The 144,179-nt window shown below is 45.1% G+C and overlaps 1 protein-coding gene across 7 annotated transcripts; it reads left to right on the forward strand.

The window, feature by feature from the left end:
* Nucleotides 1-2,873: 2,873 nt before the first annotated feature.
* On the forward strand, nt 2,874-121,093 carry GNG7 (G protein subunit gamma 7). Of its 7 annotated transcripts, XM_067559744.1 has the most exons (6): nt 2,923-3,072; nt 25,858-25,934; nt 78,828-78,918; nt 78,999-79,015; nt 111,054-111,171; nt 114,976-121,093. In XM_067559744.1, the coding sequence occupies exons 5-6, from the start codon at nt 111,091-111,093 to the stop codon at nt 115,099-115,101; spliced, it is 207 nt and encodes a 68-aa protein (XP_067415845.1). In that variant the 5' UTR covers nt 2,923-3,072; nt 25,858-25,934; nt 78,828-78,918; nt 78,999-79,015; nt 111,054-111,090; the 3' UTR covers nt 115,102-121,093. The 7 variants fall into 7 exon arrangements, 6 of the variants coding, with proteins under 6 accessions (XP_067415836.1, XP_067415845.1, XP_067415827.1 ...); XR_010921990.1 differs by lacking the exon at nt 78,828-78,918 and having other exon boundaries at nt 2,874-3,000; XM_067559726.1 differs by lacking the exon at nt 78,828-78,918.
* Nucleotides 121,094-144,179: the final 23,086 nt, after the last annotated feature.

The following is a 144,179-nucleotide window of genomic DNA, read 5'->3' on the forward strand; positions in this document are numbered from 1 at the left end:
GCCCAGTTGTCGGCTGTAACCACTGGACCACCCTCCCCTTCCAGAGCTGGGCACAGAAACCAGGAGACCCACCTCCCAGTGTCTCCTACTCCAACCACCAGACTGGTCTCATTGCTCGGGCTGGGATGTGTGTGTGTGTGTGTGGCTCCCACTGCCCAGGAAGTGCTCTCTAGGGGCTAGATAGCCCCTCAGGAGAACATAGCTTGATCGCCCCCTCTCTGTGAAGGGGTGCAGCGGTGGGGTTCATGTGCTTCCCAGCACTCAGCCACCCACAGTCCTAGGTCCAAATATGACCCATGAGTCAGGGAGACGAAGAAAGGACACCACCCACCGAGTGACTCTGGATCCGCAGTGCCTCAGTCACCCTCACCCGGTCATGAGGCTGGCAGCTGGCCAGGGGATAAGGGAATCTTATATAAAGCCTTGATTCATTCTCTCGCCTGGGAGCCCCAGGAAGCATGACTTCCTGCTCCTGAGCAGGCCCAAGAGGCAGGCAGCTGAATGCTTCTCCCAGCCTCCTGTCTGATTCACAGGGCCGGATCCTCCCCTCGCTCACCCTGAATGAGAGCTGCTTTACTGAAGCCAATGGGGTGACGCCCATGAACATGACCAAAGAGCCAGGTCCAGAGAGGAAAGCGATCGGAGGTCTAAATAAGAACCAAAGGATCGATTCTCAGTTCCTTGGGAGGGAGGCTTTAAGCTACATTGGTGCTTCCTGTATTTCAGGGCCGTGCATGGGCCTACCTGACCCTGCATCTTCCCCCCCAGCACTCCATCTGCTGTAGATAATATCCCACCTCACCTAGCTAGAGATCTAGACTAGGAAAGGGTGGAGGAGGAATAAAGGTTTTATTGGCACATGTGTGGGACGGTCCCTTTCCTCGCCAAGCACGACGGGGCTACGAGTGGGTGAAATGCTGGTAAATTTCACACCACACACATCGCTGCTATTTAAAAGCACAAAGAAGTGAAATATTGAAATCTGCCACCGAGGGTCTCTCAGAGTCTGGGGAAACAAAGCTGGTGAGATGAAGGGATTCACAGAAAGATACAGAAACTGCAAGACAGAGAGCCCGGACATCTTGTGGTTGGAGAGGAAATAAGGAGGTTACAAAGTAGCAGCCAGAAGGACAGGATGCAAAAGGGTTTGGTTTTCTGGTTTCCTGAGCCACTTTATAGCAGCATGTGTGCCTGTTATCTAGCTGCATGGAGCCATCAGCACAGACCAGGTGGCTTTAAAATGCCATCTTCCTGACCCCTCTTTTTGGAAGGCAGCATAGGCTAGTGGTTAGAGCAGGGGAACCGGACGTTAGGAAAGTCATTGTCTGCTGCTGACTTTGTGTGTGAGATTGGATGTGTCACCTCTTTTGGTTTCCCTGGTCTGTGGGAGTGGGGTTGTATTTATCTACCTTCATGGAGTGCATAGAGAACCTCAAATGAAAAGCACAGTGGTGCCAGTGCCAGTGGTTTTATTAATATGGTAATGCTTTATTTCTAGCTCCAGGAACTAGTGGGGGTTTCTGCGTGGGTTTCCCTGTGCTGGGATGTGTCATGGAGCAGGAGTTTGCCATCTACAGTGTTGGAGGGACCAAAAAAGAAACGGGTACATTTCAAAATCAGTTAATCAGGGAGGATGGAATTCACCCGTGCCCAGGGAGAGCACCACAGACTGCAAACCCTTCGTATCCAGTCAAGACACAGTCACACGTGTAACACAGGCTTTCTGAATTAGCTGTCTTCAGCGAAGGGACCCTAAAGGAACAATGGTGTAATCCTGTGTCAGTGTCTTTCAGTCTGAGCACACTAGAGAGAGTGATCTCGAGCTAATTTAAGCATCTGTACTTTTGTTGTGCTACATGTTTGTCTCCTGCATGAGCACCAGAAGGTGAAGATTGGTCCATGGACTAACGCACTTGCATTCCTTTCACACAGTCTTGTCACTGCAGGTGCAAGAGCCTCCTCCTTTGCATCTCCTGACATCTGGAATAGATTTTGTGTACCTCCACCTCTTTTACTCTCCATCTGACTTCCAATCTTAGATGGCCCGTGTTTCCTCTCTTTCTCAGGCTCTTGCTACCTTTTCTCCCCCTGCTGTCACTCATTAGCTCCGCCACTGTATTATTTCACTCTGTAAAGGATTTGGGAGCACGGATTGCATGAAAGATGGAAAGTAAAATCACGGTGAATGTAGATTTTGTTTTAATGTCAGGATTTTTTTTTTTAATGGCCAAATTGATTTTTTTTCTAATCCAATAAAGCCAGATTCTGATACCCTTGCTCATGGTTAAAGACACAGCATGGTTTGGGCCAAGTCTACACGAGAATATTTTGCTGGTATAGTGATGTCAATTTGTGGTGTGTGTGTGTGTGTGTGTGTGTAGATGCAGTTACACTGATTTTTGCAGTTTTGGGGTGCCCTGTTTGAGGGACCTTGGCCCTGCTTTGTGATGGTGCTGAGCCCCTCATCACTGTCTACCGGAAATAATAGATAAATACATAAATCAGTGCACTGGTTAACAATCACCGATGTGATGATACTGGTTAATAAGGCAATCAAGGTTAAGGAACACATGTTAATTGCATTAACAATTAAGAATGAATGACTAAACCAGTCTCACATAGTGATATATTTAAATAAATTTAAATAAAAGCCCAGCAAAAACACCAATGAAATTATCACATGCCCCCAGGACCACATTACTCATCAATATTAATGAACTTAATTTGAATTCCCCGCCCTCCTGTTAGCTCTTTGTGCTCTGATTGGCTATCTCCCTTGTCACTCCTTGGCCCGCCTCCCGGCCCCACCCCTCTTGCCTGCTCCCCGTTACTTGGAGGCCCCGCTAAGGAGGTTGCAGCCTAACCCTGCGGCTGTGCTTGGCCCGCCTTCCCGGTTGGGCTTCTGGGTGCTGATTGGCCGTCCCGGGCTGTCAGTCACGCCGCGGGGGCTCCCCCTGTCCCCGGCTGGGGCTCGGCAGCAGGTTGGGTTGCGCGGCGGAGGTTGGTGTCTGAGGCGGCCGCGGCGGCGGGCTCCCCTCCTCCGCCCCTTCGGTGCCCCGGCCCCCGCGGAGGGTGAGGAGGGGCCAGGCCCCGGGGCGGGCTCGAGCGCGAGGGGGTCGGGGCCCTCGTCCAGCCCGGGAAGGCAGCGACGGGAAACCCCGGCGCAGGCCGCGGCCTGGCGGAGCCCCCGCCCCAGGGACCCCCTCGGGGCCCGGCCGGGCGGGGGAGGGGCGGCGTGTGGGGGAGGGGCGCTGAGGGGTACCTCGGGGGTGGGCGTGGGGGTGGGCGAGCGGGGCAGCAGGGGGCACGTGAGGACACTGGGGAATAAGGGGGGCAGTGGGGTAATAAGGGGAGGGGCCTGTAGGGGGCTGTGGGGGCATGTGGGGGTACTGGGGTCATAAGGGGGGTACGTGGAGGGGGAGGAATAAGAGGGTAGGGGGGGGCGTGGGTGGGGAGTGGAGGGGCATGGGGGGCGTGTGGGTGGGGAGTGGAGGGGCAGGGGGGCATGCTGGAGTGCTGGGTGTTGGCTGGTGGATGGGTGAGTTTGGGGGATGAAGGGCATGTGGGGGTACGAGGGTAATGAGGCAGTGGGTATGTGGAGAGGGGGTAATTAATGACGGAGGGACGTGGGGAGTTGAATTGGCCCTTCTGTGGGTGACTGCGGGCGGGTAGTTGGGGATGTAACATGGCTCGTGGGGGTAGCTGGAGAGTGGGGTAATATGGGTTGTGTGCGGGACTGGTAACGTGCGCATACATGTACGCGGTTGTAGCGCGTGCCATACATGTCAGCATATTCTAGGGGCAGTTTGCGGGTTGGAAGGTAGCCGGTGTGGCGTATTGGGGGCTGTTAAATATGTGGGTGGGGTATATGGCTGGAGGGGAGTTGATGGCTGGTTAAAGGTGGTACTGATAGCTTTCCTCTTGTTTTGGGCAGTATTTTGGAGGGGTGTGTGATGTGTTGTCGGTCAGAGGCTAGTGTAGGGAGCAGTATTGTGACGTTCAAGGTTTTTTAATTTTTTCAGGTGGTGGGGGGATAAAGGGAGGTGATGTGGGAGTTGCTGGCAACAAGGGAGGGAAATTGTCTTTCTCCACCTCCTTGTTGAATTTCAGGCTGAGGTGGTGTAGGATGGGAAGCCAAATACTGGCAAGTGTTCTGTGGGAGCAGGGGGGTGAGGAAAGGAAGGGTCTGTGTTGAGGGGGTGTTATTGCTTATTCTGGAGGTGGTGGAGTTCCTCTCAAAGCTGTTTCGTTAGGCTGCATTGGAGGGGCTAAATGCTAGTGTTTAGGTTTGTACTAGGCCACTGTTAGCAGATGTGATCTTAAAATAGAAACAGAGGAAAATAACTAATTAGGTTATATTCTAGTGTTAGGTTTTGTATTTTTTTTTATTTGTGATTGTTTTGAGTTCAAATTTTCTCTCAGTACAGCTTTTAAAAAAATCAGGAGTGGAATTGCACTTGATGGATGGTTCTTGGTGAAACTGACAACCTAGATATTGGTTTATAGGTGTGGCTATTTGAAAACCATACTCTGACAAACACTACTGTGGTGACTTTACCAGTAGAGGAGCTAACTCCTGTGGCCTGTCTGGAAATCGGTAACTTGATATTTTTTCTGAGTCCAGGTCTATAAGAAAACTTGAGGCCCTTAACTGTTCTTGTGTTGGTTTTGTTTCATTATGAAGCATATTAGCTTTCAAAACATCCTTAGCCTTACAACAGTGTGGCAGTGAACTAAGACTCTTGATTCTGCAGACTTAAAGCAAGTTCTTAACTTTATGCACTGTGAGTAATCCCATTGGCTTCAAGCATGTGGGTAATTTTGTGTGGGATTGGGGCCAAAATCAGCAACAGCTTCATAAAGCAAACAGTCTGCTGTAGTTAGACTTCATTGTGTTTAATCTCTCTCTAGGTCACAGTTCCTCATCTATAAAATGGGGATAGGGCAGTGTTACTATCTCACAGGGATACTGAGGATAAATACAGTAAAGATTATGAAGTGCTCAGATACTACTGTAATGGGGGATATGGGAAAATAGTGTCAAAACTGATGAGAATTTGGGGCATTCTAGCTCCTGGCTCCCAAACCACTGGACACTGTTCTCCTCAGACTTGATCTATGTTCCTAATCTCCAGAAAAATCAGACACTCTGGCCTTCAGAAAATGTTAAATCCCATTTTTCCTCATGGCGGGTGGAAGTAGCCCACTACTTTGTAAAATAAAAATCACATAACTGAATTTGCTACTTTTAGTAATAGGGAGAATCATGGGTCCTCATACCTGAAGACATCCCATTAGCACAGTGGTTGGTCCATTGAGCCTTGGTGCTGGCAAATTGCCTCGGTTTAACTAGTTGTCATTAAACTAGTTTCTGCTTTGTGCATGGCTTGAAATAGTCACTTGTCCACTCACCAGTAACTAGCAGGTAGTTTTCCCTGATGTGTTTGGGAGGGGATGAGAAGAAGCAGAATTTAAGCTGTCATTTTAAAAAAACAAAAAAAAAAACAAAAAACCTTCTTGCCTTTTCAGTTGTGAAGATGATCTCCTAAATGTGAGCTTGTGTAGTGCTATCTTACTAAGTTTGCAGATCCCTGGTGCAGTGTAGAATTGACAACTGATCAGTTTCACTGCTGTATTCAGAACTCTGGAGGTAGCAGGCAAGCTGAAAACAAGCATGACAGTTTCACTGTTGCTGCTTGGAAAAAGGCAGGCTGTGGGGGAGGATGGCCCAAAAATGGTGGTTGCAAGAGGAGCAGAGAAACAGTCCACAACATATGAGGGATTCTGGGGTCAGGGCAACTGAGGGGGGGAGGAGAGAACTCCTCTCTAGGAGCCATAGGAGGACTTAATTTTATCAGACCCCTGCTATGAAGATAGTGACATGAAAAGTGAACCCCTTGTAGAGTTTCAAGCAGAGTGCTAGGATCCCTAGGATAAGAGGCTATAAACTGCGGCCTGCTCCAGTCCATGTTTGCCTGTCAATGCTAGGGGCCTGCACCAGTCTAACTACAGTGGTGGCTAGCTCTAAATGCTTGAAATCCTCTGTCTAGGCAAGATCTCAGTTTCCCCATCTCTAAAACAGGTAAAAGGGCTGAGGTTTGACTGACTACTGTTTGAACAAGTGCTTTGAAGTAGACAGTGTTAAATTATTTGCCTTGTCTAATGTGTTTAGCCACATACAATTTTTTAACTTGAGTGATACCTGGCCAGTTAGTTGTCAGAAAGTATGGAATTTGAGAATTGCTGGTATGAATTGTTTGTAACCCTGCTGATGGTGTTTACCACCTGTTAATTCTCTTCCTGTGTTGCCAAGGTGATGTTATCATCCTTCTTCATAGATCTCCTAATTTAATGCGCAAAATGTCAGAAGAAATTAAAGGGGGGAGGGAATGAAGTTTAAGAAAAATGTAAGTATTGTTCCTTTCCAGAGTGTTCTGTGGTCTCACCTGGTTAATAAGCTAAACTTGTTAGAAGACCACCAGCGAAGCTGAAGAGGGTATCATTTTTACCTATATGTCTTCAGGCTGGCATCCTCAGCTTGTTTAAAAAAAAATTGATTACCAAAACATTTGCGGCATAGATAAAGTTCAAAGGGTCAAATTCTGCCCTTGGGTTCATACATGAAACTTCTTTGACTTCAGTGGGAGTTGCATGTGCATTGCATGTTTGTATCTGATGGTAGAACTTGTCCCAAATTACTCTGGGCTAGCCTACAATGTTAAACCTAGTGCTGTAGGTTTTATTGTTATCACATGAGCACTCCACCATCCCCTTTGCTGTGTTCAGCTGAATGGGGTAGCTGTGGGGGAAGTGCTGTGGCACTGCAGCCGCTCTGCCTCTGTTTACCTACTGGAGTCTTCAGAACAGTTTGGTTATGGATGTGGCTCAGCCTTCCAGGGTACTGAAGTTCCCAAGTCAAAGACTAACAGACACAAAGACAATTTTCAGGCTAGCTGTGTTCAGCTTTCAGCCCCCTTCCTCTCAGGTGGTCCTCAGCTGCTTGGCTTAATGCCTAACATCCAGTTCCTGGTAACAATTCAAACTAAGGGACTGTGTCTGACCTACCTTGCAGGAAGGCCATGCCCCACCTAGGCTTCTTGCTCAATGAGGGCACTGACAGTCTGCTCCGTTTCCAGTCAGGGCCCAACTAAGCTGTACTCCCTCCTTTTAATGCCTTCTTCCAGGCCTAACACCCAGCATAGGTGTAAGGGGCTGGTAGGGGCTCCATTTAGCTCATTAACCCCTTACTTACAAACTCCACGTTGGTATACTCCATCATTGTAGCTTAACAAAATACATCCATCATCAATCTATTCTTGGATATGTTGCATTTTCTTTGAAAACACCAGTTATGCCATTTTCTTTCATGCATGAGTTTTCCAGGTTTCTAGTATGTAAATTTCATATCTGATGGGATAATTATCCTAGCAAATTGGTGTCTTTCTTTATTTTTGTCTTTAAATATTACTTGTATTTTGTAACTCTTCTTGACTATTTCTTTATCCGCCAAAGAGACTAGAATCAAAATTATTCTAAGTCAAGAAAAGAGACTACAAATGATCAGGAAAATCAAGAGAAAATCTGCTTAATTTTGAACAAGTTGAATATTCACTACACTGACATTTATTTTAGTAAATAGAAAACTTAAGGCCATGAGGCATTTCTCAACACAAATGTCTTGCTTGTGCAGAGTGGAAGTGGTTTAAGAGTGTGTGTTTGGGTAGTGTGTTTTTGTTTTTGAACAAGGGAAACCAGATATTTTTTTTCCAAATTGGGTTACATGCGTTCAGCTGATCTTAAATATGTGTGTGTGACTGAAATAGCTCCAATAACTCATTACTATCTCTGGCCTAAATTTGTTTTAAATACTTTCTATGAAAAACTTTTTTTAAACTACTGTTTAGAAAAAAAGAGGAAATTCAGGCAAACTGTTAGTGTTGAGACACAAACCAGGAAACTTAGTTAAGGCAGATGCTGTCTCATAATTTGTTGCCCTTCCCCCTCCCCCCACCCACTCTAACACACTTTAGTGTCTTAGCCTTATCCTGACATGTCCTATTGTATATTGGTTTGCAAAACCATAAGCTTTTCATATGTGTACTTGGAAATAATTATTTTGGTTAAAACATTTTAAAGTATAAAATCTGAAAACTCTTGGGTCACCCATGTACTGTTTTATTTTCTCATTCCTATAGTAGGAGGAAAAAGCTAGAAAATGGATTTATGTGAGTATGTACTCTTTGAAAATAACCCAACCTTTTTAGTGTGAATATGACAGTAACTGAACCGGAGGTCTTAGTGCAAGCAGGATTTCCTTCATTTTCTGTCCTGAAGCTATTGTTATGAATACAGGCCCTGTGATAGTTGAAAGATGTTGTTCATCATACTCAATACCTTGCCCAGTTCTGCTCTGGTCACTGTGAAGAGACATAACCGCCTTCTCCTTTCCATTGTTCCTCATTGAACAATCATCATATGAAATTGACATTCTGTAACATTCTTCATTAGCTTTTTAACTTACCCCATTCCCAAGGCTTAAGGTCTATTTTTAAACATATAGAAGAGTTGAGGTTGTTGGTGGGGGTGTGTGTGTTTTTGTTTTTGTTTCCAAAGCCCTCCAGGATTTTTGTCCATTTCTGCTTGCTCTGCTCTTACAGCTTAGTCCTTGGGTGTTTTCTGTTTCTTTCCCCTTTCCGCGTGTGTTTTAACCCTTTCCCAGCTAAGTCCTTATTTTCTGATACTTTTCCTCTAAAATCAGGCAAATGTTTCTTTGCAGATGTAATTCAGAAATTGCTTTTATAGAAAGTAGTTGTTTTTTCTTTCCAGTTTGGTGATAAATAGATACCATGATCCCTGCAATGTGCTGGTTTGAAGGGAAATTTCTGTTTTGGCTGGCAATAGAATAGTGTTTTTGTTCAGTAACTCAGGACGTTAGTGGATTACTGAAAATGAGAGTTGAATATTCCCAAACACAAACTGTTACCTTTAAGATTACTGTCATTCTCTACTTAAAAACAGTTCTGATGGCACATAAAGAATTTAAATGTAGAAGTATTTAAAAAAAAACAAAAAACCCAACCCTTCATTAAAGTTAATGAATACAATCACTTCTCTGCTAATTTTGTCAGTATTAAACTTATGAAATAACTTCTTGCTTTTGTGGTGTCAACCACCTGAGCATGCAATTAGCAGTATTGTTTGGATGTTTAAGGGCAAACGTCTCCTCCGTTAAATGGAAAAGTTTATTCCATGGAAGAGGCTGACCAGTGGAGATAGGATCAATCTTTCAAGAGGATACACTGTTCCTTTCTGACTGCTTCATTACAATAGGAAGTTCATAGTGTATCTAGAACAAAATGTTGGCAAATTGTTTTTTCTGTGACCTATACGTGTACTGAGTCCCTGTGGTGGCATTCTGCAGAATGCTTCGTGTTAGGATAATGCAGTCAGACAGCAGGGTGGATAAAAATCAATTATTTAAAAAAAAAAAATCAAAATTGAATTTTTTTAATTTAAATCGGATTTTTTGTTTTTTTTAAAAATCAATAAAATACTAAATTTCTTGTTTAAAAAATAACAGTTGCAATTAAATCTCATAAAAAAATATGCTAAATCTACACTGTCTCGTAAAAATGAATTAATGGCTCTAGTCTGTCCAACCTAACTACCAGCTCTTGTTTCTTGAAAGTTCTGGGCTTTCAGTTTCTGTTTCAGTTTCTGAATTAACAGCTCTAGTCTGTCCAACTTAACTACCAGCTCTTGTTTCTTGAAAGTTCTGGGCTTTCATTTTCTGTTTCTCAGCAGACTAAAGTCACATCTGCAAAGAAAGACAGGCTGGATAGGATTGTTGTTCTGTGCTTATGCGGTGGTGGAGCTGGGCCAAGCAAGCAGAGGAGTTAGTTAAGACACTGTCTTAAAGATAGAGAGACAAAGGACGGAGGCAGAGTAGGAAGGAACAGTGAAATGAACTGGAAAGAAAAAGGGAAGACATTCAGTACACACACAGCTTCCTATATTCCCCCACACTTTTGCCACAGAAAAACTGTCATGGCTTATGGGTGGAAAAGAGACCTTATCTGGGATTATTTTGAAGAAATTCCTTCCCTGGGTAAAAAAGGAAAACGTGTCAAGTACATATTTACTGATGCTGTCTTGAACAAAGTTACTCTCCTGAATTGATGGAAATCATTAGCCAGGTGCCTTGAAACAGAGTTCCTTCAATTGCTAAGCCAACTTTTCACAGCAGTAGCTTCCTCTGCAGGCACAGAGAATATTTTCATCATTTGGTATTATTCACTCAAAACTAAGAAATAGATTGGGAGTTGAAAAAGCAGGAAAACTCGTATTTCTGTTTGTCTATAAATAAAAATGACAGTGGGAGTGGGGAAGATGAGAGCTAGTTGGAGAAGTTTTAAGGGCATTATAAGTTTAGTGTTGTGATGGCTTGTCTGTTAGTTAATGAAATTTGAAAATTAAAAAAAAAAAAAAAGTTTGACAGCCATCAGCCGGCAACTCAAGACTGCTGCAATTGCAAATGTGAAACATTTATGTAACAATTAAGATTTAGTTTAATAAAATATAAGTGCTATTGTGTTTGTGTGTGATTTAGTTCTTACTATTCCTAATGTACTGCTGCTGCATCTGCAGCTTGACACAGGTAATGAGTATTATGTACCATTTCCTAAATTAATAAAAATCAAGTTATCTAAAAAATTACATAAAGTATACCCTCCTAGATGTTGTAAAATGCTGTATTGAGTTATAAATTAACATGTTTTAGTGATCAGATTTGCACCATTGTTTAAGAAATATGTGAAGAAGTATCAGTGGGAAACTTGATTTAAATAATGATTTTCTCTTGGTGATTTAAATCAATCCACCCTGTCACACAGATTTAATTGCCAGATAATCCAGATTAAATATTGTTGTAATTCCAATCATTGAATCATATGCGGAGTTATGCCATTAATCTTGACCCATAAACATCCTGTTATAAAATATTGGCTTTTAAATCTTGAAATAAAAGGCGTGTTTTCAGCAGGTAATATATTAAAAAAGAACCGTTGTATAGTACCCGTTAGAATTAGTAAATAAAAGTGGAACATGTCTTTTGGAACTGCAGATGTTTTCAGCTTGAAGAGAAGTAAAGCCATGTTGCTTGGAAATGGGGAAACAAGCGTTCTATAAATAGTCTTATCATTTTTTATTTTTTTTTAAATGAAGTGGTGGTGAAAAGCAAGTAGGGATCAGAAGAACATACTGAGCCAAGAGAATAATGTTCAGCAGTTTTGAGAGAGCTAGCCTAACAGGAATAGGACAATAGAGTCAAGTTTGGAAGGAAAGCTGTTTTAAAAAAAAAATAAATAAATAAATTAAAAAAAATAAAAGCCAAAAAAGAGAGCATAAAATGAGTCAGATATCTTGGAATCCCATTTAATCCATGTAGTATTGGGAATCTATACATTTGGTTTTGTTGAAGTTTCTTTGAATTGTTGCTTAAAAAAACAAGGACAAAAGTAGCCCTGGAAATAGCGATGACATGAACATAGAAATCATATAAACTATACAGATAGAAGCTCATCTAATATCCTGTTTAAGGCCAGGTTTACACTACAAAGTTTGGTAGTATAGCTATTGATCAGGGGTGTGAACAAACTGTACTCTCTAGTTGACAGGTATTTCCACAGATCCCCCAGCATAGATGCAGCCATGCAGACAGAGAGCTTCTGTTGGCATAACTGTGTATGGAACTGTGCTGTTACTATATCAGCAGAAAAACTCCTTGTGTCAGCACATGCTGCGTCTACACTATGGTCATTAACTATACTGGCAAAGCCTGTGTACTGTAGTCTAGGCCTAAATCTGTCCTGTGTAATGTGAAAGTTGTTGGAGGCTGAGTGGGAAGAATGGATGTTGAACCATGATGTATGATGAGGGTAAGGAAAAATTCTGTCACTTTTCCATGAACAGAGTGTGAAGACTCAGGGTCTGAATTAAGATTAATTTGGCATGGAACCCTAATTCTAAATTTCTGAATTTCAAATTGTTTTTAATTGCAGTAGTCTAATGTATTGGGTTGATATGATTAAAACTCTTAGGTTTTTGTTTTTGTTTTTTTTGGTCTAAGGTATGTGTGAAGTAACTCAAGTCTAAATTACTCACTTTCTTCAGGGTTCTTTAAAATCTTGATTCTATATCTTTACGGTAGAAAAGCTACTGACTCTGATTTCAGCTAGCTCAGAAATTTTCTTGATAGTTTCTGTCAAATTCGAACCTGGATTGATCTGGAACAAAAAAAAACAAACCAAAATGATGTGGCACAACTCATTGCTTCTGGCTTTTTACACACTCTTCCAGTTTTACAAATCTGTTGCACTGTTTGTAACACTTCGCATGTGTTTTCTACAACTTGCTGTTTTGCAAAGACAGGTGCCTCTCTGCATTGCTTAATTGCTAAATCCTGTTAGTCTGGAGAAATCACAATTCTTTCAGCAGAATGTTTGTATATAAAACACTTCTCTTCACCCCCATGCCATTAGTTTGGAGGGGACTAGAGTTTCTCATGTATTTCTAAGAACATGCTTTGTTGCATTCTTTGCGGGATACAGCCATTTAGTTTGGGAGTCAGGCAGCTGGCAGGCTCCAAGAATGCACTTTACAGCACTAATTGTGCTGAAACCATGGTTCTCCACTATTTATCATAACCAAAATCCATAACACAACTAGATTTTTAGCTAAGTGTTGGAGGGTGGGGCTTGGATCTAACTTTACATGAGAATAAACTAATGGTGCTATGCAGCAAGAGTATGTATTAGCAGATACTATGTTTAAAGAAGTGCATTGGTGCATTGTCTGAAATACAAAAGGCCCTGTAATTCCAATATTTCTTTAGGGAGGCAATTTTGTTGAGGGCTGTTGGTGAAATAATAACTAGGTTTGTTTATTCTGTTAATTCATGGCCAAGACCCATAGGGTGTGCAACAGGAACCCTATTTTGTAGATTGTTTAATTTTCATGTATATATTAGGTAAGGTAGAAATATTTGCTTTGAGTTTAAGGAACAAAAGGGAGCATTAAAGCTTCCCTTTAGTCAAAGGGAACAGAAAACATTAGTCCAGACAGAAGGACTGCATAAATACCCAAGGGTCTCCTTTCTTTCATGAACACAGTAGGTAGTTACTGATAGACTCCTGTCTATTGGAAGGAGACATTCTAGGATTGGTGAACACAGCCTTTTGTCTGTGCTGCAAACCCTTTCCACGCAGGGGAGGGGTTAGCCATAGCCACATGTACCATTGCTATAATGGAAAGCTGTTCCCTTGTAACATACAGGTAAGTACAAGTAGATGCTTAATTGTATGGTTTTAAGGTTTTTTGCGGGGTGGGGGTGGGGAGAGGACCTGGGTAATCCTTTTTTAAAGTTTGGTTGTTTTTTATAAATCATTCTTTTACCTTTAGGAGCTGGATGATAAATTTTGCTGATTGCTTCTCTTCCTCTTGTGATGAAACAGGTTTTAATTCTGTGCTTACTGTGTTTGTTTAGACAAAATTGGGATTCCAGTTCTTATGTTCAATGGTGTATCCCTTTTCCTAACACTCTAGAGGTAGAACAATCTTTTTTGTGTATTCCAATTTATTTTGCTTTTCCCCAAGAGCATACTAAAACTGGCAAGTTTGCATTTTCTTTGTACTAAATAATCAGAAATTACAGATGTAATTGAACTTTGAAAGAGGTTCCTTTAGGTACTAAGCAATTTATATGCTGAAGTATTTTTTCTTAACCTTGTCATTAGGTGATTTTGATTTATTTTGGCCCTTTTAAATGGTTGGGCTGCTCTGGCTGAATTTTCACCTTGCTAATCCAGATTCAAGACCATGTATTTTGACTTTTCAGCTGTTTTAAATCTAGAGGATGAGGCTGTATACTGAGAAAAAGGGATATTCTGGGGTTTCAGGAAACAGATTGAAGATCAAAACAAATTCTATATTCTCAATATTGTCTCTAAGTATAGAGATACCACACATTCAAATTTCCAAGGAAGACCATCTGACAAGATTAAAGTCAGTCTGTAGGACCTATTATGTCCATCACAAAGAATAGTGTCCCCTCAGATTGTGCTTCATGTATTGTGCTCATTTGTATGAAGACCTTCTCTTGGTGCTGCAGTGCCATTTATGTTTGGAAGACAGGTATAGAGTATGTCTATGGTAGACGTTGCAGGAAATTTTTTTTTAAATTTCCATTTCAACTACTCTACAGTCTGTCCAATTTTGTGTCTCATTCTACTGAGGCTGCATACATTCTGCCCAGCATACTTGCCAGGTGTTCTTAAGGGAAAGGTACCTCTCCTACAGGCATGTAAATCTGTAGATGTGAGATCCTGATTTTAGTAATGCTTTTGACACTGTGCCACATGGCATTCTCATAAGCAAACCAGGGAAATATTGTCTAGATGAAATTACTATAGGATAGGTGCATAACTGGTGAAAGACCATACTTAGAGCAGTTATCAAAAGTTTGCTGTCAAATTAAGGGGAAATAACTAGTGTGGTCCTGTTGGGTCCTGTTGTTGGTCCAGTCCCAGTTAATATTTTCATTAAGGACTTGGATAATAGAGTAGAGAGTTTGTTTATAAAATTTGCAGATGATACCAAGCTGGGAGGGGTTGCTTGCACTTGGAGGACAGGACTAGAATTCAAAATGACCTTGACAAATTAGAGAATTATTCTGAATTCAACAAGGTGAAATTCAAAAAAGACAAGTACAAAGTACTTCACTTAAAGCAGGAAAAATCAAATGCGCAACTACAAAATCAGGAATAACTGGATAGGCATAGTACTACTGAAAAGTATCTCAGGGTTATAGTGGATCACAAATTGAATGAGTCAGAAATGTGATGCAGTTGCAAAAAAAGGCTAGTATCATTCTGGGGTGTATTAAAAGTGTTTTGTGTAAGACATGAGTTAGTTGTCGTGCTCTATTCAGCACTGATGAGTCCTTAGCTGGAATACTGCGTCCAGTTCTTGGTGCCACGCTTTAGGAAAGATGTGGACAAATTGGAGAGAGTTCAGAGGAGAACAACAAAACTGATAAAAGGCTTAGTAAATCTGACCTGTGAAGAGAGGTGGCAAAAAACCAAAACAACTGGGCATGTTTAGTGTTGAGAAAAGAAGATTTAGGTGGGTAAGTCTTCAGATATGTTAAGGGCTGTTAGAGGATGGTGATCAATTTTGTTCTCCATGCCCACTGAAAGTAGGACAAGAAGTAATCGGGTTAATCTGATTTAGGGAGATTTTGGTTAGATATTAGGAAAATCTTTCTATCGATAAGAGTGGTTAAACTCTGGAATTGGCATGTGAGGGAGGTTGTAGAATCCCTGTCACTGGAGGTTTTTAAGAACAGGCTGGGCAAACATCGGTTGGGTGGTCTAGGTATATTTGGTCCTTTCTTAGTGCAAGTGGCTGGACTAGATGACCGCTTGAGGTCCCTTGCAGCCCTATATTCTTATGACCCTGTGCTTTCCTGTTGATATCTACACTACAGGGGTGCCATGCAGTTTTTTCAATAAATGTGTGGCATTTGCCTAAATACATATAATGGGAACTGTGTAAGAGCTACTGAAGGATTAGATTCTGTTCCTTAAACATGGGATTATTTACAAGGGTCCTAGAACCTGATTAATTTCTGTAAAAGACAGCAGCAAGGTTGAGTTACATGCAGGGTTTTGAGCATAGGATGCTGTGGTGTGTCTATCCTAGTGGTGTTGAAAAAGGACCGTATATTGGTTAATATAGAGAGAACAGGATCTGCTGAGTGACAGCGCTGCCTCTGTGCTTGCAACATTCCAATGCAGATGAAATGGTGGTTTGCCAAATGTTGTTCACCGGGCAGAGCTGCTCTGGAAAAGTAGCCTGTGGGTTTAGAGTAGTAATTATTTTCTAACAGCCCTATGGTTGCAAAATACAAAAGCAATTCAGAGTTTATGGAGGACAAGGAAAAGCTTGCTCCAGAATATTAGTATAAAAATGTGTGGATGTGAGCTGCAGCGGGTGACTACGTGACTAGAATATAATTTGGCTTGGCAGAGCTCATTAATCTCACAGTGGAGGCTACAGTCTTCCAGAAACTGCAACAATACGCTGAAGAAATGACCTTTCTGGCTAACAATGTGATGAAAGTTGGATCATGAGAAGCTGCAGGGTTCAGTCCCCAAACACTTGGGGCCACTAGGTGCCGCCTGTGTATGGAAGCAACAAAACACTTTGGAAAACTTCAGTCCGTGTTGTGGTGGCACAGGTAATTTGATAGAGTCCTTCATCTTCAAGAGCTCATTGCTACAGGGTTTACAAGTTTTTATTATGGACCCTAAACAAATCTATGGTTAGGAAGAGAAGAGAATCCTTATTTAATTGTGGTGCCTATACTGGCCAAGAATTAATATATATAAGGCAGCTATCTTCTCCATCTGACCAAAAAGATGTCTACTTTGGACGTGGTGTTAATTAGATATCTGACCTCCATTGCCTTATCACCACATGCTCTACCTTTATTTATAGGGATGGATCTAGGGTAAAATTTTAAAAAAGTTCCTAAGTCACTTGAGTGCTTTTGAAAATTCTACCCCTAGACTAACACACATTGTTCAGATTTCTGATGATCTTGTCGTTACAAGTTCTGGACTGAATCAGAAAATTGTTTGAGAACACTTGAGCTCCTCCCCCATCTCTGTTGAATCATATTTGTGCTTTCATAGTCCATTTGGTTAAATAGCTTACGTTTATTAATATTTTTGGGGATAGGTCAAGTAGGCTGATTAGACATGCCTTTTTGGAGTACCTGATAGCCAATAGTACTGTCTTACATTTCAGTATGTGAAATAAATGGACATCTTTTACATTCCTGGCAAGTAATAAAGTTTTGTTTGCCTTTTCCGCTTTTTGTTTTGGAACTGGCAATCATTTCAGTATTAAACACTGAAAGATTTATATTAACATAGGGTGGATACCTAGAAATTTTCTACTTTCTTTGAACTAGGAAAGGGTGGCTTGGTGTTGCCCTAGCTAAGTGCATCAATCTTCCACTGCTGGGGAAATGGGTTTGTGTTTCAGTGGCTTTGTCCTAGTGGACAGCTGAGTATTTTGCACAACTTTGGTATAACTGGCTATGTACACACTGACGGCAGCAGATCGATTTTTCCAGTTCGGTTGAGCATCAATGAAGACACGCTCAATCGATCTAGAAGTCAATCAGATAAAACCACCTCCCCAAAAAGCATAGCATTGACAGGAACGCATATCCCTTCGGTGCAGCACTGTGGAGACAGCATGCTAAAGGGAAGTTACGAAGTTGATGAGAATTATGCAAGCTGCTCTGTGTAGCTTGCGTAACTCCCATTGACTTGCCGCCGAATTTTGCCAGCATTGTAGACCTGCCCTGAGTCAGGTTCTGTTGGAGAGACCCAGGACTTGGAATGGCAACAGTTGTTATAGGTCAGAAGGGTGCTGCATTGTGGGAATAGCTTGCACAGTACCAGGGTCATGGTACCTGTATACTTCACTTTTCTAGAATCTCACTGATCTAGAAAAAGAGGTGTATCAACTAATAAGTGTCCTAAGAGACTAGTTGCTCTTAAGTTACTATAAGATGCCAAGTTACTCTGCTCTCTAGCCTCTTGTAAAAAGTCGCTGTGGTTTAGCTGTAGCTTGAGAGTAACCACTTCCTACTCTCTTCAGTAAATAACAGCTGGAGAGATGGTTTGGATAATACTGTATATATGCTGTTACTTTGCAGGTGAAATATGATCTCTTTGCAGCTAAAGCCATTCCTTGCAGTTAGGGTGATTAATATTTAAAGTGCTTATTACCAAATTTTCTAATGTTTTACAGCTGAAAATTGTGCTAGCATTAGAAAGATTACAATATCTACAGAATGAGCAGGAAGACACAATCTGAAGAAAGTTTGCTGGAGGACAGGAAATTTTGTTAAGCTTAACAAAAAAATCAACAGCTGCTCCTATAGGAAATTCAATGTTGAAGTAATCACTGGCACAGTAGCTTGAGATGAGGGTGTGGTTTCAACTGAGACAGTAAGGCTGTAATTGGCAAAAGTGTTAAAGTTCAGTGCCTTTCTAAATTTAACCATGTAGATTCTGGTTATAGCACTTTCTGAAGAACTTTTGGCTCAAAGTATCTATATGAAGTTTTAGTTATTTATATAGGCTAACTCCAGAAACAAAAGCTACAAACTGTATCAGAAGCCAGAGACTCTAGTGGAATTGTTGCTTTTCATGTGAACTTGCTCTTCTAGGTAGCTTTATGTATTTAAGTATTTTGTTGTTGCATCATGCATCATTTTTGAGCTATTCCCCTCTATGTAAATAAGGCCTCAGTTCTGCATGCTCAGACCTGTGGGATTGATGTCAGTGGGGTGGGTTAACTCTCAGGATCAGGGTCTAAGTTCTTAAATACAGAATACAATTCTATCAAGAAATCTGTAAAGTAGTAGTGTCTAATATATTTGAAGGGGGCTGAAGGGAGTGTTAAATAAGCAGCAAAATGCAATTAGAAAGTATTATTAAATGATCCAAATATACTTGATTTTTTTAAAAAAGATGAGCATAAAATCCACATTAGTCATCTTTTTATTGTGTTTTGCATTAATTTTAAATATTGACATCCTCCCCCTCCCCTCGTATAGTTTCTCTGCCTTCCTTACCCCTCCTTTTTCCTGAATTTTAGCTTGGTTTAAATTTTTACAAGTTTGAAAACATAGAGGCTTGTAATTATACTGCGGTTCTAATATAAATCTTTCACTGCATTAGGAAAATAAGGAAACTCTTAACCATTTTCCTACATAATTTAAAGGCTGGCTGATGTGGTGTTACATTTATTGTAGCCAGTCTGCCCATATCTTCAACATTTCCCTTCCTTTATTATGGATAATACTCAGGAGGCATTTACATGCAAATAATGTTTCACCAGGATTTTAATGAAAGCAGATATTTTCATGTTAACTCATGTAATGAGCTGGGCCTTTAAGAAAAACAGTATTGTGAGCGCTGGAGCCTGGCAACACTGCCACGGTGGCGGCAGGTCACTGTTTGTGACATCCTACTGTGTAGGCGCCTGTTGTGGAAATGACTGACAGAAGACAACCAAGGAGCAGGTGAACTTGTTACAAAACAAAACAATGTCTTAAATGTCCCTGATGCCTCCAGATCTTGTGATTTGTAACAGAAAAAATAAATACTATAAAGAATGATAGGAGAGAAATACAGAGCACGCAGTACTGGGAGATCTGTTTCTAAATACTCTTTTTAGGGTTTTTTTTGAGCTGTCAGTGTATTTTCTTAACAGGCAATTTTGCCAGAAAAAAACTTATTTATAAATAGAAGAAAATAGCCTGTGAATTTATGGCTCATCTCTTGTCCTTGCCACCAGTATCTGACAAATAAGCTCCATGCTCATAGAAAAGTTTCTTTGCAAAATTACATTTGCAAAGATCTGCTGCTAATCTGCTTTATAAATATTAGTTTACTTTGTCTGTAATCTGACACTGTAAACAGATCTAATTAAGGAAGGAAAAGCTTTCAAATGCTAGTGAAATCCCAGTCTTTTGCCAGTGGCAGCTGTTGTTGCTGTTTTTTATGGGGATTGTGAACTTAATTCCAGTTTTATTTGCCAGTATATGTGATTCCTGTCATGTTATCCTAGTGAGAACAGAGTTGAAAAAATAGCTTCCCCAAGGCCATCTTGTATCTTGGGACATTGCAGACTAAACTTCCTCTCTTCCAGAATCTAGATTGTTTTACTGTAGCACACCATTTTGGTTCTTGGCCTCAGGTAGAATGGTAATGAGGAACATGGGCCCTTTATGAAAGGGGAAAACCTGTAGCCAGCTGGCATCTAGTTATTGTCCTGCAGTGTACCCCAAACTACTGCAATGTGAATGGCAATTCTAGAAAAGGAGTGCAATGAACGTATTGCTCTCAATTGGTAGTTAGGGGCATTGGGAGCAATGATTTCAGAAATGATCCTTATACCTCTGGGCCATCCTCTGAAGAGTGTAACTGATCTCATTTGTCACTATTTTAAACAGAGTATTTATGTCTAATTTGGACAAAACCCACTTCTAACTCCTTTAGCCAAGGTCCAAGCATAATTTTTTTGGCCCAGTACAAACGTGTAACACGGGCCCCCTCCCCCACACATACTACAATCCCTCATCCCATACATACAATCTCATGACCCATGAAAATGTTTTTCCTCATGGTAATGGGGGTTGCAGCCTGGGCCGGACAGGCCCCAGTAAAGTGTACCCTTTCCTTCCCCATGTGGGGAGCCTGCCTTTAGCATACATAACACCGAAACTTACTGCAAAATTGCAGGTCAACTGGAGCTGCTAGCAAAGGCAAGTGAAAACCCTTGAGAATTACTAAACAAACAACTGAACGCCAGTTTGTGTAGGGAGTGGGGAAAATGCCAATTTTGTGGGTTTGGGGAGGGGGGTTAAGTATTTTGGGCAGACATTGCAGAAAGAGACATCGGTTTAGTTTTTAATAGGCTATTTTTTAATAGGAGATGGCTTTGGGAAGACAGAGTTCTTTAATTCCCTATGATGAAGTGTATGGGTTTCTTCTCAAGTCAGTCACTAAGGTTACAGGAAAGATCGTGTTTGTTAAATATTTAACTATTCCAGGGATTTCTGTTGTTAAATTGTGGTGTGGTAACTTGCATCACCACCAGATCATATTGCTAGAACTCTTGTCAACATACTGATTAGTTCCCTTCAGCCATCTTAGTTTTTAATACTTTTTGTGGCTCTGATAAAGAAATAGACTCCTAATGCTTCTGTTGTATTGCCCTGCAAGGGTCCTGATGTCACCTATGAATGGAGTAAAAGGGTGCTAAACCTGATCATAATAATCAGTGTAATAACTGTTTATGATAACTAAAACTTGATTGAATCATCAGGCAGCTGAGACTTCAGAAACGCAGAACTTGGATGGGTGGGCTGGCGACAATGATGATTACTTAATGTAAAGAGCTTTTGAGAGCCTTGGATGAAAAATACTATAGAAAGGCAGCGTATTACTATTTTATAATAGGCTTTTTGCTTATTCAGAAAGGGTTATGAGCAAGTTTATTCCTACAAGGCTTTTACACACAATACAGGTTTATTTTTATCCAAGTATTTTTATTAGATTGTGATCGCTTGCATTGCTAAAGTGGATATATGAGATGTGCATTTTGTCATATGGTAATATCCTCTAATCCATTATGAGTTATCCTTTAATATTACAGGGAGTGAAATAACTAGAATAACCTGGAATGCCTAAGTGAGCACTGTATAGTCATTATTGCCATTTCATTGCACAGTATTGTAAATCAGCCGGACAGGGATAGTGCTTTAGTGTGCCTTACTGCATTATATAGGCTTTTATCATTGCATTAAAGAAAATAGAGCAAGTTCTTTCTGGCCAAGGGGAGATGCTCAGAGGCATCTCCTGGCAAATAATACATTTACAGCTGAATGCAGGACCTTGGGCAGTGAGTTTCTTAATTTATTGTTTAATGGCCAGAATGAGGCCAGTTGTACCATGTTTCATTTTCTGGAAGTGAACCTGAGTTGGACTACCATCACATTGTTGCTTTTCTGTGCTTTATTAAAGAAGTCTTACACTTATGTTGGGTTAATGCTCCTTTAATTCATTTAGTGTCTGTTTTTAGTGAATGTTAAGTCCGTTTTTGCTCCTGTTTGGAGGTGGAGTCATAAAGGGAGTCAAATGGAAAAGCCAAAGGAGGATAATACATATGGTGTTCCTGATGCAGCTACTGCTCCTTTGCCTTTACGTGAAACTTTATGGGTTTGCCATATATTCTTGGTAGCATGGAGCAGCAGTTTACTGGGAGCAAAATAACATTGCTTAGCTCTGTTCCAATTCATGCTTTGTTGTCTTTGTAATCTCTAACAGCTATTGTCTCCCCTCTGATTACCTTTAGCAGTGTCCTTTTTGAAGATCCCACAGTAGGACGTTCAATATAAGTACCCCATTCTTTCTTCTCCCAAGATCCAGCTATTTGGGAGTCAGAAACCTGCTTAACTCAGGATTCCATGTGATCTTTGATGGATTTCACTTTTGATATTATCTCTAGACCATAATCCTGAGAGTTTAGGGTAGAGATGAAAGGCTGCAAAAACCCTATATTTAGATTTTAGCACAGTGGTTTGTAGACTTCTTTTCCTCCAAAGCTTCATCCAGAATTACTTTCTCTTGGACCTCAGATACTGTTTTACATGTGACCATGTTTACCTTAGTACCCTGAGGGTAGCAGTGTTCTTGTAATGTCCTCTCCATGTTAAACAATGGCAGTGATCTCTATCCAGATCAGTGACTGTTTCCAACTCTTGATATTGTTTCCAGAGAACCTACCTCCCCTGTAGTGAAAACATGAAAGATCCATAACAGGAATAAGTAAACTTCTCTAGCTTCCTGGTGATGATCACTGACTCCTCTGACTTTTTAAAACTTGAAATGTATCACTATTTTAGTAGGTCAAATTACCTCACTGGCCCTACATTGAGAGGTGGGTTTTTTTTGTTTTTTTTTTTTGTACTGTTAATGATTAAAGACTTAAACCAGGACTCTGTCTAGGAGGCAGGAACTGCAGTTACTTGTTATCACATGAGCTCACAGCATCTGTATTTTTTGAACTGTTGCCATGAAGATGGAGTGTATAACCATAAAGAATGGTATTGTTATACTGTGGTCTAGCAGGCCATTGCTAATGTGGGTTGTTTTTTTTTTTTTTTTTGAGCCAGGACAGCAGAGAGCAAAACTAGAAGATACTTGAGAGGCTCAGGAGAGAGTTTTTTTCAAATAAAATCATGGCTTGAGACTCCATTTTACTTTCCTTTGGTTGCAGTTAACATATTTTAACAAGTAGATATCCTCTTCTCCCTCCACCCCAAAGAACCCCACAACTGTGGGCGTGCTATTGCAAAGGGGGCTCAGAAGATAACCAGCCTTTATCCCCATTTTCTCTAGACCTGCTCAGAGTAGGCGTAGTCTAGATGACTACAGTGGTAAAAATGCAATTGCCCTGTTAACATGAGCAGTCTCACCTGTGTCACGACTGATGGAGCAGCATCAATGCCAGCGTAAAAGACTTGCTGCCACAGCCGTGGTGGAGCAGACAGCTACATTTTAATTCACTTGTTCACATGTGTAGTATAAAATTGCAATGATAGTGTGCCTCTGATCAACAGAGGTGTCGTGTGGTTGACAAACACTGAACTGCATGACCTGAGGGAGGAGGGTATTCTAGCACCTATTTTCAGATGGGATAAATTGTCACAGATGAGCAGCCCAACTGGGAATAGAGCCTTGTGAGTCAGAATTGCTGACCCTGGCTTATTACACAAGACCCCATTCCCTCCCCTTAATTTATCACACACAACTTCCTGGCTTTTTTATCCTACTACAGTAGTACTTTAATTCTTGACTCAGGCCCTGTTGTGCTTAGATGTTTCAGCCATGAGACCTTGGCAGTCATGCTGCAATGTTGAGACATGGATTAGGAGGACTGATCTGACAGTATTTACACTCTCCCTGATTTCTCTCACTTTTAGATACTTCATTTAAGGTGGTGGATAGTTTAAAGCCACACTGTGGACAGTGATAAGGCAAAAAATAGACTATTCGGTTAAATGCTTTCCTTCATTCAAGAATCCAATTCAGATGTTGTCTTCTCCCTTTGCCCCTTCAGTATCTCAAAAAATTAGCCTCTACTTAGGTTTCCAGCCCAGAAGGAATATTGTTGGCTAACCAATCCCTGGGAACATAGCATTGTCATGGAAGTACTGAGGTAACTTCCTGTTGTGTATTATATGCTTTGCATTCAGTAACACCTGAAGCTGTGGACACAGTGTAAATGCAAGGAGTGAAATTCTTGCACCATTGAAGGCAATGACAAAACTCATATTGACTACAAAAGGGCCAAGGTTTTGTCAAAGGCTTTTTGTTATAATAGGCAATTAATTAAAGACTGCAAAGATTACTGGGCAGGAAATGAGGTTTTTCTTTCCTGCAAAAGCAGATTTGGAACTAAATATTTGGAAAATATTAACTATCTGTGATTATATCATTAATAATTCTGGGGTCTCAACTTGGCTGGTTGTATTTTGAAAACATGACAGATGTTGTGTTGCCTCAGCCAGTCTGATTTGTGTATGACAAGTATCTAGACAGCTCAATTATAGCGTACACTAGATTTTTGTCATAATGAATCAAAGAACCATAGGGGTAGAAGGGACTGCAAAGGTCATCTATCTAGTCTAACCTCCTGCCAAGATGCAAGATTTGTTGTCTAAACCAGTGGTTCCGTCGCCCAGTGGGGGCTCTCAAAGTGGCCCGCTACTCCCCTCCTGCTGGCTGCCTAAGGACCCAGGCAGAGTGCATTGCCACGGGGCTAAAAGACTGGTGCAGGCTTCTTGCTGCAGCCAACAGGACGGGAGATCAGTGTAAAAGGAGGCAGCCTCCTCACTGAACTCCTTCCATCTGGCTTCAGTGTGTGGGCGGGGGGAGGGCTGCCGGTGGAGACTAGCGGCCCTTCAGGGTTGTAAAAATTATATATGTGGCCCTCGAGTCAAAAAGGTTGGGAACCACTTGTTTAAACCAAGCAAGACTGATGCCTATTCAACCACTTTTTGAAAACCTCCCGTGAAGGAGCTTCCATGACTTCCCTGGGCAGTTTTGTTCCATTGTCCGACTGTTCTTACAGTTAGGGGGTTTTCCCTGAGGTTTAATATAAATCTGTTATACTGTAGTTGAATCCATTGCGTCTTGTCCTGCCCTCTGTTGCCTGAGAACAACAAAAGAGACACTCATCTCAGCAACCTTTCCCCACCTGAAAACATAATTGTGAAAGGTTTTATTTGCAAGGTCTTTTCTATGATTTATTAGGGTTAGATCAGATATGCACTTGCATGTTTGCTGTGGTGAGGAAGCAAACAGGAATGTTATTGGTATGGCCTGTGGCTAAATCTTTCTAAATTCATTTTTATTTTTTTCTTAAGACAATGACTGTCTTCATGACAGGTTTTGCACCAATAGTTTTGGCTGATTTCTCTGGTTTTTTCCTCTGAAATTTGAAAGCATAATGCATATGTGACCCATTCCATAGTATCCATAACCTCTCTCGTCAGCTGGAGAGAAGTTTTCTATGGTACCTCAGTTGATGGCTGACTAAGCACTCAGAATATTTTTTTCATTCCTTACATGCCTAACAATAGACTTAAAAAAAAAAAAAAAAATAGAGTATTTAATGAATGGCAGTTGTTTTGGTGAGGAAGCCATCTGCAGGCACAACTAAGAATTACTTAGTCACAGAGCTCCAGCCAAGCATTGATGCCAATGATCAAAGTCTCAGTTAGCCAAGCAGCATGACTTAGTAAGCTAAAATGTTGTTTAACTGTAAAATGTTATAAAATTATAGTTATTTAACTGATTTTTATATATTTTTGCAACATCCAAACTTTTAAACTGATTTAATAGAGGGGAAAATATTGCCTATCCCACACAACCTCTGGTCCATCAGTGTCAAGAGGCTCTCTCTTATCCACTTGGCTAGTAGCTTGTCTATTTGTGGCCTTCATATAATAAATGCTAGCCCAGTAGGAAATACAGTACTTGGTTGGGCTCTGTCTTTATGCTTTGGCAATGCATAGGACATCCACTTTTCTGGGAGCAATAATGCCTATAAAGTATATTCAGTGCAAATGATGTTTCTTGTCAAATGCAGCAGCCATATCTTGATTATAAATTCTCTTCTGCTTTTTTTTTTTTTTTTTTAAAGGAAAAAGGTCTTCTGTCAAGCCAGAGAAAGCCGCTACCTTGGTGCTGAAAACAGTAGTTTTGACATCCTCTAAACAGGTACATTTTATGTTATAGTACACCACAAAACACACGTGAAATAACTGCTATGTCTCTAAATGACTTGTCAGTTTCTTTAATCAGTGCATCCCTGAGTTTCGAAAACAGAGTATCTGTTTTAATCATTCCTCCCAGTGGCTTGAGGAGGATGGTAACAATATGTTTAGAATCCAATCAGAAAGACCGCCAGGGCAGATGAGACTTGCCCCACGTTTGTCAAACGGTGATTGTATGTTCTGGATTTTGTTCTGACTCCTATAAAGAATATGGCTTTTGATGGAAAGATACTAAGGGATATCTGGCAGGGAGGAACTGGGTGGAGAATATGTCTGTGATCAGGTAATGCCAGTTCCCTAGCCAGTTCCAGTCCTGCTGCACTAATCCTGACACTGTGCCACTCTTTTTGCTGCAAACTTAAATTGTTGTGTATGCAGCTGATTGTTTCCGTGTCTTTATGTTGCAGAAAACAGTATCTGTCCCTAAAGGTAAATTTTCAACTCTATATACTGAGATTTATTGGAACAACTATCTCTTGTGCTAATAGCAGTTGAGATAGTTGTTCCAATAAATCTCAGTATATAGAGACACTAAATCTTCATGCATTGAGCTCGGGCTGTACCCTGAAGTGCTTAAACAGCCATTTACTGTCTCTGGATGATGCTTTTTGTAGGGCATGTCAAGCTGTAACTGCACATCAGGCACTTTTTCGTAAGAGAGAGAATTGTAAGAATCCTAACTTTGGGATTATAGCATGAATATGATTGAGTTTTCTATTTGGTCTGAACCTGGTCTTCTAGATAATGCCCAGCAGCTTGTATTTAATCAATTATCCTTGTGACACTAAACAGTCTAAATTTTTAGATCACACCTGCAGATTTAGAATTTGTCGTCACTAAAGCCTATAAGATTAGAGTGTAGAGACTTGTTCAAGGGCACAGTGCACAAACCAAACCCTTAATGTGAAACATTACAAAAAAGTCAAGTTCTGCCTCTTAGGTGTTTGCATAGTCCCCGTGACCATTGTATTTGAATGCCTCGCAACACTGTTGTAAAGCAGGGAAACATTGCTATCTGAGCTTTACAGATAGGGAGCTCAGGCATAAAAAGACTCAGTAACTCGTCCAAGGTCACACACAGGACTCAGTGGTAGAGCAGGAAATCAAAACAAGGTTTCCCAAATCCCCCCACTAGTGCTGTAACCACCACACCACTATCCTTCCCTTTTTCGTTCTATAGAAAATGAAAAATATCAGTTCATAAAATCATTATGCTTTCCCAGACTGGACTGCTTGCTTGTTAGTCATCTAGTCCTTTCCCAAGACATAATGCAGGATTATTGAACCCCTTCTCATGCTTTGTACATTCTAGTGTTAAAATATCTGTTTATAGGATGACTTCTTTGGTAGATTGTTCCACAGGCTACTGGATCTTGCTGTTCAGATTATTTGCCTGGTCAGCCTGAATTTTCCATTTTAATTTTATCCCATTACTTCTGTTTGAGACCTTGGAGCTGTATCCTCCTAAATGCCTCTCCCTCCTTAATGTTCATATGTTCCTTTTGCCCTCCACACGTTTTGTTTCACTGCTTAGCCAAGCTTTGGATAGCTTGTAAGCCTGCCTCAGAAGCCAATCTGTCCACTCGCTGGTAGGTTTTTGTCGGGGAATGCATGGAAGATGGTTTTCAAATACTAAATATTTGATTTGCCTTCCTTGTTGCGTACACTCTTCAAATATTTCCATATAGATTATTCCTTCAGAGTCACTACTTTGTCAAGCAATGAATACTTATTTTTTTCTTTCTGGAATCATAAAATGCTGATATGGTGACTTAAAATACTGTCAAGGTTAAGTAAAACTGACCTGCCCTGCAGGTGATCCTCTCTAGACCTGCCGCCTTCATTCAGGGAACCCATCCTCATACTGTCTTTCAAACTAACTTCTCATGGAACTGTAAGCAACACACAAACAAGAAATCAAGTAGATTGAGCTTGTAAACAAGGAAATTGGAGGAGAGGCGCTTTCGCAAAACAGCTTGCTAGTTCTGACTTGTCACATTCTGATACTTTTAAGAGAAAAATGCCACTGGTGTGCTAGTCCCCATTATCTTTTCATGTTACTGGTCCAGGAGAAGTTCAGTTACGAACACCGTGGGAATGGCGGTTGTTTGTATCTCTGAAATGTTTAAGTCTTAACAAAACATTATGTTGGTTCTTTCTCAACTTTACAGCTGCACGTTGACCTACTACAGCTTTGAATCTTTACTATGCAGAAGAAAAATGCGGCTTTAAACCATCTTAATTTAAATTAAACAAGCACAGAAACAGTTTCCTTACCTTGTCAAATCTCTTTAAAACTTTCCTTTTATTTGTTAGTTTACATTTAACACAGTACTATGCTGTATTTGCTTTTTTGGGGGCTCTGCTGCTGCCTGATTGCGTACTTCCAGTTCCAAATGAGGCATGTGGTTGACTGGTCAGTTCATAATTTTGTTGTTCATAATTCTGAGATTCTACTGTAATAGATTCTAGCTAAAGACTCTTGAATTGCCACTAGAGGGCAGAGTGTCCCTGAGATTTGTGCTTTGCAACAGCATGTGGGAAAGCTGTTTAGAGCTCTTAGTTAACTGGCAAATGGCTGGTTCTGCCCATGATCTCAGAAAGATCCTTGGTCCCTGGATACGTTAGCAGGCATTCACTCGCTAAAACAAGGTCTAAGTGACTGGTTGTACCAACTAAGCGTGGGTAGAGCTGTGGAGGTTTGTATGACTGGCAATTCCTGATGCTTTCTCCAAATGGTAGCAGAAATTGACTAACACTTCCTTTTGCCCTGTGTTAACAAGGAAAATGTCTCTCTAGCCTGCTTCACTTTAAGAGAAGAATGTAAATCAAACCCCCTGCCCCCCTCTCCAATATCTCTATTGGCCACTTCGTGTGCTAGAACTGAATTTGATGTACAGAAAATGTATCCAATGCAGTGTTCATGGAATTGGAGAAGAGTGCCCTCCTGTGGGCCATAATGAAATGTTGGATTGAGACTAAGCTTAATGAAACTGAAAAAAATGTAAGGAGAAAACGTTCATGGGTTAGTTTTCTGTCGATCACTGCATGTTGTATTAGCATAGGCTTGTCTGGCCCAGAGGTTAGCATGTTACTAACTGGTAATCTCTCTAGTAGGTGCAATTTTATAATTTCAAATGGGAAGTATGTAGACACTGTCCATGTAAACCCCTGCAAGTTTGAAATTACATATTTACTTGAGTGGTGGTTTGTTTGGAAGGCACATAATCTTTCTTTAGCTTAGCTTCCTAGCCCTGCTGGGGGGCCTCTCATCTCTCCCCCCCCCCACACCCCCCACCCCCACCGCGAATGTATTCCTGAAGTAGGGCACATGTTTGAAATGTCACTGCTAGATTTGGCTTCTATTTTCCGGATGCATTTAAGAGAACCCTTTTGTTCCATTCTGCTTTTGTAGATGAATAACTAGTGCTTCATCAATGGAACTCATTCAAAGCACTCCGCGCTACCAATACGTTTTTTAAAATTTAACAGTCTTTATCCACGAGGCCCTTTTTAAAATAAAATAAAATAAAAATTGGTGATTCTTGTCCTGTTCCTGGAGTTAAATGAAGATTGCTCTGTTGCTGACCTACATCCAGCAGAAATGATGTTGCCCTGTTCCAGTTATCACTGTTGTATCTAGAGTATCCTGTTTTCCCAAGATTCATTAAGGCATTTAGTGTCCTTATTAACTGACACTCTGAAATAGCTCATTGACTTCAGATCAGTCTCTAGAAGTTAGAGACTTGTATAATATGAAAGCACGTTGAAGTGAAATCTCAGAAGCCCCTCTGAAATAAAAACCTGTCCTGGGAGAAATGTGCAAATCTAAAACACAACTATTAATCTTGTTTCCATGTTTTTCCTATTTGCTCATTTGTTTTCTCCTTCTGAATATCTCCTGTAATCCCTTAATTCTATATTGAAACTAAATTTTTAATGTTTCTGTAATGATGAACTAAGATCAGCTCTGAAAGTATAGCTTGAAGGGAGGGGCACCTTACTTTACCAGTAGTTTGACACTGGTTTGGAGGCAAATCAGACTTACATCTGGTTCATTAACAATTTCATTACAGGAATATCTGTGCCATTCCATTTGGTCTAATATTTGCTAGTCTTAGTCTGGAGTGGTTACAATGTTCATCATGTTGAATACACAATGCAGAACATTGTATATGCAGCCTATGGATATAGCTATGTTAAAATATGCGCTTCAGATGCTAGTCATTAGATGCAATGTAAAACCCTGACCAATTGTAATTAAAGATCTCATAGTGCTTTAAGAATTGCTAACATTGTCCCATCTAGGTTTCAGCTTTGGAATTTACAGTGTACCTTTTAACATTCTCTTCAACTTCAGCTGGATACTGTTGCTTCTTCAGTTTCTCTTTTAAACTGTGGTAGATTGGTTTGCAGCTTAAAATTGTTCCGACTTTGAGGGTCTCAGTGGCATGTGAAAAAACCTTTGAATGCAGTGTACTTACCTGACAGTGGTGTTAATTTAGTTCATGTTTTTAAACTGCTAAGAGCTTCTCTAATGAGAGTCTGCAAATGCAAGATATGTTAAAGTTACTGGGTTGTCTTTAACACCCAAAGGCATTTGTCCAAACTAAAAATTCTCTGGAGTATTTATTATGAATAAAATGTTAATTTAAATCTCACCCATTACACAGCAGGCATTTTTCCTTCTGTTAACCAAAAAGCTAAATAGACTTAAATTAAACTAGTTGAAAACAAGCTCCCAACCTGAACATATGGGAAATACAATGGTGAGTTAAACACCTTTTTATGACGGAAATTGCATATGACCTTTAGACTGAAGTTATTTTGCCAAATAGTGGATTGTCCTTTACCGCTTTATATCCTGGACATGTTTTTAGTGTTTACTTCTCTTCTCTCCTCCCCACTACCCACCCCCCCCCCCCCCCCCCCAAGAGGAAAGAAAAAGGTTGCTTTTTGATGATAGAGACTGAAGAGATCTGGAATTCATCTAGTACACCTAACTAGGGAAAGAACTGTTACTGTAGCAGGCTTCTTTCCCTACTGTTTTTTTTTGTAAATTTAGTTTTCCAACCCATTTGAGGAAACTGGCATCCCATAATGTTTTTGAAAATAGTTTTCAGCATTACCAGTGAAACATAAGTTCTGTTCTTTCCATGGATGCTGTGCTCTCCTGAGTGATCTGCAGTGTTAGCTATTTAAAGCCTTGGGGAAGAGTGTAATAAGATGATATTATGCATGGTATGCAACCCCAAGTATTTACCATGGAATTGACTTGTCCTGTTTCTTTAAAGAATGAACTCTGGCAGATAAAATGTTGCTGTCTGCAGGGTTTATACACAATAAACATTTCCCCCTTTTGCTCATTAATAGAAAAACAGAGCCTGAGAGCATGATTGCGTGGTTGTATAGTCTCTCTCATTCTTAGTATCCCAGAATGCTTTACAAAGAAACCATTAAGTAGGAAAATATGGCTGCCATCACGTGCTTGCTTTTGAATATCAGAACCTGCCTTTTTGAGTGGATATGCTGGCTATATTTTTGTCACCTCTTCTCTTTTCTGAAGGAGCTCATGGCTACTTAAGCCCCTTCTCCCTGTAGCTTCTCAGCCTCCAGGCAACTTGCTTGTAGTCTCGGTTACCTGTTACTCCGTGCATATTAGGACCCCTTGTGGAACCACTACATGAGCAGAGATCCCTTTCTCTTAGATGCAGGGAGCATAGTTCAGCAGGCTGCTCTCTCTCTCCCTGTCTTCCAGCAGCTGTCCTATTTAGAATGTTTCCTGCTGGTTTGCTGAGAAGCCCACAAGCAGCTGAGTGAGTCCACAAAAGCAGGTGTGACTGGAGCTTAGTGGCATATTTCCTTGGTGTTTGAATGGTTCCTGTGGGTTTCCATTTCTAAATATTCATCCCTTGATGTATGGATTACTACAGAGCAATAGGAGAGGAGGGAGAAAGGGATTGAGGAAAACAAAAAGGTGGCTAACTGATTTCTGAAAATGGAAAGCTTATCTTCAGAGCCAGTTGTCAGAACAAGCTTCTTAGCAACTTCATAAATGGCAACTTGCTCTAGAATTTGATGTATGTGGAATGGCTGTGGCAGCTGTTTCTTACTGAGAATTCTGGGTCATACTCTCGGCTTTGAAAAATGTGAAGACTGCCGGGGATGAGGACAGATTCAAAAGTTGCTGATCTTTTGGGGAATCTGATGGTGGGAGGCTCAGCTTCCCTTGTCATTGGGGTAAGCAGGAAGCTCTTGTCCCAGACATGTAGGCTGTCCACTTAAAACTGCCTGACAGTGCTGATTTAATCTATTGGGCTTCTTAAAAAAGTGACATGATTTGTAACTTGATCTGCCTTCACACATGTATGTAGGCACTTCCACCCGAATTAAAAAGAGCATACTTATTGTCCAATTAAGACAATTGTATGTGGAATATTTCTCTTGAGCAACTGCTCCTTCAGTGGTGCATCACCCCCTTATGCTTATGTAATGCTGATGTAACAGTGAAGTACAAAGTTCTGGTATGGGCCTTGGGTCTGTGACCTTCTAGCCTAGATGTGAATAAGTATTACAAGGTGAGCCATACTGACATACTAGATGGTTACCTCACATAGAAAACTGCAGTACTACCATGAATCAAAATCATGTGAGAATGTGTCCCAGTGTCTGTCAGTTAATTAATATTAGTGATGCTTTAATTAGCCTATTGGTACATTATGTAACATGTCCCTAAGTTACTTGATTAGCCATGTAGCAAGTGAAATCCTATTTGCAACTAACAAGCAAACCTCTTGCCACCTGACATCCTCATCTTCCATGAGTTGGTACCTATTCTATCTCGGTGCCTAATGAAAGGCAGCATGGTCCAGTGGCTGGAACACTGGACCTGGAGTTGGGAGACCTAGATTCCATTTCCTGCTGTGACCTTGGGCAAGTCATTTGACCTCTGTTCCCCCTCCACTCTGTCTATTGAAAATTCTTTGTGGTATATACTATGCCTGGCATAATGGGCCTTTGACTTGGATTGGGACTTGCTGGTGCTATTGTGGTACAAATAATAAACTGATTAACCATCTGTGCAAATGGTTGGAATCTGGATTTGCACTAAAACATAAGCACTAAAACTTCAATTAATAAAACTGCTCCTCAGAGCTGTTTCACTGATGTGAAACAAGCTGTCCTGCCATGGCACTGGGTGCAGTGCCTGAAGTTGGAGTTAGAGCAGAGGGTATATTGCCAACTTCATATGTTCAAAAATCAAGTCAGGCCTCCTCTCTCCCTCCCAAAATCATCAGATATAAAAATAAAAGGCGTGTGGGGGAGGAGGGTTGATATTTGAGTTTTAGCTTACACTCAGGCCACATTTTCAAGCTCTTTTCTCTAAAATCACTAGGGCTAGAAACTTAAACCAACCCCCCCACACCCCCACAAGGTTCTGTCATCACAAGATTGCAGAAGGCTGAGGCATAAAAAAAAAAAAGCAAATATTGAGGCTTAACAAAATCCCAAAATAAAAATCGATAAAATCACATGACTTTGCAACAAAAGTCTCCTGCAAATCCCTCTCCCAAGAGCTGCCAGATTTGGGGTATGTCCTATAGAGATGGGTCAAACCATGCACCTGACAATAATGATTTGGCAGAAATTCGGCCAGAGGCTTCTCATGGCGCTTTCCTTCCACAGAATTCCCTCCTATTTGGTTTTTCCCTGGGAGGGATTAATTCTTGTCTTGGTTCTGCTCTTACGTTGAGCGAGAGCATTAAGACTTCAAAATTCTCAAAGTCAAGAGCAGAGCGTCACTGAACATATTCCCTTCTAGGTGACAAAGGACTGGAGGGGACTTGTGTTACTGGATAATGTATCTTTCAAAATGCCTGTATTTGTATTACCATATGTGTGCATATTTACCCACTAGACCGTGCAGATTTGAGGTATTCTGGCCTGAAACACAAACAAGGCCCAGTTCAGGAAGATCATAACATGATATTAGGGGTCTTTCAAAACCTACTGGCAATGAGTGAAAGATGGAATGTCTTAAGTGTCATTGCCTAGACATTCAATGTGAGGGCTGTGATAAACAGTGAGTGCTGCAGTTAATGTGCTGGTGATCTATTTGCTTTACTGCATACCTTTCACCAGTTAAGAAATGAGAACAACCAACATAGCCTGATGAACTAAGCCAGGAGTGCATCCAGTTCAGTTCATCCTCTTGGCTCTAGAACGTCTGTTTTTCCCTGCAGAGCTGTTGGCAGTAAACAGTATTTCTTGCTGTCATTCTTTGTGTTCTCAATCAGCTTGGTCACATTGCATGATGTCTCGTGCTTTTACCTTTGCACTGAGAGTGATGGTGCAAGGAGGGAGGGGGCAGTGTTTGTTTCAGCAGTCCGAGGACTGGCTTGTTTTCCCTCTTTCTGAGTAGGAACAGGCTAGCCCTGGAGTGGAATTTTGCGTGCCATGTAAACAGAAGGCTTATTTCTGTGGAAGACCAAAGGCAGTGCTTTGTTGATCAGGAATATTTGAAGAGGGGTTTATATTTCTGAGAATTATCCGAATTATGCTAACTTTTTCACCCTGAGATTTTTGTGTAGACTTTTGGACTGAATATGCATGAGATTACCACAGCCACACATGTTGTTAATCAGCCCCGAATTTCATATCTGATATGCTTGCACTGTTTACAAGCCAGTCAGGGGAAAAACAAATTGCAGCAACAAGCTTCTATTCACAAAGTAAACAGAACAGCAGTTTGTTTGTGACTCTAAAGTAAAATTCTTGTAAGCTAGGAAATGCTGAAGTATCTCGAAAGGAGACACAAAGCTAGTAGTCCAAACCTATGAACTGTCAGCTGATTGCAGGCATGTGCTGCCTTTCCTCTTCCTAATAAATAATACATATAACCTCTATTGCTGAGGTACCCAGTTGCTTCAGTCAGGGATGGGATCCCCAAACTTTACCCCATGCCCCCCACCCCTGTCCACGTTCTCCTCCTCCCCCCCTCGCCTAGCTGGGGCTGCGGCTGGGAGCGGGGCCTTGGTTGGGGCCAGGAGCTGTGTTCTGGGCTGGGAACTGAGGCCGTGAGAGTGGGCCAGGTGCCGTGGCTGTGGGGCGGGGCCAGAACAGAGCTTGGGGCAGAGTGGGGCTGGGTGGTGCTTCCTCCCCGGCCTCCATGAGGGCCGGTCGGAGCCCTGCAGTGGCCCCCCTCCTCCCCCCCCTCCCGAACGTTTCTCTGTTTTCCATAGTTTGGGGACCTCTGTGCTAGGTGCTGTATAAATGGTACCTGTCCTGAAGAGTTCACAATCTAAGGGAGTAATTTTAAAACCTCTTACAAAAGCATTTGAAAATATTGCCAAGAATCTGAGCCTGCACTCTTCTAAACTAGTGGAAGGGAAATATTAATCAAATCTTTCCACTGTCCCTCCTCTCTCAATATGGCTTGCTGCAATTGATACGTAATATTTTAAACATTTTTTGGAAGGTTTTGGATTTTAGAAGTGTATTTTCTGGGTTTGGAACTGGAGTGAGAGCAGCTGATATCAAACGCTTAACATGCCACTTGGTGTGTGGAGGAGGTTATTACGGTTGAACTATTCCTTACATTTAGCTAGCTGTCCCTGTAAGTGAATCCATACCACAGTTGCATCTGCCTGCTTTGCCCTTCCTGTATAAACTTTGGAGTCACTGCCCTTCTGCCAGCCAAAGATTTCTAAAAGGATTATGCATCTGCTGATCACTAGCTTAGTGGAAAGTAATAGTGATTACACTGATCCAAAAGATGCATTTCAGAAAGGAACAGCCTCGGAAATTGCCCCATGGCTTTTGTAACAGATTGACCTGGTACTCCATTATGATGGAGACCATGGACCTGGTGGCTCTAAAATGAGCTTTATAACTGTTAAAGATTAAAGTTGCCTTTTGGAATTTGTGAGCTGGTTAATGCTGTTCATTCCGATGTGCACTCCTTATGCCTGAATTGTTCATCAGCCTCAGCTTATGTGTTTCATTTCAAAATGGCATGTTAAGGAAGCTCTGACAATCACTGATAGAGTATAGCTTAGATGAGTACTTGCAGTTTTTCCATTAATTAGAGTTAAACATTTTAGGAAGTTAGTGTTTGATGTTAACTCTTCATAACTTCAGTGCAAACGTGTGCTTCTGTGTGCTTTAACATACCTGCAGAGGGGGTACAGTTCTTGTTTACATTAACTTGTTGAACTTTCAAAAATGGCACTGCCCAGGGAGCCTCACGTCTCTTCTTGTTACGGTCATGCCCCATGCAGACCAATTGGCTCTACCAGTGCAGCTTCATCTAGTCAAAAGGTAGATGTGTTCTGCTCAGAGAATTAAGTCCTCAAATAAAGCAACCCTTGAGCTTCCTTCTGCAGCTTGAAAATGGTGGTTGATTTCTTTAGCAGCTAGCTATTTGTCACTTTGCTATTTATCACCTCTTACTGAACACCAGAAGCATTTAAACAACTGTGCATACTTTGCAGGGCCCAAGTAACTTACTATTTAAATCTGTTTGCAGATGAGAAGCCCTAATATTCTCTGCTGTTCCATGGTGTAAAACTGTATGCAGTAGTTCTAAGCCAGCTTTGGGATGGATGCTCATCTTTTCATTTACAACTCATTAGGAAAAGCAGAAAGGGCATGCATTGTTTGCACTGCTTACACTCCTGTGGCCCCATGTTATGGTGAACTAAATTCTGTGGTACAGTTATAAAAGATTGGGTAGGTTGGAAGCCTAGTGAAGATTTTCTAACTATCTAGTTATTGAATTATTTTATTGTCCCTCTGATGGTTTGTTTTTGGAGGGATGTCTGAAGTCTCTATCTCTGCTGCCTCTGAGCTGCTTTCAGTATTATCACTTAACATGTAGTGTGCTGTTGGACTGGGCCTTTGAGAGATGATAGTTTGGTTTTTGCTTAGGGAAGTGGCGGTTCATAGAACTGGACTGGTTAAAAGCTTTGCACTTCTGGGCGGGGAATAAATTGAACTCTGAATCTACTATCGCCTGAGTTAAGAGGAAGATCTTTGACTTTATGTTGTACAGAGACATTAACTGGTAAGAGACACCAGGACATCTGGGAAAGCGGTTCATTCCTTTCCCTTATAAAAGACATTTGATATTGCATAGAAATAGCCCAAGTACATAGTTGTTTGTTGATGGTTTAAACTACAGTAGACTGGTATAACACCCCTCTCCCGTATAGTGATTTAACTCAAGTTTAAGTAAAGATGTGTGTAGGTCTGCAACTCTTGGTACCGGATGTTGAAAATGTCTCTGTAGTGGCAATGCAAAATGATTATTAGATTGCACTGTTTTCAAGACCTTGTTTCTCCACATCCTTAATGACTGAAGACATCTCTTGATTCCATTATCTTTCACGCTGCCCTGAAGTGGGGACAATGCAGAGGTAGCAGGCAGCTGCTGCATAATTGAGTTAGTGTGGCATGTTACACAGCCCTATAGCTTCTGCCATTGCCTCCCTCTCTGTCACCTTCTGTCTTTGGCTTTAACTTAGGAAAGTGCTCATCTGAGCAGAGAAGGAAGCTTATTGAAACTCAATTGTTGGTGCATATTCATAGCAGATATTTGAACTTGCATGAAATCAGGCAGATCCTTGCTGCATCAGTGAGAATCTGATGCACTGAGTTGATCCTGGCTCAAATGTTGGCATATGTTATTCCAAAGATGGGGAATTCTAACCATCTGTTCTTCCCCTGCTAACTTTACTCTGGTATAATTCCTTGGAGGGTCACTGGATCCAAGGTTGCCTCAGAAAGGAACACATGGCCAATGTTATGGAAAATGTAACTGAGCAAGAAGTGTGGGTACAAGTGGAGCATGAGAAAGTGTTGAGATGTTGTTTTGACCTTGTATTCTGAAGAATGTCTAGGTACCCAGTGAGGGTCCAAAAACAAGGCTTTTGAGAGGAGCCAATTTGGTATCTTTCTACTGCCATTTGGCCTTTACCTATAGTAGCTGTCCAGGTGGTAGCATTCAGTTATTGTATATCCCATCTCTCTGCTGGGTCTCTGTCTCTGTGCTGTTGCTCCTGACACTGATGTCTAAAAGCAAGCTTTTCCTTTTGTGACATGGCCTTTTGTCTCTTTGCTTCTTCCACTCCCAGTCTCTTCTCCTTTGTCTAAAGCCTAATTGCCTTGGATAGTACTTAGTGATTTGAGGCCTGGTTTCTTGAATCTGCCTCTTCCTCTGTCACACACCACAGTTACGATCAGTGGAGGTGCCCTCTAAAAGGGCAAGAAGCTGGCTGCAGCTATGAGAACCCTCTGTTCTAATCTTGTTCTCCTCACGCCTGGGTTCATCCAGAGCCTGGATTTAACCTTTTGGATGTAATGCTTGGTCCTTTTTGAGGAAGGAGGGGTCTGAGGACTGGAGTTCTTTCTGGGGTTTGAGGGTGTTACATTTACATTGCACATAAGTTAGATTTTCCTGCAATGAATACTTATCTGTTTGTGTCAAGCAAACAAGAGGGGAATCTATGTATGTTAGCAATTAATAAAAATATGCTTATTAATAGCAAAAAGGAGAACACTTCATTCTAAAGGAGCTTTTCTACAAGCTCACACAACAATACTAAATCGTTACAGCAGATCTCTGTATAATTATCAAAGTCTCAAGTTTGTCTCTTCGACCCCCCCCCCCACTTAACTTTGTATTCAAATAAACAAAAAGAGAAATATTCCATATTATTTAGGCACATGCAAAATTCTTTGCAATTCCTAAGTATTTGTAGTGATAGCTGGCAGTTTTGCCTATGATACAGTACTTGCAGCAATTACTGTCTCTTAATAAAATGACAGTTGATTAAAACACTTCCCTCCAGTGAGAATACAGAAGGTATGTCCCATAGACCTAGGTTTAAATAAAATAAAGGTGAAGGGAGCAAAGGCAATCATGGGCTCAAATCTCAGTGGAGATATAAGCATAAGTGACGTTTTCGCTCTACAAAACATTTCTGTTTGTGTTCAGACAGTAAGTGGGGAAAACAAGCTGACTTAGATTTCAGCTCAGCTGGTTTCTTGGAATTGATCCAGAACACACTCACTCACTCACATCACCTTTGTCTTTAGTGCAGTAAGCAGGGTTGACCGGAAAAAGGTTGAGCAATGTCTTACTGGTAAGCAGGAAGTCTCTTCCTAAGGAGAGTTGGAAGGTGATTCAGGAGGGGAGCGTCTCAGTATATATGAAAACTAATTGTGCCTTTAATGCTTCCTCTCAGGCTTTTAATGTTCTGTTAAAATAGAACTTGCTTTCAGTCCTAGAACATCTTTTGTCCTTGCTGCTTGAGAAAGTTAGACTTGCCACCAAAGCTGTTTTTAGCTGTTGAGACTGAAGGTACCAAGGGTCTTCAATATAAAAGCACTATTGTGTAAAATTTCCCCCATCAACATTACACTGGTACAAATACTTCTTAGTATTTGTTTGGATTCCTTTGTAATGGGGAAGGGACAGTGTCAGAGCTTTTAAAGCACAAATAATTTAATCAGCCATTGAATGTGATCGGCTAACCAGACTGCAGAGAATTAGAGAACAGATTGCTATTTCTAACTGAACTCACTCATCTAATAGTTGAAATTGGAGATGACTGATTTGATGGTTCAGATGCTGCGAAGTCAGATTGAGCATCACAAGAACATAGCTTGACCTCTAGGGCATACACGTACATTATGTATTTAAAAAAAAAAAAAAATCCCTTGCCAATGTTCTTCTGGCATATTCAACAGGAGACCTGATTAGAAACACTTTAGAATTCTAATGAATCAGCGTGTACCTAAATGTACAAAAGTCATATCATTAGTTGTGAACAAACTGTTTTCGTTGTTGTAATAAACAAGGCCCTACATTCACTTTGATTGAAGTATTACTACAATAAAATCACTCTGTAAATTGGGCAAAATATATCACCCTAGTTTGTAACTTCAGTAGTAATGCATTAAATGGATGATGCATTAATTGACTGTTAACCCTGTGAATTCCAGCTAATTTTACAAAGTGAGTTGTAACTTTGAGCTTCACTAACACTGGCACCTGCTATGCTGAAGGAAAGCTGGAAAAGGTTTCTTGTAGTCAGAATGATAAACGGGGACACGGTAATTTTTCAAACCTCCCAGTATTTATTCAGCTGTATTCTAGTTTGCATTGGCACTAAGGTTTTGTCTGTTTGAAGTTGAAGATGCTTCAGCATGCAGATGTGCTGTCTGCTCTAGCATTGCCAGCCTTTTGGTCATTCTCTGCAGCTCTCAATTCTTCTGGTGCCTGACTGCTGGACTTTTCTTGCTTTCTTTAAACTGGGATTGCTGCTGAATTGATACAGCACGGCTGACCCATGTGGAATTGTGCAACAATGATCACTCTGGTTAATTAGGGATCCAGCTGGATAGGCCCCATAAGGATGCTTATCCCTCTTAGCCAGAAGTCTTATTTCTGGGGACATAGACGAGCCCTACACTTCCATGCAGGAGCAAAGAGAGATGGGGAATTCTTCTTATGTGGCATCTCCAGTACTGGAGGTTTGCTGCCATGGTAGCCCATTTTGTATGGTCCTTTTGATAATCTGTTTGTGGGTGAGTATAGTCCTTTTGATCCATCCAGGATACCACAGCATCCATCCAAGATATCTTTCTGCTTTGTGTTCCCTCCCAGTCCCCGTAAGCATGCATCACCCCACTATACCTCACAAAATGTGCCCTGCAAATTGAATCTTCCTTTTACTAAGATCTCTAAGTAACACGTACTGAGTTCCAATTCTTGTGGGGAATTACTTTAATTGAATGGCAGGACAGCTGGATTTTTAAAAAAAAAAATCTAGTCCTCTAGAACCTGATATTTGATTATCCAGTAGTACAGGAACAGCAGCTACTGGGCACAGTGATTTTCAGCTTTAGTGTTGCAGGATTCATTATTCTGCACTAGAATACATGAGATGTGCTGGAAATGTCATATCTTCCCGATTATTTTTAATTAAGCAGAATGGCTGTGGTGGATGCAGCAACCTCAATAAATGATTTAAGTGCTGAGCTTCTCTAAACATTGATGGCATCACATTCATCACACAGAAGCCTCTCTTTCTGGGAAGTGTTTAGTAAACCAAAACTGCAATTTGTTCCAGTGTTGTCCTCCTGCTGTGCCTGGCGTTTTCACCTTATATTCTGTCAAAATTATTCAACTATCAATTCCAATCTTCTGTGTACACATTCAGCATTAAAGTATTGTCTTGTAGTGCTGACTAATCCGGCAATAAGCAAACTCCAATTAATATAATGAAGCACTGTTGTAATTAAAGTCCCATGACTTTTATATAACGTGGAATAACAAGTTACGTATCAGTAACAATGTTGAATCTGCCTGTAATTTGGTAAGATGGTGATGTTCTGGGATCACTCTATTCAACCTTTATAAACCTCTTCAGACTCTTAACACGGCTTTTCTTTGAGAGAGTTTTTCCTCTTCAAAATAAAATCTTTCTGGTTTGGTTAAGTCTTAAACTGAAGCAGTGTCCACAGCTGCAATTTATTCCTGGTGTTAAACTAACCCTGAGAATTTATTACGTTAAGATATTGGCAGAGCTAAGTGAGTGAATTGCAGTCATGTCCGAGGAGATGACAGAGAGATTAAGCACTGGGCTCCCTGGAATCAGAGTTGAATCTGAACAGGATAGACTGAGGCTCTTTATTCCCCTAAAATAGATAAGCTGAGTTTTATGCAGTTCTGTCCTGCATGGACCTTTCCATCAAGACCTTAAAAGGCTCTGTCTGTTTTGTGTGGGTGCTGAAGATTCCCTGGGACTGATAATGTCAGGTATCCAGGCCAAAATCCACCTCACCCCCACCCATATACACACCTGTTGTACTGTGCATCATGTCATGACCTTTCCTTGGTGTTTCCCTCTGCAAATAAAGTGCAATGAGGTGCCTTTGGGGATGAAAGGCTCTATGTAAATACCAAATACTGCTACTCTGTGGCCACCTAATATGGAATTTGCAGCTATTAAGAGTTTTACAGCAGGGCAAATGACTGCAATGTCGTGTGACTGCCACTCCAGTAGTGTCCTGTTCCTTTTGTCATGTCTGTGGTGTGTGCCTTTGTGTTTGGATCAATGTGTTAATACTTTTAACTATATAGCACCTTCCACATGCAAGTCGTATCTAAAAAAGTCCTTTATTACTTAAGCCTGGCAACGCCTCTGAAATAGGCAAGTGTCTCCCCTTTTTTACAGGTGATGAAACTGAGGCACAAGTGAAGGGACTTATATAAGCTCAGACAAGTAACCTATGGCAGAGCTGGGAATAGACACTAGCTTTTCCAGTCTATCCTTTAACCAAACTGGTTTGTTTTTCATCAGTTGTGTAATAAAGGGGAGGAAGGTAACCCGCTGGCAGCTATCGGAGCACCAATACACTTTTCTTGTAAGAACCTCAGATGAAATCAAAGCGTTTGGGAAATTCATTTATGAAATGCGCCGAGTAGTATAAAAGGTTTTCTAAAGTGCTACAAATGCATAGAGCTGCACAAGATAGACCATGAAATGTATTGTGGGGGAGACTTTCAAAGACGCTCATGGCAACCAGGTTTCTCATGTGCCTTTGAAAATATCTTACGTTTTTATACACACCTCGTTTAGGTGGGAAAGGAAAAACCAGCTGCATGCACTGTACCTATTTGATCGGCAGATGTCGCCCTTAAACCACTTAGCTGGTTTCAGGGGCTAATGCTGCCCTTTATCAACCTAAAGTGAGGAAGTGTGGGTTGCAGCCCACGAATGCTTATGCCTGCAGAAATTTGTTAGTTTTCAAGGTGCTACAGGACTCTTGTTGGGTTTTTTTTTTTTAAAGTAAAGTATGCAAGCTTTTAAAAAGCCTTACCAAGAATATAAACCTAAACTTGCTTTTGACTTGAGGTTCAAATTGCATCTAATGTTGCCACTATGCACTGAATCTAGATGGTATGTTTGGGAGTTGCTTTGTAACTGTTCGGGTGCCAGAATGAAGGCCTAGAGAAGTCTTAAAGGATTAGGCAATTTTGTAGAAACCAATATATTTAGACTTCCATTTTCAATAAAATGAGGAAGCCACCAGGTGGCAGCACTCTTTGTTCTGTTACATCTCAGCTGTTGTGTTGTTTCTGGCCCACAGATTCCAGCATCCCATGGACTGAACACCACAGTCTAGACTAGCTGACAGACAGAATTCTTCTCCTGTTAGGTAAGCAAGGAGTAGACACCAATTATGCTAATTCTCAGCCAGTCTTCCTTTTTAATTTTACATTTTTCAAACTGTCTAAGGAAGTTGCCATTTCATACAGCCAGAAACTGGGATAACTCACAGCTGCACTATCCTCACGGATCAATTGTTTTAAAGGTGGCTTAGTCTCTGCATTGGGGCAGTTTTTGCTCTTGATGTGGAGCATCCCCAGAACTGCTGGGAAGGAGGCAGAATTGATAAATGGGGTAACAATTAGTTTAAGAAGCCCTTACAGCTAATGGATTTTATCTGATGCTGATTAGCTCTGCAGTGATGCTGAAGTATACATAGGGATGCTATTAAATGCTATGGCATTATTCACATACTTAATAATGAATAGACATAGTATTGTTTGTGCTTTTGTATACTAATACTGGGCAAGTCTCGAGTGGTGTGTGGACCTTTCACTGAATCTCATCTGAATTGAAAATAATCTTCTGTCAGTATTTGACTGTTCTATGGCTTTTGTGAAATGAATTTCTTCCAGTGTGTGTGCGAGGCAACCTATCACAGTTGATAAGCTAATTGAGTGTTCACGGCTACTTTAGACTAGAGGAATAAAATGGGCCCTAGGGGACTGAGCTGCACTGGGTATTTGTCCTTGTACTTAGGCTCTGGATAAATAGAAGCCTTCAGTCACCAGTGCTGTGATTTAGCCTTTTTCACAATCAATCTTTTTCTGAAAGATTTATAATATGGTTCTGAAATTAGTTTCCACACATCTTTCCCCCCAGTTCCCCCCTCATGTAGCTGAGCTTACTAAGAACCTTTAGTCCTGAGAGTACATTTTAGGGAAACCTGTCAGACCACTTTGTTCTTTCAAAACACTTCTCTGGAATTCATTTCAAACTCTCTGCCATTGCTTTTCCCCTGTAGCACCTTTCCTGTGTCTGCCGCTCTTTGAATAAATCTTAATATTTCCTCATAGATTTGTATCATTCAGATTTTTGCATTTTATTCAAGGAAGTCTTTCTTATAGTACAAAGATTATTACGTGCATTATCTAGTTGAACTGTTAGATGAATTTCTCTAGCCCAGTCTTAAAAGTCAGTATCATTGAATCTAAACGTTTATGCCACACTTGTGTGGCATAGAAGTGCAGCATACATTTAAGGGCAGAATAGAAATCTGATAGTTCCCAAACAAGTTTCTTGCAGGTGTTGCTGAAGAGCTTGCAGCATTAACTTGACATTATCTGGCATGGGAGATAAGTGGAGATTTAATAAAATCTTGCTTAGTTGGTCAGTATTTGGCACTCACCAGCAAGGTGAAACAGTTACTATCATGTGGTGATCAATTCTCTTCTCAAGAGAACACTGGGAAGACTCTTGTAAACATATTAGATTCACTATAGGCATGTGGTTTTCCAGGAACTAGCTGAATGCAATGCTTAAACTATGTATAAATATACATACAGATCTGAGCCTTTTACAGTTCAACTGAACGATGGTGAAGCAAACTGGTTTTGTGTTTACTGAAGAAAAAATGTCTGTCTGCAGCAAATTTAGTATCCTCTTTCCTTAACTTCAGTTAGTCTAGAGGCCTCCTGCAGAGTCAAAGCTGCAGAATGGTCCGTGTTTACTTATACCCTGCCCCCAAAGGAAAGGTCTTTCATTAAGTGAAAGTTTAGATTCTTTTGGAGGTGATGTTCTCCTGAGTGCTACAGCTGTGGGGATAATCAACCTTATAGCCATCCCTTTTATTGATATTAATGGGGAAACTCAGGCACAGGATTTGTGACTTCCCTCGCAAGGTTAGTAAAAGCCAGAAGTAAGGGCTACCTGTGTCTCCTGCTCTAATCACTTCATAATACTCTTCCTTCCATCCTGCTATCTGAGGGGTATACCACTATCTTATCTAGCCTTCCAAAATACTGTGTGGGAAGGATGTCCTTCAGTAGTCTGTAGTGCTAAAATCCTGAAACATATAATGTGTGATATTGCTTATTAAATAAAGTGCCCCTGTTACACCCATGACTCAAAATACAATTTCTAATCACTCTGTGATGCCAGCTTCCTAACACAACTGACATCTGTGTTCTCTGTAAACTCTGCACAAGATAGAAGGTTTGTCCTATTCTAGAGCTGTTACATAAACCATCTCCAGCTCATGTTCTAATTTGCAAGTGTGTTTAACATCTCCTCTTCCAGATCAGAGATAACGTGAGGGGGTGAGCTGTCTGCTGAGTCAGTCCTTACTGCCTCTTGTTTTTGCCCTCCCGCCCTCCTACACACTCCACCTGCATGCTGGTCTAACCTTTAGCAGCTGAAATCTTGATGTGGTTTTTCCTCTGTGCAATGGGTAGCAGTAAAGTAATCTTTGTTTTTCTTTTGCCTAAACGATCACTCTTCCTCCCCCCACGGAGAAATGGCTAAACTTTTTTTTGGACGAGCTGTGGGAAACGAGAAGAGCACTCATAGTAAAGCATGAGCAGTCAGCCTACAGGGTCTCTCTCAGCTCACAAGCAGCCAGAATAATCCAAACATGTCTTTCCTCTGAAACATCTGAACTCCCTGAAAATGTGAATGCATTTGTGTTCTAGTGGCAGCCTAACTACTAAGCTGATACTTTGCTATTCTACAACATAATACGCACAGCCTACAGAACTTGGTTAGTGTCCTCTAATGGACTTCAAGGTAATTGAGCTCAGTCCCTCGCTTAGTAGAAGAGTCGTAGGTCACTCTGCTGGAATAAATTTGATTTGTGTGTTACTGTAGAACATTGGATAATGCAGCTCCATGCTGTGAATAATAGCAACTCATTTCTTACTTGAAATGGGGCGTTGTATCTGAGTTGGAGGTACATGTCTGAATTGTCCAAAAAATAAACTATGGGTCTGTTGGCATTGTTTCAACATCACCATGCAGTTAGTAAGCTATTGAGTTGGTACAAATTAAAACAGATTTCTTTTGTTGTTGAATTCCAGTAAATTCCTTAATTCTTGTGGCAGTGGAGTTATCTAAAACCTGGTCCACATTTAATTGTGCAAAATGCAGACTTCAGGCTTAAACTAAGCCTACCATTGTAAAGATTAGGAAACCAAGGCTGAGTTGCACTCTTCAACCTAGTTTACAGTCCTGTCTGAACTTGTAGACAAGACAGGAAAACACTTTGTCCTGCTGTAAACTTTTGGTCTGCTTGAAATCCAAATCTTCTGTGAGGTTTTGCTGGAGGATTTAACCGAATAATCTAGCCATGGCACTGTTTTTATACATGTCTGGGAAGTGCCTGGTGTGAAAGCCCCTAATCAAATGTCAAATTCTTATTTTTGTTTAAGTTGTAGAACTGTGGTGCATGGAACACTTGGGTTTGACGGGGCTGCCTGCTTACATTCTCTAGCTGTTTCATTTTTCTGAATATAAATGCATGAAAAAGTGCTGCTGCAGCCGTGTTAATTTTGCATATTTTCAGTTTGTCTCCTATCTTTGTTCAGGTGTGTTAGATAGCTGGGTTTTTTTTTGCTTGCTCCTGTCTCTGTGAGCTTGCATTCCACAACCCTTAGGATAGCATTCTTCCTTTCCTCTACACTGGATCATTTGTTTAGTGTCTGTTTAAATTTTGAATCCCGGGAACTGTCTCCAAATCACTTAAACTACCAGACACCTTTATTAGTTACATTCGGACTTTTTTCCCTATGGCATTTTAAGTCTCATTCCTACTTACTAAAAAAAAATTTAAAAATTGGATTTTGGCAACTCTGAGTTACTTGTTGCTATAGCTCAGTGTGTGTGGAATTAATTTTGAATCCCAAAATACCATCTGATTAAGTGCTGTTACAGTTGGCTTATTAGGCAGCCAGCTATTTCAGTTAAAGGTCTGAAGGGAAAGTTACTTTTTTTGACTGATGGCAGCTTTGACTGGAGAAATTATCCATGTTTTAAATTCTTCCTCCTCGGTATTGTGTGTGTACACGTGCTCATGCATGAGCTGTTCTTTCCTGTGAGAACTTTGCTTCATAGCTGGTCCTTATATTACTGTTACATGTCTTGTAGCTGTGGAAGGTCACAAGAAAAGTGTGCAAGAGCAGCTCTGTGGTCAACGTTTTGCAGAAACTGTCTGGACACTAGGCTCTTCAATATGGGTTGCTCTCGAGTTCTCCACTCAGCACCAATGTTTACAAATTTCCACAATATTTTTTCTCCCTGCTTGTTGTTACACATGTTGTTGTGATTTATTTAGTCTTAGAGCAACAAGTGCAACTCTTCTCCAGAGTCAAAAGATTACAGTACATCCTGTTCCTCCAGTCTTCCTGGATGTTACTTACAACATGCTGTTTTTTATCTTTTTAGTAGGATTTAGTGGGATTGAAGATGGATTTTTTTTTTTTTTTTTGGTTTGGTGGGTGTTTTTTTTTTTTTTTTTTTTTTTTTTTTTAATATTTTATATATTCAGTAGAAGCAAACTTTAATTTTAATCTCATTGGGCAAGATAAGCAGTTTGATTCTGTCCGGTTCTCTTTAATTGCGTTTTCTAGTATTTCTCATTCTGAAGGACACCAAGCGGCCTAGAAAATTAACTAATAAATGCAGCGGGTGTTTAATAGAGCAACAGCAACACTTCTTCGATTTTTTTTTTTAAATTGCCACAGGCACCTTGGGCCCAGGATGGGTGCTTTTTTGGTAATAAATCTATATTGGGTAAAACACTGCACAGCAGTTTACAGCAGGAGCTCGGTACTGTGATACTTCAGATAGCATAATTACCTGAGCTGGAGCTTGACCAGCACACTGGTGTTAACAGCTTTTGCTCTTCTGAAAAGTGCAGGGAGATGTTCTTAACTAGCAGTTGCACATGTTGAAGCTTCTTGTCAACCAAGCTTCTTGCACACATTGAAGGGCTCCAGGCAGCACTCCATTTCCCCTCCTCTCCCCCCCAAAGCTTCCTGGGTGCTACCCTCCCATCCCCTTCTTTTTCAGGGACTCCTTGCAACTCCCCAGTCTCCCCCAGCTGGGGCTCTGTATGCTCCTCATTTCCTCTCCTCCCCCGCAGTCTACTAAGGACCGTTGTGCCAGCAAGTGACACACCAGGATCTCCCATTGTCTACCATGCCAGCACTGTCTCCCATACCAGCACCATTGCAGAGAGCTGTGAGGGGATGGGGACACAATCTCCCCCCATCAGGTGTTGTGTTCCCCCATGCCAAGGGCTCTGTCTGCCACGTGTTCACAACTTCTCTCCATGTCAGGGCTCTGTGCTCTATTTCCTCATCCCTAACCCAGGGTCCCACATTCCACCCCAGTACGAAGGGTTAAGTGTATGCCCCCATTCTCTTTTTCCCCCATTATTCTTCTGCTTGGATATCAACATATTAAATTATATTGGGAGGATGAGCATGAGATGGGGGTATTGATATTGTGGAAGGTATTAAAGGGACCACTGACCAGTTGTAGATTGTAGCAGAGCTCCTTGTGGCTGTGCTGAAGAGTTGGTTGTGGCTCCATGTGTTCCTGATTCCCTCACTCCCTCTTTTGGTTTTTCAGTTTTCCCCCAAATCAGTAGGATTCTAGCCATTGATTCCTAGAACATTCCCTAAAACTCGGAAATTGGCTGTGGCATTCAAAAGTTATTGAGATCCAGACGGAGAAATGCGGTCAAGCAGAGTGTAAAGCCTTTGCAAGCCCAACCAATTCTCACAAGTAATCAGGACCTCTTTCTTGAAAAAGGATGGCATTTCATTAGTACAGTTAGTCTCTTCAGTGCTAGGAGGGCACTCTGATTCTGAGGAAGCAGTGCCTCTCCTATGAACATTGCTTCCTGCAGCTCCTGAACTTTCCTCAAAGGCTGCTGCTTACCCTTATTAACCTGTCCAACCACAGCACGTGGGATATGCCAGCAGATTTCTGGCCATTAATAATAAACAAAGGTTGGGCAGAGTCTGGCTGCTGCCATGTAATGACCTGTATATGAAACTCTTGTGCCCTTTTACAAAAAGCTAAAATCTCCAGTTTTGCCTGCTTTTGCTTTTCCTGTTAGGGCAGTGGTTCTGCATTTATGAATGGCACATAGCAGAAACAGAAGGCATAACCCACTTGCTACCCCCAACTTCCATCAGAGTGAAGGGTAGTTGCAGTGCTGGGAACTGATCCTCAGTGGTGCTGGTTTTGATAAGGCTTTCTGCAGATAGTCCTCGGGTGGGGTATGCTACAGAATGCCTACTGAAGTCACTTAATTGGAGAGCCTCTGAAACAGAATGCAGAAAACTTAGCACCATGAGCAGAAATCGCATCATCCAAGATATTTCCTTGTAAAGTATTGGTGGGGCTGCAGAACACTGCCAACAGGAGCAGTCAGTACTGCCAGTAATTCCCCCTCCTTTTTCCTTTCCCTGTTGCAGAAAAGACATGATTTACGCCCTATCCACACCCTCTGCAATGGGGTTTGTGTGTGGATTGCTGAGATGTCTGTAAGATGCAGCTTCTGTAACTGTCATGTCTACAAACTCAAGAATAACACCGGGATTTTGCAAAACAAAAATATTTTAATGAAGGGTGCATGTCACCCATCATTTAGCCATTCAGAGCAGCTACAGAATCAGCTTTTCAGACAACCCTAAAACAAGGACATGATTCCTGAGAACTTTTGAAGCAGCCCCTTCTTGCCATCCTCAGTATAAAGATGCCTAGGGTCACTTGCATTGCAGAAGCAAAGGATTGCAAAAACAGATTAAGGCATACTCCTTAACCTGTTGTCTTTCACTAGTTGAGAACTGTCTGGAAAACAGTTTTTCTGATTGAAGAACAACTTAACATCCAAGGAAATGCCTTGAGCTCCAATGAAATAATTTGTTTTTATTGTGCTGTTTGCATATTAACTGTTGGATCATGTTGAGTACAAATCTGATGCAAGAGCCAAAATCTCCAAAATATAAATTACTTTAATGACTCTCTGGGATGAGGCTGATGTGGGCTTTGAGAAGTTTGGCTGTGTCTTGAATGATCAGTGTTTCTAATCCTTCTTGGCACTGGAGGCAATAGGAGATCATGCTCATTCCTTAGAAGCCTGGTCACTCTCAAAACAAACCATAGGCCGCTGGGCAAAGGGATATCGCAGAACTCAGTGACTGGGCAGATGAAATTTACTGTTGATAAATGCAAAGTAATACATACTGGAAGACATAGTCCCAACTACACTAACAAAATGATGGGATCTAAGTAAGCTGTTACCAGTGAAGAAAAAGATCTTGGATTCCTTGAGGATAATTCTCTGAAAACATTTGATCAATGTGCAGTGGCAGTCAAAAATGCTAGCAATGTCAGGAACCATTAGGAAAGGGATAGATAATAAAACAGAAGATACTATCATCCTAATGAAATTAACAGGCAGCAGGTTTAAAACGAATTTAGGGAAGTACTTCCTTACACAATGCACAGTCAACCTGTGGAACTCCTTCCCAGGGGATGTTGTGAAGGCCAAAAGTATAACTGGGTTTAAAAAAAAATGAGAAATTAATGGAGGATAGATCCATCAATAGCTGTTAGCCAAGATGGCAGAACCTCATGTTCCAGGTATCCCTAAACCTCTGATTGCCAGAAGCTGGGACTGGATGACAGGATAGATCACTCAATGCTTGCCCTGTTCTGTTAATTTCCTCTGAAGCATTTGACACTGGGTGTTTTTGAAAGACAGGATACTTCACTAGATGGACCATTGATCTGACCCAGTATGGCTGTTCCTATGTTCTTGTGCACTGTGAGGTATTCCCCATACCTAGCCTCTCGGGCACCAGTTTGCATGTTAAGAGTATGATTTTTTAAAATCTTTTTGATTTTGTACATCCCAGGAAAAAGCACCATTTTAAACCATTAGAAAACACAAGCTCCCTTGAAATGAGGCTGAGGAAGCAGAAACAAATAATCCAATGTAGAATCATAAAATAAGAGAGCAAATATTATTCCCTATATAGGGAGACTGTGTGTCCGTGTCAGTCAAGCTCCTGGTCTGTTAATTTCCCCCTGAACAGTATATTCATTGCCTGAATGCCCCAAAATAGGTAGGTGGCAATGTCAGGTTTAACAAAAGGGTAAGGGTTCCATAATACTTTAAAAGCATTGTGGAATATGCTCATTGTCTGAACAGAGAAGGAAGTTCCCATCTTGTACAGGTCAGAAATGGTTTATTTTTCACCATTTAAATAGTTAATATTTCTATCCAGCGATTTCACTGGACAGTGGCTATAAGGAGATGTAGATTATAGTCCAAACGAGTAGCAGAGAAATTGCTTAAAGTTTCTTCTAGTCCCAAATATTCCAGCCCCTTTCAAAGTCTGTTCTGTGTAACTTAGGGAATGTTTGGTGTCTCCATGTGAACTGAATGTTGTGTATACTCATACATAGAAATATAGATATATTTCCTCTTTGGAGGCAGAACAGTGCTTAATACACTCTTCCTCCCTCCTATGACCCTTGGAGACTTTGATTTCCAATCAAGTTAGAGAGCCTAATATGTTAGAACCTGCCAGGAGGTTCAAAGAACAGAACTCCCCTATGTATTGAAACACTATGTTCAGGGCCATGGTTTTTATAGTTGCTATCCACACAACTCCCTTAAATAACCTACCTGAGTTCAGTGCAGTGACCAAAGGTAATCAAGCCCTGAGGCTAGAAAGGAGCAGGGATGTAATTTATATTTGTCCTTTGAATAAATATGAATAACACTACTTGGAAAACATGGCCAGCTGTGTGTGCTATGTGCAGGTGGACTGCCAGATCACCACAGCAAAAGTTCATCCTCCTAGATCTAGAGTCTCAATAGTGAAGCAATGCTTACTTTGACCACTGTTTTTTTCTACAAGGTAACTAAGGAAGATGCAGTGTTGCTTCAGTCGGTGTTAAGTGGACACGATTTATTTCACTGATAACTTTCATTATGTTGCTGTGTGGAGACTGATCTGGATTCCAATGACTGCAAAGCGAAGTGGGTTAAAAATAAGTCTCAAATCACACATTAATCAGTTGTTTTAAAGCATCCTCATGTCTTGTGCAAGGTCATGTCAAACCTTGCAGCAGATGGTGTGTAACAGTCAGGTTATCTAGTGTGCAAAAGACTTAATTTGACTATTGGATGGGGGGATGCAGGCACCTTTAAAACTGTCAGCTTCGCCCTAAAGGAGATGGAATTCTGTTAGATGGAAAGCGTTATGTTAAGTACTGAGGATCTCAAACTGCTTTGTGAAAACTAAGCCTTGTAATATGTGTTTTATGTATATAATAGGAAACCATGACACAGGTTAAATGACTTCCAGGGTTACACAGGAAGTCTGTGGCGGAACCAGGATTAGAAAACAAAAGACCAACCTTCTTCCTACCTGGCCGAGTGTGTGACACTAAAACTTTGGGATGGTGTGGAAGGAGATTAACCAGAGCAGCCATTTAAAGTTTTTAACAATGTTACTTTACCCTTCCTGTATGGAATTAAGAATAACTGACTATTGTCCCATGAGTTAGGCATTACAGCGAACTTCATTCTGGGAGATGTATGGGGGGAAAAGTAGGTTTACAAAAACAAGATCAGACCAAATGAAGTTGCTCTGCTAGAGTTTCAACTCTACATTCAAATTCAAGCTGTCACAAGTGGACGGGTGCTCCATCTGTAGTGTCCATACTGAAGGGACCTCAGAATTCAGCAGCTTTTGCTTATGGTAGAATTGCTGCTTGAACAATGTGGGGTTTGCAGCTCTCAGCGCAATTTCTTTCTGAGCTTAAAGTCAGACACTGCTGATCACGAGGCAAACATTCACCCAGTATCACTTTTTAATGACGCGTGCTTCTACAGAAGGCCTACATCACATGATATCTGCATATCTCTGAGCTGCTCTCACATTGCACACCTTAGGGATGTCAGCTTTGATACTCCCCTTTCCATCTCCTTGTTTAGTGGATTTGTCACCTTTCATATTGCCCCATATACTTACAACACCCTGCCAAATGCTGTCAGTCTTGTTCAGATCACACCTAAAAACTAAATTCTGCAGCACTTACACAAAAATTAGTCCATTTTTACTTTAAACACATATACACACACTTGAACCACTCAAGATCTCAGTTTGTGATCTGAGAAGCCACACAATCTTATTTATATTGTCTGTTCTCTCTCCCCTCCCCATTCCGTGTGTGTGCTGTATCTTCCATTGTTGTCAAGTCCATCGCATAGGCCTTGCCTGCGCTTGCGGTGGTATATGTAACTACACCGCAGTGAAAGGCAGGCTATGTCCACACTGCAGTGTGTAACTACACATGGCAGTGAACAGCTCTGGCAGTGGGGAGACAGCAGGGAGAGGCTCTGGCAGCTCCTCGCTGCTGGATCCTTTCCCCACTGCTAGTCTTTCACTGTGGCGGGGAAGGGCTCCAGCAGCAGGCTACTACACTGCTAAAAATAGCATTGTAGACATTGGAGGTGCTGCTTGGGCGTGTAGAGCGCCACGTAGAATATATCCACTAGGTTCTGGCATATCTCTATTCTACTCGCATAAGCAGTGTCTCAGCATTTACACGGCTATTTATACCCTTTGTAGGTGGGCGTACAGTGTCTGTACTGTACACGCTGCCACAGTTGTAGACCTACCAATCTGTTGTAGACCCATCTTGTGTGTGTGTATTCTGTGAAGCACCTAGCGCAATGGTGAACATTAATAAAAAATCTGTTATGGGGAAATTGGCAGACTTAAAACCAAATGTTGGGAGGGGACTAAATTCTAGTGATAGGGGTGTTTGTATTACACAGATGGACTCTACATAGGGAATCCATGCAGTGCGTTTGTTTGCCGGTGGGAATGCTTTTCAAAACTGACATTTGTCTGGTGGGATCTTTACCTTCTAGAACCTCCCAGAAGTGATGCCGTTCTTCAGTCTAGCTTTGTTATATGTGAGGCCATCTATTCATGTCTTCAAATGAGTTTACACCTTTCTGTTTTCATTAGCTTTGGAAAACAGCCCTTCTTTCCCACAGCCAGGTGCTAGATTTGACAATTCTCTTTTCATTATAGCTGTTTCCCAGCCCATTACCATCATGAACTTTGCATCTGGAAAATGTGTTAATGGGAGAGGGTTTACCCCCAGACTAAAACTAGCATAGCATAAGCCTTGGCTGACAGGGCCACTTCCAAGCTGTGGTATGAACAGTTGTCTTTGTAGATTTTAAGCTTCAAATAGCACTTCAGTAGTGGAGGTATCTTTAAAATGTTACCGATGTAAGTGCTTGTGTGCCTTGTAGTGCGTGCCCTTATTTTGGTGGTGTGTAGAGTACGTGCACTATGCATGTGCACGCACACAGATATAAATAGCAGTGTAGATGGTGAGGCACTGCTTTGGTGAATTAGGGTAAGGGCACTCCTGCACCTTGTGGGTATGTACCTTGGTATGGATCACACTTGGCCAAACAGTGCCACCCCATCTCAATATAGCATCCTGCTCCTGGAGTCTTCCATGCCAGAGAGAGAAACTCTAGCAGTGGGGAAAGGCTACACACTGCAGTGTGGGCATAGCCCTCTTTTCACTATGGCATGTAGATGTCATTACCCTGCACACTGTTGCCAGCGATGTGCAGTATCGACATAGCCTAAAAGACCTGGTCTGCACAACATATTTGGGAAATTGCTCATTGTGCTCCCATTGCTGCAGCTGCAGTGTCAATAGCAATGACTGGGGAGAACTGAGGCAGCCACCAGCATTTAACCACCGGGTTTGCCCGACCTGTTCTGAGCAGGGTTAAATGATGTGCTGGTTAAGAACACCAGTGACCTAGCCATACTAGTAGTCCTGACATGTCTTCCACTGGTGGGTGTTTATAACAATGGGAGACTTCACAAAAAGTCTACATACAGTTCCACAGATACGCCTCAATCAGGCAGCTAGCAAAATTGTGATGCAAGGGATTTTATGCACAGAACTTCTGAAAGAGCAACACTTTCTGCAGCAAACCTTGAACTAGTAATCTTCCTTTAACGTGAAACAACAAACCTTTGCTGCAATGTAAACATGTGGCGAGGGTGGCTTATTTTGTGAGTGAGCCACATAAGATTTGACGTGTCAAAACACCTCTGAGTGTAAACCGTGAGTCTCCAGGACTCTGAGAATGCTGTCCTACTGACTTCCAGTGATGGAGCTAGTCTTACGTACCTCGCTGATGGGGAATTAATTTTTTTAATACCACCTACCTTAACTCCCTGTGGACTGAAAATACACTGAATGTTTTCTGTTCAAGGTGGAGCAAGTGTCTCCTTACAGTTTCTGTCCGGTTTCTGTGTTAATTGCCTTTATGGAACATCCTTTCAGGGGAAGTGGTTGCATGATTCAGAGAAAATACGGATTCTTTTTGTTGTTCTCTGTCCTGTTAATTTGGCCTATTAGAGTCAGGGGAAGGGAGCATGTATAGGAAGTGTGGGGTGGTGTATATTTTCTCAATTTCAGTCATAGATACAACCATCTTGAGAAAGTGTGGTTAACTGGCAAAATCTGATTTGATTTATATAAATGAACCTCACATGCAGCTGAAAGCAGGTGGTAAGCAGTCTAAAATTCCAGTGCTCGATGAAACACAGTAGTGGCGGATTTGCTGGCGTGATCACATGGCAAAGATTCTTAGAGATTGGGATATAGAAATGTACAGTATAGAAAGAATATTGCTCAGTACAAAAAACCTTCTGAAAAGAAAGGCAAACTTTTTTTTACCAGACCTCTATAGGCACATCACTGCAGCTAAGGCCAGCTTCTGATCCGTGTAGTCTAGCCTACTGACATTTGTCAGGCTAGTTATTGTTACCCTGCACTAGGCAATTGGGCCCTCCTGATAAGGATAGCTCCACAGAGCGGAACCTGTGGATTTGTAGTTGGCCATTTGGGATTAATAAGGTTAAACAGTTGTATTTTTCTTTCTCCCTCAATTTTCTGCAGTTAAGTGATACCATTAATACTCAGTCATGGTACTAATGCTCGTTGCGCTTTCATTCACTAATTCTGGCTTAGGCCTTCTCTTTTAAAGCTGCTGGTGTATAGAGACTGGTTTGGAGGAGTGCACACAGATAGCCTTCACCAGCAGTGGAGTGCTGCTCTTGAGTTTCTGGCAAGTTTGGGAATTGAAGACAGAATGCTGCCTGTCTTACGATAGCTGTGAATATGCCACAGCTGTCTGTGAAAATGGTTCCACTGGGCAATTATCTTTGCTGTCAGTTTTTCCTTATCAAAATTAATTTTATCCTGTTTGAACTTCAGCCAGTTGTTTCTGGTTTTAAAACTGAGTCCAATGGTAATAGCTGTTTTCCTTTCAGGTATTCAGATTATCCCTCTACCATGCTTCAATCCACAGTATTTAAAAGAAATAAGATTACTGTTCAGTCTTTCCCGCTAGGTCACTCAACACTCCTATGAAGTATGAAATCTCTTCTCCAAAAATGCACTATTTGAGCTTTGCTTTCTACTACCGATGTCCCCTTTGTGCTGTCTCTTTCCTATTTTTACCTCCTTGCTAATTTAACAAGTAGCAGAATTAATAAGGTTTGTGCATAAGGCAATGCAGCTAATGTTATATATATTTGTAACCCTCAGTCATCCTTCTCATCCTTTGTTGCTTTGTTTTCAGTTTAGAATTACATCTCAAGGCTTCTGTTCAGGGCTTCACTTTTGGAGTGATATTGCTCTGAGCATGCGTTGTCTTGTAACACTTCAGTTGGCAGTTAAAATGGGCAGAGGATACCTGTTGATAGAACTAATCAAGAACAGTAGTCCCCCTCAACTTTTTCAAAAAATTTTCCCCCAACTATTTCAGTAGCTAAATTGACATGTTTACAACACTAAATTCATGCTTATAAGATCCTGTTTGCTGCTGGTCCCCGTCCTCTGAGTACAAACCTGAGCAAAACCTGTAGCACTGAGCATCTCTGTGATTTGCAGAGACTGTCTTAATGCAAAGCAAGCCTATTGAATCTTTTTTTAGCCTGTGGCTTGTAAATAAATAAGCCACAAAACTGTTTGTTGGAAAGATTATCCTTGGCCAGACACCAGAGCTTTGCAATAGTTTTTCTCTTCTTGCTCTTTCCTTTTAGTTCCCCTTCCATAACCTCGGGTGCCTTAACTGTGTCTCATTTCCCTTCCAGTGACATTACACCATTATTTTCCACACTGGTTTATATTTTGCACTCTGTTATCCATGGGTTTCTGTGGAGGGAAAATCCTTCAGATTTTCAAACAGATGTCCAAATCTATTACCATCAGTGGTAGCTCTGGAAACTGCAGGTATGAAAGAATTAATGGCAAACAAAAATACTACTTACGCAGTCCCAAGCGGAGCAGAAATATTCAGCATCACAGCCACTGCTGAAGTACAGTTCAGAGCCAGGCCTGTGTATGTTGGCTGCCTGCTGTGCTCAGTATAGCACCAACAAATGAACCACATGGGTAGTTTAATTTGATGGGGTTCCAAGAAGAGCTGAGAAATGGCTTTCTACTGTGGCCTGTTGCTTTTGGTGCGGACATATGGGAGCACTAAGTATGTGACATCCAGATAACCATAGTCTGTCCTGTGCCAACATGTGCTCAGTTGAGCCCTTAGAGTGCTTCACGTCTGCTCACAATCCAGTTGGGGAGGGATAGGGGGAAGGATCAACAAAATGCTCATTTCAACAAGGGCAGGTGCTTTTTGGCCTTTTTAGCAGCCAGAACATAAATTAGATACACTAGTTCAAGTAGCAAGTTCCTAACTTAACTGCAGTTTTTCTTCTAGTGCTGAAAAAAGGTGCAGCTGATGTGCATGTCCTCACTTCCTGAAGAACTCTGAAAGCAGCTTTCCAGGAACCCAGACAGAGCTTGCTGTTTGTTGTATGCTGTCCAAACGTTCGTTGCCCTCCTGTCTGTAGATCATCGTACAAGAAATATTATCACAGTGTGCTACTGAGTGTTCAGCTACAAACTAACTTACCTGCAATTTACAGGTCAAGTCTCTTGGAAGGGGAGCAAATCACCTGTATTTTATTGCATGTTTTGGCACCGGATGGAATACCAGAAAGTGCAAGGTTCTTTCCCGGTACTTGTGTGAGTGGGGTGAGAAAAAAAAGAATTCCTATCATTTTGGGTAGGCAGAAGTGATGCATGATCACCTTTTGGCTTTTCCAATACTGAGCTATATAAAGCTTGGCAACTTGTACTTCAATCAGCCAAACAGATTCAAAGCTGCAAAGTTTTGTTTCCAGATTTTTAATGTGAGGGGCAAGTGGATTAATAAGGCTGAGCAGCTGCAGCAAGGGACCAGATAAAGCGTTTTTGTTTGTAGATGGTCTTGCCTTCATAAATCCAGTCACTGTCTATACAACAAGAGAAGTCCTTGGGGTGTACTTTAGGAGCTGACGGCTGAGCTAGTCTGAATACACTTTTGTGGATCTCGGTCTTGGAGCCAAACTAGCACCTTCCACATAAGGCTGGAGTCAGCTGGAAAGTTGCTCAGCACAGCCTCTTGTTGGGGTAAGCAAGAGGTGGCTAATGACCCCCAACGCCTCATTTGTTTGTGGTAACGAGTTTCCCACGTTGTAAGAAGGGCCATAAATTAGCAGAGGAGCTCAGTTTATCAAAATCAGGGAGTTATTTTGTGATGTAGAGAGAGAGATGTATTCTGCCAGAGTCTGCAAAGAGAAATGTGCATTACTGTAAGCTTATCAAGGCTGGTATCATCCTTTGCTCTTTGTTAAACTTAGCACAGGGGGTCCCAATCCTGATAGGGGCCTGTAGTTGCTACCACAATCCGAGTAATCCAAGTTTATAATTAGTCTGCTGTTGGGTACATGATTTTTGTTAGTGCAAATGGATAAACTTAGAACGAAGTTAGAATCCCCCAGCTGTGCACACTTTCAAACAAGCGGTTTTAAGTTTCTGGATTTACAGCCCATCTCTCTAGTTAATTGTGTGAGGTGAAAATTGTCCTGACCTTGGTCAGTCTGTCACAAAACTGCAAATTTGCTGTGGACTTGTTTGCATTCCTAAGAGAAGGCAGTTTGCTGTGGGAGCTACAAAGCCACAAAAATCCCTTGGAGACCGTAGTTATCAAGGCTCAATGTTGTGCAAGGAAAGGTGTATCCTGTAAATGGGCATGAAAGTGAACTCCAAGTTTGAGGAGAAGGAAATATTGTTGATAGGTTCTCACATAATGTAGCATGCAGCATAATCTTGTAAAGGCAGATACCTACTTGCCAAACAAGGCAGAACCAAATGAAAAATGTCTGGGGTTGGAGAGCACATTTTTGTGCCAAGCCCTAGAAAAAGCTTTGATGCTGTACCTTTTCTCTCCTTCCCCTCCTAGTCCCCCCTCCATGTTGAGGTTTGTTCAGAGCTCCAGAACATGACCCTACCTCTGTCTTGCTGGGAGGCATTTTGTCTGGCTACAAATCCACTTTATAAAGAGCCCATCACTGTGTTATCTAGTACTTATTCTACTTTCCATTTAGGAAAGAAGATTGTCTGAAGCAGTCTCTCTGGGTTTACCTTCTCTGTTGACATCTCATATTTTGAGCATGGTTACCTTCCTGTTCTGTCTTTCTAAAATGTTGATGAAAAACTTTGTAATTCCAGGGTTTATGAAAGTTGTTGTCTGCATTAACCATACTGGGTGAAAAGAGCTGAGTCTGTGGAAGAAGATTTTCTTTACATAGGAGATAAGTCTCATGGATCAAATTTGCACCTTTAGGAAACATCTAACAAAGTTGCAGCGGGGATAAAATAGGGGAGATTAAACACTGTGGCCTTGCTGCATAGTGAGTTTTACTCCTGTTGGATTAGTACTCCTGTTTAGCTCATTTTGTGTCACTAGTGTGTTAGCTGCCACCCAAGTCAGTCCCAACACCCGTCTCAGTGGTGGTTGTGAGTCAGCAGTCCTTGACATTCCTTGAAGTAAGCTGCAAACTCTGCTCGTTTTGGAAGATAAAGGAATATCAAACAGAAATTGTCACACTCTGCTCTGGAACCTCTCTTGTGTCTTACACCGATTTCCAGAGTTGATATAATTTGAAACCTACATTGAAACTGTATTAACCTCTCAAGAACACAATTCTGTTGTGGCTGCCAGAGCATTATGGGGCCATCCATAAGACAATTGCATGTTTTGTGGCAGTATTGGACCCACTTTCTACAGTCATATGAATCTTCCAAGGTCTAGTCAACCTCCACAGCTGACTACAAAATGCAACTTTGACGTTGGGGGAGGCGCGGTTTGCTTTTCTTTAGAGGCCTACCTTAACTTAGTAAATATTAAGATGACTTGTATGCAAATACCTTAATCTTACAAACAGATTCTTTACTAGGTAATCCTGTCCTCTTTTTCCCCCCCCTTTTTTTTAGATCTCTGCATCCCTGCAGCTCTGACTTCCCCTCATTTTGTCTGCACACACATGGTGTCCCATGCTGCTTTGCAATCAGCAGGAGGGGGTTGCTATTCAGTAATGCCAGATATTCACTCTCAAGTGCCTACACAACATTCTTGTCCTCTACAGGGACAGGAAGCAAAGGCTGAAATTGAGAATCGGATTCATTTCCTGATCAAATGCTTGGCACTTCCTGAAACATGAAGGGTTATTTAAAAAGCTCTGGAAGAAAGTAGTAAAGGGCTCTATTTCACAGAAAGATGTGCATTTTTAATCAATTGAAGCACTAGCTATTCTCTGTGTTGTGCATCCATTCTTTTCATTGTGTATTTCAATCCATCTGAAGCTTTTTTCCTAGGGGGAAAAACCCCAAATTCAACTTTTGCTTTGGAGAGAGCTAATTCTGCTGGTGCTGTGCCTAAAAGATAGGAATTAATTACTTTTTCTTCAGGGCATCAAGTGCAAGGAAGGTAGGGTGATCAGATAGCAAGTGAAAAATCAGCGTGCTTTTTTTATTTGGGATTTGTGTGTGCGCGTGTGTGTGTATACAGTTGTGTGTATGACAGCCTCTAATATCAGGATATATGTGGTCACCCTAAAGGTCGATGTAGGTTTCAGTATTTGTTGTTGAGCTTAGCTTGCAAGATATGCAAGATTCAAGGTTGCTTCCTTTTGGATTTTAATGTGATTTCTCCAACACAGCATAATTGTCTCCTACCTTTTATCTAGACTTATCCAGCACCTATACTTGAAACATGGAATTCTGTGACCATTTTTCTAACTTTTTCAGTCATACACACACTAATAATGGCTGTACTGTGTGTGCCTGACACACCCAGCATTACTTGTATCTGGGATTGCTGGCTGTATCTGCCATATGTTTAAACTGAAGCTGCATAGGTTCTGAAAGCAGAAGGTATTTGATCTTCCGTCTATCTCCCTGTCTTCAATATTTGACGCAAACAAGTGCTTCAGTGAAATAAACGGCTTGGAGTTAACTCATGAGAAATGCCAGCTAGTTCTCGTGATTTTAAAAAATTTGCACATTTACTGCAGAATAAGCTGACGCTTCTTTCCTCTATTTGTTTTTCACCGTCCCATTCAGATGAGAGCAGCTATCCTCCTTTCTAAGGTGCAGAAGAAAATTTAGCACTTGAATTTCCCAGGCATGAAGTTTTGAGACTTACAGCACAAGGCCTGATTTTAAAACATTCTTGAAATTAACCCAGGTGGGCCACCCTTAAGACCCAACACTGTTTGCTGTGGTGTGGCCTGAGTCTGGTGGAGTGTTTTTGGAGCTGATTTGGGTTAGTTTGAGAGCATTGCAGAGGCAGCGCTGTCCTGGCTGTGTACAGATGGTAGTGCTCTCTTTTCCTTCTTCGTGGCTGATTCAGAGAATCATTGGCCTGAGAAGGCAGGGAACTCACTGTAACAGGGACAGTGTTAGACCCCAGCTTTTGCTCAGTTGTGGGCAAGGAGGCAGAGGGGATACTATGGTGGGATGTGCTGAAGGAGATAGTGGCTGTTCTGAGCATAGGAGGCAAAGTGATGACCTCCTGACCCCACTTAGTTCCATCACAGAGCTGTTGCCTCCAAATTAGGGGTGTGTCCTTTTGAATGTCTAGTCAGTTACATCATGGCTAACTGCAGCATCTTATGTAGGTCCCATCTCCTCTACAAGGCCATCACCACAACTTAAAATGTGGCTTGGCATTACTGGGTAGCTGACATCTAATTTGGTTACAGCCCTGTACCAAGTCCAAGACTGTAACACAGGGTGAGATGACAAAGTATAGTCCAGACCTTTATATACTGCAAGTCCCAACTGGGTGTTATGTATGTCCAGAGTATAACAGCTGGACCCTGCCATGGAAGGAGTAGCAGTGTTGGCTGAAGGTTGGATTTGGAAAGGAGAGAATATATAGTCTGGTGTGGACCTTAATCCTTGGGGCTTTTCTTGATATCATATTGCTTTTGCATATCTTCCACGCTCTTTGCTGCCTTTTTTGTTGTTGTTTTTGCCCCTTTCCTCACAGAACACATCTTTCAGGTATACTCATTGTAAAACCCCTAATCACAATAAATGTTTTAAAACTACAAGGGCAAAAGAAACCAGTGTTTGCAGACTAAGAATGAAGTAACTTTCTGCTGTGATGTTATATCTGAGTCTTCTTTATTCTGTGTGTAGGTGTCTTGACCATTTCATGAATGGTGTTACTGTTATACAAAATGTGACATAGTACGAGCAAAGCTTTTTGGGTGAGCAGCTACGCTACAGCCTTACTGACAGTGTCCTGTGCCTGCAAAGGAAGACTTCCGTTCTGTCCTTGGTCAGAACACAGTCTGCTCTGCAGCTGAGTCTCTTCTGTACCAAAATAGACAAGTTGTACTTCTCATTCAACGTGGGCTACACACTGTCTTTCTGATTTACTGGAGGTAATAAAACACTCACAGCTCTGGAACATCTCTGATCAAAAAGCCACAGATCTATAAACGACATTAAAAACTGGCTGCACTGTATTGTCTATTAGCTTAGAGATGTGGCAGCTTCATTAAGGGCTTGAATGTGTAAACAGAGCATGTGGCTGACTTGAATCATGCAAGTAACCCAATTGAGCAAAGTTACACATGTGCTTAAGTGTTTGCAGGATTGCGCAGTAGGGTTGCATCCAACTTAGTTGAAGAGCCACTTTTCAACTGATCTTAAGAATGTCCACACACAGGCTTTGCACAGATGTAATCTATTTTTGTAAACAGATTTTTGTTAAATTGGGCCAAATGATATGGAGACAACCCGATACATTATTCTAGGTAGACACTTGGACTCCCCCCTGCACCTTTATTACAATATCAATACTTGGCTTTTGTAAATTAGAAACAACACCCCTTGTTTGAGCATACACAGGACAGTCACAAAAGGCCAATTTTCTGTTACTGGGTCAGGCTTTCAACCTACTGACTCTTCAGAATTGGATAAAAGCCTTTTCTTTTGTGACTGTTCTACTTTTCCTAGTGCCATACTAGCAGTTCTGTTTTTGAATAAGTTACTTTTACTTCCCCTGGAAAAATCCTATCGAGCACTGTTGAGTTGGCTATTTACTTTTGCTTGGGGGGGGGGAGAAAGGAAAATAAAAATTAAATCTTTTTCTGTTCACAATATCTTTATGGGCTGAGCTGACAAGAACACAAGTTAATGTCAAAGGTATTTCACAGCTTGCATAGATGATGACCTTTAATTTTTGCTGGTGCTTCTTTAATGAACAGGAGTTCAGGAGTTAAGCTGGAGTGGAACAGCTAGAAATTGATGTTTATGTGAAGATTAAAGCCAGTGACATTTACCAGGCACTTACTGGAGAAGCTGATTGGGAGCCGATGGACAGGGAATGGGGATTTTATTTGTATTTTTTTGAGCTGCTGCTTTGTTCTGCAGGGTTGCTAATATTCCCAAATGGAGTGTGCTTTTATCAGTGGCATCTGTAGTGCACAGCCTCTGACTCATGTACTCTTTGAATGAGTGTGACAAATGAAGAGCAAAGACAAACAACTCCCTTGGTTCAATGAGCCTTCTACAAGAGGGGGAAGGAGATAGTGGTCATCTTGGAAGGAGCTTTTTAGCAAAACTCTTAATAATTACCACCCTGAAGTGGAGGAATTTGTTTTTCACTCATGTAGATTCTGCAGCCTGTGTGGTAGGGGAGTTGATGACAACCACCCTGTTGAAGGAAAACCCTATGGAGTTGAGGTCCCATTTAGTAGAGATTGGTAGTTTGCAGAGAGGGCATTGATCAGAAATTGGCCCAGGGACCTTTCTTTGAATGTTTGTGAAGAGCCACGTGTGCTTTACAGCACACGGAATTTTTTAGTGTAATTGAAGACTTCCTGTCTCCTCTGTGTCCTTACTTGACTGACTCGCGCAGCCCTGAATTGTAACGTACCATATTGCAGCAAGTAGCACATCAAATGATTCATCCCACAGACGATGCCCATATTCCAGTAGAGGCCCTGACAAAAAGGGGAATATCCCTTTGGCACCATACTACTTCATTCAGTGGCACCAGATCAGGTATAAATAGAAGATATGATTGCTGAGCTCTTAGATACTTTACTTCTGTTACTAGGCTGTAGAGAGTCTGCTTCCAAGCCCTATACATAAACATTAACAATCTTTGATCAGCTGAAATTCCTGCAATGCACCTGCCCTGTGCAGTGCCTATGTATTTTAACAGCAAAACTCCAGTTGCCAGGAACCAAGTCAGATTCCATAGCACTGCTATAACTGGAGGGCTGGATTTCTCAGCTGTGACACTGTAGGTGTAAATGTCCTTTCTTTAAGTTATTAGGACACTGAGGCAGCTTTTTACACATCAGAATGAAGAAGCCTGCACTAAGCAAATGAGCCAGGCAACCTGCTAAATCACTTTTAGGTGTATCAGTGCCATCACCCAGTAGTTGAGCCCTGTCTCTGTTGCAAAGATCAAACTAAAATCAGACCTATTATATGTTTGATAGAATGGAAAACTGATATCAGAATTATGTCTTATTTTAAAAAAACAAACAAATCTTGTTAAAATCTTAAATTTAAACCTAGTCTAGGAAGTGTAAGCAAGGCTGGACACACTTCTCAGATATGATGAATTTTGAAGTATGGGTGCTCTTGAACCACGCATCTTAATTATTTGCCGGATGTCGTCCTGTATGTTAAGTGAGGAATACAATATTTTTACTCAAACTATGAATGTATGGAATATGCAAATTTAGATAGACTGATTCTAATAATGGATTTACAGCCTAGCAATTTGGTTACCCAGTCCTCTTGGTTAAATGTCTCTTCTACCTCTCCCCTCACTAATCTTGGTGTGGGCTTTCAGAACACCACATTGCAGAGATCTGATAGTGAAGGCCTGAAGCTGGTGAACTTAGCATGCTTAAGGCCATAAGAACAGTCATACTAGGTGAGACCAGTGGTCCATCTAGCCCAGTATCCTGTTTTCTGACAGTGGCCAATGCCAGATTCTTCAGAAGTAATTAATAGATCAGGTAATCATCAAGTGGTCCATCCAGTTGGCAGGGATTGGCAAACAGCAATTCCTGCATATCCTGGCTAATAGCCATTGATGAACCTATTCGCCATAAATTTATCTAATCCTTTTTTGAACCCTGTTATAGTCTTGGCCTTCACAACATCCTCTGCTTATGCTCTTGATGCATTCAAAAATCTTCCAAAATATTCCGTTTGTCTTAAATTGATCCTCTGTACTACGCACTGTGGCATAAATCTCTCGCTGTGCAGAGCATTATTGTTTAGCCACTGCCAGAAAGTACAATGGTGGTTTACCTTATAAATCAAAGGAGTATTTGAGCGGTAAACACACAGTATGAATTCTCAATTGACACACATTGATGTTTCTCCATTGATATCATGAAGGTAGAGCTTTACAGATTTACACCATCTGAGGATCTGACCCATTAATCTTCAAGCAGTGAACTTTCAAAACAGAGCACTTGAACCAGATTTTTCACTTTCGTATCAAATTTTTATAGCCAACTTCATGACTGTGGAAATATGGCTACATTCAGCATTCACAAATGCTGTTCTGCTTTCAGTTAATTTCTGTATTTGGGGTCTAACAAGACTAGGACAACATGGAAACATTTTTTTATGCTATGATCTGATATCTTATCTTGATAAGATAAGAGTGTGGTTTCAAAGCCCCATTGCAGTGACTAATTCTCCATGAATAAGCTTTTACCATTTTGATCATTTCTGCACAGAGAATTTTTTTCCAGTCTTCTATCACTGCACTAGCATCTAACTCTACTCAGGTTCCAGACAAATGGTAGAGAATTGCTAAAAATTCTCTGCAGACCACTGCCTTCTAGGTGAGCTCTTCGGTGCCAAAGGAGTACAGAGAGTCTGCTGTAACAGCCTATAGTTAGGTGCATGGGAGGTAAACCTTCAACCCTACAGGAACCCATTGTGTGAAACAGCACTTAGGTGGCCAACTTTTGAATCTTAAAAGCCTCCAAAAGTGAATGGGAGACAGATGGGGGAGTTTCCATATTGATTCATGTTCTGAGTTGAAGTTGAGTATCTAGCAGCATTGTTTCAAGTGGGTGGGGAATAAAGCACTAGATGGGGGGGTCTATAGTGTGTTTCTGGGAAATCTGATCTTAATTCCGGGGTTTGCTTAATGGGGATTACCCACAGGTGACCCTTCTAGGAATAGATGGCATGAAATTAAACTGGTCAGTTTCATTTTGAAGATGTTGAATTTCAGTCTCTTTAGAACACAGTTTTCTTTTCTGAATTATGGATTCTAATAGACAGTCTCCTCTAGTCTGGCTGAATATCGTTCTGTGTAAGTAAAAAATTTTTAAATACTGGATTCAAGAAATGCACAATATTATGACTTAAAAGCCACTAATATGAAATCAGTTAGGACTATGACTCCTAGTAGTTAAGTATATATAAGTATGAGTGTGACTTCAGCAGAAGTGAAAAATGGAGATTAAGTCTTCACTGTTGGAGTGGATTTCCCAATCCATAACCCTGTTGATTTAGCATCTGTTTGGCCTCCATTTTGAGGCCTCCAGATATGAGAAATGTTCTCAAATCTTGTACTGTTTTATGCAAACAGTGTCTTTGTTCTTGTGCTGCTATAGCAGTAAGCAAGATAGTGACCTGTTTAACATACCATAAAAAGGCAGAAGTTTAAACTGGGATTAGGGTGGATTCGAGGCTTAACTTTGGCTAGTCTAAGGGTCTGTTTTCACTGCAAAATTCATCTGAATTTTAATTCTGGCGTTCTGTCCCCACACAAATACACTCTTCACTTGAGTGGTGCTGCTATTAACTCATGTTGGCTGGCCCATCAGGAGGCATTAGCTAAAAGTTTGAGTTAGTACAACAAGTCAGCTGTTGACATGACCGCTCTGCAGTGTGGATGCAAGCTAGTTCTACTCAAGTGCCACTAGTTCTCCAGTTCCTTCCCGCATTTTCCCCTCTGTGCCCTGAAAGTACAGACAACTTACTCGATAGTTCATGGGGAAAGAGAATTCATAGAGCAGCTCAGTTTACTGCAGTGCGAAGAGAGAGCTCGAGTCTTGGTACAGCAGCCTGAGTGTTACTTCACAGTGAGTGCTCTCATTTGAGCTTGGCTAACTCAAGAGAAGGAGCTCAACTGTGTATCACTTGAGCTAACGCTGCAATGAATAAACATCCTAACACAGGTTAAGTCCTAGAGTGTAATGCCAGAAGGGACCATCAGATCAGAGTCTGATCTCCTGTGTACTGCAGACCACTAAACGCCAGCCAGCCACCACGACACCACGCCCAACAGCCAGAATCAGGCCAAAGTACAACAGTTCTCAGGTGACTAAGCTGGACAACAGGCCTTGTCTAGAGTAGGCTGTCACTGACATGTTATCACACATTCAATTCCTAGTCTAGACAAGGCCTTAATGTTAACTCTGAAATCCCAGGACAGCATTTTTCCCACTGACCATACTCTGTGCAAACTCCAGAACGACTTTAACATTGATAAACCGTGCCCACATCGTTAGCAACTCCTGCAAAGTTTCAACTTTAAATGACTTAGTAAGATTTTATTTGCTGAAGATAGGCTAGGTGCTCCTGTGTGTTGGCCCTTTGTTTGGAAAGGGCGGAGGGCCTAGTCATTTTGACACCAGGTGCGCACACCACCACCACCACATTTATCTGGCGTGGAGGTGAGGGAGCAGAGACATGAGAAACAGGACTTGTATGTTTTGTTCCACTGCTATTGACTTTCCTGTGGCATTGAGTAACTGTGGCCTCTGTAAAACAGTGATAATACCTAACGCAATGATGGTTACAAGGCTCGAATAAAGCATGTTAAGTTAGACACTCTCCACTGAATAGCACCCTTACCCCAAGGATTCCAAAGATTCTTTAAAAAAAAAAAAAAAAAAAGTGTTCCTGCTCTGTGTAAATGCACACTGGAATCTACCACAGTCTGTTAAATGTTAATTTCTAACCATTCACCAACAGTAGTAGTTTTTCAGATTTTTTTCCAATTAAAAGAAAGATAAGTTCACTGCAGGTTCCCCCCCTTAACAGTGGCTATGGCCATACTTTGTGTCAATTTTATTTTTACATGCCATCCCCTGATGGTGAGAAATGGTTCAGTGGAATGTTCCATTTGCTGTAATGGACTGTAATCATCAAAGGAATGTGGAACACACGAAGGAAAACAATGTTTTTGGAGCAGTGAATTCTGCTTCGCTCTTGCAGCTCCAGTTATGAAGTGACTTAATTTTTTTTCCTACAGTAATTTCATAAGAATAAGAATAACCATATCAATGGTCCATCTATCCTGGTATCCTGTCTTTTGAGAGTGGCCAGTACCAGGTACTTCAACGGGAACAAACAGTAGAGCAATTATCGAGTGATCCATTCCCTGTCATCCAGTTGCAGCTTCCGGCAGTTAGAGGTTATGGGACACCCTGAACACGGGGTTGCATCCCTGACCATCTTGACTAATAGCTATTGATGGCTCTTCATATGGAAGCTGTTCCATACCCCTAATCAGTTTTGTTGCCCTTCTCTTTGCTTTTTTTCCAATTCTACTATCTTTTTTTATTTAGATGGAGATGCCAGAACTGCATGCAGTATTCAAAGTGTGGGCGTACAATGGATTAACATAGTGACATTATGATTTTTTTTGTCTTATCTGTCCCTTTCCTAGTGGTTCTGAATATGCTGTTAGTTTTTTTGACTGCTACTGCAGATTGAGCAGGTGTTTTCAGAGAACTATCTACAGTAACCCCAAGATCTTTCTTTGTATGTATAGTTGGAATTATTCATTAAGTGCATTACTTTGCACTTATCAACATTCAGGTCCAGCTGCCATTTTGTTGCTCAGTTACCCAGTTTTGTGAGATCCCTTTGTAACGAGTCTTCAATTTAACGAACTAAGACCACCTTCACAAGTGGAGTAGTGCTGCGTTGACAGGAACATGGTTCCCATTGGCGCAGTGCAGTGAAGACGGCGTACAGAAGAGGAGCAGAGAAGTTGACAGGAGTTGCACGTTTTTTTCGTAGCTTGCTTAACTCCCGTCGACTGCTGCTGAATCTCGGAGGTAAGTGTAGACAGGGCCTTTCTTTCTAACTCTAGCATGCTGTATGCTATTCAGAAGTCCAGAGCTTCATGCAGTGCTTGGTTTTGCTTTAATGTTTGGGGGAAGGAGAGGGAGGGAGGGAGAATGGTTTGAGGAGTTCTTCAGCTTCTATCAGATTGTTGGCTTTGATTCACTCTGCCAGCAAGAGTATCATATAAAACTCGGTATTTAGTCTTGCAGCATAATCTCTTTACTACTTGTTTGCAATTCTGAGCCACTCAGGTGTGGGTTTAAATATGCATCTTATACTGTTGCAGCACAGTTTCTAAATTGTCAGCCAATTTTAGTTGGTGTCAAATCTTGACTTGTTTTTGGTGGGGAGTAGTGAAGCATTCTGCTTCCAGCGATGATTCACATGTTGCAGGTTAAAGTACACCTCATTTGAAATGAGATTCCTACCTTCAAAGTAGCTTTTAAGTAAAGACTTTTGTTTTTGTTTGTTCTCCTGAGGTGGAGAGAGGGCTCCTGAGCCTAATTGTGATTTGGGGGGAAGTGTGGGAGAGCATTTGCAGGGTCCCTCCAGTAACAACCAAACCTGGACTTACTCGGCTGTCCCTTTCTCCATTTCAGTGACTCAGTTGGAATATTTCTAGAATATTTCTAGTCACTTCTTGGCCTTTTAAAGGCGAAGATCACATGTTATATCTGTTCTTATCAGTTTAATCTGATAACATTTTTGTAACCTCCCCTCTCCCATCATCTTAGTCTGATCTGATACATCCTCTATCTCCGTGCAAGGATTTTATATATACACTGCGTTTCTCAAAACTACACTTGCTCTGGCCGAAACATTATTTAAATAGTCGCTGCTACTGAGTGATTTGCTATGAACTTCCCATTAAAGCCTCCTCTACCCTGTGGGTTTATCTGTTGAATCATTTTTTGTATTGACCTCAGCCAATGGATTACTGATCTTTCAGTCATCTAGCCCCATGCACTTCACTAGAAGACCCCTGTGAGCTGAAAGAGAGCGGTTCCTAACATGACAGAAAATAGTGAAGAACTGGGTCTAAGGGAAGGCGTCTGTCTCACTGCTGTCGTCTGTCTTGCTGCATACTCTGAACAATGCATTGTGCCTTATTATGCTGTAACCAAACGAATGTTAGAGTCTCTAAAATAGGATTTGTTAAAAATAAAACAGAGTCCTCAGCCAGCCCTTAAATTTGGTACTGACTTTACTTACACATGGCACACTACCTCACTCTTCTGACTATTCAGACACTAGATGAGGCATTAATAAGCTTCAAACTCCTACTCTGACATTTCAGAAAAGACTTCTGCTGCATCACAGTAGTCAGGGACTGAGCTGACACTGATTCATCTGGTACAAATGGCTGTTTATCTTCGAATGGTGTGCATTTTCCCACAAGGTTCAGCTGTAGAATAATCGACAGCATAAAATAAGCTTGCAGGAGCATTGAGTCAGAAATCCTGCTAGTCAACTGTCCCTCTCATATAGATCTTCAGAGAGAAGAAAGGCACTGCAACTGGTGGCCATGTTAGATGTCACATGACTCCATCATTGCCCAAGTCAACATCCACTGATTCCTTTTCACTTCCTAGCCACCTTACTAGGCCACTATGGTTGTATGCCCATATTCTCTAGTCTTGATCTCCGTCTGTCTCATCCCCAAACTTGTGATGCTGCAGATGGACTAGCTTTTGTGGTATTTTTTTAAGTGCGGAGATTTGTGTAATTAGTCACTCTTGCAGAATCTGTAAACTAATGAGGCCAAAGAATGCATAATGGTCTCTGAGCATTTGTAAGCTGCAGATTTGCTACTGTCTAAATTCTTTACAAATTACTAGTCATCCTTCATAGCTCTCAATAAATAAAATTATGGACAAGCACACTAGAAATCACTGCAGATGTTACTGTAATTGGAGCAACGAGTATTCTGCAGAGGCCTTCTGTATGCTGGGAATTTTAGTTGTTCTGGGGCAAACCCTTGGTGTAGAAAGGCTATCTGCCAAAATTTACCTCCCAGGCAGTTGAAACTGGCGTAAACTCCCCCTGATGCTAACTGTTGTTAATAGCAACTTTGCCTCTGGAGATTTGCACTGGTGCAGCTGTAACTATAACACAGATACATTCTGGGTGCAGATAAGGCTGGAATTTCTGATCTTTTTTTGTGCTTAGAGAGTTGCAGAATGGAAGGAGAGAGGAAGTGCTCAAGCCTTTTTAACACAGTAACTTCTCTGCAGCTGGTCCCCTCATGCATCCTAGAATCTCTTTAAAGCATGGTTGAAAGGAGGCATTTGATGCATAGGCCACCTTTTGTCTAAAGATCTGTTAGTTTGCTTTAGCAAAAGACTGAAGAGGAGGATTAAGTGCAGCCTTGTTAACTCTTCCAGGTTGGCCATGAACTGTTGGCCTTGAAGTAATAGTAACTTCTCATATTAGATGCCTTCAGCTCTTTTGGATGTTTGAGCTGTGGATCTGATGATTGTGCTCAAACTTCTGTTCTAACCAAGAAGATTTCTACGAAGAACATAAAATAGCTCACTTTGTTTCATTTCATTAGGAGGTTATGGAAAGATCTTCCTACATGTAGTGTGGCCCAGCTGTGAGAGGAGGAAATTGACCTTGAATAGAGTGAACTTCAGGAGCTGTTTCACCCATCAGTGAGGGATGTTTACATCTGATGTTAGAATGAGACACCTCATTACTACTGATTCTTGTAACTTGCCTATTATTTCTGGCTAGGGCTTCCTTTCTTCTTGGCAAACAAAAACAGACCAATATTTCTACCACAGGAGTTTAACCATTACTCCTGATTGGAAAACTTTGTTTGCTGTGAGTCCATTATGCTCCTTCCACCATGCTGAGGAGCAGTTTCCTAGTGACCTGGTCATCTGCCCTCATATTTTCAATTCCATTCCATGGGAGCTGCTTGTCTGTTGTCAGAGCAATTGCATTCTCCAGTAGGGAATTAGTTTTACTTCATTTAACTTTAATGCTTAATGCCAGCCTGCTACGCACATAATTTCTGTGGAATACTGAAATCCCTTGTGTGAGCGTGGTGAAGGAGGGGGTGAATAGATGCATGCACTAAATATATTTTTGTGTTTTTAGTCTCCAGTGACTAATCGCACCTGGCTTCTCAGCCTAGTTTTCTGCGTCTCCTTTTACCTTTTCTATATGCTAGCTGTGTAATAGTAAGAAATGCTATCTAGGGCATACACATCACATCTCCTCCATCGCAATTACCCACACTTTAAATTGCAGCACTTGCTTCAATCCTAAATTAGGTGTTCAAATAGGGTGGAAGCAGGGAGGAGCTACAACATCCTACTGCCTTATCTGTCATCCTAGGCAGAGAATTTAACTATCTTAATGATGCCCAGAGAGATCATCGGTGTATCTGAGTAATACTTAAACTTCATCAAAAGATGCCCCTTCTGTGGCTTTCTGATCTTTCAGGTATAATCCTTTTGCTCCTTTAATCCAGAATTATCCTACATTACAATATGCATAGCAAAAAATGAGGGCTTTTTCTTCTCCTTTTAACCTTTCTTCTCCACCCTGCTTGTAATCGCTCTTTAAAGTCATCATATGAACCCAAAGGGCATCTCACAGAATCAGGCAAGTACCCTCTTCCCACACTGACCTCAGTGGGAGTTGAAGGCACTCTGTGCCCCGACAGGCTTATGCCTCAAGTATAGATGCTGAGCACTATAGCTCATAGCCCGCAGCAGTGACAGCATTCTGTACATTGTCAAAATGCAGCATTCCCTGAAAAGACTACCGTAGCTTTTTGCAGGAACTCGCACTTTCAAGTTCCTGATATCTGAATGGGTCTGATTCACAAGAATAGCTTCATGGAGTAAGATTAGATTTTCAAAGGCACCTAGTAGTTTTAGTAGCACATGTTCCAATAGATTTTTTTAAAAATCTTCCCCTCAACTCTTGACCACACACTTTTTTCTTTTTTCCTCTTGTCTGCAGGTTTATTAAGTATGAATCTGATGATGGAATTTCTTATTTCTGTGAACCTTTCACTGCAAAAACCAAACCTTAGACTGAGTCTGCATGTGTGCAGAGGAGAGAAGCTTGCACACAGTGCACAGATTCCTCCAGGCTGGGGGAGTAGGCAGTGCGACTCACTAGCCTCAGCTGCTAAGCTGACAAATGTAGGCAAGGTTTGACAAACAGCTCACTCTGAGTGGAATGTGTGGCAGTTTTACTCTGAGGTTGAGCATGACGGTGACCTTATAGAGAGGGTGGATGAAGTGGGTGGGTGGACGGAGGAGGGGGGCAAGACACTGAAGACTTATGCATGTTCTTCCTGGTGGTTTTTAGCCATTGTAAAAGTTAACATCAAACTAGCTGTCAGCCACCTCCAATTCGCCATATACATAATGTTCTCCAAACACAGTCTGTCCCTTTGCTGTCCCTTAGTTTTAATGTGGTAGACATTGGATGTTTATGGTGAATCTAATTAGATTCAAACTGAAGTGAAATTCTAATGGCCATTTTTGCATCCAGTTTAAAATTGCAGTGTTGTGATTGATTCATGAGCAGTAACTTACTCTTTTTTTAAATGATGGCTACTCTGAATATCGTTACTTAGTACCAACAAGACAATGCACCTCTATGCTTTCACACATTCATAATTATTCTTACTTTGTAATAATGGCTGTTTTTCAGAGAATGTTATGTAACACCTTATGATGGAGCAAATAACCACCGAGTCTGCATTGCTTTTATTTTTAAATATAAATGAATCCCTTCTCTCTGAGATGAACCACTGCTAACAATGATGCATTTCTCATTCTGGCATTCTTTAAGTGTGTATGTTCTTAATAATCATGGTTAGTGGTAGTGCCTATGGATCAAGCACGATCAGGGCCAGCTTGTGCTAGGTACTGTATAGAGTAGTACATAGTCCCTACCCTAGGGTAACCAGATGTCCTGATTTTATAGGGACAGTCCTGATATTCGGGGCTTTTTCTTACATAAGTGCCTATTACCCCCCACTTTGTCCTGATTTTTTTTTCTTTTTTTTTTTTTTTTATGCTTGTTATCTGGTCACCCTTACCCTCCCTTGAAGAGCTCACTATCTAAAGCTGTTTAAAAACACATGTTGAAGAGACCAATTGATCTATTGCATTGTCTTTACAGTTCTGAACAGTTCTAGTTCAAGCATGTGGAATCTGAATCTTATGAATAAACTTTGGGACACTGCTTAAGATTGTCAGTCCAAAGTTTGACTGATTTTTTCTTAACTTGTTTCCAGGGTCTTAAATAATGATTTATAAGCAGATATTTTTCCTAAACAGATGTCTTTTTAATCACTAAACATCAATGACTACTGTGCAAGCAACCGACAGGAAATTGTTTTAGTCAAGTTTCCAATGACTTTATAGAAACAGCAAGTTCACTTATTTTGAACTGTGGTATGAAAAATACCTTAAATGTCCTTAAATTAAATTCAAGCTTTCTCCACTCTGAGGGGTATTTTCAGAACTAATTATGCTATTTATGCTGTTGATGCCAATACTGATTCTAGCTTATTCTCAGGAACAGAACTGTGGCATTTCAGAGTCGTATGCTTTGGGAATTAAGCATTTCTGTTGTCAGTTTCCCCTTATTTTTATGTAAGGGATCTGTTGCATAAAACAGTGGCCACAGAGACAAAGACTAAAGTCATCTGTATATGTTCTCACAGCAAAACTCCTGGAATGCTTGTAAATACCTTGTGAATGTCTCAATAATAAACTACAGCTCCACTTACCAAACTCAGCTTTTCTGGCCTAGTGAAAAATGCTACTAACAAGTCAATGTGGTCCATACTCTGGAATCTGAGATATCCGATACCTGTGGCAAATTAAGGTGCTGCAGTATTCTGAATAGTAACCTGCTGTTCTGAATGGTTGCTCTTTCTCCTGCTGCTCTTCATTCTCCCAGGATGAGTAAGAAAAAAGTCTGTCCTGGAATGACTCAGTATAAGTCATTACTGCATTATGACAATAGTGGAGTGAACTTTAGATCTGCATCCATGAGAATAACCAGACTCATTCTAGAGATCAGAATGGGTTAATACGTTCTTGGAGTTTGAGAGTCTGAGAATTAGCTTTTTGAGTAAAACATGGCTAGAAATTGCACTTCTGGGGTTAAGTCCTGGGGTGGTTGTGGTTTTTGGTTTTTTGTTTAATTTTTTTTTGTGTTTTTCAATTCTGCAGACAATTGGGAGCCAGTTGCAAAACAAGTCTATAACAGATAGTTGATGTCCTATATTAAAATGAAATTGCATGAAAAAGCTTGGTGTTAAAGCAAGTGTTTATGCTGTAAATACGCTGCTCGGCCTTGCCTGGCTTGCTCTGTCTGAGTAGAAATACTCACCTGGGTGCAAGCTGGAGAAATTTCAATGGGCTTTGTGCTTCATCAAGCACTCTGGTTTGCCTTTGTGTGTGTGTGTGTGTGTGTGTGTGTGTGTGTGTGTGTGTGTGTGTGTGTGTGTGTGAGTGTGTGAGTGTGTGAGTGTGTAAGTGTGTAAGTGTGTGATTCAGCTTTGTCCTTTCACTCAAGTGAAAAGCAATGCTTTGCTTTTGCACTTCCTCCTCCTCCCCTCTCTGGGTGGATAGAGCTGAGGACAAGAACAGTAAACTGAACTCACCGTGTGGGCAGTGATATGCTGTGGGAGGGTTCCCCGACCTCACACCCTCAGCAGTGATGCAGCCTATTGACGTAGTTCTCCTGCATTAAAGTGACTGTTGCCTAGCTGCCTCATTGAGTCTGTCTTTTTTGTTTTAATGTTCAAGTACAGAGCTGTGAAAAACCCACATGCTTTTTTATCCTCTGAAGCTGTGTTGGCTAAATGCCTGAAAAACATTCTCTAGCAGTTGTGGAAAGAATCCCATTAATTTTTACAAATATTTTTGTTTCCCCTTCCCCACCCTTCTCTTCTGAGATTTACAATAGTTCTGCAGAGGCTGAGTAATCTTGATCAACTAACTTCAGTGCTGCAAATTAAATTTGACACTGAACCACAGAGACATTAAACCTGTATCTTGCTGTTTTTACCTGTTGTTGTTATACATTTCCCTTATCTTCAGCTGCCCTCAACTAGCTGAATTGTTCAAACTGGTCCTCATGAAATGAACATGTGCTCTTCCTTGAGAGTGGAGTGCAGAGGGTTTAAAGATATTGAGTACTGGTGCTTGTACCTGACACTGCTGGTTGTTTCATATTTTTGTGCATTAGATTTTAAGATACAACCTGTAGGATGGTGGGTGAGATTATTTTATCAAAATTATTTTAAAATTCCTGAAAAAATGCTGGACTACCCATATCTTGTATTTTTATAACCATAGGTGTTGATTGTATTTTCCATCAGCTGTAAGAACAAAGAGTGCTTTACATTAGTTGTAATCTTTTTGGCAGATGATGGTGATAGTATTTAATCTTCAGCTGGAAAAATGCATTGGTAACTTTTGCCTTGCTCTTCCAGATGAACTTCAGTAGCCAGTGATGATCATGCTCATTTGTCTTGGAATATTACAAAGCTAGGTGAATTATGGGGGGAATTCATGCCTTCCTCAGCAATTTATCCTATATTGGTTGCTATTAGACACACTATTCTAGTAAATGGACCATTGATTGTCTTCAGTCTGTCATTTTGCTACACTGTAACAACTGCGAAATTCTGTTCCAGGGGATAGAAACCTGTTTGTTTTTGTCCTTTTTAACAAGTTAAATAAGTAACTTTAAATTGCAAGGATGCAAATTGTAGATTAAAGGGACACGGCCAGGTCAAACTTGGCCTCAGATTTTTTTCTTCTAAAATAAGGTGGGGGTTTTTTGCAAAGCCTACGGCAAATAGAAATCTTTCCATAACACATTTTAAATTGAAAAGGTTTTTTAATTGACACTTGTGCAGTGTGTGCAACCTAAACATTGCAGAATACAGCTAGTGCATCAGAATGTGCAGCGTAGATGAAACTGACCAGTTAGATTTTTCCTAAATCAGTTGGACTATTTATTTAAAAAAGACAGGTAAAAAATGATGGAAAAGGTAAATTAGATGTTTTAATGTAAGATGCATGTATAAGGATGTACAATAACATGTACTTTTTAAATGTGTCCTTAAAATGAGCAATTAAATCCATGTGACAAAGGGCAACTCTAGTGGAGGGTTTAATGTCAGGCCTAATAAAATCTTCACAATTAAAGGCCATGCATGGAGTATTGAACTTGCTCTTGCACCTGCAGCAAGGTAGCAAGCTAAGGTCTGCCAGTTAATACTGGCATGTTTCTTAAATGTATTTTGTGTAAATGATTTGAATAGACTGGTAAAATTCCATTAATCCCTTCTAGGTGAGCTTATCATGTGATATGAATTTCCTGTTGCCTTGGTTGCCCCCACCACTCAGTGTAATAAACCAGCATGCCAGAAAATCAGGTTGGCTCCTGTAATAATGTCCCTGTCACTTGTTCCATTTTAGATTAATTTGCTTGATAGGGAGGTTATGGTTTTCCAGCTTTCAGCTTGCTCCAGGTTCTCTGCTAGTCCTTTTTTAAAACTAGAGCCCAAAATTGGGAGTTAAACAAAGCTTTTTAGTTTGCAGAGGTAGCTGAAGTATTCGATGTTGACAAATGGAAATTTCAGGTCTAAAACTTTTGCTTAGAAATTGTAGTACAATCTCATTAAGAATCTTTAATGCCATACAAAGCCAACTGAGTTTGCTTAAATATTTTACTCGGCACTATGGGTAAATAAACTTAATTCATTCTTGTCCCCCTTGTGTTTTAAAAACTATGAAATAAAATAAATTTTTGAAAAGACTGACTCCTTAAAGAATGCTGGTTATGTGAAAAATGCACAGAACTACAGAGCCATGCTGGTTACGTCCTTTATCTGCCCCCTTATCCCTGCCAACATGGAGTGCCTCCAGCACAGGCTCTGGTGTACGCCCAAATACCTTTTGGCCCTTGTATGTCCCATTGCTGTCTTCAGCTTTAGTCATCACTGCTGTCATTTTGACTTTTAGCCCCTGGCTAAAAAGTGATTTACTGAATGGTGAACAACTGAAGTAACCCTTCTTCATAGAAGTTGTATTTTGTGCCATCAGATACTGTTGAGTGCTTTAACCTCGGGGACTTCAGTATTCAGTATTGCAGACGGCATCATTTTGCAACATTTTGAGTTCTGTCTTTAACGCGGTAAGAGTGAACACAAGATGCTAACCAGTTCTGTATGATCATTTCAACATAACACTTATGTCCAATGTTTTTTCTTTCAGGAAAGAAGTGGGGAAAGGTATGTACACACTGACCATTTTGAGCCCTTTTCTTAAAACCCATATAACTAAAGTTGGTATGTTATGGTGTGCCATGCATGTGTGCCTGATAGGAATGGTTTCTGGTCTGTAGTATAGCAGGGGCCAGGACGCCTACCGAGAGCATAGTAGATTCAGAAAAGGGTGATGTTTATATGGATGAGAATGTGTGCACTTACTGGGGGGAAAAAGAAAAAAGACTTTGGAAAGGATAATCTACCACAGCAAGCTAGTGGCCTAACAGCTTCTATAGTTCTATGTTCCACAGGGCTGTCATGTAATTATGAGAGGCAGGTGGTCTAAGCCAATACTTTGTGCTAAATGTGGCCCACAATGTGGAAAAATTTGAGAGCTCTTGTCCTAGGTGTCTTTGGAAGGTGGCACTAAGTTTACAACAACAACAAAAGTGCTGTACATACCAGAACTCTGACTCATATTAGAGAAACCTAACAACATCCTTGTCTTCCTGGCAAAACAACCAACGTGAAAACGCAAGCATGTCTCTTGCTGGGACACTCGCATACATCATTCTCTGTGGCACAAAACACAGAATTCTAAGGGGATTGGTATTCCTGGTTCATGGAAATATGCCATTCAGAATACTCCCGTGTGGTTTTGAATAAGGTTGCACTATAAAAATTGATTCCTACACCTTGAAACACACACTCTTTTTGCTGGGCTTAGTTGCTACAATTAGTAAAAAGGGGCCAATATATTTGTATTTATACTTGAATAAAGCTTAAATTTCTGTCAATACAGTTGCCAGTTTTCAAAATATAAACCAATGCCCTGCTAGGGCAGTCCATAAAACACAGTACAAATAGGTGATCCTCCACCTCTGCATCACGTTTATAGTGAAATCTAAGGAATTGGCCTTCCAAGTGGGTAGCAGGGGTGAATAGGAACAGCATCATCAGTAATTCGCCTGTGTTAGAATGAAGGAAAGAACCACTGAAACCCCTGAGAGAGGATGTAACAGACCAGAAAAGGTAAATTTATTACAGACGTATTCACTTCATAGTAAAAAACTTTGAGTGTATCTGGATTGGCGGTGGTAGGTTGCTCATCTTTAAATACTGATCATCCTTTGAATAAGATATGACATGGTGTATTCTGTACCTTTTTCAGTATCTATTTTTAGCCATTAATTCATAATTTGCAATCTCTGAAAATGTATTAAGCACACAATCTTCCAGTGTGGTGTCGTGAAATGTTCATGATCTCTTCAGGCCAATAAAGGGGCATATACTATACATTTGTCATGATTTGAATGTTTTGTTCAATAGCACAGAAGCATTTTCTAAAGAAACAAGCTTCCTTAATCAACACAATGTCGAATGCATGCAAATTTGAACCTCCTTCCTTATTCCTAACAAGCAGGACAAAGGTCAAAAGAAAAGCTAACTTGCTTAAGTCTTTTTTAAACAAGATTCTGTGCATTTTACATTCACATTTGTAACATAAGATTGTTATCCACCCCCAGAGATGTAGATAAGCTCAATTATATATAAATAGTTCACAAAAATGCATCTTGCGTAGGAGGACTAGTTAAAATTCAAATGGTAAAACCCTCTAGTATTCCCAGATTGAGTGCGCATTTGAATGCTCCTCTAGATATAAAGATGGTGTGTGTAGTAGGGTGTGGTTGGCATCCTCCACCTATACCAGTGTGTGTTTCTGAAACTGTAGGCATTGATTATGATGCAAAACATACTCATCACAAGCTGCATCAAGGAAACAATATGATAAATGTGAGCTTGCAGCTTTGGAATTAGACCATTGTGTCAGGTTTTACTTAAACCTGAAGTGAATGCAACAAGTAATGCAGAATTAATTTTTTTGGTTCAAACTAGTCACTTGCTAGGCAAAATAGGATCTCAATTTGGTGGGTTTGTAGTAACTTCTTAGGAGAGCTATTTTAAATTTTTGGAACACACTTGAATCCACATCAATCTGTTCTTATGTAAACTTGCTTTGGAGCTGCGGCAGTGGGACATAATTATTTTCAGCAGATTTAAGGATGGGTATGCAAAGTCCAAGGGCTCATCTAAACTTGAAAGTTGTTTGACTAAGGTAGCATATAAAATAGATTTATTGTGGAATAAGTGTCCACCCATGGGGATAATCAGAAACAGTTAATCTGAAATAAATCCATGTTTAGACCAGCTCTTATTAATTACCTCGTTTGCATTTGTAGTGAAAGGCTCACCTTTCCAAGGCTGAGGACAGTCCTTTCTCTGGTAGCTCAATGCAGAGTCGTCAGTAGAAACCATACTGTGCCACTGCAGGATTGGTACTGGGTTGTGACGCTGACATGAGGTCATGCATCAGTATTTCTTACTAAGGACTAGAGAAGTTGGTTGCTGTGACTCCTACAGATGCCTAGACTGGAATATATTTTCTGCAGTGTTTGCCATGTGAATATGTATATTTGAGAGAGGCATATTTCCCAGGAAAAGTAGGGGACTTGCATTGTTTTGGGCCAAGGTGGATAATCTGGTGGTGGTGGTGGCTGTTTTTTAAATCAATCTGCTTGTTTTATTTGAATCAGTTTTTTATTTAGATGAGGTATTTTTCTTAAAAGTAAACCTGTTGGAAAATAAATTTGAAATTATGACAAACCCTGAAAAATGTATTACAACAAAATAATGTAAATGTGCTGCATAAGTGAGTCATCGTCAAATAAGTTAAAGGGTGCTGCTCTTTTATATAAAATGTCAGCTGCGGGGGACGGGGGGGGGGGAAGAGGAGGGCATCTTTACTTTTGAGGTTAACTCAAGCATTGTAAATAATGTCACAATGTCATGTACTGCATTAAGTGTCTGTGTCTTCAGTTGTTACAATGGAGTGAATGCTGGTATTAACATTTTTCCAAATTTAAATACTTTGATTGTCTGAAGTGCAGAAAAGCTTTTATCTTAATTACTTTTGGGTTCAGTTCAGCTAACGGATGTGGAGAGAATACTTTCTTCACTTGGACTAATTCATTCGAAGTTGAGACACCAATCGGGAGTTGAAGAAACAGGAGAGCTCATTTTCCCTCTTCAAATCTAGGAGTAAAAACCAGAAGGGAGAGGAGGAGGTCTACTAATTCTAAGATCTTGGAGGATATGGGGCCAGATTTTCAAAGGCACCTAAAGATGCAGAACAGGGGTCTAGTGGATTTTTTAATGTACCTAAATGTAAGTGCTTTTAAAAATCCCAGTAGGCCTCTATCTGCAGCTTTTGGTACTTAATTACCTTTGAAAATTTGGCCCCTTGGTGAACAGAAACAAACATCTGTTTACTAACTATAGTTAATACTTCCTTGTTTAAATGCAAAACATGTTTTGATAATCTTATGTATCCTGCACACTTCAAGTAGATTTAACTAATAAAAAACAATTTTAAAAGGCCTGTCTTTGTACATTTTTAATTGAATTCCAATTTCCATCCAAATGCAATTTGAAACAAATCCCAAGTAAAATGTATTAAATAAGAAATGTCATTTTCTAACATAATGTAAAAATTAAGAATCTGAATGAATGTATTAAGCTACATAAGAATGGCCATTCTGGGTCAGTGATCAGTGTAGCCCACTGTCCTATCTTCTGACAGTGGCTAATGCCAGATGTTTCAAAGAAAATGAATAGAAAGAACAGGGCAATCATCAAGTGATCTATCCCGTCCTCCAGTCCCATCATCTGGTAGTCAGAGGCTTAGGGACTCTCAGAGGTTCCATCCCTGACCATCTTAGTTAAGAGCCATCGGTGGACTTATCCTCCATGAACTTACCTAATTCTTTTTTGAATCCAGTTACAGTTTTGGCCTTCACAACATTCTCTTGCAATGAGTTCTTCATACAACGCACAGTCAACTGTTGGAAGTACTTCTTTTTGTTTGTTTTTAAGCCTGCTGCCTATTAATTTCATTGGATGACCCCTGGTTTTTGTGTTATAGGAAGGGGTAAATAACACTTCCTTATTTACTTTCTCCACACCAGTCAAGCTTTTATAGGCCTTTGTCATTTCCCCTCTTAGTTGTCTTTTCCAGCTGAAAAGTCCTCATATGGAAGCTGTTCTATACCCATAATCATTTTTATTGCTCTTCTCTGTACCTTTTCCATTTCTAATATCTTTTTTTGAGATGGAGCAACCAGAACTGCACCCAGTAGTCAAAGTGTGGGTGTGCCATGGATTATATGGTGGCATTGATATTCTTTTTCTTATCTATCCCATTCCTAATGTTCTGTTAGCTTTTTTGACTGCTGCTGCTATTGTCACTCCTTGTTTCCTGTCTTTTAACGAGTTACTGATCCATGAGAGGATCTTCGCTCTTATCTCAGGACTGCTAGATTGCTTAAAATAGATTGGTGAGGCATGATTTCTCTTTTAAAAAGCCATGTTGACTCTTCCTCAACAAAATATGTTCATCTGTGTGTCTGATAATTCTGTTATTTACTATAGTTTCAACCAATTTGTCTGGCACTGAAGTTAGGCTCACTGACCCATAATTGCCAGGATCGCCTCTGAAGCCTTTTTAAAAAATTGGCATTACATTAGATATCGTCCAGTCAACTGGTACAGGAGCTGGTTTAAGCAATAGGTTACATACCATAGTTGTTAATTCTGCAATTTCATGTTTAAGTTCCTTCAGAACTCTTGGGTAAATACCATCAGGTCCTAATGACCTATTACCGTTTAATATATCAATTTATTTCCAGGCATATAATTACTTAAATGTGTATAGAAGTGTCAGCAAAAAGTACTAAATTTAGTGCAAAGTCTATATTTGGTTGTAAATAAACATGTGTTAATGGTTACCAACCAATGAGAATGAACCTTTCTTTAACAAAATAAAGTACAAATTGCTGATTTAAATAATTTGATTCCATTCTACCGTGCTTTGGTCACCCTAGTTACTCCTTTCTCTTTTCCCTTTTCTACCTCACCTTATTTTCCCTCTTTCCTGAAACTGAGCACTCACCGGAGTTAGATGCAATGCTGGGAGATATGGGAATAGTGCTAATCTAGAACATCTTGAGTGCTTTCAGGTTAGGTTGGGGGTGGGTGGGAAGGAGAAGGGTAAGGTGATTGATCTGTTTTTGTTTTGTTTTTGTTTTCGGGATAACATCCTGTTAGCTTTTTATCATGCTGCTGCTGGCTGCTGTTCTGTATCTAGTGCTGGATAAAAAGTCTCATTTCTGATCTGCACTACTGTATATGCAGATAAATTGCTGAAGTCTGAAGCATGATATATTATAAAAGTAACTCTCAAACTATACTACTAGTTTATAGGTCAGGTCAACATGGCTATTTCTTCATTTTTAATATTTTTGTGAAACAGGCTACTAAATGGCATCTGTTACAACATAATTTGTCTAAAAGCGTTCTACATAAAACTGGGTGAAGTTTGAATGGACTTATATTCTAGTCTGTACTAGATGATCTTCTAAAATAAGTGCAGCTCTACAAAAATTAGTAAGATGAAGGTTAGCTATTACATGAGGGTTTATTACTTGCTTCTCTCCTTGTAGCCTGTTGTGTAATTTAGCCTCCCTGCCTTTCTAGCCTGAACTCTTTCAAATTAGTTATAACTACCCAGTCCTTAGCTAAACTCTTGAGCTCATTCCAAGCCAAGTGACTTAACTTCCTGTAAAAGAGACAAAAGAAAGCGACCTTCTGCTTCCTATCCCTGCCAAATAGATTCCATGGCCCATGTGGGAGTTGCTCCTTAGTTGCAAATCCTCACATGATGTTGCAGTCATCAGCATTACCGAAAGACCCAGGCTTCCGTGAAAACAGCTACACAGACACTACAGTCACATGCTGCAGTGTAATTACTTTGATGGATGAAACAAGTGCAAAGTAGTCATTGAGTCAATCAAGCTGTATTTTAATCTGGTTTAGGGAACAAGTATCCTCATTTTTACTTGCATGCTTCTGACTTAATTAAGGGATCTTGGCTTCACTGCTGATCTATTTTGAGTCCCTTGTGGGCACCTCATTTTTGCACTCTGCAGACATCCATAATGAAAACAAGGTTAGTATGTAGAGAGAGGGAGTGAGAGCAGCAGTCACAAGACTGATCTCATACCAGTAGGTTTTGTTTTATATAACATGAACAAAGGCATTAGTGCTCACTGTCCTCATGTGATGTGACCACTACAAAAGGTCAAGCACATTTATAGTGAAATTACCAGGAGCTGTCTGTCTATGCATGGGAGTGAAGCAGTTTCAAAATATGAATGAGAAATCTTTTCTGCAGTCAATTTATGCTAGTAATTGAACCTGCAGAGGAGTTAGCATGTGAAAGGTTTTTTAAATTCCTCTGGCAACTTATTGCCAGGCTTCTAGGGCCTCTCGCTCAACCATTCATTTTAAACTTGCTTGTCCATTATTGAAGCAGTCTTAATTGGGGCATGTCAAAACCATCTAGAGGCTAGGGCACTAGACTGAGATTCAGCAGACCTTGATTCTGTTCCCAACTCTGCCACTGACCTGCTGGGTGACCATGGCCAGGTCACTCCCCTCCATGTCCCCTCCCTCCCACCTTTTGTCTTTATTTAAATTGCAAGCTCCTGGGGATAGGGACTGTCATTTATTATGTTTGTAGAATAGTGGAGCCCTGGTATCAGCTGGGGCCTCTAAGCACTGCTGGAATATACATTTGAAAAGAAATCTCTTGGAATGCCTGTCATACCATTAGGGAGAGATGCCAACCACTACTTCTCCTTAAAGATGTCATGGATACTATAAATCTCCAGCCACTTCCAAAGAAATAACTTGCCTAGGAACTGAAGTTTATAGGTGATCTGGTTTTTGGGTGTAGTTAACAAATGCACTTTCCTTCATAGGGGGAAATTACTACTATTATTTTTGCAGTACTAAGGGCCTACAAAGAATGGCACCCCATTGTGCTAGGTGCTGTACAAACAGAGTAGTAGATGGTCCCTGTCCCAAAGAGCCAGCAATCTATACAAGAGAGACATTGGGTGGGGGAAGGGTATAACACAATCAGAACTGCAGGCATTTGTAGCATAAATGCTGCTCTTCTGTGCTTAGTTTTAATTATCTAAGCTTCACTTTTTTCCTGTAAGATCTTAATTTTAACATAGTGCCTGCAGGAGTGTTTTGTTGGCCTGGAGTGGAATAAGCTGTAGGAGGTTTAAGCGTGGATCAAGAGGGAAGCCAGATCTGTTAAGGTGAAAAGAGAGCACATAAAGGAACAAGACTAGATGGATTGAAAAGGATATTTTAATACAACTTGATTGCTGTTGCTGTGTGAACTTTACTGTAGTTGTGATTACTGCTGAGATTGATATCTGATGAGCAAAGGTCGCATCAGAATGATAGCATCATGAATCAAATGTTTATAAGAAACTAACATTGACTTTCTTGCTCTTCGTTTCACTTGGTTAGACTTAGGAGCAATAAAGGTGATAGGCACTACTCAAATGTGTCATTGTGTGGCTCTGCCTTGCTATAGGTAATAAGTCATTGGTGCCCATTCAGTCATCCTGTTCTTCCTTTTTATTTAAGTCTGTAGCAGTTTTAACATGTTTCCCTGCAAAGTGATGTTTCCTCTCTGGCATGCTGGGCACCACTCCTCCATTCGTAACTTCTTTTGGACAGACAACTCTTGAATTAATACTAGAGAAGGTATTTAGATATTTGACTCTGCTACGGGTTGGAATTTTCTAAAACATCAATAGGAAATTATGGGTCCTACTTTTCCGAGTGTAGACAAGACCCAGTCTCTGCTTTATGAAGACTTTTTTTGCCTTTGTAAAGCCCTTTCAGCAGCACAAGTCAGGGAAATAGTGTTAGCAAAAGTAGTATTCCAACAGGGTTTGTTAGAGGTGCTAAGTTTCCCTGCCAGTGTGCACAGAGCGTTAATGATTTCCAGAGCATGCTGGATGCTTAATTCCATCTTGAATCTGTCTTCCTAATTAATAGCTTTAAATAGCACACTCTGCCACCATATGAGATGCTGAATCTACCAGTGATTTCAGTTTGTCTTGACACAGGATCACTGAGGGATTCTCAGGGTTAGGTTAGAAAATGGAAACTGCTCAAACTCTGTTTGAAGTAATTTTAGTTGGTGTCTGGATGTCTTGCCCATGGCTTTGCAACAATGTCTGGTATATTACTTAATCTGTTTTGCAATATTTAACTTCCTTTAGCAACAGACTGCCTTGGCACCCTATTTTCAAGGTCATGGTCTCCTCAGTTCGTGCTTGGTTGTCAGTGGCATAACCGTATTCACAGAGAGAATATTGCTTTTGTCTTTTATTAATTTATTCTTGTGGTTCCCTGGAAGTTAGTATGTTGCTCCACTTGAAAATTGCTTACTTAAGTCTGCACTTTCAGAGAATTCTTTGTGTGCTCTCTTACCTCCCATCTTTGTTGTTGTCTTTGCTTCACATAGACTGGAAAAAAAGCTGGTGTCTACATGTCAAGGGGTGGGGAAGGGTGGGGAGTGCACCCAAAGGGCACATAGGATGTAGGTGTAACTGTTCTGGTTTAAGGTAGAAGTCTCCATTAATCGAGCAATTCATCTTTTTCCTTACTGACTTTTTAGTTTAGTTTGCGGGACTAATTTAACTACCTATGAAATAACCACCTGAAAATTCAGGACTGTCCCGTGTTGCATACAAGGTCAATATTAAAGAAACTGTCAATGTATTTTCACAGCATAGCTCAGTTAATTCAAATAATTCTTTACATGCCTTTTTCTCTCCCCTTTTCTCTCCTTCCCTGAGTCTGCACTCTTTCCTCACAGATCCATTCTTTCCAGTTCCCTTCTCCTCCCCGTCTCTTTTTTCCCAGACTGCCATGCATAGCTTAAGGCTGAATGGGCCCTGAATCTAGCGAAAGAGCTCCATGTCTTGCCAATGCTTCTTCCTCCCCGAGCTGCACGGCAGTCAGACCCAACAGTGTCTACTCTGCACTCCTGACTGGGTGGAGCTGTAGGGATCTGGTTTTAATCCTCCCTGCCATCTGCCAAATAGGAGGAGCAGCAGGGAGCGTGGCATACTGGGAAATGAAGTCCCAAAATCTCACAGGCCACAATTCCTATGCTAGCATTACCTTGGGTAGCAGGGAATAATGGTTGCCACATAGGTGATGCGAGTTGGAGACAGTTAGTTACTTACAGTAACTTACTTACATAGTACCCATCATGTCCCATTAAAATCTGTAACTGCAGTGCATAATGGCATCTGAATCCCTGTGCCTACTCTTCTTGTAGGAAGCACCAAATGCTGAGTGCTCATAGAGTTCTGCTCCGCTTTTTGGCCCTGTAAGCAATCATCTTACTGAAGCTGGACAATAAGACACAAGAACGTAATGACTGGGCAGTAATAGGACTCATCAGTGACATTTGTTCAATGATTTTGGTAATATAACTTGAGGCTGAGCTCTTACACTATTCTAATCAGGCACTGTAGTATGAGAGATGAGGAAAAAAGACCCTTCCTGGATGAGAAATCTAGTTCAAAGACTCTTGAGAAAAGTAATATACTCTAGATGGTCATGTAAATCTGACAGGTCAAAATGAAGTTAGCTTCTGAAAATAGAGGCTGTCAGTATTAGCTGTGTAATATTTGTCCTTTAGAATGTGAAGAAACGTGGGTGTTGCCAAATTAAATCAGATAATCTATGGGCAAATACACACTCTGCATTTAAATTCATAGAAACTTCTTTGTGTGAGAACTCAGCAACTCATCAGTGGTTCAGTAGAGACTGTCGTATCAGACACTTGATTTCAACAAAAAGGTTTTTGTCCTCTGCAGTTAGATTTTCGTCCCACATTTCGTGTGAAGTCCATTCTGATACGTGTTCAGTGCAAGAGAGAAAAGCCCCTTAGGGCTGGGCTACTTGTCCCAGTAGCAGCCTTCTGTTCTTTAACCCCCTGCAGTACTTGTGATGTAACTCTAGAGAGGCCTGAGGGCATGGTCCTGGGACTGCTGTCTGCCTCTTCGAAATGTGGGTGAAAGTGCAATTACAGTGACTTTCAGAACACACTTACTTCTTCTTTGAGTTCTTGCTCATGTGAATTCCATTCTAGGTGTGCGCGTGCTCTCGTGCATAGTTATTGGAAAAAATTTTCCCTCAGCAGTACCGGTAGGGCCAGCTCCGGCACCCCCTGGAGTCCCGCGCACATGCCGCAGTATATGAAGCGCTGCTGGCCCTATGCCCCCTCAGTTCCTTCTTTCCACCACCGACGGTTACTGGAACTGCGATCACAAGTACTCCAGTTCCCCTGTTCTATTGTAGTTCGTAATTAGGTTAATTAATTAGTTCTTTAAGTGCTGTTGTTAGTAGTTAGTTAGTATTAAGTGTTAGTCCCCTTAGGGACTTCGACTTAGGAGTGGGGCATGCCCCACTCTCTGGGCTTCAAGCCCCGCACAGTTTGCAGCAAGCCCTTCCCGCACTGCTCAGTGACCCCTACGAGCGCTGTCTAAAGTGCTTGGGGGAGTCGCATCGCAAGGACAAGTGTAAGATCTGCAAGGGCTTCAGGCCAACGACTCGGAAAGAAAGGGAGATCCGCCTGAAAGCCCTTCTCATGGGGCGGCGTTGAGACTGGCCTCGGAGCCGCCACCTTCCGCCTCAGTGCCGAGCACCGGAAGCATCACGTCACCGGCCTTCTTCTCTGCGAAAGAGGCAGAAGAACCAGCTCCTGGACAAGGCTCGTTGCCCTGCACCAAAGAAGAGCAGAGATGCAGAGTTGAGCGAAGGCACTGCTTCATTCCAGCTGGCTGCGCTGGGACGTTCAGAGCAGGTGAGAGAATGTGGCAGACCCAGATCTCTGGCACGGAGGGACTCACGGCATTGAACCTGCTCTCCGGTGCCTAATGAGGGGTCAGAGTTCACACTAAATATCTCATGTGTGAAACTGGAAACCTCGCTCTTCTGTGCTTGTACTAAATTAAAGCAAATGCCAGTTCACATGAGCACATTAAATGTTCTGTTCAACAGAGAGGTTTTGGAAATTCTTTTGGGATTAATACTGCAAAGGCCCTTTCGGAAGGTTTTGTGACTGTTACTTCAGTCCGGTATAGAAGGTCTCAATCTGGTAAAAATGTTGCTGTAAAATTACACTACTGCACACTAGTTGGCTTGACAAAGAGGGATCATAGCTGCACATGCCAAGAAAGACGTCTCCTTGGATCCTTACTGTGAAGCAGAACAGGGGGAGCCATTCTAGGAATTCTCCTAATGGTTCTGGGTTGGCTGATCCCAGCTCTGTAGTTTAGAGTCTACTTTTATCTTCAACTAACAATAACCTTTTCCTAAAAAGCAGTAGGTGAGAAATCCCATTTGATATTAAAATGGAGCAGAGGGATATCAAAAGGAAAAGCTTTCTAGCTGCAGTGATTGTGCAAACCACGTCGGCTGGCTTGGCAGGTCTGACCTTCCACATCATCACTGTACTCCTAGCAAGCACTCTGTCATTAGGAGCAGAATGTTCAGACTTCACGTTTTAAATGCAGTGTTGTGGTCAGAAAGACTCCTTACGAACATACAACGTGCAAAGCATTACTCTGTGACAACCAGAAAACGTGCCAAGATTTATGGGCCTTTTTTGGAAGTCTGTTTAGAGCTGGCATAGCCAACTGTATATCAGGTTTGTCAGATCAAATGAAAGAGGTTAGTGTGCGTTTGGCACTCATTTTCTTGGAGAATTTTTTTACGGGCATATACTTCACCAGACACATCCAAGGGCTTGAAGGTATTTTTCTTGTTTGCATAGCATCATCTGAATGCTAGTTCCCAATAAAATGAAGCTTAACTAATAATTGTTGTGTCAGGCTGATAGTTTATTTTGTACTAAACTGAGACACAGGGCTTTTCATATGTAGTAAATATTTGTCATAACATCAATTTTTGCAAATTTTTTGCTGGTAAATATCTAGGCCAGAAACCTCCTTGCACAGGTATTCGTAAAAGACTGAATCTATGATGTCCAAACCTTTTTATAATGGATTATCTTTATTTATCTAACCTCTATGTTGTATGGGATTGTTGTCACGATTTTAGAAAGGAGGCTTTTGCTTACATTTTTATTTTGGAAGCTGCAGAAAATGTGTTTGAAGGGGGAAGACTCCCCCCATGCACTGATTTTTTTTTTTCTTCCAAATTTACTAAAATATGCTCAGTTGCACATCTCTGAGCACAGTAGTCATGTGAAGGACAGGTCCCAGAGCAGACTATCCTCAGCTCACCTACAGACAAAAGCCTGAAAAAAGAAATAAGCCTTGAATTGTGCCCTAAAGGCCAACAAGTTAGAATGGTGCTAGACCAGATGGAGCGAGCGCCTCTGTAAAGGATATCAAGCACCCGACTATCTAATCTTAAGACTGGTAATGACCAGCCAACTTCTGTGACAACTCAGAGACGGTGACTTCCTGGTTCCCAACCACTTAGGTATTTATAGATCAGTTTGTAGTCTTTCCTGCAAAGTGAATGGGAAAGATTCTTGCAGCGAGAAAGATCTGGCTCTGATTTCAAGAGAAGGCAACCAGCAGTCACGAGGCTTGTTCTTAAGTTTATGTGACCTGATTTTGTTAAATGTTTAAGCCTCCCCAGTTCCCACTGACTTCAGCTGGATCTCTGGGTACTTAGAAGATCTGCAGATCAGGCTCATGGTGCCTTGTCCAGAGGAACCAGCCCTCCTAGATGCTTTGGAGGGCTGTATGTAGATAGTACCTACAACAATCCAGCACCATGGAGGGACTTTGGTTCAGCACTGATCTGGAGGAAAAACATTGCTTACTAGGCCTCAGGCGATTCATGTACCACCTTGGAGATCTCTCATCTCAGTACTGACCAAGCCTGATCCTGCTTCCAGTGGGATATCCCAATAGATCACAGCTGAAAGAACTACTGCAGGCTGGTAGAGAACAAAGAAGTTTGTGTATCCTTGTGTAACAGAGTAGTTGAAAAAAACATGTTTTAGCTACTTTGAAGTCTTTCTGAAGGGGTCGGCTACCTGGGGATTTCACTAACGTTTTTTAACAGCTGTAGTTCTGCCGAATTGATATTTAGAAAACAGCAAGAATATGGCTGGCCTAGTTAATATCTGTAGTGCAATATAACTGAGTTTCTTCCAGTAACTGCCTTTAAAAAAAAAACAAACAAACTTATGGGCTTATTGTTCCAGTGAAAGTTTTAATGGTTGTTACCTCAAGTATTTACCACTAGTCTTAGCATCTCAAGTAGCAGTGACTGAACAAAGATTATGCTATGCCTAACCATACAATGAAGATATTATAACTTGTGGTTCTGATGTCATTCCCAGCAAACTCACTTTCCACAATCAAAACTTAAAATCCTATGAAACCAAACTCCTTAGCCTTTTTTTTTTTTCTTATGGTGTATTTATTATCCAGAGCTCTGACTGTCCTGTGCCATTTGTAAATCAGTGCTATAATAAGAATGATGCTCTCTGGTGTATTCCTCACAGTAGTTGCTTTGACTTCTTATTTGAGTGTTGTACATGGTATTTTTATAATCGGTCTTTAATAAAACGTGACTAATTTGCTTTGTAGCAGTATGATCCTATTTCGGGAAGAGAATATATTTTAGTGGTAGGTGGTTATGGGGTTGTTTTTTTTTTTTTTTTTTTTTTTTTTTTTTTTTTTTTTTTTTAAAAGCAAAGGATTCTGCTTACAGATGCTGAGCAAAAATACTTGAAATTTAATTCCTCCGAATGTTACTTACCATGTAAAATATTTTTAGTATAGATCTGCTATTTAGGAGGGTAGCTGCTTTTATTCTAGTAAGCCAAATTAGTTTGCTGTAAGGAAAGATGTGTTTTAAAGACTGTAAATAACCTTTACCTTCTAGCTCCAGTGAACTAAACATACAGAGTTTAATTTTTGCTCTGATACTATACGTGGCATGTTGCTTATCTGGTTATTTCTCTTCACTCCTGCATCAAGTCCACCAAAACACACCTGAAAAACAGCAATCACACTCAATATCTCGAATCACTGCTTTCATCTGTACAGTCTCTCTCTCCCTTCCAATCGGTAAGATGATAATTTCTTACTCTCTTAACTGCCAGCTACTTTGTAGACTTTGGCAGAAAACCTGAGTACTGACACGTCTGTGTAATGATGCTGTTAGTATCTAAAGAATAGTGCATGCAGGCATTGCCCTTCTTCCATCAGGGTTTGGCTTCAAAATATGGTGTGCAGGCTTAAGCTGTTTTGGATCCATCATGTTCTTGGTGACTGGAGGACAGTCTTGTTTTTGGTGTTATACCTGGTATATGTTTCTGTCCAGTTTTACTTTGTACACAAGTTTAGGTGCAAATTATTGCTACGCTGCTGCTTGGCTGCCGATGGTGAGAATTTAGCAAATACATGACATTTAACATTAGCCTCAGTTTAAGATTACATTTGCAGGGAGGAAAAACAAATGTGGCTACTGGACTTGAAGGGTTTTTCCCCTCCTAGTGCACTTGCTCATCTTCAGAAAGCAAGATTAATTTCAAAACCTCTCCGCCCACTCAGAGCATGCACAGGAGCTGCAGAGCAGAAGGGGAAAGATTAAATCTGTTTTTCAAGTGGTGCAGCACAAATGACACAAATAAGAGCAATGTGGTGCAGCATTATTAATTTTAGTAGGTAGTGACAGGTTTGCATCTTGAATTGCTTTGTAAAATTTACTTTTCTCTTTCCATAGTATGCTTTTTTAACTTGCCTCACTTCTGTACAAATCATAGACCTCTTGGATTATTTTCTAAGGCAGATTGCGTGTATTCATGCTCAATCCAGCGCGTTGTTCAAAGCTTTATCCTTACTATTTTTCTTTTAATGTCTCATTCAGAGGTACTTCCCCCATTTCCTGACTCAGATCAAGTAGACTATGAAAAAGTCAAGGGAAGTTTCCTGATATTCAGTCTAAACTTCCTTTTCCTTAATCTCATCCTATAACTCCTAGTAATACCTTCTGTCCCACTCTAAACAATTCCTGACTTCCCTGTCTCCCTGCTCAGTGTTTACACATGTCAAATACTTGTGGAGTTACTGTCAAGCCCTCCCTCCCTCTTTCCCATCAATTACAACCTCCATGGTGGCTTAGCCAAGCAGTACATATTCTGCTCTCAATCTGTCCGCTTAAATTAGTCCCTCCTTTAGGTCTCCAATTCAGGACAATATTTAAACACATGCTTAATTGCTATCTTGAACAGGGTTGCTTTCCTAAATCAAGGCATAAAGATTTATGCATGATCATTTTTGTAACTGAGGTATATCAAAGTAACAGGCTGCTTGAATGTAAGCAGGCTAAATAGTATAGAGCTGCCCGGGACCCAAGCATAATTTTTTTTTGCGCCCAGTACAAACTTGTAACACAGGCCCTCCTCCCACACACATACCACAATCCCTCATCCCATACATACAATCTCATGAGCCATGAAAAATTTATTACTCGTGGTAATGGGGGCTGCAACCTGGCCAGGGCCTCTGGGCCCCGGTAAACTGTACTCTTCCTTCGACCCCCCGTGGGGGCCCTGGAGCTGCCTTTCTGGGATACAATACTGATCCATTATATACACTATTAACATTTGTTTTTTGCTGATACCTCTAAATGTCATTGCAGAACACCAGACTGAGCTTTTTCTAGGACTTTCAAAGAAAGATCCAATGCATTATTTAGTTATGCCCTTGTATAGAACTATCCTAATAAAATGCTTTGCATTTGCAAAATATATCTAGGCAGGTTATTAAAAAGTCGACACAAATTCACTGTTACCTCTTGTTCAGAATATACTACTTGTGTGGTAACTAGCTAATGCTAGCACTTCGACATCTTGAAATCAAAGTCTTTTAGCAAAGATTAAGTATTAGTTAGTCTAGCCTAAATTATGTAGTGGAGCATTTATAATATAACTAGTTAGTTCTCTTATACCATGGACTAATATTAAAACCCTGGGGCTAGCTTCAGGTCTTCAGAAAAAACAAGCATATTTATCTACTCAGATGAGTGAGCTGTGTTGACTGGTCTCAAGAAGGGAGTAGATATGAAATTAATTGCATGGCTATCATGGCAGGACTTGTAAGTATCTGGGTGGTGGCTGAAATAGGTTGCCTGTGTTGAACATGCATGCAAAACAGAAGCCAGCAGTTGCTTCTGTTCTTGCATTTCAAGCCCAGTACATGATTAGTTACAAAAGAACTCCTGGGTGGTGAAACTAGGTAGTGACTTGTGCACGGATTTAGCTTCATGCTTTTACTGCTCTAGCTGATTTTGGTACAGTTCCAAATCTGTTTTTTAATTCTTGTGTATCTTAACCGGCAGATGCTGTCTTAAATAATTTCATATTCTCTCTGGCATGTAACCATCTTCTTTAATGGAAAGGAAATGAGCTATAGACCTCTTGAAATGTAATGTCCTTCCAGATTCCTTCACCAGTCTCTTGAACTGCTCCAGTTTCTGAACATTGATGCAAGTAGTGGAACCTATAGATGGGCGGTTGCTATTGATCCACATATTGTCACTTAAATTGATGCTAACGTGCAAATCGGTGTCCTGAAAGAGGGAAAAATCTAGAGGGGGAAAAAAGCTAGAGAATAGGTCTGATTTGTATAATTGTATCCCCCTCCTCAACTTGTAAATGTGCTAATCCTCGTTTTCTCCATGAGCAATGCAGTGATGCCAGTAACAGAGCTTACATAGCTTCCCAGAAGAGGTGAGAAACAAGGTTTTGGGTAAATATTCTAGTCACATTGCATAATGTCATTCAAGTCCTGTATTTTAGCATGACCTCACCTGGGCTTACTGGCTGATTAAATCAGGCAGTGAGCATTCATTTCAGTCAGAAGCTACATTGAAGTCTCTGATGTCAGCAGTAGATTAGCCTCTGATTTCTCATGTCAGGCTGGGATAGTGTCATTTTAACACTTTGGGCTTTGTTAGCTGTAAACTACACTGCCCATCCTTACACCTTTCGACAGTTGTGTATAGCGCTCCCTTTCCCTCAACACAGAAGCTCTTGTTTTTACATCAGAAAACTGCTAGGCATTTTTACAGGGGTTGCACAGTTGAAAATTGGCAACCATTGCACACATTCCCTGCAAAGCTGGTTCTACAAGCTTCTGTGCTCCTCTCCTGCTAGCTCTGTTTATTGAAGTATATAAAATAGTCAGTTCAACTGAGAGTTTGCTCTTTGCTCTGGACTCACTGATGTCCTTAACTGCTCAGTTCAGAATTGGGAGCCCGTATTTGCTTTCTAGATTAAATTGAAAACCCAAATGTATTCGGATTTCACCTCAAATTTGCTGTCTAAAAAACAATAGATGTATGTTGGCTTTATAAATTTATTTTGTGGTCATGTTGAACTACTTTGAAATGCTTGCATGAGGGTGTTCTATAAAAACCCCATGATTAGTTAGTGGGATTCTCAGTTCAGACCTTGGAATGGGAGAAAGGTGTTTCCTAGCTGATAACAGGAAATGGTATTTTTTTCAGCTTGCTATATTTGAAGTCATGTACTTTTGGCATGGTGACTAAATCCTTAGAAAGCTATTTCTCCATCCCATCTCACCTACGTCACCTGCTTACTTTAGTAGATCAGCAAAATAATCCAAATCATAACTACATTAAAAAAAACTCAAAGCAACAAAATAAATGAGGTCTGAAATTCACTAGTATCTGGATCTGGGGAACCATGACGGAGAGCAAAATACCAAAGGCAGGGATCCTTGAACCATAGCCCCAGTGCTAGCCTCTGTTTTAGTCCAAGAACTGAGAAGCAGAGCATATACTCATCATCCTGAAAAGGAAAAGAGGGAGTCAGCCTCAGATACTCAGTTATTACTTGAATTCCACTCATCTTGGGACAATGGAACTAAATTGCAAGTGTCCTGGACTGGGATTCTCTAGAACAGTGGTTCTCAAACAGGGCTACGCATACCCCGAGGGTACGTGGAGATCTTCCAGGGGGTACAGCACCTCATCTAGTTGTTTGCCTAGTTTTACAAAAAGCTACATTAAAAAGCACTAGTGAAGTCAGTACAAACTAAAATTTCATACCAGCAATGACTTGTTTATACTGCTCTATGTACTATACACTGAAATGTAAGTACAATGTTTATATTCCAATCAATTTTATAATTGTATGGTAAAAATGAGAAAGTAATCAACTTTTTAGTAATAGCATGCCGTGACACTTTTGTATTTTTGTCTGATTTTGTAAGCAAGTCCTTTTTAAATGAGGTGAAACTTGGGGCACACAAGACCAATCAGACTACTAAAAGGGGCACAGTAGTCTGGAAAGGTTGAGAACCTCTACCCTAGAAGATGTTCAGTGCCATGGAGTCCTAACCCTAAAGCTAACACTTGGGCAGAATATAAATATTTACTGTGGGGAAAATACATTAGATTAATTTAACCTGCTAGTCATCATGCACTAGCATTGTGCTGCAGCATTTGGGCTGTAAATGCGGTGGGGAAATGTTTAAGCCCAAACAAAATGCAGACACTTTACTTGGATTTGTTAAATCCTTTTAATGAACAAAAGTAAAATGTGGGACTTGTCCTGAGAGGGACAGTATCAGGTAATGTTATGTTCCCCAACCCAAAATATTACCGTCTGCAGAGATTCTTGCAATGATCTCACTGTGTATTGTTTGTTATACCATAGAAATTTGGAGGTTTAAAAAAAATTGCAGCACTCAGGAAAAATTTCAATAGCTCATTCAGCTGTTGAGCTACTGATGCAGGAAGTGTAAAAGAAAAATGGAGCCTGCTTTGTTCTCCCCAGACAAGAAGTAAAAGCCATCACCCAACAGCCACTCTCTGTTCCCAAAAAAGCATGAGGTCATCGTTAAAAGAAATAACCACCAAATGAGTGTACACTTGGTTACCAGTCTCCATCCCCCTCCTTTCCTGAAGCACCAGCCTTGCTCTGGGTTCAAGACTTGTGCTTAGTAACAGTTCAGTTACATGTGCATTACCTCATGTCAAGTCCCGCTCTGCTTCTGTAGTAGCTGCCAGAGTGCACTCCTGGCTGTCCTCCAGGAGCCGTGTGGGAAGAGCTCTCTCTTTCCTCCAGGGTCAGTGCAGGTCAGTGATCTGCAAGCAAGGATTTTCTTTGGAGCCTGTGCTCACTTTATAAAAAAAAAAAAAAAAAAAAATCCATGTTAGGAGACTGATTAAAAATAGTTGAACATTTATAAGAAATGCAGACTGAGTCCCTATTGTTATTGGAGAGCCAAGGTGGGTGAGGTAATACCTTTTATTGAACCAATTTGTTAGTAAGAGAGACCAGCTTTCGAGCTGCACAGATCTCGTCCTCGAGTCTGGGAAGGGTACTCAGGGCATCACAGCTCATATTCTGAGGGAACATTCAGGGAGAAGTGGCCCATTAACACCCCTGTGGACTAGGACAAAAAGTGGGGTTAATAAGGATTGTTGTAATAAGCCATAAATCAGTATCTTTATTAAGACCATGATTTTCAGTGTCTAGCAAAGTTATGAATTTAAGCTCCCAGGCGTGTCTTTTGAAAGGTTTTTTGGGCAGGTTTCCTTTGCAGATGAAGATTAGTATTTCAGATATAGAGCGATCGCTTTGTGCAAAGGGCTCACCCACAGGTGTTGTGGCGTTTTTGTCTTATTTTTCTGTGAGAGTTCATTTGAGAGCGTAGTGATTGTCTGGTTTCACCCACGTGGGGCAGCTAGTGCACTAGCTGAGGTATACCACATGCTGTGATAGGCATGTGTAGGACCCATGGATCTTGAAAGGTGTATTGTGAGGAGTGCTGAGCATGATAGTAGTGGATATATGTCTGTAGGATTTGCATCTGTTCTGGCAGGGTCTGGTGCTTTTTATGCGTTGGTGTGTCCTGGTCTGTGGGGATCTTCCTTCTGATGATGAGGTTGGAGGGTTGTTTGAAGGCCAGAAGAGGGAGTTTCATTCAGGATGGAGTTCCCATCGAGTATGGGTTGTAGTTGGGTGATACCACAAATGGGTTCCAGTGGGATGGTAGGTGACAACTAGGGGTGTGCGGTAGGAAGAGGGCTTATTTCTCTGGTGAAGCAGGTTCTCTCAAGGTATTTGGGTGTCCCTTTCCATGATGTGATCTATTTCTCTGTTGAAGTGTCCTTGTTTAGTAAAAGCAGTTTTGTGTGTTAAGGTGTGTATCGTGGACTTTCTCCTTGGAGCATATTCTGTGGTATCTGAGTGTCTGGCTGTAGATGAGATTTCTTGGTGTGTTTGTATTGGTTACTGGATCTGTGAAGATAGGTGTGGTGATCTGTGGGTTTCTTGTATATAGTTGTCTGTAGGGGTCCATTGTTGAAGCTGATAGTGGTGTCCAGGAAGCTAATGCGGGAGTGTTCCAAAGAGAGTTTAGCGGACGGGTGGAGTTGAAGTTATGGTGGAAATCTGTGAGGGAATTTGTCATCTGTCCAGAGGATGAAAATACCATCCATCTATCTCAGGTATATCATTGGTTTCATGGTGCATTTGTCCAGAAATTCTTCTTCAAGATGGCCCAGGAAGAGGTTGGTATGTTGGGGAACCATCCTAGTACCCATGCTCTCTCCCATCGACATAATGTGGCTACACAAGCCTTTATGCTGGCACAACTTAGGTCGCTTGGGGGTGTTTTGTTCACACCCTTGAGCGACAGAAGTTTTGCCGGCATAAGTGCCAGTGTAGACAAGGCCTAAGTGGCTCTATGTCTCTGATGCAGAAAGCTGTTCATGTGGGGGACTGGCTTTTATGGGAGGGGTGTGTGTGGGTTTATGTACACACTTGTATGTAGCTCCACTACTTGCAAATAATGTCTGTCTTGTACTAAACAATTTTCTTATCCTGAGGTGGAATTACACACACTGCTGTAGTGAGGAGATTTTAACATGCAGCGGCTGGCTTACAAATTGCAATATATTCGAGGCAGTAGCCAAGGGAGATTCTGAGAGAGCAATATGTTCTTCTCTCTCAAACCTCTTTCTGTAGACATCTACTTCATAAATAGAGTCCCCGGGTGCAACTGCTGAGCTTATGCCCTGGCCAGTTCCATCAGCAACTTGACGGTAGGATGTGTGGGAGACAGTTCAGTCAGTGTCAGCGATTTGGGATGTGAAACCAAAGCTAGCTTCCGCAGCATCATGAAGTGCATTCTTCAGATGCTTTTCATTTAGCATGTTGAACTCCGTGACATCCATCAGAATTAAGTTATTTGTTTTTAATATTAAAAAAACAAAAATGAAACCCAAACATGGCTCCAGCAGTTAACTTGTTTATATAGCCCGTTAGGAGTGGCTACTTCCCAGCTATGAGAAATATGGGAAGAATTCCGAAACCAGAGAGATCAATGCATATTTATTTCCTACTGTAATACTTCCTGTCATTAAGCTGGAGAACACCCTGTGGGTAGGAGGGTGGAGGTGACATTGATTGCATAAAAAAGAAAGGGATTTGTTGTTGCACATTCCATTTTATACAAAGTAAATGATTAAGTGCTTGGGGTGTCAGTTTTGCATTGTAGCACAGCTCATGACACCTCATCTCATACCTTGCAAATGACAACCTGTCAGGACAAGTCCGGTTTCTCTGTGTTTTAGGTGTATGCTTCTGAGGTTGGCAGCTTCATTCACTTAATTTGGATGCTGTATGTTAAACACTACTATATCAAGAGAATGCAAGGGGCAGGATGGAGGGGTTGGCTCGAGGATCGTGCATTCCTGGGAATGCTGTGGATGTTGTGGAGGAGGAATGGATAAACTAGAATCCAAGACGTGCAGAAAAATTTGCCACTTAACTTGTTTGCTACCTCAGTGATGTTACAATGCTGAACAGAGAACTGAACTCCAGTCTCTGAGCTAATTTTGCAGATTAAATTCAGACAAGCAGGGTGTTTTGATGGAAAGGAGTCGGGAGTATGAAAGTGGGCAAATAATCCTTAAAAGCCAAATTAAGATTGTGTGCCATGATGTTTTTTTTAATCTTGTGTTCCACCCCAATACTGTAATGTACTGAGTCACGATTTCTCACAGCTGAGTGCCAGTATTACTGGTATCATTGCATTATTTGTGACTCAGCAAAGCAATCGTTTTGCTGCTATAAACGCTAAAATTATTAGAATTGTAAACTACCTTGGGCATGAAAAATTGCTTTGGGAATAGGGAACCTGCAGCAAGAAACTCTGAGGATTGCAGCCCACGAAAGCTTACGCCTGCAGAAATTAAATTTGTTAGTCTTTAAAGTGCTACAGGACTCTTTGTTTTTGCAGTATACAGACTATCACGGCTATCCCTCTGGAACTGAGGATTCTCTCTAGTTTATGGGAATAACAAACAAAACAGAAGCTGGGATGATCTCAGGCTTTGAGGACTCTTGGTTTTTAATGACAAAATATCATTTTTCAAATGTTCATTGCATTGCATTTATGGGACACAAATCAACAAGCATGTTAGTGTGCAAACAGTAATAAACATTGTGTAAAGCATTTTATCATATATTAAACTCTGAAGTAGCTGTTAGTTTTTGGAACTCCTTAAAGGGAATTTATATATTTTAAATAAAGAAATCTGCTTTTAGATCAGCCTTATTTTGAGCCTTTTAATTCTTTTTGATTTATTGATGGAACTTGATTCTTTTCTGCAAAATTACATGCAGGGCCCAAGCATAATTTTTTGGGGCCCAGTACAAACTTGTAACACAGGCCCCCTCGCCCCCCACACCTATGGGGGTTGCAGCCTAGGCCGGGCCCTAGTAAAGTGTACCCTTCCCCCCCCCATGTGAGGGACTTGATTACATGGGGGATGTTTCTGCAAGGGTTTCTCCAGCCAACTGCTAGTCAGTCATTAGATCAAAGGAACTTGTTTGTGGGGCAGTGGTGTCAAGCTGTCATAGGACTCTATACACAATGAGATTGTTTGTTTTATATCTTGTGTGAGATGGGTTTCAATTAACTGATCTGCATATTTTGTTAATTGAAAACAGTGGATTGGCCTTCCCACAACTCAGTCTAGCTTTCCTCTTGGGATTTACTCTGTTTTCCATGATCAGTTTTGCCTTTATTTTATACCTGGAATTCATGTAAGCCTCCCCAAATCAAAATTCTTTCTGCTTGGCTGCTCTGTCCCTGCTTCTGGTCTATTGCTGCTCTGTCCTTCATCACCCCCACTCTTGATTTACTGCAACACTGCACAGTGCTTCCTCACTGCTTTCAACACTTGTTTCCTTAAAGAGCTTTCCAAACACTGCCAGTTAGTACAATACCCGTGTTGAATTTACGTACACGTTCTTCATTTCATTGATTGCTTTCTCTCCCAATGGCTGCCTTCGTAGTATTTTTACTTGCATTTGGGAGGGTGCAGCAATGTTGTTCTATGGGAAGTGCTATTACCTTGTTTCTGTCGCATGTGTCCTGTGCTTGCGTCACCTCTTCAACATTGCTTTTCAATGACCAGGTGATCATGACCCATAGTTTGTTCCCTTTCTAAAGTCTTCAGAGCGCTGTGCTGTTGGAGGAGGAATGGGGAGATAAGCAGTCTTGAAGTTCTCTGCCTAACTTTCTGAAGTTTTAGACTCCAGCCATACTATAATTGCTTACACAACAAAGTGAATATACATATAGGAGTGTTTTAACACTGCATGTATTAATGCAACATTCCTGAAACCCAGGCTGTTTTGCCTGCAGAAGCACTGTCTTTTGGAGTGCTGGGTCAGAGAAGGGGGAGAGTGAGTAGGAAGAGAGTTAAAACCTGGCTAGGCAAAGGAGGAATGACGCAGGAGATTTCTTTTCAATGGGATCACTTTGCTGAGTCATGAGCGGAAGGCAGTTTGCATTGTTGTTGTTTGTAGGCGTGTTAGTCCCAGGTTATCAAAGACAAGGTAGGTGAGGGAATACCTTCTATTGGCACAATACCTATGTGGTATTTACATGCACATTCTTAATTTAATTGATTTCCATCTCTCCCAATGGCTGCTTTTGTAGTAGTAATAAAATATATTACCTCACCTACCTTGTGTGTCTCGTATCCTGGGACCAAAATGGCTACAGCACTGTGAACAATATGAAAGATATCGAATTTAGCTGTTTAAAATGGAAACTTCACAACATGAAGGAAACGAGACTAAACAGTGACATCTACTTCCTGATGCAAGAAATAAAACATCAACCCCAAAGGATTTACCATCTGTAATCTTCTGACCACTAGATACAACTGCAAATATACCGAACAGGTCTGCAGAAGGACTTTTAAAAAAAAACCCAAAAACTGAGGAACCATCTCCTGCATCTCACCTACTTCAGAAAGGACCTCCTTCAAACAAGAAATCATCTCATGCTCCCACACACTGGAAATCCGAAAACCTAATACATAAGTTATTACAGAAGTTGAAAGGATATTACCTCCCCTATCTTATTTCTCAGCAAAAGCAGAACAGTCTATGGACTGTGAACAGTTTTCATAGCAGAATCATCATTGGAGATGACCCAGAAAGGATGGGTCTTCCTAGACAGGTATCTAAATATTCTTTAGTGCTTCTCTCTATATCTTTGTAAGGTATCATCCCTGATTTACAGGTAAGGAACATTGGGTGTGAAAATTATTTGCCCAGGGTTGCACAACAAATCAGTGGTAGAGATGTGAGAACAACCCAACTGTCCTGACTGTCTTGTGCTTCCTTTATTCTCTTTAAAATTGTATTCCCGGGTACACACCCCTTTAAAAATATTATCCTCGAGGGGAAAAGAGCAGTTTCAGTGTGGCCTAAACCTCATTCCGATATGAACTAGCATAGGATCACAAATGCTTTGCTCAAACACACTTCCATACAGTCCTCTTCCAAAGGATTTTGCATTGGGAGTTGTTTACGTATCCATTATAAATCTACTGAATGACATCTTTAAAAGTTTATTTTGGCTTCTTAAAGGTCCTGAAATGGTAATCCAAGCCTTTCATGTGCTATGCAGCAAGCTGCCGGATCTTTTGTGTTCATGGTTTCCAGTTGCTAATGACGCGTTTAGTCAATTATTTACCAAGGTAACGGAAATCTTTTTTTTCAATACTTGCCTGGCAGAGCAGTGCTGGAATGTGACCTGCATTACAGCTTGGCTACCTGAAACATTCCAGCAATCAAAACTCAAGAGGCAATTTAACTATCCACCACGTTTTCAAAGAAACTGATTGAGATGTTCTTAAAGTCCAAGAACACACTGATACCATGCAGCTAAGACTAGAGGTATGCTTGACCAGATCTGTAGTAACAGCAGTTCTTTTTAGCTTGCTTGAGAAGTGGGGACTGCTGTCAGTACATGCAATGTATGTGTTGAATGGGTGCATGATAGGTCAATGGAAGAGCAGCACGTGTGCATAGTAATAACCCAAGTTGCATAACTGCTGTATACTCCACTAGGTGAGGGATTTTATATTTGGCTAAATCTCCAATGTAAGGCTCCCTGATGTAGAGCTGCATGCTAAATTGCTCACTAAATTTTGAAAATACTATAAGAAAAATTGCACTAAGAAGCCATTCAATACATCAGAGGAAATAAACAGTTGCCTTTCTTGTTTCTTAGGCCTCCACTTTTCCCTGCAAAGCTCCTTTTCGTTTAACATCCAGTGTGGTGTTGGTGCTGATGTTCCAACAGCTATAGTTGCTTCTGCAAGCGGAGCTCAGGTGAGCTGCTGCTGGCTGACCATAAAGTCTGGAAGCAAACAACAAATGTCCAAGCACTTATTTCTTCCCCAAACTTGGAATGAATCAACAGTAAGAAATCATTGGCCTTCTGCAGCACCTTTCCGCCATAGCGCTGAGGGCTTTACAAAGGTGGGTTAACATTAATACTTAAATATGGCTTTGCCATCTTCGTGCATTATGAAAATTTAACAAATCCTCAATATCTCTGAGGTGGGCAGGTATTTCCATTTCCACTTTATAGATGAAGAAACAGACATAGGCAGGTTACATGACTTGCCTTGGTCTCACCAATTAATTTCTAATCCTGGAGAAGAGTCCATACAAGCTCCCCACCCCTAGCAGCTGCACCATTTGGTAACTTTGGCAGGCAGGAGTGCTACTGTCGATTGGCCACCAACATTCTAACAACTGTCATCTAATTCTACTCAGAGCAGGTCTAGACAACATGCAGACAACCAGTGACTGCCAGCACCTCGTCTGTGCTCTCATAATGATGGGAAATCAGAAAAATCAGTCTAGTGTAAACAAAGCATTGTGGCCGGAGTTCCAGTTCCTCCACAGGGTGTGTTGAATTTTGCATTTGTCACCCTTTTAATGTAAAGCGTCCTAGAGTATGTCTACACTGTCAGCGGCATTGTTGGCAGTGCAGGATCGATTCCTCGGGATCGATTGACCAGCTCAATCGATCCCGGAAGTCGACGCCACTAATCCACCCCCGCAAGAAGAGTAACACTGTGTCGACTGGAGGGCATTTCCCATTGGCGCAGCGCAGTGGGGACGCCGTGGTAAGTAGAAGTTAGTAAAAAGCTGAAATCCACCAGCAGTGTAGACCAGGCCCTACATTATAACCAGGCCTGTAGTTTCCTTGAGAAAGAGAAGCAAGGTATGAGCAATGGTTTGCTGCACCTGCACTTAAATGCTCTCCAGACTTGGAATACTGCCTGGGCTTTTTAAGATGCAATTTCATTATCCTGTCCTCATGATTCAAATTGCTAGGTTAGAAATGAAAATGAAGTTAACTTAGAAGGCAGCTAAATGCAGAATAACTGATGGTCAGTGAAATTAATTTTCCCTCTTGTCTGGCTGTGAAAGCAGAGTGTACAGGGGCCTTTGTTGCTTCTCAAGTATTCTTCAAATGTACCTTCTTGAGTGAACCAGAACACATCGAGAGTATTAGCCCATATAGTCCCGGAAATTCATCTGAACAGCATTGCTTCCAACACAATCAGTTTTCAGATGAGGCTGATCTGAACATTTTATTCAGGTACAGTACAGATGTTAAGTGCACATGGGATTGTTCGGTGCATGTTGTGCATGAAGGCTATAGGTGGCATGAGGTATTTTTATATAATAAAAATATATGCAGTGGTTACTCTTTTGAGGGAGGGGGAGAAGATTCTGATGATAACCATTTGTATTTTTAAAACCAAAAAGAATCTGGGCTTTGAAGAATGACGTGATCAAAACTGAAAGGCTTAAACAATGCCTGTCTCCCTTTGTTACGCACGTCAGAGCTCCAATTAATGGTTTTGTGCCAAGTAATGATGTCAAACCCCAGAAACTGGCAAAAATTAACAATTAGGATGGCGCACAGCTTCAATAAGTTTCTTTGCATACTCATGTTAAGGAAAACTAGTTGGCTTTCTGCAGATTGGAGCCCACATTTATAAAATAGGAGTTGAGGGTTCTTGACCCTTTGCAGAGTTGGGTCCTAAATGTTCCACACTGATCTGGTGAGAATTGCAGAGCAGCTTTTTGGTCAGATTATTTGTAGGTAATCCCAAATGAAACTAGGATTGTAGTTTTAATTTCACTCGTGGTCCTACTGGATTTAATAACTGTCTAATCCTTTGTTTGACTGCCATGCATTAATAGATGAATGGGGCATAAATCTGGGGGGTTCAGGAGATTTAAACTCTGTGCATTCTGCAAAAAGCCTAGGCACTGTACTGTGAACCTGTAGTGGTGATCTTAGTGCAACTCTACTGTAAACAAATGTGAGAACTTCAGTTTACTAAGGTCCAAAACTCAGCTAAACCAAACATGGTTGAGTTAGTTTTGTATGTGAAGGAGATCTTTGGGGGGGTCAGGAGAAGGGAACAACTATTTGAATGCCTTCTATAAAAATTCAAGGGCTAATCTAGCACCCTTCTCTACCTGGTATTGCCATTGTGCATACACAGTTCCTACAGACTTCAATGAGTGGTGGGGTCATCTGGTGCCAAGACGGGTATGCCTGCCATCTATCGCTCCACCCAGTTAGGGAACACCATCACAATAAAGCTATCCACTATGTACTGCACATTGCCAAGTCGCTACCCATCTTAGCAGAAGTCGATTTATGGCCCTGTATACTTGGATCACAACAGCTCCCACAGTCAATTTACCAACTCCAAATTGATTCCCACTGACCGCTAGCAGTCTGGTGTCACACGTTTCCACAGAGCGCTTGCCACTTGCTTCTCCATTGTCAGAGCAGGTCTCATTTTCATGTTGCAGCGCTTCAGGGTTGGTGAAAGCACTGCACACAGTTCCTGGAAAGGGGCCTTCTGCATTTGAAAGTGCTGCATCCACTGCTTGTCATCCCATATCTGCATAACAATGCGATCCCACCAGTCAGTGCTTGTTTCCTGGGACCAGAAATGGCGCTCCATGTTCAGGAACTGCGCGACTGCTAGCAGGAACTGGGAATTGTTTCGTTCTATGGCTTGCAGCGGGGCTGCTTGGATGACATCACAGTGTTCCACACGGTGGCTCCTGTCTCGGCTCTGGAAATACTGCAGGATGAAGCAGGAGATGTTTGTAATTCTCACAAGAGCGTACAGATGATCAGGGTCTATGTCCTATGCATGGCTAAGCCAGGCTTTTGAATAAAGGCACTAAAAAATATGGGCTGTTTGCCATTGATATTGGGGAGGGAAGGAGGAAACTGCATCATGGGAGGTCAAAGCCATGTTCCCATTTGCCCCCTGCAACAGTGTTTTGGTCCCATGAGGCTTTGCAAGCCCTTCCCAAAACCCCTTGCAGCTAGTTGCATTGTGGGATAGCTACCCACGGTGCACTGCTCTGTGCATCACTGCAAGCTCTGCTAGTGAGGACACACTCCACCGACACAGTGAGTGTAGTATGACACATCCGACCGACTTACTGTGGTGGCTGGATGTCAACTTCAATTAAGTCAATTTAACTTCAGTGTAGACATGCCCTCAGTATAAGAGCTCAGTGCTGAATAAGTTTGCTTCCTGCAGATGATACAAGGTTGCATCACAGGCCTCTGAGGTTCCTGTTCTGAATTTGTCAGTATTTGTTGGGGAGATTAGCAGTTCTTGTGTAGCTCTGCACACTATAACAGCAAGCTTTTTTCAAGATAAAGTGCCCTTTGCAGCTCCTAGCTTATGTTGGTACAATCTAGAAAAACTTCTTTTTAAAGCAACTATTTTCACCCGTGGGTGGGTGAGGTGGAACTGTGGTTGCTTTTTCATGGGAAAAGATAGAAATTTTGGAGCATCCTAAGCATGCTCCCTCTCTACTCACTGTGTCCAGAAAAGTGCTGAGTCATACAAAGTTGACGCTTTCCCATGCACCCTTCTAGGCAATCTCAAGGAGGCAGATTGTGCTGCAGGGAAGCCAAGTTTTTAAGATTGTGACATCTGGGTCTCGTGACAGTAGTGTGCTGAGACAGCTGATTAAGATTTTGTAGTATCCCATCACTTTTTAATTCCAGATACCATTATGCCCCAACCTGCAGAGTCACTGGAGTTTGGATTTGGGTGGTTGCAGATGCCAGTAGTTTGAGGCAAGAATCAGGACCTGTACTTCCCCTTGTAAACCACCTGTATTTTATCTCTGTGGCTTTTCTTTTCCTGAGAAACCAGAAATTCTACATGAGCTGAGTTGCCGCCTCCTGCTTTAAAATAAAACTTTGCTTGACCTATTAAAATGCTGTTGACAACAGATTCTCCGGTAACAATATTTTGAGGGTTGATACGTTGCACTGATAACATATTCCAGTGTACAGGAGGGGAAACTTCCAAATAAAATTCCTGTGTACTGCATTAGGGAGTAGTCTAATAATAGAATTAGTCATGTTGGCTGAAACACCATTTGTTTTTCTTCAGCATTCCATGTTACCAAACGAAATTCACGAGTAGAATTTGTCATGGATCTGAAAGTTCACTGAGGATTGCACAATTCTGCCAAGCAAAACAGGCCCAGAGTGTGCCATTCTGGTCCAGAATACACCCTTTTAATGTCTATATTTAGACTGAGAGGATATTTTTAAGCAGGACAAATGCCTGTTTTTCCCTCTTAAAAAGAGCAGTTTAGTTGTCTGCTTTGAAGCTGTCCGGGTTGGAAAAATTGTGGATTAAAGCTAGCACTCAAGGACTCCTGTAGCTGGCTGACTAGAGATCTGGGAGTGTGGTTCATCTCCAGCCTGATGTTTGCTCTGATTTTAAGTCCAATTGCAATTACCAAGGGTTTGGCAGTTGGTATAGGAGTCGCAAGATGGGAGGCAATATTGACTCACTGCCTCCCTCCCTGTCATCTCAATTCCCAACAGTTTCCTTCAGATCATGGGTGTGTCTTTGTCAGGAAAAGCAGAGGAGACTCTTTCAAATGCCTCCTCTGGAACTGCCCGGGGGTAATACAGATGTAGCAGCAGCCTGTGGGACTGTTCAGTGGCGGATATCAGGGAGCAAAATTTGCTAAAGGGGGTCAGGTTGAAACTGTGGCAAAGGGTAACACTCCTGCATATCACAGGATGCTGCGTCCATGATTGCAAATGAAGGGGGCTGCCAAGCCAGTCATCAGCACTATGCTTTGATGACAGTAGCTGAGTTTTATTTTAATTTGAACAAACCCACCTAAAGTAGATGACAAAAGCAATGTTGGGGGCTACTTTCTAATGTTTAAAGAAGGGCATTTAATTACTTTACCGTGATTGCCCTGAATTGAACTGGCCTCTGTCCTACAGATTTATTCAAGGGATGAATATCGTAGTTCTGGACAGTGTTGAATTGCTGCCTCAGGTTTGCTCTGCTGCCCTGGGAACAATGTTTGTTTTGTGCCAGGCTGCAGCCTTCTTAAAACCCAAGGCAGTAGCATGATTGAAACCCTGATTGTGTCTGCGCTGCACAGCTAAACAATGCTAGCTGTGGTGGAGGCTCAATGTGTCAGAAGTGTCCCCCAATGTATTTGACTTTCTGCAGCATTGATGGTACCAAGATCTTGTTCCCTTCATCACATAGACAGCTCCCAGGGCAGCTGAAGAGGTGGACAGACAATGAAATCCCTTCCCGTTGCTTTGCGTGACTCTGGATCACGCTGCCACGTTTTCTGAAACATGTCGTCACCACTGGCATTGTTCCAGCATGAGCACTGCTTTCATGTACTTGGCTTTGACATACACTCAGGCCCATATTTTTTGCAAGACCTCATCCGAGACATATGCTCTAAATATCCCTGAAAAGGCCTTGTATCAGCTCATCTCTGACTTTTTCTCTGCTCCTTGTCTAGGCACTAGCCTCCTTTCTATGCTGCTCCCCCTTCTGGTGTGAGAGCCTTTTTCTCTGCTCTTCCTGCCATCTTGGGTCTTCGCTGCTCCTTGGTTATCCATCTAAATTCCCATCCCGGTGGAGATTTCTCCTTTGAGCTGTTTGAGTTTCTTACTCTGCTTTTCAAAGACACCCATTTAAAAATCAGTTTGGTGGTCAGGGTGACGTATGTTTTGTATTGTGCTGGTCCCAAGGGGCCTTAATCACGGATCAGGGCCCCACTGTGCGTGGCACCATACTCTCACACAGCAGAGAGACCGTTCCTGCCTCAAACAGCTTCCAGTGTAAGTACGAGATGAGACAACAGGTAAATGCAACAAGCAGAAGATGAGGGTGGGAACCCAAAGAAACAATGAGACCCATCTAACTAGAAATGTTTCGCCTGAGATAACTGGAAAATGTTTCTGTTAATATTTCAGTCTGCTCAGTTTGTGCATTTGGCAGCACGTCCTGTATAGTCTTTCACTTTTCCTCTGTAGTTAGTAAGCTCCTCCCTTGCTGAAAAGACCCTTATAATATATAAACAGGAGCATAGTAATACCTTTATTCAAAATGTATCTAATAAAGGGAACTTGGAAAACAAGTCACAACATATTACATAGGATCTCTTCTAGATTGGTTACATGAGTTTCTTGTTGCAGTTCTGAACAGTGACATCTTATATGTTGCATTAGATTCAGCGTGAAGACACAGTGGACAAGAAGGTGAAATCCTGCTGCTTTAGCCCTTTCTCTATCTTTCCGAGAGGATGTAGTGCAGAGTGGACCTTTCGCTTCTAAAATCCAACCTTTCTCTCTGTTTTGATTTGTCGTAGCGTTCTGGGTGCTGGGGCCTAGAACCGATGGCAGACAATGTCAACGACTAACAACATAGCACAGGCCCGAAAGCTGGTGGAGCAGCTCCGTATCGAGGCTGGGATTGAGAGGATCAAGGTGAGAAGGGGCTGGGAGTCGCATGCATGAGTAACCTTTCTCTGGGGTTGGGAAGAGAGGAGCCTCTCTGTTCAATGCTCGTTAGCCTGCCCCAGAACAGGCTATGGAACCGCTCCATGTTGCTATTGAATCATGGCCTGTTGCTAGAAAGTTTCCCGTAACTCCTATGGACGAATGCTGTTTGGGAACTGCTGCAGATTGTCGCTCTCTATATTGCTTTGTGCTATGTAGACTGCTCAGGGTGGGGGAAATGCTCTGTTAATGCTTGTTTGGAAAAACATTCAGTCACCATTACAGTTATGCTATGGGCAGAACCAGTTCTGTCAGCTCTGCACTGAAAGCACCCTGTAGCAGAGGCACGTGCTGCTGTGACTTCTCTAGCAGACTTGGGTTTTGCAGCACCTGTTAGTAAATGCTGCTTCCTAAATGAGTAACACACAAACCATTTCAACTTTTATTTCTCTCTCTCCTGCCTGAATGCAGTTCACAATCTCTGCCAAAGGGTCTCTGGCTTGCTGTTTCTCTGTCGTTGCTGTATCTTAGACTACAGAATAAATGCAACAGCTCTATACGCACGCACAAGTTAAACTTTGTTCTGAGGCATTTTATTGTGGCATTCTTGAGGAGTTTCTTCTGGACACATGGAATATGTCCCCTCTGCCCCTTTTCCAGTTTCCAGGAGGCACGGTGGGTGTGAGAGTGCATCCTTAAGGATGTTCTTGGATCCATGCCGCTCTCAACCCTCCAGGTGGCTGCAGTATCTCCACTCATTGAGCGTGTGAATTCCAATGGGCAGCTTCTGCTGAGGGATACAGGTGCTAGTTTGTGCATTAGCACCTTGTACTACCGGGCCCACTGTCATTCCGTATTTCTTCTCCTTGCCTGCAAACTCGTCAGCTCCTGTGACTCTTCTGTGCTTTCCACTCCAATGAGCAAGACCCCCAAAGTCATTCTTAGAACCCTTGACTCCTGTTGGGCCAATGGCCAGCAGTGTTGCACTAAATCTGGAAAATGACTTGCTTTGTATGCACTGGTCTGCAGGGGCAGGAAGGTTGTAATTCAGCATTTCAGCTGTCAGTGACTCGAAGTGAAACTCCTTGAGAGGGGAGGGGAGGTGGGTGGATTGGTAACTGCACAGAATTGTTCAAGAAAAACACTTCCTGTCATCAAGCAGAGCAAAAAAAACCTTTGGATGGCGATGAAAGACACCATAAAAACTAAAATATTGGTTAAATATACATTAACTCCTCCTGGTTTAAGAATTAAACGCTTCCTGGTTGAAGAATGTTTTCTTTGACTGTCAATTCCTGCAACTCTTGCAGGGATAGATTCATCATCTTGAGCTTTTAATGTACAGGAGGAGCTGCGTCTACTTTGGAATTTCTTTTTTAAATCCAGCCTGAGGTTTTGTAGCTGTTTTTAGGGGAAACAGTTTCCAGACTCCAGTGTTGCACTGATCAGAGAGGCCAGTTCAGGGAAGACCAAACAAATTACAGGTCTCCCTTGTCCAGACATTGCTGAGTCTCCAAGTATTACTAAGCGTCTGACTTTCAGATCCGAAACCATGCATGGTGAGGAGCAAGAAGGGCGTGTGTATAGCTACCTGCCTTTGTACTTATTGTGGATGCTTTGCTGGGAAAGAAAAACAATGGAGGGGGACTGCATTATACCACTACTTAGTGTGTATGGAGATGATGTGCTGTCTGGACCAATTTTGGTTTGGTGTTTTTAGAGCCACAAACCAAACCCTGTCCAAGCAATCGATGTGTTGGTCCTGTCAGGTAGCGGGTCAGATGTGCATGATTTTTGCCTCCCCCATGTCTTCTTTTTTCTTCCATTTTCTTCTCTGGATGTTTCGTAATGAAAATGTCTATCTGCATTGCAAATAAATATGGATGAACTCACCGCTCCATCAGTGCCCCACAATCCTGATCTGTCTCTCCAGTTCCCGAATAACTCAGCGTGCCGTCCAACCTAAAGAGTTCGCACACCTCTAGTACAGAACACCGCCTGTTCCCCGTTGTCTCTTTCCCTGTTCCTTCTTCGGTTCGTTTCAACTCTTTAGAAATCACTTAAAGATTTAGGATCATTGCCAGGGCATTCCAGCCACTTGCTGTCTGACTTCTTCAAGATAATCTCTCTCCCCTGCCTGTGCTGTGGAATTAGGAATCATTACCGTCCCTTCGAGCCCCATGTGAGTAGTTGGTTTTAAATGGAGGCTTGACCTGGTCATTGATTGCAGAGCAGATAGTTACACTCTCCCCTCCACAGGTTTGGTGTTAGAAACCTGCCATGACTCTTAGGCTTTCTAGAAACTATCGCAATATACTATTATACTGAGACTCCAACCAAGAGTGTGTAGCAGGTACTTTGCCAATAAATAGCGATGGTCCCTGCCCACAAGAGCTTACGGTAAGACAGAGGGTGGGAGGAAGTATGGATGAAGAAGTGAGGCATAGATGAAGTGACATGCCCAAGTCAGTCTGTGGCAGAGCCTGCAACAGAACACAGATCTCCTGAGTCCCAGCTCAGTGCCTTCAGCACCAGGCTACCCTTCCTCTTGCACTTGGTACCTTGAATTGTGGCTAGACGGTTTAGAAATGGAAACACTCCAGCTTGCTGAATCTTCCAGTGCAAGCTCTCGTTCTGCAGGCTTTACTGGGAGGTGTCCTGACTGCATCCTGCGGTGTGAGGCAGCGTGTAGGGAGTTTTCCTTCTCATAATTATTTACTTAATTACTCCTACCAGTGAGACTAAAATCTATTGGACTAAAATCATCTCCCCAGGGAAACAGTGGAAGCCCCTTTGCTTGGGTCATTTATACATGGTGTAGACAAAGCACTAAAAAACAGATTAAAGGTCCATTCTCTGCCGTCCAAGGGTGTGGGATGGAATTAAATGTAATAAGTCTTTTCATTCTTAAATGTCTATGCAGTCTGTGATTCTGCGAAAGGTTTGCAATGGCAGGATCTGATGCTGAAATAGAAACCTAGACTAAAACAATTACAAATACAAGTAATTCACATCTGGGACCAGACGAGACCTCCTGTGATGTGATGATTCCGTATGTTTTGTGTTAGCCTTATGTGCAACCAGCTATTAAGTCAATAGCAAAGGATTCAGTATTAAGTGCAGTCTCCAAAGCTGATGAAACCTCTCTGACTTAAACCTAACCATGCATCCCAGTCTTCTAATTACTAAAAGGTGCATCTGAGTTTCCGTCCTTCCATCTAGTGTCTGGGTTGGGTTGTTACTCCAGGATCCAAATTCTCAGAATAAATCTTTGAACTAAAATAAGCACAGTCCTAAGTAACGGCTTCTACTTTCAGTGCTGTGGTTTTCAGACTCCATTTTTAGCAGCAGAGAACGGCCGCTTCCAGGCATGCGTTCTGTCCTAAAGTCCTTAATCATGAGAGAAATTACTTATGGGATGGGGGAATATAATTTTAAAAATCTCTTTCCCCACCCTCCCCACAGGAGAGAGAGTTTTCCCTTATGCGTCAGTTTATTTATACCACAGTCTTAAATAATTTCTTTCCATGCTCGTTTCCCCTTTTTATTTCTGATGATCAGTTTTGTAGAGTTTCCATTGTGAAACATTTGGACTGGTAACGTCACTATCCCTAAAATTCCACTCTCTGGCTCTCCTTAGAGCACTTGCTGGACATTTGTATAACTCAAAATTATGTTTAAGAGCAGCTGGTCTTGTGCACACCACTTGAGGTGGGTGCTGCCTGTTTGGGGAGTTCGTGGGGATATCCTAGGCATTCTCACTAAAACTCTTCTTTCTCTCTGGACATTTAGGTCTCCAAAGCATCTTCTGAACTAATGAATTACTGTGAGCAACATGCCAGGAATGACCCACTGCTGGTTGGAGTGCCCGCCTCGGAGAATCCTTTTAAGGACAAAAAGCCTTGTATCATCCTATAGCTTTCCTTGCTCTCACGCGCACTCTCTCTCAGGCAGGGCACTGTTCTGTATCGATTTAAACCAAGTCACAAACTTAAAACTGCGCAGAGGGATAAACACTAAATGTTGGCGTCAAAAAGAACTTAAAATCTCAAATTAGGAGTGTTCAGAAGGGGGCTCGGCTGTTCCTGAGTGATTTCCATACTGAGGGGGGTTCAAATTTAAAGAACAGCGTTGGGGTGGGTGGGCTCATTATTAATACAGTTTCAATGTTCTCATTCTGGTTTCAAGGGTGGTGGGGGAAACAAGAATTTAACTGCATTCACCAATGGGATTTATGGCCTCTTGAAAAGATGGAGTTTTGACCTTTTAAAGTATTTGGGTAACGCTTTGGGTGTGCTTTTGATTGTTATTCCAGTTGACCTATTGTTGAAAGAATTTCAGTCTAATTTGCTCTGTTTCTTGAGGGGAGAGGAGATTTGGGCAGAGGAGGTGGCAGTGGTTTTTAAAATTTCTTTTAAAAAAAAAAAAAAAAAAAAAAAAAAGATATTGCAAATTCGTAAATTCAGAAGTGGTGGTGGGGGATGGAGGGCAAAGTGTTTGACAGCTGTATTGTAAAGTGTAATGAAATCATGAAACTTTCTCTCCATGAAATGTGGCATGTGGCTCTGAAGCATCATATGATCTTACGGTATTTGTAACAAACAGATCACATTGTGGGGATAATATACTTCATAGAGTGACCTATCAGCCGTGAAAACTGAAGTGACTATCTCTGTCATGTTTGGCTCAAGCCCTTAGATGCTGGAACTAAGGGTGCCATTGAAATGATTTCCATTATATCCAGGGTTTACAGTTTGGTTCAATGGCTCTCAGCACCCCACTATAAAAATGGTGCCAGCAGCCCCTGCCCAATGCAAAGGAGATGTGGGTATTTACACCCTCTGATCACAATTTGGATTTTTAGTTCGATGTTACCACTATTTTCCCAGCAGGACTGCGATGTTGGGGTTCTTAGTTGGGTTTGTTCTGTCTTTTTCGGATGGGCGGTGGGTTTCATTCTGTTCTGCAGTGTCCTGTTGAAACTTTTCTATCCAGTCCTTTCAGAGATTCTACGTCCAAAACACTAGAACTGGCAGCTGCTGCCCTCCCATCTCTCCTCAGTGATGAACATGAATCTGCTGCATTAAAACCTATTCATTGGCAGGGATGGGGTTATGGCTGTAAGGAAGAAGTATTAAATCCAACAGTTTCCATCCCTTGGAAATATGAAATGTAACTAGTTTTTCATTTGCCAACATAACTACAGGCATTGTGATTTAGGAATAAACTTGACACAGAGCAGGCGGTAGAAGAAGGAGGTAGTCACTTCTGTTTTGCCTTTGTCACCTGCGGCAGGATGTAAGTGACAGTAATAACGATTCATAGGGGGACTGTACAGAGAACAAGGCCTTTTGTGGATCCTTGATGCAGCATGCAGGATCTGAGCAGCCCCTTCCCCTGCAGTGCAACCCAAATGGTGCTTGGAAGAAAGATCAGAGCTCAGGGAAGTACTGCCGCCTCTCCCTTGTAGCTAGATTTATTACCATGGGGTGCATCCTGGGATCATTTTCTAGGAACATAGCAGAATTCTGAATCGTCCTCTGTCACAGCAGTGGATTTGCTTATCAGCTTATAAGCGAACCTGTCTAATACTGTCAGCTTTATCTAAACAGGCAGGCCTAGATCTCTTCCTACAAGAGAACGCCCAGCTTTTGATGGAGAACATGGAAAAGCAGGTGAGCGGCCCACTTCAGAGGGATGAACAAGCTTCAGAAGCAGCAGAACAGTTACTAATGTCTTGTTTCTGATTTGCAATGGGAGTTGAGTACTGGCAAGTTCAAGGTGCAAGTACTAATCATTTTCACGTCCACTTATACATGGTCTTGCCATGTTTTGGCCCAAATTGTGTTCAAGATGAGAAGGAAAAAGGCCTCTGATATGGAATCCTAGGTAACCTCCCACACTGAGCCATTTCCTCTGTTTTGGATCGGTTTAAAATGTCAAGGCCTTCAACAGAAGCCCAGTGCTTTACCCTTTTGACGCCCTCAAATGATGGCAGGTGCCTGTCACCAGATCTACCTATGTGCTGTAGACAAGAAAAGCTAGAGGAGAACCTTGGTTTAAGTTTTCATGGAAACGCTGAGGATTTTGGCTCTTCTGAGGTCCAGTTTGGGGGAGGGAAGACGTGCATATCGATAATGGGAACCGCACCTTTTAATAGTAAAACGAGTAAGTTGGGATCAGCGTTGAGCCCAGCCTAGGCAGGCAGGCACTGTACCTCTGTTATGTTCCTGGCTGCTCCTGAAAGGGAAAAGTGCCATAGCATATTCTCAGATGCATGTGAAGTTCCCAAAGGCAGTTCTGGAACACAGTCCAGGCTCTGTCCGGATTCGTGCTCCTGGAATGCATTCCAGCAGCAGTTACTTTGAGTGAAGAGAGAGGTGGGTAAAGAGAGAGCTCTTGCCACAATAGAGCCTAAAATCTAGAGGGAGAATAGGTGAGTCGTTGACAGCAGCGCTTTGACAGAAACAGAGCTCAGATTTTTTCCCCACTCAGTGTGCACACAGGGACTGTCTGCTTGGTAATACGCTCACCGAGAGATTTACCACTGGGTGGGGGAACCTAATCATCTGAGTCTGCCTCTTCTAAAAGCCAGCTACACTGTACCTGTTTGTGCAACTGATGGACAGAGCCGGCTTCTGCTAGCGGTTGGGAGCGGCCATCATGCAGTCCAGACGTGCTCTGTTAATCACGGGGGTTCCAGATCTTTTGTCAGCTTTTTATTACACAATCACTTGCCTTTTTAAACCATTTTTTTTAAAACTAACATTTTTAACACTACTCCAAACTGCCACGCATACCGTATGTTTCCTGCTGCCACTTTCCCCTGCACTGAGGGAGCTGCGACCTTCCACTTTCCTTTCCAAGTGCCCTGGGTTCCAGTCCTGAAATCAGCCAGCAAGCTCCGACCTAGTTGCCGACACCTTTTCCTGCCCTGCCTGTGGTTGTGCGCCAGAGTAAGTGAGAGACAGAGGAGGGGAAGGTATTGCTTCCCTCTGCCATGAGCCTTCCCCTTGCTTGTTAAAAAGCCTCTGGGCTGGCACTGGGTTCACGCTCCTTGAACTGTGAACTGCTGGTTTGCTGTAGGCCATCCAGTGCATAGCATTAAACTACCTTTCAGCCAAGAGACCCAATGAGCCTCTCCCGGGGCAGCCAGCTACCTTTGGGGCTTCCTGTGGGCTGAGCTATTCCCATAAAATTGGCAAGTGATGCCTTTGTTCTCTTTGGTTCAAGTGATTTAAAACTTCTGGGGTGGGAAATTAACCCTGCCCCAAGGTGTGTCCTGGGTTCTCGACAGTGGGGTTTTCTCTTGTAGATTAAGGATTCCTTCTGTTCTTAACCTAGTACAGTTCCAGCCTTATTTTTCTACTCCAGATTGCTGATTCTTCCTCTGTCAGAGAACAGTGCATGGTGCAGTGGACCATGCAGGCAGATGCATTAATTTACAGGTCAGCCAGAAGACCTGGCTCCTTCATTTGCAGAGGAGAAAGCTAGTGGCAGGGGTTACGGCGGAAGCTATCCACTTCGACTCCACTCCAGACCCAAGTGGAAGACGTGCCAGTGTCATTAGCTCACACAGTCTGAGTCTCCCAAAACCTACACCTCTGAGGTTGATGCCATCCCTCTCTTCACTTTCAGCAGCCCTTTTCTATCCCCTTTTGCCACAGCCATCTCCTCTCCAAAGCTCTTTCAAATTGTCCCTGTGTCAGGCTCACCCCCTGTACCACGTCTGCAGAGTTAGTGTTTAGTTACCATATAAAGTGCAGACCCTCTGTTCCCACACAGGTAATTCTGCTGTTGAATCCAGCTAACCAGTCACCAAATAGTCCGGCACATTGGTGTCAACCTTCCTTTTCTCTATATATATCTGGCATAGCCAGTTCTGCACTTTCAGCTAACCTTCCTCTGTCTGAATCCCTCTAATGTGCCATCCGGTTTGATAACCGGGGAGGGGGTAGGGTGATCATTTACACTATGAAGCTGTAGTGAAGTTTAGCCTGTACCATATTACCCCATGTGTGGAGAGGCCTGGGGAATGGTCTTCTGGAGCAGGACACAATTTGAGAAGGCGAGGGTAGGCGAGGAGGAGATAGGGACAGGATGCCTGTGCCAAGAAGAGCCAACTCCCTTGATTCATACAGTCGATGTTTTTGTGGTTCCCCACAAGAGCTATGCAAAGAATATTGGGAGGAGAGAAGCTGAGGGCAGCTGGCAGCTCTGGCCGCACTGATCCAGACCATGTTTTCATGAACCTTTCACAAATGCATGCCTTGTGCTGTCAGGAGTCCCTGCCTCTCCTTGGTTTTCTCTGATGCAGATGGAGGAATGGCTGGGGGGTGGCGAAGGCAACTAGGTTTGAACAGCTAGCTCTGTTGGGCGGGAGGGTTGGAAGGAGCCTTGCCACTTGGGTAGCCGATGTATCTTCAACTGGTGACTTGTCTCTAGGTGGAAAAATCCTCAGCCTTTTTTCTTTTTTCCTTGTCTGAGTAAATGGGTGATCATACTGTAGATGGTTTTGTATAGCATAAATATAAGTGCAAATTACAGTAGCAGCTTGTACATTGTTAGTGCATTTGCCAAAAAAAAAAAAAAGACACTTTCAGGACTTTTTAAGTGCTCTGAGTGGAAGGAAGTGGTGCCTCTTTTGTGATCCAAATTAGTGGCCAGACAGCCGCTGCCAGCTCGGCCCTGGCTCCACAAAGGCCTTTGTTGATGGCAAACATGCCCAGATTTGTCTGAAGTTTCTTTAGCATGTGGTGAAGCTGTTGCCCAAAGTAGCAAGGTGAGGGATGTAATCTCTAAGCCAGTCCGTCTCCCTGCTTGTGGAGGAGTTGCAGCTGGGCCAGCAAGGAGCCAGGAGGCTCTTCCCCTGCTGTGTGCCAAGTTTCTGGGCCCTGACAAACAGGTTAGTGACACAACTACTAGCCTTGGTTCCAAAGGCTGCGTGATGCCTCCAGCTGGAGAGATGAGGCTGTTCCCTGCCATGCGCCTCACCCGCTCCTGGAACGCCCTTTACGGCCTTCCCGATGGATGGGCTATTCTTGAAACCAAGGCATAAGGTCACCCAGGATTTGGGAGCGTCTCCCATCCCCACACGTAAACAGCCACCTCGTTATAAACATAACTCCAGTGCTCCAGGATGCATCTTTGGTCCTGTTCCTCTTAGGATAAAGGCAGCTTTCCTTACCTAGCTCTGACCAGCATCCCTCCCTGTTTGAGCCAGGCTGATCCGTTAGAAGAGCAGGCCAGCTAAGCATTGGCAACGAGACGTGGAGCAGCCGTACTTGCTTTCATGCCTCCTTTGCGCTCTGGTGCACTGGGGTGCAGAAGCCTCCGTCACAAATAAGAGCACTGTGCCCTCGGTGCTTCTAAAACGTCAGTCCCTTTGGTGCTGTAGTGCGCTCTGGACATCCAGCACTGTGTCCGTTACCCTTAAATAGCCACGTTCCAGCTGTGTGAGGAGGGGGTTCAGATCATTACCCTTAGGAAATGCTAATGGGGAACTCAGAACTCTCTTGCCTGGTTCTGTGCAACAAAAATCCCTCTTCCTTTTACGAGTACTTAAAAAGTTGATTTTATTTAACTAGAGTAAAAATAACTCATTTACTTCATCAAAAAGAGAAGCCACGCGTCTGATACTTTGCGCTCTTTATTTCTCTCTGGTTTTATTATTATTTTTTGCCAAACTCTGATATTGTTGCCAAACGCAAATCAAGGTTTGTAAAAAACTGTATTTTAGGAAGTAATCTGTGTATGTAATGTAGGTTCTTCATAATGTTGCATTTTTGGATCTCTGATTTTTATTTCTGGTGTGCCATAGACCAATTTCTTGCACAGTGTTTAATATTTTGTGGAATTGTTGTTAAAAAGTGAATTGATAACACAATAAAAAGGATCACTTTTCATTTTACCTGGCATGCTCTTTATCCTTCGTACAGCCACCTGCACTGAGACGCCAGTTCTACTAGCCAGCCACAGTTCCTGAAGACTAAGCGCAGTATTATTATTATCTTGAACCTCTCTTATATAGACAAAGGACTAGAAACACAGCAGGCTAGATCTGCAACTGGTGAAAATGCGAGTAGCTCCATGGACTTCAGTGCCAGTTTTCCCCAGCTGAGAATCTGGCCCGGTATGAACAAACTTGAAGAGACCGCTAATATAGGCTGGGGCTAGATACCTTAATTTTGCATTTGTTTTGTGGTGTTTTTATCCCCAAATTCCCAAAGTGTTTTGCAGACTTTCCATCCAGGAATCTCTTCCGCAGCTGCTGAGGGTGGGACGTGATAGCAGCTAGACCATGCAGCAGTTCAGGGCAGAAGTGAAAACACATTTTCTAATTGAAATGCAAGGTGGCAATAGCATAGACAGTGCAGAGAGAGATTCCTCAGACCCTGCTCAGTTGTTGAGCTCTGTCCTGAGCTCCTGCAGCACTCCTTTGCTGCACCACTCCCAGTCACTGAAACTGGAGAGCATATTATCTAGTTCATCTCCCCTCCCGCCTAGCGCAGTCTTGGATCAGTGCACTCCCTGCCATGATTTACAATACCTCTTCCTGTTCTGGGCCAGAAATCCCAAACCAGTGTGCTACCACACCTCAATCCCTTGCTCTTCCAGCCCCCAGCCTTTGCCAGGAGTGCTATGTTGTGCCGAATGCTTTGGTGGCTTCCTGGTTCGGCTGTATCCCCAGGAGAGACTTGGACCCCGGGGCTAGTGCTCATTTGTGATGCGAGCCAGGCTTTGAATCAGTTTCTCTAGAGAGAAATAACAGGGTTTTCATTTTGGTTAAGAACCTTCCCCACAGCAAATGACAAACAAAATAGCGTCAGGCATTTACTCCTCTTACAACCCTCGGTTCTGCTCTGCAAACCTCCCACGACTGGCCGGCGGGCCCAGCACAGTCTGCAATGACTTGTAGGTGTTCCAAAGCCATTGTAGCTAATCAGACTTTACCGCAATCCCCTGATAACCAGGCTTTACTGAGATGAGAAATGCCCTGTGGGGTGACACTGTCACTTACACCACAGCAAAATGTTTGGTTGCTGCTAAATGCAGAAGGGGAATAATTCACCAGAGGGAGAACGGGGCCTGGGCCTTCGTCTGTCTTCCAGGTTTTAACATGCTTTTAATTGCTTGGGGCTTCCTTCTTTATAAAGTCATTTGTCAGATTATCGTCTAACGACATAATCCCCAGAAAGAAGGGTTGTTTCCATGGAGCTGGAGTGGAGTCGCCAACCCCTCTAGCTTTTGCCCAGCTCTGCAGTCAGGATGGTTCAAGGGTCAGCGCCTCTGGAGAGCACGTTGAATAACTGCAAATCATTCCTGTCCAAAGCGATGGGCTCGTGTTACAGACTGACTTCCTTGCAGAATGTGCTTGACTTGTGCACGTTACTATGGCACCTTTCCGGAGGGGATCCCCAAAGCGCTTCCCAGCCAGGAACCCTGCCAAGATCCTGGGAGGCCGTGGTGGGTTAGACCCACTTCTTACCCCATGGAACTGGAGACTTGCAGCGAAGTGACTTACCCCAGTGCCACGTTTCTCGAATGGAGGTGAACCCAGAGCCCAGGCTGGCACTCCCTCCCTCTACCCTTACACCTGGCCCCTCCCAGACCTGGTTTGCTCTGCTCAGCAAACCCACCTGCAGGGGCGGTTACTGGCCCGGAATCTGTGTCTCCATCTACACCCTGCACCCAGGGCCCGGTGGGTGTCTGAGCCGGCATGCCCTGCCAGCAGACAGCTAAAGGCAAGCTGCAGATAGGGGCCGCTCCTCCAGACGAAGGGTCCCACAGATGTCTCATGGTCCGCAGGATTTGAACTTCGCGCTGGGGTGAGGCTGCGCTCCATCTCCAGGGCTTCTCGCGCTCGCTGTCGCTGCCCCTCTTGCCACTCTGCTTTCCCTGCCAGGAACCCTCCAGATTGGCACCTTTCCGGGAGTCCAGGAATAGCCACATGCAGAGCCGTCAGCAGCTTCTCCAGCTCTGGAAACCCCCGTTCCCCCTGCCAGGGTGGGGGGGGCTAGGTCACGGGGGCACATGGCTCGCGTTCTCCTGGTCCCTGTGCAGCCATGGGCCAGTGCCCGGGTGGCAGGGGAGCCTGGGAGCCAGCCCTGTGCTGGCGGAGCCGGAAGGAGCCCTGCTGAGTGGGCCGCAGCTGAGAGCCCCGTGCGACTCCGCGTGCACCCGCTCAGCTGGAGTGGGGCTGGGCTTTCTCCTGTGTTTCTGGGAAGCTGCGCCCGGCGCCTGTTCCCCTCCTAAGCTGCTTGGCCTCTTCTGAGCCGAAGCAAAAGCAAAGAGCGTCGTTTCTTCCCGCGGCAGGCGCGGTTCCTTTCCTCTTCTCCGAAAGGGGAAGCGGCCTCAGCTGGGCTCTGCCTTCCTGTTGGCATCAGCTGCCTGCCTGGGCAGCGCGTGCCTGCGTGCATGTGAGAGCTTTAACCCTGCGTAGCCGTTGGGCCATGAATGGGCTGCAGGGGATTTGCTTGCCTCTCCAGCCAGGCCCAGGCCCAGGCCCAGAGGGCTGCTAATCCTCATCTCCCTTGGCAGAGCCTCCAGCCGTGGCCATGACTGCTGGGTGGGTGCCGTGCCTCCCCTGCACTGAGGGCAGAGCAGGCTCCCTGGGATGCGCAACCGCCTGCGTTCATCAGCCAGCAGGAGGCCCTCTGCCCTGGAAGGGTAGATCTACAATGGCAGTGGGTCTCAGAGGCCGGTCTGCAGCCCCAGGCTGGCGCAACCGGGCCAGGAGCCGTTCAGACCTTCCTGCCCAGCTGGAACCTGACCCCTGACACCCAGCATGGAGGGTGGGTCTCAGAGCCAGACTCCAGCCCCAGCCGGGCCATCTGCACGGCCGTTTTCAGTCCTGAAGCATGAGCCCAGCCAGCTGTTCCCGGCTCTGAGGTTCATTTTATCCTTGTAGCATGGAAGCACCTTAAGGGACAGCTGGACCCCTGGGGCTGCCCACTTACTGGGGCCTCCTTCAGCAAGACCCTTGTTGGACCCAGGGCAGTCCCTTGGCAGCCTTCCCCTGGGGTCCCTTCCCATGTGATGCTGGCACCCTACAGAGCTGAGGAGAGGGGCAGTGCCTGCTGCTTCCCTCCAGCCTCCCCCCTACCTGCTGCCTTCGCTGCAGGCTGTGCGTGCTCAGCTCCACTCAGCACGAGGTCACCTGGTGCAAGTCCCGCAGCCATGGGGAGGCCTGCCCGAGTTCTGCCCAGGGTCCCGCAGCTCCCCACGTGTTCCTGCTCACTACAGTTAACGCAAAAGGCTGCAGACGCCTCAGCTGGGGCATGGTTTGCGGGCTGTGGGTCGTGCAAACCACCCAGGCTGCCTGTGGTTTCGGCTTAGAGGCAGGAGGTTTGCACACCTCGCCCCCAGCCGGGCTGGTGAGGAGACCCAAGCTCCAGCCACTGAACCACTGGGGGCGATGCAGTGCAGGCTGCTACCTGCCCCTGCTTTTCTCAGAGATCCCCTGGGCACCTCTTCCCCCACCGCAGCTGGGCCCCAGCCTGTGCTCGGTCTGTGCCAGCTGCTCTCCGTGCTGCAGGGATGCTCCCCTGAAACGGGGCTGGGGCTGTGGGCTGCACCCAGCCCTTGCTCCATGTTCAGTTCCCCTTTGCTGCTCCTGCCTGTGCTCTCTGAGCCAGTCGCCCCCCTCATGCTGGCGAGGCCTGCAGACAGTAACAGGGAGCCGGGAAGCCAGCACTGGCCAAGAAAAGAAAAGTGGAGTTCCTGGACGGAAGCACGGTCCCAGCTTGTGGGTTTGGGGAAAAACTTGGAGCGGATTCCGGGCCGCCCGGCCCAGGCAGGAATGCGTCTTGCGCACAGCCCGTCTGGGGCCAGAGGTTCCTTCAACGGCTTGAAATAGCTGGGATTTTTCAGTGTCTGGCCGGAAGTGCTGAGCCGAGCCTGGAACGGGCGCAGGCAGGATTGACGGGAGCGCTGGAGCCAGCCGCCCGCTGCATGACGAAGCAAAGGTCTCAAACGCAGCCGGCCTGGAGCGGGACCCCCTGCCCGCTTGCTGCAGCTGCCCCCAGGCCGCGCCTCGCCCCTACTCTGTGCAGCTAACCCTGCATGAGCGTGGACTGGAGGGCGGGGGGCAGCCGCCGGGGCAAAGCCAGGCCCAAGCCGGTTCCGTCAAGCCCCATTGCCACGTGGCAGGTGCGGGCGGCCCGGCCACACCTGCACTATTACAAAGCCTGCCCCGGTCTGTGTTCACGGTGCGCTCGCTCTGCCGGAGCCGGGCCCCGGGCTCTTTCCTGCCTGTCTGCTTAGAGAAGACAGAGTTCTGGGAATGGGGGAATTCCTGCCCTCCCCTTGGCCTGCAAATTGCCCATCCCCCCCCCCCCCCCGAGTGCTGGCCTGATTTAAGCTGGGGGTGTCATGCAGCCCTGGGCGTGGGGCCCTGGCGTCTGCACCTGTCCTGGCTTGCTTGGACGGGAGCCAGGCCAGGGGGCTCTTTGCACAGTGGGACGCCCCTGCCCCCTTCTCGGCTCAGCAGGCCCCGTGGGACTAAAGGCTGCCGGGCGGGGGTGACTGCCCAGTCCTGCTCTCTGCGCCTGGATGCTCGCCGGCCCCGCCAGGAATTCAGGCCCAGAGCCAGGGGCATGTGGGAAGCTGCTTGCCTCATTGTCCGAGCGTGTCCACCTCAGTTCCCGCGCAAGGGCCGGCAGCAGCCGTGGGCGCCGCCCTGCAGGGGCACCTGCTGTGAGTCCGGGGGCTGGGGCAGGACGCGGCAGCTCAGCCAGGGTAGTTGCTGGAGCCGATTTTCCCCTCCCCCCCCCCCCCCCCCACCTCCCAGCCTGGCTCTTTTCTAGACCTAGCGTGAAAGGGGGGGTGCTCCTCCCAGCGGAGGCCAGAGCGCGCCTAGCTGCACGCCCAGCCACCCCTGCTCAGCGCCTGGCTGCACTTGGCTTGGGGCAGGGCTCCCCGAGGTGGGGGGCAGCAGCCGTCACCTGCACCCGCCTAGCGAGGGACGCGTCCTGGGGCAGAGGGTGGGCAGCGGGAATAGCTCTCGGGCCAGCTGTGGATGCGTCTGCGCCCCCTCCTGGGGGAGCCCAGCGCCAACGCTCAGCCCAGGGGCCGCAGAGGCTATTGTGACACAGGCGCTAGGGGCCTAGACACTCTCCCACCCGCTCCTTCTTTATTTTGCTCTGAAATACACTTCACAGGAAAAATCTTCCTCAAATAAAATCCAGACTCACCCCCCAGGGCCAGCCCTGCTGCTTTCATCCTGCCTCCTCCTCCCCCCGGCCCCGGCTCAGCTCCCGCGTTCCTGGCAACTTTCTTCAAAGGAACCTCAAGTCAGCGCGAAATCAGCCACAGCCCAAGCTGGCAGCGAATGAAAGAAACTCCTGCCCCCCCTACCCCCGTGCGGAGCCGGGGGAACCCAGCCCGGGGAAATCAGGGAGGAAGGGGACCCAGCCCAATGCCCTGGCGGTGCAGGGGGATGCCGCGTGGCCAGGAGCGAGGGGCCAGCGTGGCCCCAGCGCCTGCTGCATTGGGAAAGTGGCTGATGGAACAAAGCTCTGAGCTGCTGCTAAAAATAAACCAGCCTGGGGCCCCTGGAGCTATTTTTAGCCTGGCTGGGGCTATAATTATCTGCCCTTGGCTCAGAGGCCAGGAAACTCCGGCACCTCGGCCTCTCCTCCTGCCCAAGGCAGAGGCCTCGGCATATCCCAGGCTGCTCTGGAAGCAGCCCGGGCCCAGGGGTGCAGTGGGAAAAGGGGGGGGGGTCATCGTGCGATGGACGGGCACATGCAGGGAACCCAGCCACCAACCGCCTGGTTATTTCCCAACCCCGTTGGTTTGTGGGGATAGGCCCCGGGTCACCCGTCCCGCTTTGCTGCTTCAGGGCTGACGGGGGAAAGAAACTGGGCAAAGTGCGTCCCCCCCTCCCCACGCACATGCCAGCCCCCGTCCTTCCAGCCTCCCGCCCCGCCAGGCTCTGCTGATACCCCCGAATCCCACGTTTGTCCACACCTGCTGCGGGGTTTGTCCCCAGGGTTAGTCTAGGAACGTGTGTGCGCGTGCACCTGGGTGATTGTGTTTGTGGGCATGCACGCAGGCCGCGTGCACCCTTTTAACACGCGCGCCCACGCGCACGTGCAAGAGGTTGCGGCCTTGTGTCTCTGGAAGGTGCATGGCCGTGCTGCAGCGTGGCTGAGAGGTCACCAGCCGGGCGGGGGGACGGCGCTGCAGGTGCCGGCTGGTGCTGGGGTGAGGAGCAGCTGGAAGTGTCCTGTGCCCTCTCTGGGCGCGGGGCAGAGGACAAGCACCGCACGGCTGGCAACATATTGCTGCCGGGCCGGGGCCGTTTCGCTGAGTGGGGCGGGGTGTGGGGCATCTCCGGTGCTGGGGAGGCGTGAGATCCTCTGGGGCGGGGGCAGCGTATCTGGAGCCACCTACCTTTTCCGGGCAAACCCGTCTCGTCCCCGGGGGACACCGACTGCCCCAGCGCGGCCCAGCGGGGGAATCCCGGGCGCCCCGGGCGGCTGCGTGGGGCAGGCCGTGCTCCGGCTGCGGTGAAGGGGAACACGTCCGGTCCCCCCGGGTGACGCTCTGTGGTTGCCGGGGGCCGGGTGTCGTTGGCGTGAGGCCGCTCCCACGACGCACTGGAACAGCTCCGGGCCAGTGCAACCCGTGACGCCACCGAAGGCTGGGGACTTCCTGCTGCCACCCCCCCGCCCCCGCCCGCACTCTGCTTCCTGCCCGGGGGGGCCTGTGACGGCGACGTCCTCGCTACAGCGAGACACCCACCCGGGGCCCGATCCTGCCCGCGCGACAGCAGGATTGGGGCCATGAGCTACCCCTCTCTCTCCAAACCCCCCCCCCCCCCCATCTGTCTGCCTCTGACAGTCACCCCCCCTCCCCCGTCTTCTACCCAAGCTGCTGTTTCCAGCCAGGCCACGTCCTGCCCCTCTTGCTCCCGTTTATTTCGTATGTTTTAACCCAGCATTGACCCTGGGGCCAGGAGCCCCAGCGTCTCCCTCGGGACGACCCTGCTCAGCCCTGCGCCAGCGAGCAGCGCCCTGCACCATGGGTGCCTGGGAAGCCGGCGAGCCGAGCATCCGTGCAGCAGGCCGCGCTGCGCCCTAATTCCCGAGCCCAGGACATCCTGGGCCAAGGAATGGGGGGGGGGGGCGGTGAGTAAACGACATGGGGCAAACCAGGGCTCCAGCAGCCCCAGCTCCTAGCTAGGTGCAAGAACCTCACTGTCTGGCTGGGGGGCCCGCTCCTGGACGGACATCTCTGTCTAGCCCCCAACCACCCAGGGTGGGGCTGGAACTGCTGGGACCCTGCACGGCCCCCGAGCAATGAGGAGAAATCCAGGCGCCCCCCCTCTCCCCCCCGAGCCCTTTGTAACCTCACTCACTAACTCCTGGTCCTATTAATCCCTGGTGCTATGCACGCTTCCCCCCCTCCCCCCATCTTGCGCCCCGCTCTGACAGCTGTTTGTGGGGCAGGGGGACCCGGCCAGCCCTGGGCCCCCTCGGCCCTTCTCCTGGCTGCAAAGAACAGAAAAGGACTTGGGGAGGGGGGGCGAGAAAAAGTGACTATAAATAATTGTTAGGATACCCCCCCCGCCCCAGCCCGGTCAGCCTGATTGATCAGTTGCAGGGAGGGACGTGGGGGGGTCTGCGCCAGCCCAGTGCAGCTGGGGGGGGGTCAGGGGAATGGGGATTTTCCAACAGGTTGGTCAAACTGCAGTAGAAACAACAGCCCTGAATTGCAACAGCCCAGACCTGAGCTGCAGGGAAATAAGGACCCTTTGCTCAGCTGTCATCCCCACACTTGCACGTCCAGCGGCCCGGGACCATTCCTGCCGCTGATGGGGGGTGGGGGGTGCAAAGGGGCCCAGCTGGGGGAACCGGGGGACCCAGCCTGTCCTTTCTGGCAAACCTCCCCCATAAATTGCCACAGCGCCGGAGGAGGCTGGAAGCCGCTTTCCCGAGACTCAGCCAGAGCCGGGATCGGGAATGGCCTGTGCACCCCGGCAGTAAGGGGCCCAGGCCCCCCAGCCTGCATGCGCCCACCCCCTCGCTCTCACACGGGGGCCCCCCTCCAGCAGCGGGATGCTCTGACCCTGGCGTGCCTCAGCTTGACTGATGGCGTTTGTCCGGGGAGGGCGGGGACCGCCCAGCGCTGGCGTCGGATCAGAGCCGGCACGTGCTCCCGCGTCACCCCAGCCGAGGGGTCGGATGTTGTCAGTGGAAACTCCCGCCCCAAACCCGTCTGGCCCTCGGCGACCCGGGATGGACAGGATGGGAAAGGCGGGAGCGGCCCAGCCCGGAGGCTGAGCTGAAAACAGCGGCTTAGCTCATTGCCTGTCCCCTGGCAGGGCAGGGCCGACACCTCGCCCCTTCTCTTTGATCCTGGCGGGGGTGCACCAGCTGGAAAAGTACTGGTCCCAGCGCCGCGGGCTCTGCCGGCCCCACTGCGGCGGGGAATTGCGGAGCCGCACCACGGCCGGAGGGGTTGGCAGCGTTGCTTGCCTGGGTTCCCTGCTGGCACTGGCGTGGGCAGGCTGCAGAGGAGAGGTGCGGGGGGGCTGGGCTGGGAATCGCTCTGCAATGTCCTCAGCCCCATTTGGATTCAAAGTCGTCCCCCCCCCCGTGGCACCAAGCCCAGCCTGCCCTGCGAGCTGGCTGTGGGGCCCCCTGCATGTCTCCCCGCGCGTTGGCACAGCGTCTGTCAGCCCACCGTGCCCGGCTCAGGGTGCAACTGTCTCCGGCCCGGACGTCGCTCCGGGCAGCACCGCAGGAAAGGGCAGGGAGGGGCAGGACATTTTCCAAACGTTTGTGCTTGGTGCACAAGGGCTGAATCACACACACACACACACACCCCGTCCTGGCACCGCAGCCCAGACCCAGCGCCCCCTTCTCCAGGCCCACCCCCAGTCCCGGGAGCTTTCGCCCAGTGGTACGGTGCAGCTGCGTTTTCTGTCTCCCCGGGATGCCCAGGTTCAGTGCTGCCACTCATGGGAAACCGTCCCAAAGCCACCGCGTCTGTCACCCCAGCTCACCTGCGCCCCCTCCCCACTTGCTCACAGCTGGAGCAGCGGCTGGCTGTCAGAGCCCGTTAGATGCAACAAAGAAAGCTGGTGCGGTGGGCGGGACACTAGCCAGGCCGCTGGGTTTCATTCTCCTCTCTGCAACAGACGCCCTGTGCCACCATGGGCAAGTCACTTAAGTCGCTCTGTGCCTTGGTTTCCCCCTCTGTAAAAGGGGGATACTAGCCCTGCCGCGCTGTCCTGGGGGGCCGTGGGGATTGCAAGGTGCCCAGATGCTATGGGGAGGGGTCAGTGAGTGTTGTCCTGGGGAATTTGTTCTTCTGGGACACTCGCCGGGCAATGCCCTGTGCCATTTTTACCAGCCCTGTCCATGGGGACCAGCGTGTGAATTAGAGCAGCCCTGGGGCAGCTCTAACTTACACCAGGGATAAAGCAGGTCCCTGCGTACCAGGAGCGTAAAGGGCACTGAAAACCACCTTAACCTAGCACCAGCTCTGCCCCGAGCCAGGAACGGGGTCACTGGCGCCAGGCCTCTGCTCTCTTGGGGCTGTCAATCTGGTGTTTCCCACCGGCGCTTTGAAAACCTCGGCCCAAACCCGCCAGCATTGTTTGTGTTTCTTCGGCACCAGCCCCTCCATAGCTGGCATGTCGCTACTCCCACACAGTGTGCCAGGGAGCAGCACAAATCTGACTGCCCCGGAAACAACCCCAAAACATGCCGGCCCACACGGGGCAGGGGAGTGTGGGGTGAGGCTCATGCTATGTCTCTTCCAAGGGACGGGGAGCCCGGAGCCCTGCCTGCCGTGTGCCCCCTCTTCAAAGGGCCATTGCAAATCCTGCTCTCTGGGGGGTGCTCCCTTGGGGATATTTTCAGCCTGGGGAAAGATCAACCCCTCCGGGACCTTAAACTCCCCTTTCAACTGGGGCCGTGCTCTATCTTTCAGCACTGTTGTTGTGGATTGTTAAGCAGCTCCACCCCAGAGGTGGCTGCATTGCGGTGACTGGGAGGAAGTGGCTTTCCTGGACACGGCCTGAGAGAGGGCTGGGGGTGAAAGGTGCATTGGTTGCTCAGTAGATGCTGCTATTGGATGTTAGCGTGACTAATAATACCAGTAAAGCATTTCCCCCTGGGCAAAAGGGGTTTTAATAGGTCAGATTAATGAGCGCCGGGGAGAGCTGGGATGAAGTCATGTCCCGCTGACACTCCGAGCTCTGTGGGTGCGGGACAAGGGGTAGCCACGGCTCATTAGCAATGAATGAGCAGTCACTTTCCAGCCTTTGTTGGCGGGGGGGGTCGGGCCAGACCGTAGGGATGTGGGGGGGGGCGGCCCAGCCCAGGCCGCAGATTGCTGTGGGCAGCCCCTGTTAACAAGTGCCTTCAACAGCACAGCTGAGGGGTTCCCCGCTTGGCGCGGAGACGTTTGTGTGGCGGGTGGGCTAAGGCGGGGCCTGGCTTTTTGTACAGCCCCCAGCACAGCCCCTAGTGGCGAGTGCCAGGGTGCGATTCCTTCCTCCTCTGCCCCCAGAGTCATGCAGGGAGGAGCGCACAGTCTTACCACCGAACTCGTCAGCACAGGTGGGTGTTCAGTGTTTCCTGTCCCAAACTGTTGCACGGCGGCGTTCACCAGCTGCTGTGTTACAGCCCAGAGGTGGCTGCCCCTCAGTGGCAGGTAGAAACCGTCCCCGTGGATCTTGGGAATTGCAGGCTGCGTGTGGGATCTTCCAGGGGCAGGAAGCGGGGGGCATGTTAGACCAGGCCAGCGCGGGGGCCTGGCTCACCAGGGCGTTGCCAACTTCCGGCTCTCGGCTCAGCACCAGCAGGGCCCCAGGGGCTGACCCTTTCCACCTGCCCCCCTGAGCAACCCGCTTTGAGTCGGCCTGTGACCGCATGCGGCGTGCTCACGCAATGCACCGGCCTGGCTGGCGAGACACCAGCCCCAACCTGGCCCCACTCATGCCTGGGGCTAAAATAACCTGACCGCTCGCTGCTGCTCCCCGCTGCTGGGAAGTCTGCAAGGAAAGCTTTCACGAGCGCGCCACACTGGAAGCGACATGGCCTGGGGCAGGCCTGGCCCCGGGCTCCCCACCCAGGTGTGCAGGGGTCGGCGGCTGGTTTGCCCCGGCTTTGACCCGCCAGCTGGTCTCGGTAACCGTCAGCTGCGTGGCCGAGTCACTTGGGAAGCCCGTGCTGTTGCTGTGAGCACAACACCCGCCCCCCCTTCCGCACCAGCCCCGGGTGCGATGCCAGGCATGGCTGGGCCGGGGAAGAGGGTTGTTTGTCTAGCGCTGCCTTCTGGGAAGCACCGGCGCTTTCATCCCCGACCTACTCACTCCCTTTGCAGCTGCAAAAGCAAAAGGACAAATAAACAAGCAGCTGGGCTGGGCCGGCCAGGGGCAGCCGCCGGCCCCCGCCTCTTGCAGGGGGAAGCCAGCTTCCCCCGGTGCCGGCTGGCCCGCTTCCTCCACCAGGAGCAGCAGGAGGGACCCGCAAGGGCCAGCGGGACGGTCCAGCGAGCGCCCGGTTCCGGCAGCACCTCTGGTGCCGGAAGCTCGAAGTCTCCAGCGCGTGGGGGGGGGCGTCGTGGTTCTGGTTTCGCCTCATTCTAGAGATTGGATCACAGCTGAACTTTCCCGGGGGTGAAAATTGGACCCAGGCTTCTGCTCCCTGTCTGTCTGTCTGACACCCCCTGGCTCAGCCCCCCAGAAATGCAGGGCCCAGGGAGCCGGTCAGCACAGGGTTCCCTTGCCAGGTGACAGCCCCGCTGAGCGGCTGCTGTCTCCCCGTAACCTGTTTTCCATTCTTGGGGCCACTCCGGCCCCTCTCTCTGCTGGACCTTGCGCCAAGCTGCTGCCGGGACGCTGCGCCCCTTTGTCCCCCGCTGCCCTGGGTGCGCCAGAGCTCTGGGACCCACGTTCCTGTTCATCTCCGGCCAGCGCGGCGCCTGCTGCACAGCCGGCTTCTTGTCCCGAGGCTGCTGCGCTGGCTCTCGGGGCAGGGTGCAGGCTAGGGTGGCCGCAGCCCCGGCTGGCCTGCAGCAGGACGGACCCGGCCACCAGGCCAAGGGCGTGGAGAGCGCGTGAGAGGAACGGGACAGCCTGAGCTCTGGGAGAACCAGGCTTATCACATCCACTGCGGAGCCTGAGCGCTGCCCCAGCACCAAGGCCACTTTCCCGGTACCCAGGGCTGAGAGCCAGAGGCCCGGCCCCCAAGGGCACGCCACAGCAGGGGCTGGGTCTGGGATGCTCGATTCACCGTCCCGCCTCTGGGAGGGGAGTAGGGTCTAGTAGTGCGAGCTCTAGGAGGAAGTGGGGTCTAGTGGTTAGAGCAGGGTGGAGGGTAGGGCGGGGGAGGCGGCTGGGAGGCAGCCTCTTGGCTGTGTTTCCAGCTCTGTCACTTGTCTGACATTTGGGGGAGTCGTTTGCCTCTGCCTCAGTTTCCCTGTCTGTGGCTAGGGGCTAATTAGCACGCACTTCCCCAGCCGGCAGGGGCGTGAGGCGGCTCAGTTAACGAGCGTCACTCAGGGGAAAGGGGCGAGAGGCGCGTGAAACTCTCGGGTGCCCTCTGGCTGAGACCCACCCCGCTCTCCGCACGCGCGCCCTCGGGGAGGGGCAGCTCCCCGGCCCCAGCTGGGGCGCAGCCGGCCACGTGGCTCGCCGGGATGCTGAGAGCGCCCCGGGACACACGCCGGCCGGGCCTCTGACTCAGCTGGTTTCAGTGAAGCCGGGTTCCCGCCCACCAGACGTTCCTGAACCCGCTCGGCAGGGCGTGGCGCTCCGCCCATGGCAGCACGCTTTCAGCCGGCCAAGAGACAAGCAGCCCTGCCCCCGCCTTCCTGCTGCCTGCCACTGGGCTAGCTTCAGCCCCATGGCGGCCTGGGGCAAAGGGCAGAGCTGGAGCCAAGGTGCCAGCAGGCAGCCCGGGCGGGTGCCCTGGCCCGGGTTCCAGGCACTGCGACCTTGGGCAAGTCGTGCCCCCTGCTCCGTGCCTCAGTTTCCCCACCTGGATCGTGGCACGCCTTTGAGGCAAGCCCCTGAATCTGCCATGAGTCGGCCCAGGGGCCGTTCTGGGTCGATCTCCTGGTCGTGTCAGCGCTCAGAGCGAGCGTTAGCTGCCTGCCGCCAGGGGCTGAGAGCGGAGCGGAGCGGGGAGACCTCCTGCCTGCAGAGAGGGTGGCGCTGGGAGCCCGGACTCCTGGGTTCTAGTCCTGGCCCGGGCAGAGCAGCATCGTTCGCTCTGGCCTGCATCTGTCCCATCGCATGGCGTCCATGGGTCTCTGGCGCCCGGGGGCCAAGCCTGCATTTGCCCCCCTTCACGTTCCCCCCCCCAGCAGGGCAGGAGGGGTCCCGGCGCTGCCCCCCAGCTTTCCCAGGGAGGGAGGGGGGGCCTGTACCTGGGGGGGAGGGGATGTGAGACCTGGGGGGGGGGGTGCAAATACAGGCTTGGCTCTGGTGTTCCCCCCTCCCCACAGCTCTGCACCGGTTAGGATGGGGGCGGTCTCATCCCCCCGCCTGGGGGCAGGGCTGGGCCGGCCCTTTGCGACATGTGGGGGGGGGGGGGAGGAGCAGGTGCAGCCCTCAGTCTCCTGTGCCCCCCACCCATCGTGAAGAGCTGGCCTAGTGCTCCCCCTCCCCCCGCCCCCCTGGGGGCCTGCCCCCCCCCCCCGGTCCCATCCCCAGTGCCTGTGTTTCCCCACCACCCGCCAGCTGCTGCCCACGCGCCCCACGTCGCCCTGTTGTTGTTGTTCCTTGGCCACGTTTCCCGTTTCCTCTTTTGTAACCGGCCGCACCCCCCGGCCGTGCCCCACAATCGAGCGGCAGCCGGGGTGGCTCACCCCAGCTCTCCCCATTCCCTAGCGCCGAGCCCTGGACGGCAGCCGGGCCCCACCCCGAGCTCCAGGCTGCGGGCCAGGCCCCGGCTCGCACGCAAGCGGGGCCGCCTCCCCGTGTTTACTGGCGGGGTTGTTGTTGCAGCGTGCTGCGGGGCAGGAGCCGGCCTAGGCCGGCGGGTGCCTGGGGGAGTGAAGGCAGCGGGTCCCTTTGCTGCCCCACCAGGCGGCTCGGATGCCCATCGGGCTGTAGGGCCACTAATTGGGGTGCACTGGACTGAGCGCAGGACTGGGAGCCAGGACTCCAGGGGTCCATTTCCCAGCTCTGGTTTAAGGGCGCAACCTGGGACAGCGAGGCAGGACATCTGGGTTCCCTTCCTGCCCCTGCGACCGACTCACTGGGCGTGACCTCAGCTGAGTCAGGCCCCCTGCTCTGTGCCTCGGTTTCCCCATGTGTGAAAAGGGGGCTAGTGAGACTCCCAGGCCTTGGCAAAGTGCTTTGAGAGCCATGTGTGACTGTGGCTCTCCCTGCTCCCCCCGAACCCCTGCTGACCTGGCAGTGGGGATCTGCCTTGCGCTGGCCCGGCCCCAGGCCCCACTGCTATGGGGCTGAGGCGAGAGAGAGCTGTGAGGCTGGGGGATGGGGGGGGAACAGGGACTAGGCCTTCCCAACACGACTGCCCCCCTCCCTCCCACCCACCATGTCCCCCTGCCCCACGGGTCTCCCAGTGAGTCGGGCGGTTCTTGGATTGGAAGCCGGGATCCTCCCGTCTGCTGGACTTTTGCCTCCTGACAGACAGATGGAGACGGGCGGGGAGCATTGTCTGCGGCCCGCTGGGGTGGAGGATTCCCCCCCCCCCCCCGTTCCCCCCTCCAGAGGCGGTGGGTGGTCTACAGATTTCCTGTCCCATGTGTGTGTGTGTGTGCCATGACTCTTGTATGGCTCAGCTGGGGCGTAGCCGCGTGGTCCGGGCCCAGGCGCGGGAACTTTGGTTCAGGGCACTGCCTGCCCGGCCGGGGGCACCATCCCACCTCTGCTCTCCCTTGGCAGCGCGTGCCGCCCTGCTGCTGGCTCAGTGCCAGGCTGGCATGGCTACGCAGGTGGGTCGGTTCATCCCCCGCCGGGGCGCAGGCTCCCCGGGTGCCGAGGGAAGGATCAGCCCGGCTCAGGGAGCAATCCTGGCAGCCGCTCGTCCGGGGGACACGGGAGGCGCCTGGCGTTACCTGTTGGGGCCTGGGCAGCATGCGGGGGGTAGGGGAGCAGGCGCCTGGTCATGGGGCGGGGATCACTGTGTGTGTGTGTGTGTGTGTGTGTGTGTGTGTGTGTGTGCGCGTGCGGGCATCTACATACTGGGCACGTGTGTAGTTATGTGTGTGCACTGTATGTCTGAACCTACTCACAAGCGTGTGTGTGTGTGAACATACATGCATGGGGGGGTGCCAAGGTAGGTTCCTATGTCCGTGTGCCTATGCACCTGTATGTGCACATCAAGCCACATGTCGGGGTGTGTGGTTGTGTGTGCACATTGCTCTGAACATATGAGTGTGTGTGTACATGGAGTTGTGTGTGTGTGTGCGCACGTTGTTGCAGTCCATGCTCCACGCGTCCTGTGCCTACGTGAAAACAGGCATGGCCGTGCCAATGAAGTGCACCCCTAGGTGCGGAGTTGTGTACCCGGCGTTGGCGGTGTGGCCGGCATGCGTGTGCGTAGCGTGTGTATGTGTGGTCACGCGTGTGTCAGCAGCGTGTCTAGGTTTGCACGGCTGCCTGTGTCTCCGCAGCCGTCACCCGTGGGCCGGGCGAGCCCGCTCCGTGTGCGAGGCGAGGCCAGCGCCTGTGTGCACCGCGGGAGCACGCGCAATAGCTGTGCTGGTGTTGCTGGGCAAGCTCCCCCCGCCCCCGCCCCCACCCGCCCCTCTGTGAGATTAACCAGCCGGGGCCTGATTCTCAGTGGAGACGCTCCTGACTTACGCCGAGTCAGGGAGTGCAGCATCCGCCCCTTGTCGCCTGGGCTGCCTGGACTTTCCCCTTCCCGCCGTTCTCCTGCCCGAGCTGGGACCAGAGGATCAGCTGCAGCCTCTGCTGGGGGGGTGTGTACGCCCAGGCCCCGATCCTGCCCGACCCGGCCCCCCCCCCCCCCCCGGGGGCTCCCCCAGCGTAAATGTCCCCGAGCGCCAACGACACCCGGCCTGGGGCTGGCTCCGCTCCCGGCGTCTGCCAGCCGTGTGGCGAGAGGGCGGTGCAGACAGTGGGACTTTGTGAGCCCCGCTGTTTGTGAAAGGTGTGTGTCTGCCGCCGGCTCCTTCCAACCGCCCCGCGCTGGGCCGGGAAAGGCATGGCCAGCTTGGAACGGCCAGGCCAGGCCATCCCAGGGGGGTGGGCGGGAGCTGCTGGGCCTCAGACGGGGGATTTTCCGCAGCCTTCCTCCATGTGTGTGGATGTGAGCGAGGGAGGGAGTGTGCAGAAAGGACAGGCTGCCGGCGCGTCTGCAGGGACCCACCCTCCCGGCCCCATCCAGGGGGGGCCTGAGCAAACGGGGGCCTGTGCATGCACCCATGCTGCCTGGGCCGCCTGGCGACCTCCTGACACACCCGCCCCCCCCTCGGGCATCGCTCTGCACACGCTGGGCACGGGAGCTTTGCATGAGGCTTGTGTGGCAGCTGAACCGCCCCCTCCAGGAAGATGACACCGGCTGGGCCGCGTCACCTGGCGAGGCGGCCTTCGCCCAGCTGCAGTCGGTGGGGTCGATCTGCCCCTCCTGGCCGGGCAGCGGCGGGGTTCGGACGGGGCCGTTGAAAGGAGGGTCCCCGCTGGCACCCAGTGAGACGGAGAGGCCGGGCCCTGCCTCGCCAGCACAGCATGAAAGTGGAGAGCAAGGGTGGGCTGAGTGGGGGGTGGGCGGGGGGGGGGTGTGTGTCTCTCTGTGCACCCCCCAGCGAGTGCTTTGTGCCCCTCCCCAGATGGAAGCACAGTTGCCCAAAGCCCAGGGCAGGTTGCCGACTGCCGGCTGCGTCGGGGTCGCCGTCCCGCTGCCTGGACCGGGCTGTCACCGCTCCCCACTGAGCCCCTCTTCCAGGCAGGGGCGGCGTCGCTGCCCCAGTGCGTCAGGCAAAGCCCAGGCGTCCCCGGTGCCCGCTGCTTGTGGGAACTGGAGCGGTGCCAGGGACACCGGGTCAGGGCAACCCTGGCCTGCCAGGCAGCCCGGCCAGCGAGTGAAACCAGAGCCTGGGCTGGTTTCCTCAGGGCCGGGAAGCTCTGACTCAGGCCTGGCTGGCTGGAGGAGTCAGTGGCCGCGCCGAGGGGGGGCCGTGGGCTCCGGTTAGCCACTTGTGGGTCACGCACGTTCCCTTGGCTCGGGGGAGCTGTCGCGCTCTGGCTGCAGCCGGTCACAGGGCGGGCAGCGGAGCTGGCGGGCTGCTTTCGGAGGCTGGCTGGGTCGTACTGGGGCTTCCCCTGGGCATCAGGAGGGATGGGGCCAGCTGGTTCGGGCACGGCATGACCCAGCCTAAGCCTGCTCCCTGCAACTCCCCACTGAGCCCCTCCAAAGCCTTGAGCGCCTCCGAGGAAAGGCGGAAAGCCCTGGGGTCACTGCCGGCTCAGTGCATGGGCCCAGCGGGGGGTCACAAGCGCCCTCCCCAGATTGCTACGGGCAAGGGGACGGGCTGTGAGCTGCCGGCTCTGCCACGGGCGCGGAGCCGGGGCTCTGCTTTCTGCACGTGCTGCCATCACTTTGCCCATTTCCCCAGCAGCCCCTCGGCTGGCCCCAGGCAAGGACGCCTCTGCCCTGCCCAGCGCCTGGACTGGCAGGGGACCTGCATGGCTGTGTGTGTGTGTGTGTGTGTGTGTGTGTGTGTGTGTGTGTGTGTGTGTGTGTGTGTGTGTGTGTGTGTGTGTGTGTGGGGCACTGGGGCCGGCACTGCAGCATCTACCCCCATCCCATCTATTCCAGACACGCTTTTCCTCTGCCAGAAGCTTTCCATCCAGCCACAGCCAAGACACCAGCCCCGCTCGCTTTCTCCACCCAGGGGAGCTCCGGGCCGGCCAGGGGGTGCATGGGAGTGGGGGGGGAGGTGGGGAAGATCTCGCCAATGTGCCCCCGCCCAGACAAGCCCCATCACGGGCTGAGCGGGGATGTCCTCCCGCCTCGCAGCCTGGCCTGGGCCCAGCGAAAGCCGCTGAGTCAGATGCTGCCAGGCCAGATGGGAAGGGAGCCGGCGGGGACCAGCCAGCGGGGGCGTTGCGGGGAGGGACTGTCTGGGGATGGCCGAGGAGGGGGGGCCGCCGAGCTGTGGTGATTCCCCCCCGAGGAGCTCCCTGTGCTGTGCGCCATTCAGCGCGGGTGTGAGGGATTCAGGGGGTGTCCCCCGACTGAATCGGGCTGGAGCTATTTTGGGGGGCAGAGGAGGCCTTTCCCACCTCACCCAGCTATTCAGTGGGGCCAGCCTGTCCCCTGTCCCCCCAAGAGCCCCATGATTCCAGGGGGAGGGGAGGCAGGAGGGAACCCTCCCCCCTTTAACCTTCATGTGAAGACCAGCCCCCCCCATACTGGGGGTCCCAGCCCCCCCCCCCTGTCCCTTTCCTGACACCCCCACTCCCGGGATCCCAGCCCAGAGGAGCACGGGCCAGTGCATGGGCTGGCTCGGGGGGGTCACAGCAGGGCGCTCCCCCCCAAGACTCCCATGGGGAGCAGGGACTGGGAGTCAGGACTCCTGGGTCCCGTGTGTCACTGGCTCATTTCCTGCCCCTCCAGGACGAGGCTGGCTGCTGGCTGCTGTTTCCCACGTCCCTGCCAAACACTCCCGTCCCGTGGGGCCAGCAGAGAACACGGGGGGACCTCCCCTGACGTCACGTTCTCATGTGGTTTCCCCACTGGAGGAGTTGGGGTGAGGCCCAGCTGGGGGCGGGGGGAGGGGGGGGGCTCCGCTCGGCTGCAGCCGGCCAAGCCACACGCAGCCTCCACCCTGGGAAAAGGCTCCGTTCTCACAGCGGCTGTCTCCGCGCCTGGCTGGCTCGGCTCAGCCGCCACCCGGAGGGCAGGGCAGGGCAGGGCTGCCACGGCCAGTGGGGGGCAGAGCGGCTGGTCCCCCCCCCCCGGCAGGGCTGGGTCTGGGCACTGGGTCAGGAGCGGGGCACGCGGCCCTTACGGTCCGTCCGGCTGGCTGGCGTTTTCGTGTGACCGAGGGGTAAAGAGTCTGGCTGGCTATCCCCACACGCTCGCTGGCTGGCTGGCTGTCTGTCTGTCTGTCTCTCATCGCACCCTGGGAGTCCAGTGCACCCAGCCCATGTTACAGCGCACCCGGCCTGTCAGCGTTTGAACTAGGCTAGACGGGCCCTCCCACGCCCCAAGGCTGACTTGGGGTCCAGCTCCCCCCTTCTTCCCGGCACAGTAACTCCCCGACTTCAGCTGTTACTCCTGATTGACACCAGAGGGGAGTGAGCGGAGGATCAGACCCCAGAGGGGCTGCTGGGACTCTGCCCCCCCCGGTTCCCCTCCCTCCAGCACCCAGGGCAGCAAGGGAGCTGCAGTTCAAAATCTGTGCATGCATGCGTGCATGTGTGTGTGTGTGTGTGCATGCGTGTGTAACTGTGTGCATGCGTGTGCGTGTGTTCCGGGGTCAGTGCAGGGAAGGGTCAGGGGGAGGGGTATTTGGGGCCTGGTTCGTGGGGCATGCAGGAGCAGGAACAAAAGAAGCATTAAAAAAGCAGCCCGAAGACCATGGGTCCCAAGCTTGGCAGGGCGACGTGCTCACAGCTCTGCGCTCCAGACCCTGGGAGAGGAAGAGGGGAAATGTGAACAATGTGTGTGTGTGTGTGTGTGTGTGTGTGACATGAACAATGCCAGGGCCTCTGTGTGTGGCGGGGGGGGGGGGGGGTGTGTGTTGGGAGCTGTTTTGTGTGTGAGTGAAAATCATGCCTGTGACTGTGCTGATGCCGCTGTGTGTGTGTGTGTGTATGTGTGTGACGCTTGCGTATTTGCCCACAGAGCTATTAACAGGGTCATGTTTATCATTAGGCTTGTGTGGGTCCGTGAGCAGGGCACATTGTGAGTGTGGCTCTCTGGGTGCCTGCGTGTGCAGTGGTTTAAGGCTTTGCACAGGTGTGTGTGTGTTGTACGAGTGCAGAGCTATTGGGCCAGTGGGTGTTTTAATTCCGGGGGGAGGGGGGAGTTTGTTCCCCCTGTAAGCGCGTCCAACTCTAATAACAACACATGAGCGTGTGTGTGGGTACAACACTGTGTGCACCGCTGTGGCCGTCTGTGTGTTTGCAACACCCTGTGCCTAGTTGTGCTTCTCTGCAGGGCGCAGCGGGCAGGCGGCCTGTGTTTCAGTGATGGTGTGAATTTCCCTGCAGGCGTGACTGGCTGGGGACGGGGGAAACGTGGCCCGGGCAGCTGGTGCTGCTGCTTAGCGTCTGCCCGTCAGTCTGAGCGCTGCCCCCGGCACCGTCCAAGATGCCCACATGTAAGGTCGGAACCGTCCCGTCTGCAGCCCGTCTGGCTGTCGATCCTGGCGCTGAGAGCAGGTGGCAGTGCAGAACCCGGCGCCCCGAGGCCGGTCCATCGGCGTGGTGTACCGTCCTGTGCGTCCCAGACCCTGCTTCTGCTGGGCCCCGGCCTGTAACAACCCTGGGCCCTGGCGGCTCCAGGCCAGGAATCCAGCCTGCGTCAAGACATTGTCTCCTCATGTTATCACCGGGATCACAGCAGCCGTGATGCAACGGCGCGCAGCTCTGCTTTCTGCTCAGATTCCTTTCCACCAGTCAGAGTTTTCCACCCCCCCAACTCCCCAAGGCTACTTCCAGGATGAGACGGAGCAAAGTCAGCTGAGGAATTTAGGAAGGGTGGAGGCTGAGCAAGCATGACGGAGCTGGAATTTAGGCACCTGACTACCTTGGGATCCTTTGCCTGGCCCGGCTGTCCTGGCCAAAGCGCTCCTGCCTGACATCAGCCAAACCGCGACCCCTCGCTGGGTGCTGGGGCCGCTGTCTGTAACATGGGGGGATGATCAAACTTCCCTACCCCAGCCGGGTGAGGGCTGACGCTCGCAAAGCCCTTGGACATCCTCCAGCGGCCCACGCAGCTTGTAACAATTGGGGCAAATTATATAAAATCCAAGTCTGAAAAGCTGCAAAATCCACCTTGTGTGAGTTTAAGAATCATCTCGTTGGGGCTGAAAATCCTTTTGCAGGGAGCGCAGGCGGGATTTTGCAATCCTGCTGGTTTTTGCAAGACAAGGGGCTGTTTTGGGGCCAGTTCCACAAAGAGCAAAAACTTCTGTGCCGAGAAACAGGCTGAAGTAGATAGAATGGGAATGTTCATGCGAAGTTTGGAGCAAACCTTTTTCTGAGAGCTGCTTATGACGCTGACCAACTTTATCCCATTGTTTCCTTTTACTCTCCCGTCTGTGCGTCTCCAGCTGTCGCCTCTTGTCTGCCACTTAGATTGTAAGCGCTCTGGGGCAGGGACTGGCTTCTTCATCTGTTTGTGCAGCACCTAGCACACTGGGGTTGTGGTCCATGACTAGGACTTCTAGCCGCTGCCATGCTACAAATACTAAATAGTAATAATCGCAATTAATGGTCTGTCTAGTTTGCTATTATTTAATCCGGTGACACCATCCCAAGTGTTTAAAAATCAGGAGCTTTTAAGAAGAGGCTCCGTTTGGGGTCGTTGCTCTTTGATTTCTGGTTTCGGAGCATTGCCCAGGCCCTCTGTACAGTTTTTCTCCTTAACACCGAGAGCTAGAAACTTCCTCGTGCGTTAAACGGCCATTGAGCTGCTCACGGTATCGCCTTGCTCCAGAACTGGAGGTTTCAGGAAAACAACCCATAGCCAGCACCGGGAGAGCTGAGCGCTAGCGGCCCGGCTGGAATTACAGTGTTGTTTCCTGGGATCAGCCCGCACTGCCGATACGCCTTGCGGTACTTGGCCAGTTCTAGGCCTGACACAAAGAAATCAAACTTTTCTAGACCTTTAAAGTGCTTTAAAGAAGAGGCAAAGTAGACAAGGCTCCAGGATGGGAGGCAGCAGCTCCGGCTTCTAGTCCCACCTCAGCTCTGTGACAGTAGACAAGTTGCTTTGCTGCTCTGTGCCTCAGTTTCCCCTCCTGCCCTTTGGCTATTCTGCCTCTGAGCTCTTTGGGGCAGGGGCTGGCTCTCAGTGTGCAGTGCCCAGCACAGTGGGGCCCTGATCTCAATTGGGGGGGGGGTCTCTAGGTGTTACTGGAGTATAATTAATAGCAATGAGGTGTGGGGGTTGGTTAGAGCTTTGGGTGAAGATTCAGCCCCGCGGGGGCTCCTCCACCCTGGTTTGGTTCATGGGGAATTTAGTGCATCACATGCTAAACCTGTCACGGCCTTCCAGGAGTCTGGCTGGCAGCGTCCGGGATGTTGTTATTTATATAACTCCCTGGCAACTTGGGAACCAGTTCAGAACCAGCCCCAGCAGTGAGTCACTCCCGCCTGACGAGCTCATCACACAGGTGAATTTGTCCAGCTGTTACATCCATCCGCAGGTCAGCGGGAGCACGGCATGTTCTCGCCGCCTTGGGGGATGAGGCAGCTGGCAGGAATGGCTGAGCGGCGGCTGCCCCAGGACACAAGTGAAACGAGTTGGCGTGGTCTCAGCCCACTGGGCCAGCATCTCCTCAGGCTATGGCCACAGGACGGCGTGTGGCCACTGGCGTGTGGCCACTGGCGTGTGAATTCAGTGGCCGGTCTGTTAACCCTTCCCTCCCCAGGCCGCCTCCCAACTGGGCTCCACACAGCGATCACAGGGTGACATTCTACGCCCGGGGCTCTGCAGCAGGTCAGACTGGACCCTTCTGAGGTTACTCAGGACAAAACGGGGGTGAATCACCAGCGAGCCAGCAGTGACGCGTGTCAGCGACGGCAAATCCCGCCCCGCAGAGCCCCTGCCCAGGCGGCCCAGCTCCCACCCGCTGCACGTCGCACCGCGGAGCTTTGAGACACGCACACACACACCCCCATCAGCCCTTTGCAGATGTTCTCGCCGAGGCTGACGTGTGGCCTGCATCGGGCCAGCCAGAGTCCCACGCTAACGTCAGAGCAAGGCCTGGTTCCCGTCCGCGTCCTGGGGAGATCACAGCTCTCCGGAGAGGGGAATAAATTAGACCCTGCTCACAGCAGGTGCCTTGTGTTTTTTTCC

Source organism: Emydura macquarii, unplaced genomic scaffold (genome assembly GCF_026122565.2).
Source record: "Emydura macquarii macquarii isolate MOO-44397 ecotype Brisbane River unplaced genomic scaffold, CSIRO-AGI_Emac_v2 contig_306, whole genome shotgun sequence".
Lineage (NCBI taxonomy): Eukaryota > Metazoa > Chordata > Testudines > Chelidae > Emydura > Emydura macquarii.

Bases quoted from the DNA above. Each gene is read 5' to 3' on its own strand.
- GNG7 (XM_067559735.1), top strand. From the start codon at position 111,091: ATGTCAACGACTAACAACATAGCACAGGCCCGAAAGCTGGTGGAGCAG. The intron at 111,172-114,975 runs GTGAGAAGGGGC...CTGGACATTTAG, and splicing joins CTGGGATTGAGAGGATCAAG to GTCTCCAAAGCATCTTCTGA.